The sequence below is a fragment of the Chiloscyllium plagiosum genome, unplaced genomic scaffold, assembly GCF_037043375.1.
Source record: "Chiloscyllium plagiosum isolate Xiang-an unplaced genomic scaffold, Cpla_swu_hap1 HiC_scaffold_30, whole genome shotgun sequence".
NCBI lineage: Eukaryota > Metazoa > Chordata > Chondrichthyes > Orectolobiformes > Hemiscylliidae > Chiloscyllium > Chiloscyllium plagiosum.
The window spans coordinates 10,535,701-10,662,590 of record NW_028270168.1 but is presented as its reverse complement, the minus strand read 5'-3'; the positions used below and the strand labels follow the sequence as shown (position 1 = coordinate 10,662,590).

The window sequence follows — 126,890 nt, the reverse complement described above, 5'->3', positions numbered from 1 at the left end:
ATGATGAAAAGTAATGGACCCAGCACTGATCTTTGTGGTACTCCACTGGTCACCGGCCTCCAGTCTGAAAAACAATCCTCCACTACCACCCTCTGCCTTCTACCTTTAAGACAGTTCTGTATCCAAATGGCGAGTTCTCCCTGTATTCCATGAGATCTAACCTTGCTTACCAGCCTTCCATGGGTAACCTTGTCGAAGCCTTACTGAAGTCCATATAGATCACATCTACCACTCTTCCCTCATCAATTCTCTTTGTTACTTCTTCAAAAAACTCAATCAAGTTTGTGAGACATGATTTCCCATGCACAAAGCCATGTTGACTATCCCTAATCAGTCCTCGCCTTTCCAAATACATGTACATCCTGTCCCTCAGGATTCCATCGAACAACTTGCCCACCACCGACATCAGGCTCACTGGTCTATAGTTCCCTGGCTTGTCCTTAACCACCTTTCTTAAACAGTGGCACCACGTTAGCCAACGTCCAGTCTTCATATTTTGAGATTGGAGTAATTTAACACTGGACTTGACTGACACCTTGGGTAGTCAAACAGGCTGCACATGCATATTGAAACTTGGGCAAAGGTCAGAAGAATTGAAAGAGGAACTGTCTTTTCAGGAGGATGGGGACAGAAAGCTGCAGCACAGAAGAATTTGGAGGTCCTGGTGCATGAATTACAAAAAAAGGCTAGCCTCCAAGTTGCGTGGGTAATAGGGAAGGTAAATGATATGTTGACCTTTATTTTGAAGAGAATGGAGTATAAAAATGGGGAGCAAACACAGACAATGTTGGACAAACTTAGCAGGTCTTGTGGCACCTGTGGAGAGAGAAAGAGAGTCAACATTTCAAGTTGGTATGATTCTTCGAAGAGTTAACATCAATGTTTCTCTCACCAATGCTGCCAGACTTGCTGTGCTTCTCTATGTTTGTTTCAGATTTCCAGTATCTGCAGTATTTTGACTTCAGAAAAATGGGAAGTTATTGCTGAAACAATACAAGGCGCTGGTTGGATCACAGCTGGAATACTGTGAAACAATTTTGATTCCCTTATGCAAGGCAATCTCCTCTGGATTGGAGGCAATCCACAGCAGGTTCACTGAGTCAATCCTGGGTTTGGAGCAAATTTCTTATGAGGAGAGATTGAGCAGGTTGTAGTTCATAGGAATGGGAGGAGACCTTATTGAAACATACAGGATTCTTATGGAACTTGACAGTGTAGATGTAGAGAGATTGTTTCCCTTTGGGGATGAATCTGGGACCAGAGGGCATAATCAGTTAGAGATTGCCAATTAAGACTGAGATAAGGAGAAATGTTTTGCTTTCAGAGAGTAATGAATCAGTGGAATTCTTTACTGCAGAGGGCTGTTAAGTCTGGGTTGTTAAGTATGTAGAAGGGATGAAGAATTTAATAAAGATAGATATACTTTTTGAATTTACAATTAGCAAGATCTGTGTTGAATTGGTAGATGATAAAGGATATGCATAGCCCAGGAAGGTCAGTCACATCCTGCATAAGAGGCTTCTCTATGTGATCAAAGCGAATGGTATTGGTTCTAATACTGAGCTGGATTAAGACCTGCCTGGAAGCCTGGAGGCAGGAAGCAATGTAAGTGGATTCAGAATTGTTTAGAGCTACTTGTCCTACAGGGATCAGTCTTAGGACCATTTTACTCTTTTTGTTTCGATCAAGAAGTAGGTGTTGGTGTACAATCTGCAAGTTTTCAGATAATTCTAAATATTGTGAGAATGTTTTGTCTGTAGGTGTTGCTCAATTGTTTCAAGTTGATGTTGATGAGTCGGGAGATGGGGCATATGACCTCTAAATTATAATTAACTTAGAAAAGTGCAGTGCATGCATGGGGGTAGGATGATTGCTGAATATAGATACACCGTTCAAGGAAAGGGACTAGAGCAGGTTGGGACAGCAAGAGACCTAGGTATTGAATGGCAACAGCTCACTAACTCAATCAGCAATTATCCTTAGACAGTGGGACTGACTATAAATACCAAGAAATCCAAAGATATGTTGGAAAACCACTAACAACCGATTGATGCTTATGGCAATCAAAACAAAGTTGACATTGTAGAAGTCTTCACTTATGTGGACATTTCCATTAATATCCAGGGAGCCATAGACAAAGACCTCAATGTGAGAGAAGTAAAATGAGCTTTTAACCAACTGAAAACACTCCATAACAGTAAAATACTTTTCACGAAATCAAAGCACAGGTATTACAATGTGCTCTCCACTCCAAATGGTTGTGAAACCTGGAACCTGAAAACCTGCCAATGAAGGAGATGGCTCAGCTTTGATGTCAGATTTCTGCCATGCATTGGTGGGATGTTATGCCCAACACTAAAGTAAGGGAATACTTAGAACAGCCTCCACTTCCAACCATCATCAGCAAAAGATGGCTCAGCTGGCTTGGCCATGTCACCTGACCTCTGTCATTGTGGCCTACCCACTATGTCATGCAGTGCGTCCTTATTAGACATAGAGGAAGAGGGCCATCCAAGATGATCTGGTAGCAGACTGTTAGTGGAGGCGTATAGCTGGTCAACAGTTGTTGCAGTGATCAGAGAATGTTGCCTATGGCTGGGAGAGAATGGAGTGCTTTATCTGTCTCATGCGTCTCTAGATGTGGAAGCTACTAAGTTCAAGTAAGTGGACAAGAAGGTCACTATTACATTGTGTAAAGCTGTATTGAGGTTAGATATTGGGGGCTGGCTCTTCTCTCAGAGCTGATTCCTTCTGGTTTGGAGGAGTTCAATTTCAGCGTAAAGTTAGTGCTGAAAGGAATTCAGCACATGATTGACCTCGTGGAATAGCTTTGTTCACTTGAAGGGATCAGAGAGGAAGTTCCCTTAATAATTTCCTGGTTTTAAGTTTCTTTGCTTTTCTTATGCGGTCACATGGATATGAACAGGGTGTTGAACCTATACAGTGTATATTGGACGAGCCAAATGGGCCAGACATTGTCTGTTATTTATTGTATGCTCATAACTGGTGAATGTGAAAATAAAGTAACCTATCAGGTTGTGACAGTGTTGGTATCCCTCTTTCCCCAACCTACCATATCCCTTTCTTGGTTTTGTTGCAGCATTTGATCTCTTTTTTTACCTCCCTCAATGAAAGTTACCCTTTTACCGATGCCATTTTAGAGTGTATATAATCAATGTTATTTTGGATCAGTGTTAGCCTACTCAGCAAAGTCGAAGGCAGACGTTCAAACCCCATTCCAAGCAGCACTGAGAAAGTGCAGTGTTGCTATCTTGAATAAAATGTTAAACCGAGGTCTAAACTGTTTGTTTGGATGACAGTAAAGACTCCATGGCATCACTGATCAAATCATTCCTCAATGAGAACTGTTAAGTGGATAAACTGATCAGTCAACACCTTGTTGTTTGGCACCTTACAGTGCACATCGAAACTGAGGACTGTGCACACTGGAGATTAGAGTCGGGAATGTGGTGCTGGAAAAGCACAGCACATCAGGCTGCATCCAAGGAGCAGGAAAATCGACGTTTCAGGCAAAAGCCCTTCATCACGAGTGAGGCTGGGAGCCTTGGGGGTGGAGGCATAAGTGGGAGGGGGTGGGGCTGGGGGGAAGGTAGCTGAGAGTGCGATAGGTGGATGGAGGTGGCAGTAATGGTAATAGGTCGGAGGGGAGGGTGGAGCGGATAGGTGGGATGGAAGACGGACAGGTAGGAGAGTTCATGAGCGCAGTGCTGAGCTGGAAGGTTGGAACTGGGATAAGGTGGGGGGGGAGGGGAAGTAAGGAAACCGGTGAAATCCACATTGATTTCATGGGGTTGAAGGGTCCCGAGGCAGAAGATGATGCATTCTTTCTTCAGGCACCGGTGGTTAGGGATTGGCAATGGAGGAGGCCCAGGACCTGCACGTCCTTGGCGGAGTGGGGCGGGGAGTTGAAATGTTCCGCCGCGGGGCGGTGGGGTTGGTTGGTGCAGGTGTCCTGGAGATGTTCTCTGGCAATCATATTTTTTGAAAAACAATGATGTTGTAAAATGTTTGGAATTTTGAAGGTGACACGAATTGGACTACGCAAATGTAATCTTCTTTTAAGGTTAACTTTTTGTGGAGGTCACTTTACAGATTTTGGTGTGAGGGAAGCAAAGTAAAAATATTTTAAAAACCTTGTTCATCGATGATGCACATTCATAATTTTTCCAGGGACCAAATTGGAATTGGTCTTGGCAAAATATTTTGGAACCAGATTTTCTAACTTTTCTCATGATTTACTTTTTGATTAACATCATAACTACTTTTGAGGCACAGTTACATTTAATGTGTAAATCCAATGACTGCCAACATTTTAATTTTTTTTGTTCTTTTTATTACTGACATATCTAGACAAAGGGCTAACCTTGAAATGCTGGACACCAGTATACTTGGATAATTTGAGCCATAGTTGAGTGAAACCAAATGTGAGTCTCCAAAGGTTGTGGAAAGTAAAAGGGCAAGAAAGGTAACTGTTTGTTAGTTAATTAGTGTTTTTATTTTGTTATGTATTTGACCTTTCTTTGGAAATGTGGAAGGGGGTTATGATAATATAAAGAAAGTAATAGAATTACATAAAATATAAAGGCACAAACAGGCCATTCAACCCTTCTGGTTCCTGCTGGAATTTATGCTTCATATGAGCTCCCTTCATCTCAGATTATCAGACTTAAGTCCTTCAATATCCTGTCTCTCATGTACTTACGTACCTTCCCCTAGAATGTATCTAAACTGCTCGCCTCAGTTACTTGTAATGGGGAATTACACATTCTAATCATTGTTTGTGACAAGAACTTTCTCCTGAATTCTCATTGGATTTATTAGTTACTGACTTACATTTGTTACCATCGTTTGCCTTGTCACAATGGACACGTCAATAATGCTTTGGCTCTTATAACCACCTATAGTGTTAAGAACTTTCATCTCAGGTGGAACTTAATTGAATTCGGTACTCTGACCTTAGCTTTGTTCAAGTCCAGTCACACCACTGTGTTTTCAAAAATGAAAAGTCAAGAACATACAGTAGGATGGACAAGGTGGCATACTGGATTAACTAAAAAAAAGTTTAAATCTCATGTTTACACTTTTTAATACATGGAAATTCAAAGTAAAAATGGCAATGATTGTTCAGAGAGCTCACATCTAACCTGGCCTGGTCTATCTGTGATTCCAGTTCTTCATTCACTCTCTGAAGTGACCTAACAAATGCTACCGGTGTATTAGGTTGCTCTGCAACTGAAAAGGCAGCCTAGCTTTTCAGAGCAAATAGGAATGTACAATAAATGTTGGCCTTACCTCTCAAGGACTTATTCTCACATTGATGATTTTTTTTGAAGAAAGGACATCACCAAAGTGGAAAAGATGAGAAAGATCATCATGATTAAATTGAGACTTTATTTGGAGAGCAGGTTGGGGGGGGGGGGGGGTAGAGTAAACTAAACCTTTAGAACTCTGCTCATCCACATGGGACTTAGTTGTGCCTATTATCTATGAGAGGTGGTGATACCATGGACTAACTAAAATGCAGAACTTCTGACACCAAAACATATTGTGCAAGTGAAGAAGATGAGATTATTTGCTGGAAAGCTTTATGTTGAGAGCTTGATTTCATGATTGGTTGGTTGTGTTGAGTTTTGTTTTTCAGTGATGGTTATTTTCTTAAAAACTCAATTTGTATTTGGAAAGAAAGCAGTATCATTAAAAATTATACTATTGCCAAGTCCCATCTTCCAGCAGGGTGACTTACCATTCCAATGAACCCATAATTGTCAGTGAAGCAGGATTTTGAAGTGAGTATCTGTCAGTACTGGTTGTTAGTATTCAGTTTGATCTTGTGATTTTGCTTGTCTGATTTTGTTCACACTCATTTCATTCATTCCATTATGAACATACCAAAAGCAATGTCTATCGTATAGTTTGATCAGTGTGTAGTAATGAATTCACAACTGCTGTGTGTTGTCTTTAGTTCTCACTCAACTTTAAACTCAAGGTTTCAGAGGGAAACACAATATTATACGATATTAAGTGACACAGCCAACAGTCTGGTCAAAGAAAACATGTAATATGTAATAAAGGAAATATTGTCCAGACCCAGAAATATTTGAGGCCAATTTATTTGTTTGGTTTATTGCCTGACATAAACTAGGTTTCACCAAGATGACAAAACAGAACACACATAAAAATCTCAAAAATGTATGATACTGATTCTCTTAAATATAGTTTTATAAATATCCAGATTTTAAAAAAAAAGACACATAAGACACTTTGTTTCTTGGTTTTGTTTAACAAGTTAATTTCTTTTAACTGTTCACCTTACCTTACATCAGCTTAGATTTTCTGAAGAGTTTCAATAGTTGTACCCAAATTTCAGGGTATTTTGTTTTCTTGGTCAATTTCTATAAGATTTATCTTTATTAAGCTGTTACTTTTTTTTAAGCAGTGGACAAAATATATAGGTTAAAAATTAAATATTGGCTTGGGATATGATCAATGCTGGTAACAAGTAAATTACAATATAAATACAAATTACATTTCAGTTTTACATTTGGTGATTTTCTTTAATATACAAAACATATACTACAGAAATATTCAAAGTTTCTGGCATGTTTCACAGTGCTTTGTCCAATTGGAAACAGCTGCACTTAACATTATAGGGTTAACTAGATTAGATGTTTAAAAATAGATGAAAGCATTTTTAGTAGTCAAATGCTTTTGTATAGTAAATAAGCATGTTTTTAGTATTTTACAATAGGATACTTAGAGATGATTTTAAGATGTCAGGAGAAGAGCTCCAGGATTTATTAGACGAGAAGTCTGTTCTCAAGAGCTGCCAGTTTTTTTGTGAAGGCACCTAGTATAAAAATTGTTAAGGACAATTTTGCATGAGTCAAAACATTAAGCTGCAGTCTCTTGTGCAAAAATGTTCCAATATTTTCAACTTTAATTAAATTATTTACCTACATTATGCATCTTACATGTTCACACTTAAATTTATCAGAAATGCTGGAGGCATAGATAAAGTAAATAGCCAACAGTGTTTCCCCATGGTGGGGAAGTCTAAAACTAGGTTTAAGGTAAAAGGGGAAACATAGAAAAGGATCCAGAGGGACAATTTCACACAGATATTGGTAAGTGTCTGGAATGAGTGCTGGAAGTGGTGGTGGAGGTGAGTACAATTTCATCATTTAAGAAACATTTGGACAGGTACATGGATGGGATAGGTATGGAGGGATATGGGCCAAACACAGGTGAATGGGACTAGATTAGTGAAAACTGGGTGGCATGGATAAGTTAGACTGAAGAGCCTGTTTCCATGCTGTAAACCTCTATGACTCCATTTGAGCAGTACAAGCAGTAAAGTCTCATGCTGGGGATGGTCACTGCCTCTCACTTGTGTGGCTTGCACGTTATTTGCGACTTATTAGCTCAAGCCAGTCTTGCTTCACGTGGGCACAGACTGCTTTATTATCTGAGGAGCTGTGAATTAACATCTCCATTGCTTATTTTGTATTGCATGGATGAAGTGTCTGGAGATGGTTGGGCATAGGACATTATGGAACTGCTATAGCAGGGGAATTCCTACAGCAATATCCAATAGCTGAGATGGTTGGCCTCCAATACTGTCTTGATGTCAAGGGACAGTCTTACACAGTCTTCTTCCAAGAACTACACTGGCCCCACCCCCCACCTTTTCCTCCGCTACATCGATGACTGTATCGGCGCCGCCTCTTGCTCCCACGAGGAGGTTGAACAGTTCATCCACTTCACCAACACCTTCCACCCCGACCTCAAATTCACCTGGACAGTCTCAGATTCCTCCCTCCCCTTCCTCGACCTTTCTATTTCTATCTCAGGCGACCGAATCAACACGGACATCTACTACAAACCAACCGACTCCCACAGCTACCTGGACTACACCTCCTCCCATCCTGCCCCCTGTAAAAACGCCATCCCATTCTCCCAATTCCTTCGACTCCGCCGCATCTGCTCCCAGGAGGACCAGTTCCAAAAACGCACATCCCAGATGGCCTCCTTCTTCAAGGACCGCAATTTCCCCCCCGACGTGGTCGACGATGCCCTCCACCGCATCTCTTCCACTTCCCGATCCTCCGCCCTTGAACCCCGCCCCTCCAACCGCCACCAGGACAGAACCCCACTGGTCCTCACCTACCACCCCACTAACCTCCATGTACAGCGCATCATCCGCCGCCATTTCCGCCACCTCCAAACGGACCCCACCACCAAGGATATATTACCCTCCCCTCCCCTATCAGCATTCCGTAAAGACCACTCCCTCCGTGACTCCCTCGTCAGATCCACACCCCCCACCAACCCAACCTCCACTTCCGGCACCTTTCCCTGCAACCGCAGGAGGTGCAAGACTTGCGCCCACACCTCCCCCCTCACCTCCCTCCAAGGCCCCAAAGGAAACTTCCATATCCGCCACAGATTCACCTGTACCTCCACACATATCATCTATTGCATCCTTTGCACCCGATGTGGCCTCCTCTATATTGGGGAGACGGGCCGCCTACTTGCGGAGCGTTTCAGGGAACACCTCTGGGACACCCGGACCAACCAACCCAACCACCCTGTAGCTCAACATTTCAATTCCCCCTCCCACTCCACCAAGGATATGCAGGTCTTTGGACTCCTCCATCGTCAGACCACAGCAAAACGACGGTTGGAGGAAGAACGCCTCATCTTCCGGCTAGGAACCCTCCAACCACAAGGGATGAACTCGGATTTCACCAGTTTCCTCATTTCCCCTCCCCCCAGCCTGTCTCAGTCAAATCCATCAAATTCAGCACCGCCTTCCTAACCTGCAATCTTCTTCCCGACCTCTCCGCCCCCACCCCAGTCTGACCTATCACCCTCACCTTGACCTCTTTCCACCTATCACATTTCCGATGCCCCTCCCCCAAGTCCCTCCTCCCTATCTTTTATCTTAACCTGCTGGACCAACTTTCCTCATTCCTGAAGAAGGGCTAATGCCCGAAACATCGATTCTCCTGTTCCCTAGATGCTGCCTGACCTGCTGCGCTTTTCCAGCAACACATTTCCATCTCTGATCTCCAGCATCTGCAGACCTCACTTTCTCCTCCAATATAGTTAGTATGGTCAGTCATAAACAGCAATAGGTCAATTACAAGAAGAGTTCAGAACTGAATCATAGAATCCCTACAGTGTGGAAGCAGGCCTGTCGAGTCTGCAATGACTGACCAAACGGTATCCCGCCCAGACCCATCCCCTATCCTATCCTCTTAACCCTGCCTTTCCCATGGACAATCCACCTAACTTGCACATCTTTGGACTGTGGGAGGAAACAGGCACAGGCAGTTGCCTGAGGCTGAAATCGAACCCGGGACACTGGTGCTGTGAGGCAGCAGTGCTAACCACTGAGCCACTGTGCCACCCTGAATATTATATATCACCTACATATATTTTCCTCCATTAGTTGTTCAATTAAATTATGGATAATCCAATATTAGTTTTTCTTTAACAGTGAACCACACACGTGATTAAAAGGATATGTTTTGCTGTCAGTGTTTTGATTATTTTCTCGACTTTTGTCTGGAATTCCACAAGTGATTCGCAAGCACAAGGGTCTTTAGCAGGTGCAGCTGAAAGAAGAATAAAACATGAGGGAACAACAGTAAAATATTCCAGACATGCCATAAATTACTAGCTGCAGCAGTATGCCATTATACAGTCATTTGTTAGGATATTTACAGTGTATTATAAACAGTGAAATTGTAAAGGTGCTGCCTTGTAAGTATGACGTAGCTCAAGGTCTACACAATGCAGTTCTTGGCCTTCCACTGCAGTGCTCTTCAAAATAGATATTGCCAGTGTGTAACACAATGTGAATTTATCCAAGTGTACCACTGCTGTATTGATTTGGAGAAGTCGGTGTTTGAGTTAAAAATTAAAAGTTAAAAATCACATAACACCAGGTTATAGTGCAACAGGTTTAATTGGAAGCACTAGCTTTTAGAGTGCCGCTCCTTCATCAGGTGATTGTGCATTTGGTTTGGTATTGCTAGCTGTCCTTTACACATCTGTTTTGCAAGTTGTCATAAAGAATAAATAAATTTGTTCCAGCATCTGCTTTCCTACACACAGAGGTTTGTCCTATCAAATTTTAATGATGTGAATAGCTCAGAAACAGGGTCAATTAGTCTGTGCTATCCACGCCATCTTTTATTCCACTGAATCATCTCAGTCTTTTTGCTTATCTTACTATTCCTTTCTTTTCTCTTGAAGATCTGTCTAGATTTCTTTTGAAAGCATTGTTCAAGATTTTAGCTGTATATTGAACTTAGAAGTCATGAACGAACACTGAATTATTAATAACATTTGTTTGGTCAATATGATTCAAACTAATGATTACATGTTATGATTGTTGTTGCCTAAGTGTTCCACCACATGGAGTAATGGTATAGCTGCAGGAGCAATGGTAAAACCTTATGCCATATTACTGATGTGTTGAGTTGAAAATATATAGACAAATGTTTCAGCTATTTTATACAGAACACTTAATGGTTCAATTTTTTACAAACTAATTTGAGATTGCCCACAATATTGACATGGTCCCATCTAGACTTGTCAGCTTTGTAGTTCTGTTGTTGCAAGTGAATCAAACTAATTTCCTAAAATCTTAACTATAATCCTTTGAGTTTTTGACATTGTCTTATTGAAATTAGGGTATGGGTTCATGGAGAAAACGTCTTTTTTTTTCAGGCTATCCTCAGCATACAACAACATTGTAGAGAATTTGCAGAGTTCCCAAAAATTGAGAAGTTTGAATATCTTTGGATTAAGACAGCTAGGACAAACGCTGAATTATACAGCAAGAATATTCCTTACCACATATTTTAACCTGTAATTTATCAGCAATTTTATTCATCGTCTTGAAATCAGCAGTATAGTAATAATGATCCTTCACTGGATCTGAAGCAATTATCCTTAATTCTTCCTCAAGTGCATTCCCCACTCCGACTGCAAACATTCTAATTCCTGAAACAGATAAAGTGAAATATTAATTACCCATACCCTTATTTTGTACATAAAACTACATTATGATGAATATCAGTGTTGATCAGCATCAATACAGTATGTTTTGTATTTAGAACCTGGTATGATCTGTTGCTATTGCACACTTGGTTTCTTAGGATTGTGTACAGAAAATAACAAATGTTGTAGTGCCATTTCATGATGGGTAATTGCTATATTGAGAAGGAGCTGTAGGCTCTATCTGAACAAAATCTTTTTATCGCCATTCAATAACTCCTGTTGGAAATGTGGGGAATGTATGACTGACAATAGGAGGAGATTTCATAAATCAACAAGTCATCAGTTTTATGTTGGCTTTCCAATGGGCCTCAAGTGCTTGAGGACTGTAATAGACATAAACATTGAAAACTGAGATACATTCCACTAATAGATGTTTAAGAATGTGATAGCTTTGCAGAAAAAGGTGCTGAGGACTGCAACAGATATGGACACAGATGTTGCAAAATGTAATGCCTACAGACAGACATTTAGGGTGAATTTTAATGTCCTTACTAAGGCAAATTGGAGGCAGGAAGGCATTTAATTGGATGGCAGCCAGTTGAGGATATCATTTTCCTGCCTCTGCGTCTGGTTCAGTCCAGTATAGGAAGGCTTGTAAATGACCTTTCCCCAACCTCACTCTCTGAAACCAATTGAGGCCCTTAGTGAACAATTATTGCAGACTCCAAGGTCTGGGGTGGATGTTGTTTGATCTGGCATCAGGAAGGAGTGGGGCCCACTAAAAACCATGCCCCTGCCTTTGCACCTCCTTATGCTGCCTAACAGCCACCAGCTTCACATGGACCCCACAACATCATCAATCACCCTTGTTCTGACTCCTTGCTCTCCCAGTGGTGCTGCCTACATTGAAAAGGTACTGGTCTCTGATTGTCCAGCTGCTCTGGAGGAATGGGTAGGCATGTGGGGTTTTCCTCTTATGGTCGAAGCGTACGTTTCCCCTAATTCTTTTCCATTGTGTGTCCTCTGAGGTCAATGCACAGCAATGGCTTCTGGAACCGGAATCCAATGTGTTGGCATGCTGATTGGTTCGTCTAGACCTCTAAGCGGGCAACTTGCCTTGGCTCTTGACCCCAGGAAGGCCAGTTTCTAGTGACTTAAGTTCCTGACTGGCAGATATCACAGTGGTCCTTTCCCAAAGGAGACAACAATTGGTAGGAGAGACCTTGGTTTACTAACTTCAAGTCCACGGTTTGGAGGCAGGGCGAAGGATATATTTGACACAAGGACCAGATGTTAGTAATGTATTACTTGGAGTGTAACAGATGTTTACAGGTGCAAAGTATACTAGCTAATTTAAAGTATACAACAAAAATTATTTTCTGTAATTATTACCTTGATCTTTGGCCTTTTGAGCAAAATCATTAATATAATCCTGTGAACGGCCATCTGTAAAGATGATTCCGACTTTTGGGATATTTTCCCTTGCGCCTTGTGATGGAACAAAAATGTTTTCAGCGAGATGTTGCAGGGCCAGGCCTGTCATTGTTCCCCTCTCCATGTACTCCATTTTCTTGACTGCGGTCTTGATGTTTTGTTTGGTTTTGAACTTGTTGAGAGGGAATTCTGTCCTGACTGAGCTGGAATACTGAATGAGTGCGATACGTGCATTCTGATCACCAACATCTAGGGCGTCGACTATCTGGTTGATGAATTTTTTTACCAGTTGGAAGTTTTCAGGTCTCACACTCTTGGACCCATCAATGACGAAAGCTAAATCAACGCCTCCTGAACTGCAAGCTGTGTGCAAAGTTAAAATAAGAATTTAAAGAAGAAAAAAAAGGTCTTACACATTCCCCTTCCACTTCTATGAACTATTGATGATTTCATTGTGCCCTGTAAGGCCAAATAAAAGATACATTCAGGATCAAACTCTTTGGGAAAACATCTGAAAATGTAAACTAATATCCCTAATGTCAGAAGATATATGGTCTATAGTGAAAAAAATGAGTAATTATGTTGAATTTGGCTTAGAATGATTTCTTTACAACATTATTGTTAATGGGTTTGTTAGTGGGATGATCTATGATGTTCATTATCAAATACACTCCAGCACAATGAAACATAGATTATAAACTCATATCAGCGTAGGTGGTAATACAGTCAAGATATAAATTCTTCACAGAGCTGGTAGTTAATGCATGGAAAAGCTACAAAAGATGGTGTAGCGCATAATAGAGGGTGATTGTTATCTCAAACATCTCATGCAACTTCACCTACCACAATTATGGGAACAGGAGTGGTCTGATCAGCTGCTCAAGCCTCTTTCACCATTAGAGATCATGTCAACAATTTGGGTTTCAATTTTACTTATAAATAGCTTTGTACACATGCCCAAATTTACAGCAGATTTCAGACCAACAAGCTCATTTAGGGAGATTGAGAATCAGCAAAACAGCTTAGTTTCAGTTAAAACCTTAAAATTGCTACAGGATAGGACAAAATAGACTTATCAATTTAATTCAATTTAAATTCCATTCAATTCAAATTCAATCCAATAATCATCATAGGCAACCTTGATCTCCTGACATTAACCTGATTGTTCAAAGGATATGGAGTGGACTTTCCCAAATTCATTTCGAAAATAGCCACAGACCTTTTTTGTTACCTCTGCTTTTGTGTTATTTAGGCACTAGCATCAGTCATATCGGGATGGAGTCGTATACAAAGCTGCGTAGATAGGGCAAGCATTGCTTCAGTACATCTGAAAGTCTTATATTCATATGTGCAAGTCAGCTAAGCTTTAGTTTAGTAACTTTTTGATTCCATTCTGAAATAAAACTTACTGCCGCATGTTCTTCCATCCGGATTTAATGTGAATCCTTCATTGCAGGCACATTTGTAAGAGCTAGGTGTGCTTACACAGATGTGTTCACAATCATGATCTCCACTGGCACAAAGATCCACCACTGAAACACAAAATTCAAGCTGTGTCAATTCTGATAAAGCAGAATCTGGAAATAGGTTGTCTGTTAACCAGATCCTCTCTATGTTCCTAATTAGCTTAAGCAAATTTCTTTGCTTATTCACTCCCACAGCACTTCATCCTTTGGGTTCAAATCCCACTGTGGTGTGCAGCTTTATTTTTCTGTCCATTCACAGGATGTGGATATCTTTGGCTAGGCCAGTATTCATGCCCATCCCTAATTGCCGAGAGAGCAGTTAAGAGTCAATCACACTGCTGTGTGTCTAGAGTCACATATAAAACAGACCAGGGAACGATGGCAATTTCCTTCCCTGAAGGATATTAGTAAACCAGATGGGTTTTTCCTGACAATTGATAATGATTTTATGGTCATCATTAGATTTTTAATTCTAGATTTTTAAAACATTGAATTCAAATTACACCATCTGCCATGGTGGGATTTGAACCAAGGTCCCCAGAACATTTTCAGAGTTTCCAGATTAATAGTCTCATGATAGTATCACTAAGCCATTGCCTCTTACTAACTGATTAAATTTAAATGCAATTCATAAAGTATCGTAAAATATAAAGTTAATCTGAGTAACGGTGATCATGAAACTATCATTGATTGTCATAGAACCCCATCTGGCTCATAAATATCCCTGAATGCAGGATATCTGTTGCCTATATGTGACTCCAAACCTACAGCAATGTGCTTGACTTATACATTCCCTTTGAAATGGGCCTAGCAAGCTGCTCAGATCAAGGGATAGGCAACAAGTGCTGGTCCCTCCAGTGATGCTCACATAACATGAAAGAGAAAAAAAAGCTCTTTACAAAATGCTTTTTGAAATGTTTCTTCAAGCTAACGATTAGTTATTCATTACTGAATACTGTCTTTCCCATATAATTGGTGTTACAATTCTTCCATCCCCCAATCTTAAAGCCAACCCTATGTGTCTGCAAACGCTTCATTAATCATTGTTTCTGCGTAGACACTGAAGAGAACTGGTGATAATCAACACCTTTGTCTAATTCCAGTTTTAGTTACACTTGAATCATATCACCAAGAAATAAAATGAATCTGCTGACTGGAAAGCTGCTTGAATAGCTTTTTAAGGTGGTTACTAGTTCAGATCAAACATTGACTGATCAGTATATTATTCTGACTTATGATCTAAGTGTGGTGCTATGAGACTGACACCAGTTTTCATTTTTTGGTGCTTTACTCACCACAGAACGCTTCCTGGAATTTTTTGGAAAGTTTTTCGATAGCACTGTAGCTTTCCACATAGTCTAAGTGGTCTTCTAGGGGTTCGCTGGCAATTTCACGCAGTGAGCTCATTTCTGCCCTGCCCACACCAATGGCAAAGATCTCAATGCCACTCTGCTTGGCCCGTGTGGCTGCCTCCCGCACTCGGTCCTGGGGCCGGCCATCGGTCACAATGATGGCAACCTGAAGGTAGATGGACACAGAAATGGTCAGTTTCCTGCAATAATTATGAGTGGATTGATTTTATTCTATTGCTTTATTTTGCTTAAAGTGAAGCCACAAGTGTCTGTGCCTGCAAATTATGATCAATACCCGTTGCAAATGTACTATTAATCAATGCTTCTCAAAGTGGTTAACCTTGGAAATGATCCCGGTATCACTAGTGGTCATTGTCCTTCAGGGTAGGTACACCAAGAACACAGTCCCAAAGTTCTGGGCAGAGTATATCTGATCAGATCGCTATCCTGATCTCTTGTGGATTTTAGGTAGCATTACTGTCTTTGATGCACATTAATGAAACTTGTCCTACTGATTGAGGTGGGTACAGGACAGTTAGACATAGAATTACTAGTCAATGTGGGTACAGCACATTTGGAAACAGAGGTCCTTGTCCCAAGAAAGCTGTTGGGAGTAAATTATACATTTAACACATAATTTTGGCAACTAAACTATTGATTTTTATTTATTTGGGCATCTTTCCCCCCAAAACAATCATTAAATGAACTATTTTATCTTTTTCCTAATATTATAGGTGAGGAGTATGCAGTTTTGTTGAAGTACCAGAGAAAGTAGATAAAGGAAATGCAGTGGTTGTTGTGTGTATGGATTTTAGTAAAGTATTGGATATAATATCACATAAAAGGCTGCTGAACAAAGTTGAGGTTTCTAGAATAAGAGGGCCAGCGTGCATGTTCCTTCCAAACCACTCACCATCCTGACTTGGAGATATATCATGCTTCCTTCACTTGGTCCAAATCCTGGAATTCCCTTACTAACTACATTGTGGGTCTAGCTACAGCACAGGGACTGCAGAAGTTCAGGAAGACAGCTCAACACCACCTTCTCAAGGACAACTAGGGACAGGCTCCAGTCAGCAACGCCCAGGTCCCACAAGTGAATAAAAAAAAGTTGGATAAAACATATTTTAAGGAAAGAAAGCAGGAAGTTATGATAATTGCTTGTTTGTCAAACTGGAGGGTGATGATGTTACTTGTCAAGGGTCAGTGCTCGGACACTGGCTTTTATCTAAATAACTTGTTTCTAGGAATAGAAAGTAAGTATCAAAATTTGCCACTGATATAAACTTGAAGTAGTAAGAAGGATATGACTTGCTTGTAGAAGGACAACAAAACAGAGACCCGGGTTCAATTCCCACACCAGGCGACTGTGTGGAGTTTGCACATTCTCCCAGTGTCTGTGTGGGTTTCCTCCGGATGCTCCGGTTTCCTCCCACAATCCAAACATGTGCAGGTTAGGTGAATTGGCCATGCTAAATTGCCCAGAGTGTTAGGTGAAGGGGTAAGTGTAGGGGAATGGGTCTGGGTGGGTTGTGCTTCGGTGGGTCGGCGTGGACTTATTGGGTCAAAGAGCCTGTTTCCACACTGTAAATAATCTAAATCTAATGTAAAAAATTGGCAGGCAAGTGGCAGATGGAGTTTAACACTGAGAAGTGTGAGATGAGGCATTTTGGCAGAAATGATGGGGAAAGGCAATAAAGATTTAATGGGCTTAGAATTGAAGTGTGACAGGATAGAAAGACCTGGAAGTTTATGTGCATCAGTCTTTGAAAATGGCAGGACATATTGAGAGAGTGATTAGCAAAGGTCCTGGGATCTTAGACTTCATAAATGGAGCCATCAAGCACAAAATCAGGGATATGGCACTGATACTAGATAAAACTCTTGTTATGGCTCCAACTAGAGAATTGCATACGGTTGTAGGCACTTGAGGAAAGATCCTTGAGAAGGTGCAAGTATTTTTTTTAATCAGAGTTGTTCTTGCAATTGGAGGGAGTTGGAGAGACCACTAGTTACAAGATTAGGTTGAAAAGGCAGGGGTTGTTCTCTATTGAGCAAACGATATTGAGAAAAGATTTGATGTGGTCAAGATTACAATAGGTTTAGATAAGATGGACAAGGAACATCTCATCCAGTTAGCTGATGGTACAAGGATTAGAGAATACAGATTGAAGATTTTCGGTAAGAGATGCAGAGTGAATGTGAGGAAGACATTTTTGTTGCAGTTAGTGGTAATGACCTAAAATTCACTGCCCATGAAATGGTGGACATGAAAATGATCAATGATTTCAAAAGGAAATCTGTTGGTCTCTTGAAGGAAATAAACTTGCAGGCTGGAGACCAAGTGAGGAGTGAGATTGAGTGCATTGTTCTGCGGAGGCTGCCATGGACTAGCTAAGCTGAATGGCTTCATTCCATGCAGTCAATGACTCTGTGACCTCTGGATTCCAACTTTCTTTTTAGTACTCCTATGGTCAGACCTTCTCTGTTGTTCTTCCCATATTCCTCAGAGGCTACAAAGACCTCTTATTATTTAGAATTCCTTTCCTCTGTCACCAATTACGTGGAGATCAGCATTTGTACTAACCTCAGTTAAAATCATTTTTTACTAGAATTTTAACACAGTGTAATTGATATTCAATGTTACTACCGTCACTGAATCCCCCACTATCAGCATTCTGAGGGTTAACCTGAAACACAACTGGACAAACCATATACATACAGTGACTACAAGAGCAGGAATCTTCCTGCATTTCTGCTTCCCCAAAGCCTGACTACCACCTATAAGTCCCAAGTCAGGAGTGTGATGGAATATTCTCCACTTGCCTGGATCAGTGCAGCTCCAATAATACTCGAGAAACTTGACACCATCAGGATAAAGCACCATACCCAAAAGCATTACTCCCTCCACCACTGACACTCAGTAGAAACAGTGCGTACTGCAGAAATTTACCAAAGCTCCTTAGACAGCACCTTCCAAACCAACAACCACTTCTATCTACAGGGACAAGGGCAGCAGATGCTTAGAAACACCATCACCACCTACAAATTCCCCTCCAAGTAATAGTCAATCCTCAAGTAGAACAACATCACTGCTTCTTCACTGTCATTCTGTCAGGGTCCTAGAACTGCCTTCCTAACAGTATGGTCACCATTGTGTACCTACAGCACATGGACTGCAGCGGTTCAAAAAGGCAGCTCACCACCACCTCCTCAAGGGTAACTATGGATGAGCAATAAATGCTGGCCCAGCTAGTGATGCTAACATCCCTTGAATGAATAAAAACAAGCTTGGACACCCAGTATTCCCTTTCTTATTCAGTCTGGAGCTGTGGCTTCTCCCAGTGATCCTGAGTTAGCTCTTTTTTACATCCTTACACATCACCAATTTTAATTGCTCCACCAGTGGTGGGTATGGCTTCATTTGCTATGAGTTAAAATGTGGATTCCTTCCATAAGCCTCTCTACCTCTTTTTCCAGTTTTAAGACTTCCTTGACTGTCACCTTGTCAACTTGATATTCCTGTATTGGTGAGATTCTTCTAACAGTTGCTAGTAATACTTGGAGCTGGAGTTAAATCTAGATGAGATTTCAGACACAGAGGTTGAAATTAGCCTGTACACTGGAATTAGGTTGCAAGGATCCCAGGTCCTTTACACTGAATGAGACCAGTTTTTACATTTATGCTTCCTAAGGTCAACAGCCACAGACGACATGAAATTTGAAAAATCTAGAGAGGAGTTTCAGGTAAGCCAACATAGAATTTTTTTTTTTAAAGAGTACCCCGTGTGTGGAATGAACTTCCAGAGGAACTGGTGAATGTGGGTACAGCTATAATGTTTAAAAGGTATTTAGATAAATACACAAATAAGAAATGTTTGGAGGAATATGGGCCAAGCACAGACAGATGGGATTAGTTTAATTTGTAATTGTGGTCGGCATGGACTGGTTGGACCGAAGGGTCTGTTTCCGTGCTGTATAACCCTGTAACTTGATTCATGTAGGGGAGAATTTACTGTTCAAGAAAGGAGGGGAGAAAATAATTGGATCCATAATCCAGAGACAAACAAAACTACCAAAGACATGCGATTGCAATGAAGAGGCTTTTAAATTGGGGAAGATCCATGCGGCAGGGACTGTTTAAAGTTCACTGCGTGAGACCTAGCCTTAAGAAACCAAACCTGACCCTATTTGAAAGCACCTTGAGTGTCAATTTCAAATGGCTTCTTAAATACTGAATTATCATTGATAAGTTCAAAGCATCAATTGATCCATATTAGTAGATGAAGCTGTGGAATTAAACTGGCCTGTTGAACAGCCACAAAATAAAACAACATTGACAATGCAATCTTATTAAGAGACATGCATTGTTCACCTTTGTTGCAGTGTTAGGTTCTGCTGATCCTAAAAGCAATGATCCTTTTATGGCAAGAAGTTTGGAACATTAGGTATCTCTAAATTGTTGGAGGAATGGACTTGTACTGTCATTCCTACTAACCATCTATAATGAGACATTTTTGGGGAAGTTGATGGCGTAGTGGTAATGTCACTGGTCAAGTAATCCAGAACCCCAGGCTGATGTTCTGAGGATATGAGTTTGAACCCCACTACTGCAAATGGTGAAATTTGAAATGTAAAAGCACAGCTAATCTAATGATGACAATTAAACCATCGTCGATTGTCCATCGAGTTCATGAATGCCCTTTAGGGAAGGAAATCTGCCATCCTTATCTGGTCTGGTCTACATGTGACTCCAGACTCACAGCAACATGGTTGACTCTTAATAGCTCCTTGGGAAGTTAGGGATGAGCAATAACTGCTGACGTACCCAGTGATGTCATATCCCATGCATATATATATATATCTATATATATATTAAAATGGTTTTACTACTGATCTGACAAACAATTCAAATACTTACTTATACTTGAAGATTTATTGAGCAAAATGATCTTCAGTTAAACCTTCTTCCTAAGATAGCCACCTGCACTGAGTAAATAGCAAGTACAAAAAAATTGAAATCTTTGCACTTTGCATTGTGATTGCCAAAACACCAGGAACAGTGGGTAGGATATCAGGTTTGGTACAGGCTACTTGATGAGAATAGACAATTGTCCTCAGAAGGGAGTTGAGAAATTGTTGTAGTGATACAAATCAACACTTTGAAAGCCTCTCAAACCTGGTCATAACTGAAACCAAGTGGATAATTATATTTGAATACATATAAATGAATACATAAGGTGTACTGACCAAATTTAAAATAAGTTAAATTACCTATTTTATAAAGATTTTTATAAAGAATTTGAAAAATATTGTTAATTTCCAGTTTATAAAAGAAGTTTCTATAGTTACCTTGCTGGCTGCATCAGTCTTGACCCGTGCTCCATTAGACTCACTGAAAGCAATATTGGTTGCAAATTGGATGGCGAGGCCAGTCATGGTACCGGAGGAGAGTGGCTGGATCTGGGAGACAGCTCGCAGGACGCCTGCCTTGTTGCGATGTGCATTAAGGGCGAACTCATTTTTGACGGTACTGGCATAGTTAACCACCCCAACGCGGGTGGCATTTGGACCAATGTCAAGGGATTCGATTACCTGGGATACAAACACTTTCACCTGTTCAAATTCAGATGGGCGAACACTCCTAGAACTGTCAATAATAAAGACCAAGTCACTTGGTTTACTCCTGCACAGGCCTGTAAGAGAAAGAAAGGAATGAGATAAAGCAAAACAGAAATAGTTTAAAGAAGTTCAGTTTAATATAGCACATTAAAGTTCATCTATAAAAGGAATACTGTTGCTAATATCATGGAGGGTGCTGTTTTATTGAACAGAAAGTGCTGGACAAACTCAGCAGATCAGGCAGCATCTATGGAGAGAAAAACAGACTTAAAGTATATGAATGTTCCGCAGTTCTGAAAAAGTCAAATTGGATTTGAAACGGTAACTGTTTCTTTCTCCACTAATACTCCCTGATTTGCTGAGTTTCTCCAATATTTCCTGTTTTCAGATTTCCAGCATTTCTAGTTGTTTGCTTTCATTTGATTGTTCCACTGAATACTTTATCTTCCTGCTCTTTTTCTGAAATCATTGCTTTATGTTATGAGTGGTGAGATCTAATCTTCTGGCATGTCACCCAATTGTCTGTCCTTGAAAGTATGAAACTAGACCAATAATTTTCAGTAGTTCATTGTGAAAGCACCAGTGCCAAAGCATATCTCATCTCTTTCTAATAGGTCTGTGGTTCACCTTCCAGCAGGTGTCACTAGAATCACTGTAGCTTGAGGCACTGAGGCCAAGTTAAACTTCCCTCTCATAACTTTGATGTAAACAGTCAACTCACTGCAGACCAAGAATGATCCTGAATCAGTTTAAGCTTCTCACCTTAACAGCACCTTTAACAAAAGAACCACTTTGGCCATAATGATACAGCAAATTTCTGGGAGTCGTACCAGAGGATTGGAGGGAGGTGAATATTGTTACCCTTTTCAAGAAGGGTAATAGGGAAATCCCTGGCAATTACAGACCAGTCAGTCTTACGTCTGTGGTCAGCAAGGTTTTGGAAAGAATTCTGAGTGATAGGATTTATGACTATTTGTAAAAGCATTGCGTGATTAAAAGCAGTCAGCATGGCTTTGAGAGGGGCAGGTCATGCCTCACAAATCTTATTGAGTTCTTTGAAGAGGTGATAAGACAGGTTGATGAAGATTGGGCAGTGGATGTGGTGTATATAGACTTCAGCAGGGCATTTGATAAGGTTCCCTATGGTAGGCTCATTCATAAAGTCAGGAGGTATGGGATAAAGGGAGATTTGGCTCTCTGGATTCAGAATTGGTTGGCTGACAGAAGGCAGAGAATGTTGTAGATGGAAAGTATTCTGCCTGGAGGTCAGTGGTGAGTGGTGTCCTGCAAGGCTCTGTTCTTGGGCCTCTGCTCTTTGTAGTTTTTATAAATGACTTGGGTGAGGAGGTTGAGGGGTGAGTAAGTAAATTTGCCGATGACACAAAGGTTGCAGATGCCATTGATAGTATCGATGGCTGTTGCAGGCTGCAGAGCTGGGCTGAGAAATGGCAGATGGAGTTCAACCTGGATAAATGTGAAATGATGCATTTTGGAAGGTGGAACTTGAATGCTGAATATAGGATTAAAGACAGGATTCTTGGCAGTGTGGAGGAACAGTGGGATCTTGGTGTTCAAGTGCTTAGATCCCTCAAAGTTGCTTGTAAATTGGTAGCACATTCTCTGCAATGCATTGTGGAATGTTAGAGTTTTGCAAAAGCATCTCCACAGAGATGGGTTGAATTAAGTATTATAACAAATTCCTGCAAAAGATGGAGATTTTCATTGGGCATGATGAAAAGAAACATTACTTCTGATTATCAAACTCAGCCAATTGGAAATTGATTGAAACAGAGAAATTTCCTGGTGTAGAAAGATGCCATTCAATCCATTGTGACACATGCTGGCTGAAAGAGCTATCCCATGCTCCAGATCTTGGTTCATAGCCCTTCTAGGTTGTGGCAATACATGCATATGTAGGGTTATCGTTAAATGCAATGAGGGTTTCTACCTCTAATATCCTTTTAAGCAGTGTGATACTAATCCTAACCACTACATGGGTGAAAAGCTCAATTCCCCACAAAACCTTCTGCTAAGTACATCACCTAATGCCCCCAGTTTATTGACCATTCTGTTGAGGGAAATTGATTCTTCTCATTCATTTGATCACAGCTCCTTTTAATTTAAGCATTTTGTTTGATATGAAATGACTGTGCTGCTTGCAAACTAACTTATCAGGAGAGTTCTACGGTTTCAATTAGAAACAATGAATAGCACAATGTCATGGAAAGCAACAACAAATCATAGTTAATAATTTAGAAATTTAATTAGGAGCCAACATTATTATAAAGATGAGAAATAGAATTAGCAGTGGGTCAACAATCTCTCAAACTTGCTACACTATTCAATAAGATTAAGTTTAATAATTGTTGCCTCAACTGCACCTTGCAGATTTGCACTCCCGCTCCCCAATGTGACCCTTGACTCCCTCATACATCACAAATCTGCACAACCCATCCCTGAATATACTCAATGACCCAGCCTTGAATATGCTTTAGAATAAGGATTGCAAAGATGAGTAGCCTACTGTCTACTGAGAAAAGGAAGCCGTCCTCGTTTCCATGTTTTTGAAACTGTGCCCCCCTTGTTCTAGATTCTGTCATGAGGAAAATATCCTTGCAGTATCTACCCAACCAAACATCCATCATCCCCTTCATATTTTATATATTACAGTTAGAACAACTCTCATTCTTCTAAACTCCAAAAAGAATAGGTTCAACCTTCTCATCCTTTCCTCACATGACAATCTATGATGAAATGGAGAGCTGATAATAGCCAACCCCAAAGTCAATATTACAGTGAAAGTTTAAAAAAAATGATATTTTGGAGTGCTGAAGATGTTGGCAGCAGGTATTTCAGAGATGACATATCATCAGGGACTAGAAAAATGCCAGGAATATCTGCAACAGTTCTAGTCTAATTACTAACTGTGATAATATACATGCAAAAATCCCTCCCATTTACTTCTTCTCTCCAACAGCTACACAGTGCATCACTGTTCTGGATCTATTGACGGCTTTTCTAATGATTGAGTGGATAAATGCTCCATGAATTGTGGCACAATACCATACACACATGGAAAGTACAAGGTCCCTGGCTTCATCTGGTCTCTCCTGAGGTAGCCCATCTCGACTTTGACAGCGGTTGGGTGTTCCAATTGATATCAATATCTTTGGGATATTTTGAACTGTCCTTTGTGTTTAAGAGATGTTTTTGCACAATAACTCAATCTTTCCACAATGTTACAGGAATTAACCAAAAAGAACTCCAATTCCTCAGTGTTTTGAGCAATAGATTGCTACATTATTAGGATTAATTAATTCTACAAAAGAGTTTGCATGCTCATCTGCACATTGATTTTAAATGTCAATTGCAGTGCAGCTTGAGAACTTTACTTAAGGTTAGTTTTACTGTTCAACCCACCATACAGGCGTTCAGCCTTAAATTCCTACACTGACAGACCATGTGATCCACAGGAAAAGCACAGTTTGAAGATTTTGAAGAGTCAAAATGCTGTTTTAACAGTACTTTCTGAACTAAAATTGCATTAGCCTCACCAGTGCCACAATTTCCCTGACATTATATTCTTCCAAAGTTATTTCAAGTCAGTGAAAAATCGTGACCTCAACTTAAGAAAACGGATCTTACAAAATTGGAAAATAGATGGTTTTTGGTGGAAAGAAAACCTGGTGATTTGCCTTTACATTGTGGATTAGAAGGGATCATAAAATATAAAAAAATCAGGTGCAATTGATATTTAGAGCTAGTTATCTTTTTTTGAAACAATAATACGCGATTGTAGCCTCTTACCAGCTGAAACCTGTGGACCAGTTCTGACAGGTTTGACTTTGGGAACGCCATTCACCTGAACCAGGATTAGGGCCGGGAGGAGCAATCCACTGAGAAGTCCCGTCATCTTGACCCGAAGCAGTTGCAGGAGTCCAGGCTGAAGATAGAGTGTGGCAGAGAGCGGGACTTGCTCTAGGTATTAACAAGAGGCTGGAATGCAGTCTGACACGTGTGGAATACCTGAAGGGGCTCCAGGAAAAGCGTTGACATTTAACTCTTTGACAAAATTATCCCCCAGCATTCAGTCGTTTATAACTAAGAAAACAAGTATAAAGTCACGGGAGTAAGACTGGCATAAATTAAACAGGGGAGAAAAGGAATGAAGTGTTAAAAACATTAGAGTGGCTGGATATATTCAAACTAAAGCTTTAATGGTTTTTGATCGGTACATAAATGCTGTTTTGGAGTTTTTAAAGTAGGGATGATTTAGAATGGTTTAGGTGATGTAGAGTGCTGGGTTTGTACTTTTTATTGTAACTGCTTACATTTTAATAATGTCTCTTTTTAACATCCTAACCCAGCACATTTGAAACCTTGCCACCTGGTGCCCTCTATTTTGTAAAAACTATAAGTACAGACGGGAGATATGGGATCAAAACCTTGAAAATAAGACGAATTCCTTAATTTTTCCCTGGATTCCAATTTAAGCGATAAAGGATCGCCAGCAGCAGAGGCGAATAAAGGGCAGGTTACAGTGGAACATGAGTATTGTTTGGCACAAATTACTGTCGTCTGCAGCATCCTTGACTATGTTAATGCAGACAGATTCGAACTTTACTCTCAAGTTCACTTTCCGATGGGCGTGCTTGACTTTCGCGAACGGCGCGCGTTTGTAATTGTGTTTTTAGTTTTCTTTATCCCTTCGTATATTTAATAGTATTTGAAATGACCTCGCCTCCCTACTGCCAGCCGCCCCAGTACGTACTTTGCACGATGTGGCTTATTCTCAAAACTGACCATTTAACAAAATACTTTGTAAAACCGCCCCGTGCCACATAAAGTCCCTCCAATTCGGTACAATTACACCCGAAACGTCGACTTCTCCACCTCCTGACGCTGCCTGGCTTGGTGTGTTCTTCCAGCCTCCTGCTTGCCTACTTTGGATTCCAGCATCTACAGTTTTTTTTGTCTCTACAACAATAATACAAGCAGCGAGTGCTGGAAACACTCAGCAGGTCAGGCAGCGTTTGTGAAGCCAGAGACCAATGTGAGTCTTCGCAATTCTATTTGATCACTTCAGGCATTTTCCAAACTTCATCTGACTTCAGACTCTATGAATTGAGCGGTCCTCAGTGCGGTTACAGTCCACATTCAGAGGAAAAGACCAGGTTTGCTGCTATGAGGAATAAAATAATTGAATTATATTGAGATCTGAACACAATTCAATGGCTAAAATTGGTAATATAGTGTCCGTTTGGTGAAATGATTTTAAAGTCTAATGTTGTCCAATTGCCTGGTTTTATTGATTCAATTTTTGCAGCGTTTTTGGTTTTGTTTCCTTTACTCGGAGTAAGCAGGGAGAAATTCAATTTCCCTCATTTACAACAAACTTGTTTAAATGAGGTTTCAATGACTTCGGTTCTATTTTCTCCTGGTTCAACACCCATCATGTTGGTGTTTATGTTCAAACTAACCCCATAAGCAAAACAAAAGGTCACTGTACTGGAAACATTAACTGTTTCTGTTTCACTAACACTACCAGACCTACTGCGTTTCTTCAACAATGTGTTTTTGTATCAGATTTCCAATATATGTAATTCTTTGTTTTATTGGTATAAGTATATTCCCTTTCTCCCCCCTGGTTCACCCTTAAGGAGTTTCTGCTACTCGCCTCAACATTTGGTATCCAGTTTATTGATGGCTATTTATCGGTTCAATGTTAGACTCCCCACATAGAGAAACTTCAACCCCCTTCATTATTTTGGAGGTAACTGCTCTCTCTGGAGGAAAGCCTCGGCCCAGTTGTCTTTCCCTGTAGCAACAATACTTTCGCTCCTTGCCTAGAATTTCTTTCTGCGCACCTTACCCGGTGTCTCCAACATGAAGACCTGAACTGCATACAGTGCTCCAAATGTGAGATCGCTTAAATATTTGACCTCCCCTTATACAGTATTTGGAACACTTGCAAGAGCAATTCCAGCGAACGTTCTGTGAAATCTTACGTTGCCCCGAAGCAAACACAAAAGCTGCTTATGTTCAGCAATGGGGGGAAACCGCTGCACCACTACTGATTAAATCAGGAACAAACTCCGGCTCAGCAAATATTGACTTATTCCGACACTTTTCCAGGAATTCATTTTACAACAGATCTTCGTCTATGTGAAATGGACTAATGTACAATCGGCTTTTAAAAAGGTCTTGGAGCACGCGGTTATAGTGCAGGTGCTTCATACATGGCTGCTTTTGGGGGAGTTAGGGTGGAGTCGGCGGTCTCAGCAGAATTGCCCCTCCTGTACTTTATCAGCAAGACTTTGATGTGTAGATGGGTGTCGTTTGCGGAATCGGCGCTATTCGCTCGGCCTGATAACCGAGGCCAGTTGGAGTTCCACAAGTGCCGAGGTTAAGTCTGTCTCAGTTTGTACCTCGACCACCTGAAGCCACGATAAAAAATGTCAGCGTGCTCCCCAGCGACCATGGAGACGCTCGCCAACTGCAACAGCTCCTCTGTTGACGCAAGATTTGCACACCTCCAACAGACAGAATCAATACAAGCTAAATGGCTGGAGACTATGATTTTGAAAGCCGGGTTACTCAGTATTAAACATATTTGCAAACTTTGGGAGGGGGGGAAAAAAAAGCCGGTTTATCAAGCTCAATTCTGCTTCTGATTCTGAACCTGATTGTGTCTTCAATGATTATAGTGGCGAGAAATGCTATTCTCTAAATATAAAACACAAATTCTTTAAGGAACAGTCTTTTTTTAAAGGATCTGCCGCAAATCCATTTAGATTAGATTACATTACATTAGTGTGGAAACAGGCCCTTCGTCCCAACAATGAGGCAGCAGTGCTAACCACTGTGCCACCATGCCGCCCACAACTAATCATCATAGTTGAAATCGTTATTAGCAACTGAAGAAAGAGGCTATTAATACTGAGAGGTAAAAACAATGACTGCAGGAAACCAGATTCTGGATCAATGGTGCTGGAAGAGCACAGCAATTCAGGCAGCATCCAGGAGCTTCAGCAAAATCGACGTTTCGGGCAAAAGCCCTTCATCAGGAATAAAGGCAGAGAGCCTGAAGCGTGGAGAGATAAGATAGGGGAGGGTAGGGGTGGGGAGAGAGTAGCATAGAGTACAATGGGTGAGTGGGGGAGGAGATGAAGGTGATAGGTCAGGGAGGAGAGGGTGGAGTGGATAGGTGGAAAAGGAGCTAGGCAGGTCAGACAAGTCCGGACAAGACAAGGGGACTGGAAGTTTGAAACTAGGATGAGGTGGGGGAAGGGGAAATGAGGAAGCTGTTGAAGTCCACATTGATGCCCTGGGGTTGAAGTGTTCCGAGGTGGAAGATGAGCCGTTCTTCCTCCAGGCGTCTGGTGGTGAGGGAGCGGCGGTGAAGGAGGCCCAGGACCTCCATATCCTCGGCAGAGTGGGAGGGGGAGTTGAAATGTTGGGCCACGGGGCGGTTTGGTTGATTGGTGCGGGTGTCTCGGAGATGTTCCCTAAAGCTCTCTGCTAGGAGGCGCCCAGTCTCCCCCATGTAGAGGAGACCGCATCGGGAGCAACGGATACAATAAATGATATTAGTGGATGTGCAGGTAAAATTTTGATGGATATGAAAGGCTCCTTTAGGGCCTTGGATAGAGGTGAGGGAGGAGGTATGGGCACAGGTTTTACAGTTCCTGCGGTGGCAGGGGAAAGTGCCAGGATGTGAGGGTGGGTCGTAGGGGGGCGTGGACCTGACCAGGTAGTCACGGAGGGAACGGTCTTTGCGGAAGGCGGAAAGGGGTGGGGAGGGAAATATATCCCTGGTGGTGAGGTCTTTTTGGAGGTGGCGGAAATGTCGGCAGATGATTTGGTTTATGCGGAGGTTTGTAGGGTGGAAGGTGAGCACCAGGGGCGTTCTGTCCTTGTTACGGTTGGAGGGGTGGGGTCTGAGGGCGGAGGTGCGGGATGTGGACGAGATGTGTTGGAGGGGACCTTTAACCACGTGGGAAGGGAAATTGCGGTCTCTAAAGAAGGAGGCCATCTGGTGTGTTCTGTGGTGGAACTGGTCCTCCTGGGAGCAGAAACAGCGGAGGCGGAGGAATTGGGAATACGGGATGGCATTTTTGCAAGAGAGAGGGTGGGAAGAGGTGTAATCCAGGTAGCTGTGGGAGTCGGTGGGTTTGTAAAAAATGTCAGTGTCAAGTCGGTCTTCACTAATGGAGATGGAGAGGTCCAGGAAGGGGAGGGAGGTGTCAGAGATGGTCCAGGTAAATATAAGGTCAGGGTGGAATGTGTTGGTGAAGTTGATGAATTGCTCAACCTCCTTGCGGGAGCACGAGGTGGCGCCAATGCAGTCATCAATGTAGCGGAGGAAGAGGTTCGGGAGTGGTGCCGGTGTAATTACGGAAGATCAACTGTTCTACGTAGCCAGCAAAGAGACAGGCATAGCTGGGGCCCATACGTGTGCCCATGGCTACCCCTTTGGTCTGGAGGAAGTGGGAGGATTCAAAGGAGAAATTGTTAAGGGTGAGGACCAGTTCGGCCAAACGAATGAGAGTGTCGGTGGAAGGGTACTGTTGGGGACGTCTGGAGAGGAAAAAACGGAGGGCTTGGAGGCCCTGGTCATGGCGGATGGAGGTGTAGAGGGATTGGATATCCATGGTGAATATGAGGTGTTGGGGGCCGGGGAAACGGAAGTCTTGGAGGAGGTGGAGGGTGTGGGTGGTGTCTCGAACATATGTGGGGAGTTCCTGGACTAGGGGGGATAGGACAGTGTTGAGGTAGGTAGAGATAAGTTCAGTGGGGCAGGAGCATGCTGAGACAATGGGTCGGCCAGGCTTGTGGCAAAATGCCATCCCGTATTCCCAATTCCTCCGCCTCCGCCGTATCTGCTCCCAGGAGGACCAGTTCCACCACAGAACACACCAGATGGCCTCCTTCTTTAGAGACCGCAATTTCCCTTCCCACGTGGTTAAAGGTGCCCTCCAACACATCTCGTCCACATCCCACCCCTCCAACCGTAACAAGGACAGAACGCCCCTGGTGCTCACCTTCCACCCTACAAACCTCCGCATAAACCAAATCATCTGCCGACATTTCCGCCACCTCCAAAAAGACCTCACCACCAGGGATATATTTCCCTCCCCACCCCTTTCCGCAAAGACCGTTCCCTCCGTGACTACCTGGTCAGGTCCACGCCCCCCTACGACCCACCCTCACATCCTGGCACTTTCCCCTGCCACCGCAGGAACTGTAAAACCTGTGCCCACACCTCCTCCCTCACCTCTATCCAAGGCCCTAAAGGAGCCTTCCATATCCATCAAAAGTTTACCTGCACATCCACTAATATCATTTATTGTATCCGTTGCTTCCGATGCGGTCTCCTCTACATTGGGGAGACTGGGCGCCTCCTAGCAGAGCGCTTTAGGGAACATCTCCGAGACACCCGCACCAATCAACCAAACCGCCCCATGGCCCAACATTTCAACTCCCCCTCCCCCTCTGCCAAGGACATGGAGGTCCTGGGCCTCCTTCACCGCCGCTCCCTCACCACCAGACGCCTGGAGGAAGAACGCCTCATCTTCCGCCTCGGAACACTTCAACCCCAGGGCATCAATGTGGACTTCAACAGCTTCCTCATTTCCCCTTCCCCCACCTCATCCTAGTTTCAAACTTCCAGTCCCCTTGTCTTGTCCGGACTTGTCTGACCTGCCTAGCTCCTTTTCCACCTATCCACTCCACCCTCTCCTCCCTGACCTATCACCTTCATCTCCTCCCCCACTCACCCATTGTACTCTATGCTACTCTCTCCCCACCCCCACCCTCCCCTAGCTTATCTCTCCACGCTTCAGGCTCTCTGCCTTTATTCCTGATGAAGGGCTTTTGCCCGAAACATCGATTTTGCTGAAGCTCCTCGATGCTGCCTGAACTGCTGTGCTCTTCCTGCACCATTGATCTAGAATATAAATATTGAGAACCCGAAGAAGGCAACGTCCTTTTGAAATTCTCTCAATTAGTGGTCAGGCCCTTGAAATTCCTAGAAATGTTATCGGGTCCAGATCATTTGGAAGATATTAATAAATAAGTTGGCACACTATTAATCAATAACATACAGCTTAAAGACCTCATTTCCCATCCCAAGAAACCCTGATGATTCACAGCAGGCCATTGAAAGTAAAAGCTGGTATTGAAGAAATACTTAGTAACAATTTAACCATCCCTCTTGTTCCAAACAAAAATGACTCACCATCATTCTCTTTCAAAATTTGTGCATTTTCTCTTCATAGCCACAGCATACTTTAAGATGTTAGAAAAACAGATGTGCCAATGTCAGTATTGTTCCAATTCACTGGTCATATCGAAGGACATTTGTCTTCCACACCTCAGTGCTCGTGTAACACAGTGGCTGATTTTGGTAGTTAGCAATAAATGAAAAGCTCTGTAGAGTGAATTTCATTTTGGCATAAACTCCAGGGAATCTCAGTAATGCAAAGTGATGTTATTAAGCAGTTAAGAATTCTTGGATCAGGTAGTAGCATGTTTTAATATTTGCTTTTATATTTTATTTTAAACAACTAAAATATAATTTTAAGAACATTGTTTTTCAAGCCCTCACAGGGGTTGTTCAGCAATATGATTTTGCACACTGTTAAAAACAAAGTTACACCACAATGTTATGATTGAATTGATTCAGTATGTATGGCAAACTTCCAATTAATACCTGAATAGACGACAGCAAGATTTTACATTTAGTCTGTTTATTACAATAAATATCTTAAAGCACTAAGAACTAAACACTTTTTGTCGGCAACTTGCACTTCAAACTGTAGAACTTTAACGATATTAAAACATACCAAGAATATGTTACAGACATTGCATTTTCCCAGATGTTTCACTCCCACAGCTTTACTTGGGTTATTTTCCTTTATTAGCCAAGCAACTCAACTCCAGAATGTCTTTCAAAGTGCATTTCTTCTCCCTCTAGCTAATGCTAGACAAATGTTCCAGCCCCTTTTAACTCCTCTCAAATTTGTTCTTTCTAATCATAGCACAAGCTCCCACTCTGATTTGTTAGAGGCTTTTGCTCTAGCTGCCAGACCCAAGGAAATTGTCACAAGACTAAACACTATTGTTTTTAAGACATGATTATAAACATTTTCAACTAATTGAAATGCCTGCAAATGCAATTGAAAGTGTCAAGTTCCTGACAACCTGTTGTGGACTTCCCATGTAGATGCAGTGTTCAAGAATGCACAATGCCTCTTCATCCTCAGCCAGCTCAGGAAATTTGACATGCCCATAAGGATCCTCACCAACTATTATAGATGCACCACAGAAAGCATATTATCTGGGTGCATCCTGGTATGGCAACTACTCTGCCCATGACCATAAGAAACTACACAAGATTGTGTGCACAGCCCAGACCACCACTCCCATCCATCGACTCCATTTTTATGTTTCATTGACATGGAAAGGCTGCCAACATCATCAAAGACTCATCCCACCCCAGTAATACTCTCTTATAACCTCTTCCATCATGCAGAAGGTACAGAAGTTTGAAAACATGCAGGTTCAAGAACATAGATGAATGGACTCTCTAACTTCAAATAAAGCTGATCTTGCTAATGTTGATCTTGCCTCATGCATGTCTTGTGTGGTTAACCTATCTGACTTACTCTGCCCAATTTCTTTCCACCCTATGATCTTATGTCCTTGCTTACTATGATCTGCCTGTACTGCTCGTAAACAAAAGTTTTTCACTGTACTTAGGTAAATGTGACAATAAATCAAATTTAAAAAAAAGCTGGTAAACTGAGTAGAAGCTACAAAGCCACCTAAAGATGGAAGTAAGAGAACAAAACAATCATCCAGGGGAGAAGACTTGGTTAAAAAACAGACTCTCTCCAATCCAGATTATTACTGAAACCAATTACAGGTTTAGCAAGATGTTAACAAATACAAGGTACTGGACATTGAACCACGGTTGTCACAGACAGACCCATCAAAAAATAACCTTTTGGAAATATGCACTGAAACCAGAAATTCAAGAGAGTTTTTGAGAGCTTCAAGATTACAAAAAGAAAGCTGATGCTTCGACATGTCTCTCTCTCTCTCAAAGAAACTGACTCAGTTTCCAAGAAACAACCAGAGAGAAAGAGCATCAGTGGAGAATTGCTGATAATTGCACCAGGAAACCAGCAAATTCACAGCCTCCAGTTTAAATTATACCCAATTTGTTCACCATTAATCACTCCAATTCAGCCAGTACAGTGCAAAAGATTCCAATAAGGTGTCTAAACTGTATATACTTTTACGTTCCTTGTATTGGACACTATCCACTTTCAGTTTTATACCTCTGTTTGTGTGTAGGGGTTCGAATGACTATATTACAGCCTGTGTTGCTCAGGGTTAGCAGATAATACAAAGCTTTCACTTAAACTCTTGCGATTGACTGGTCATTGCTTAAGAACAGTTAACATTTTAGTTTGATAAAAGATTTAAACAAAAAACCTTAAACCTTTATGACAACCAACCAAAGAGGCTGAAAAGAGGGAGTCAGTTCACCCATTCATGCCTGATATTGACACAAATTAACTTGTTTGTGATATCCGTGGTATTTTCAGAAAGCCGACACAATCTGATATTACAATTGTTTTCTCTGTAGCCTTCCCATGTCAAAATCCATCACCAGGGCAACACCTGCCTTATAAGCAGACAGAAATGCAGATTTTTTTAGATCCCAACTCTATTTTAACTGGAATTAAATGGACAGTCCTATTCACAACTGGGCATTCTCAACACTTTTCTGGGACTTGAGAGCTCAGGAGTCTAACTACTGTTAGCATACAGGTTGCTGACAATGCATCCTGGCAGAAAATCCTTAAATCTTTTCATAGTGAAACAATTTGAGTCTAAAGATCTATAATGATCAAACTACCTAGGCTTGCTGTCAGGCATACAACCACAGAATAATCACACGAACATTCAAATTTACCTTCAATTGAAAACCATCGCCAAACAAGCTTATAAAGATCAATTTTAGACTCAAAGTGTAATTTATTCAAGCTGAGTCTACAGCAAAATTAATTTCTCAAAAAGTGAAAGTTCATAACAAATTGGTGATTTAAAAAATTGAGTTCCAGCTGGCGTGAACTTTAATTGATATTGGTTGGAGGAACACCTGTATTTCCACATTTATGTATATAATTGCAAATGTCAGAAGTTGCAGTCAATTTCACAGCTTTACGATGGCGAAAGCTGACAGTCTCGCCAATACAACTGCAAATCTGGGCCATTATTTACACAGCTGAAGTTTTCTGCCTATGAAGAGTAGAATTTTATAAGTCAAAACTCAGGGTTTTCAGCTAGGTTGCATTATGTTGTTCACCATTATTCACTCCTATTCAGTCAATACAGTGCAAAAGATCCCAATTTTATAATTATTGTAAAGATAAATTTCTTTTCATATTTGAGCTAGACACAAGCCCTGCTCACAAAATTAACCATGCCCTAATTAAGTTAAACATCAACTCATGTTTCTGCTTATTGCACCAACTTTCAAGCCTTCAAAAGGAGGCTCTTAAAATTAATGTTTTGGCACAAGGACACATAAGGTAAGTTTTAAAAGCTTGTGTACATAAAATTTTAATTTAGTAAGAGGAAATACTACACATATGCAAAAATAGCAAATGGTTCTAAAGATTTTATAAAAATCACTTTCAATTATTTAAAATCAAGTCAGTTACAGTGGTGAACTAGACACTGGTGTAAATATGCATACTTTCCTAATATAGCTGAAAATAGGTTTATGACAAGAGGCAGTGAGGATTGCAGATGCTGGAGATCAGAGCTAAAAATGTGTTGCTGGAAAAGCGCAGCAGGTCAGGCAGCATCCAAGGAGCAGGAGAATCGACGTTTCGGGCATGAGCCATTCTTCAGGAATGAGGAAAGTGTGCCAAGCAGGCTAAGATAAAAGGTAGGGAGGAGGGACTTGGGGGAGGGGCGTTGGAAATGCAATAGGTGGAAGGAAGCTAAGGTGAAGGTGATAGGCCGGAGTGGGGTCGGGTCAGGAAGAAGATTGTAGGTTTAGGAAGGTGGTGCTGAGTTCGAGGGTTGGGACTGAGACAAAGTGAGGGGGGAGGGGAAATGAGGAAACTGGAGAAATCTGAGTTCATCCCTTGTGGTTGGAGGATTCCTAGGTGGAAGATGAGGCGCTCTTCCTTCAGCCGTCGTGTTGCTATGGTCTGGCGATGGAGGAGTCCAAGGACCTGGATGTCCTTGGAGGAGTGGGAGGGGGAGTTGAAGTGTTGAGTCACGGGGTGGTTGGATTGGTTGGTCCGGGTGTCCCAGAGGTGTTCTCTGAAACGTTCCGCAAGTAGGCGGCCTGTCTCCCCAATATAGAGGAGGCCACATCAGGTGCAGCGGATGCAGTAAATGATGTGCGTGGAGGAGCAGGTAAATTTGTGGCGGATATGGAAGGATCCTTTGGGGCCTTGGAGGGATGTAAGGGGGGAGTGTGGGCGCAAGTTTTGCATTTTTGCGGTTGCAGGAGAAGATGCTGGGAGTGGAAGTTGGGTTGGTGGGGGGGTGTGGACCTGACGAGGGAGTCACGGAGGGAGTGGTCTTTTCGGAACGCTGATGGGGAGGGAAGGGAAATATATCTGTGGTGGTGGGGTCCGTTTGGAGGTGGCAGAAATGATGACAGATGATACGACGTATATGGAAGTTGGTGGGGTGGTAGGTGAGGACCAGTGGGGTTCTGTCCTGGTGGCAATTGGAGGGGCGGGGCTCAAGGGCGGAGGAGCGGGAAGTGGAGGAGATGCGGTGGAGAGCATTGTCGATCACAGGCTGCCTACTTGCGGAACGTTTCAGAGAACACCTCTGGGACACCCGGACCAACCAATCCAACCACCCCGTGGCTCAACACTTCAACTCCCCCTCCCACTCCACCAAGGACATGCAGGTCCTTGGACTCCTCCATCGCCAGACCATAGCAACACGACGGCTGAAGGAAGAGCGCCTCATCTTCCGCCTAGGAACCCTCCAACCACAAGGGATGAACTCAGATTTCTCCAGTTTCCTCATTTCCCCTCCTCCCCACCTTGTCTCAGTCCCAACCCTCGAACTCAGCACCACCTTCCTAACCTGTAATCTTCTTCCTGACCTCTCCGTCCCCACCCCCACTCCAGCCTATCACCCTCACCTTATCACCCTCACCCTAACCTCCTTCCACCTATCGCATTTCCAATGCCTCTCCCCCAAGTCCCTCCTCCCTACCTTTTATCTTAGCCTGCTTGGCACACTTTCCTCATTCCTGAAGAAGGGCTCATGCCCGAAACGTCGATTCTCCTGCTCCATGGATGCTGCCTGACCTGCTGCGCTCTTCCAGCAACACATTTTCAGTTATGGCAAGAGGCATTTACCATTCAAGTATATTCAGCTATATGTTTTCAAGCAAATTTGAAAAAAATGTATAAAGCATTGATTCATGGCACATGTTCACTAATATGCAAATAATTAAGCAGAAATTTAGGAGAAGTAAATACTTGTCAAAACTAGAATAATTTTAAACTCAACTTGCATCCAGATCACTGATGGCACCTATAGCAGAACCTCCACGATACTGTGTCTGTAAAATAATGATTTAAACAGATGTAGGTGGAAATGCTCTCAGGTTGCTAATAATTCTTTAAGCATTTTCTTCTTTGGTTTAGGGACTTTACCAGCGACTAAATGTTTGTTCAGATACTAGATATGATGGTATTGGTAAGAGCTCCAAAAGCTATAAATTAACATGCATTTTTGTACAAGGATCTCACATTGGACAATAGCTTAAAGTTTCCAACAATTTAGATTTTTGAACAACTCCACAGAAAGCTATTATTTGTGCATTTTATTTATGAAAAAATCTCAATTTAACATAAGCAGAACCAGCTTTCGAACTAATGTTACTGATTGCACACAAATGTGAGGGTAGTTGCATTTGCCACAGTTTAGCTAAAACGTAGCACAGATTTCAAAATGTTAAGTGAATTTTCAAAAATACAAGTAAAGATTATATTATGATTGTTGCATTTCTATTTCTCAAATTAAAAAAAAGTACACTTAAATGAGTCTTTGAGGTCTCAACAATTTTAATGCTTTATATCTTGTTCTCACAAGCTGTAGATTTTAAGGAACGCAAGCAGCTAGTATTGAAATCACCTTTCAAATGGTTTATATACCACAGGTAACTGGAATTTTATAATGGACTCAACTGCAGGTACTGTGGAATGCAGTAATAGAGGAAAAAGAAAATGCTGAGTTAGCATTAAATAGCAACTAGGAACAGACAATACCAATACCTCTTACCTATCACATACCTCAAAATGCAACAGTGAACATACAATGGTCATAAACTGACAAACATTAAACATGTTTATAAAGCTTTCATACATTGTCCTTTCAAATGGATAAGAACAAAGTCAATTGGTTACTTTTTGAAAGAAAATACTTTATATGGATTTGACTAACTCGACCTAGGGAGCAGAATTTCTTGCTTTTTTTTTAGAAAACATATTAAGAACTCATTTATAATTCCACTAAAAATTCTGTAAAGAAAACATTTTCAACCCCATCCACCCTACCCCGCACCAAAATTTAGCTTAAAATAAATCACTCTGAAGCAACATTTAGACCAGTCATTAGAAGACAGCACAATTTTAATTTGTTGATCTTTAGCTTACAGAGTAAATATTTTTCATCCAATCTTAATTTCAGTCTTGTTCAAACATATGATGAGCTTTTCCACTGCCAGTAAGGTATTAAAATATTTTTAAATGTGGTTTACCTTCAGTTAAGTAATCAGAATGTGTTTGATAGGAACTATTCATAAGGGGCTCATTCAGAAACCTGATAAATAGGTTTTGTCCTGATGCATCTTAGTTGGAATACTAATAGCTCATTTTGCACTTGACAAAAATCCAATGAAGCTTGAATCTTCCACAGTCAAACCCCATTGAATCACCTTCAGTTGATATATACAACCATTCTGCAAAGTCGTCTAATCAACTTATACATTTGTTGACTGAAGAGTGGCTGTATTGGAGACATATGAATGCTCAGTGTCATAATATTAGAGAGGTTATGTGTGCTTTTCCAGTATTTCTAGCTGCCATGAAATAATGGTTAATTGTGAAAAGAAATTGTTAAAACCTTAAGGATTCTGGAATTAGCCTGAAATTACAATGCTTATGTTCAGCCTCCAAACCATTAGGAAGCAGTTTCAGAGTTGAACATCATCTGATGACTGTTAAAAGCACACTTTAGTGTCAGTAAAGCTCTTAAAATACATCTATCAGGTAAATAAAACATGATGGGAGATGATTTTTTTAAAGTTGGCAAATATACCTTTGAGCACTGTACCTTTGTGAAGCAAATGTTTGCTATTTTTTATTTTAAAAACCAATCTAACTAAAGGTGTGTAGCTATCATCTATCTAAAATTCATTCCTAATGACCTATTGATGGATTTTCAAAGGAGATGCACTCATTAGTCTAGGAATGTTGGGATGGAGTAGAAAATCTAGCCATGCTCTAAGCATTTCTAATATTTTCTGTTTCTTTTACAGAAAATCTAGTCTATTGCCTAATGGTTCAATGCAATACCCATCAATACTACTGAAACATACTCACAATGTGTCAATTCCAAAACACAAGTATTGCCACCAATAGTTATTAGAGCCAGTATTAGAAATTTAACATATACTACAAATGATAACCATCTGAACCTGAAATCCCCTCACTTTGGTATATTTTGACTGTATGATTTTCACTTTACTCAACCAAAACAAAACTCCTCAAAAATAATAAGCATAACAATTATAAAATTCACTGAACTGCCAAAAAAGTGGAAACAGGACCCTATAAATTGCAGCATGTTCTTAACACTATATTGTATGCTAATATTAAAATATGTACTGAACAGACATGTTCACATTTGGTCACTGTATGTTAATTTGGTGTAAACGATGGTGGAGACTTCTTGTGTGGCAATTCTTCCAGTGCATCTACAACCTCCTCATATAATGGCAACTTCATAATGTCTTCATATGCTGGTGGCGGAGTCTGGTTGCAAAATTAAGTTCTTCATTACATAATGTTATTAAATAATACAGTTCAAATCAATCAGAAAATATTTTAATTCACTGAAGTACATAAGAGAATGGAATTTAAAAATGGTTGTTAAAATATCTCTCTAGTTCAAAAAAGAACCAGAAGGAATAACAATAACATTATACTTATGGTATGTTCTAGTTTTAAAAGGAGCATGAAGCAAACGGATCTTGAGTAGCACAAATAAACAGGTATAGTATTTCATCAACAATTACAGATCTGTCTTAGATTCATATTTATTGGCATTTTCTTATTTACAAATGATTAAGAGAATTAAAGCTCTCTGTACTAAACTATACTCACTATTGAGTTTTTGGTTTATCTTCCTGCGGAAATTTTTCCTATTTGGAAAACCCAAAAGAGAAGAGAAACAATTTTAATATTCAAGGCGGAAGCTGATGCCTTAAGGAATTCTACTCTCATGCCTGACATATGTAATTTAAACCTAGCCTACGTACACATTTTGACATTGAACAAATCCAAGACAAAGTTTCTTAGATGTCATCACAAATTTCCCTTAAGTTAAAGAAATCAATATTATAGTGCAGGCATGTCAGAACTTCAATATCATTACACTTTTGCAGGCTTGAAAGGTTGAGGGGGGGGGTGCGTGAAGTGAAAGTGAGCGATGATTTTTCCTGATCACTATACAGCAACTTGTACCTCAAGCTGCAAGTGTATTAGATCTGCTAAAGGTGATTCTGACAGATGGTCATTTCAATAAATTACCAAGGAAAAAATAGCATCTTCGAGATTAATGTGAAGGGATAGGTTTGTGATGGTGAGGGGGAAATATAGATGAGAGGTACTTGCATTGCCTTAATTTTCCACTGTCAGTAATAACCCATAAATACATAACAATCTCTCAAAGGTGTGACATAAAATATAATTTGAAAACCAGAGACAATTAATACATGGTGGTATTGTTAGTGAAAGATGAAATCAATGCAATAATGAGAAAGGATATCAACATGGAAAACCAAGGTGTGAAATCAGTCCATTGGAGTTAAGGAGCAATCAAGGGCAGAAAACATTGGTCAACTGGTCTCGAAATAGTCATGATAACATACAGAATGGCATTAAACAGGAAATTAGTGATGCACTCAACATGGGTGATACAGTACCAATCTAATAATATCATTAAATTTCTTTCATAAGTCTCAGTTAGGCCACTTTTTCTGTTAAGTTCTTTTCTCTGAAAGGAATGTATAATTGTTGCATTGTATGCATTTGGGGTGGATGAGGGGACAATAGTAACAATTGCCTCTCCATGTAATGCCCTTTTATGAAATTGCCCAGTGTGTCACAACCAACATTTTTCAAAATTCATTTGTGGGACTTGAGCGTCGCTGGCTAGCATTGATAGCCCAGCCCTATTTGCTCAAGGTGGTGGTGGTGAGCTGCCTTCTTGAATCGCTGCAGTCCATTTGCTGTGGGTTGACCCACAATGCCGGTAGGGAGAGAGTTCCAGGATTGTGCCCCAACCATTGTGAAGGAATGGCGGTATATTTCCAAATCAGAGTGGTGAGTGGGTTGGAGGGAAACTTACAGATGGTGGTGTTCCCAAGTACCTGCCACACATTTTGACCCTAATAATCTACAACTCTGGGCATCATTCAAATTGTAGATATGTTGGTTGTCATATTTCAAAATACTCACCCCTCATGCGCTTGTAGATTTATGACCCATAAGTCATGGGTGACTTCAATCTGCCTACAGACTAGCCAAATCACATTAGCAATAATGCTGTAGTGAATGAAATGCTGAATTGTGTGCAAGGTAGATTTTTTTCAGACCAGTACACTGAGGAACCAACTGAAGAAAAGGCTATCCTAGATTTGGTTTTATGCAAAGAGAATGGGTTACTTAATAATTTTGTTCTATGTATTTTGGAAGAAATGACCTTAACATTATAGAATTCTTCACTGGCACAGAACATGTAGTATACAATCTGACACTAGAGTCCTAAATCTAAAGAAAACAAACTATAAATCTATGAGAAGTGAACTGGTTGAGATAGCCTGCATAACTTCATAAAAGGGCATTACAATGGATAGACAATGGTTACTAACCCAATGATATGTTCTTTTCTCTGAAAGGAATGTAACAGGGAAACTAGCTTAACCATGGCTAAAGAAAGAAAATACCAATGTTATTAGATTCAAAGAGGAATTATATGAAGTTGTATAAAAAAAAAGTAGAAAGCCTGAGAACGGGGAGTAGTTAAGAATTCAACAAAGGTGAACAAGAGTGCACAGGGAAGAAGGTTATCTAAGATTCCAAAGAGATCCTGATAAATTGGGCCAATGGGCTGAGGAGTGGCCTATTCTACGCTGGAGAAATCAAAAGCACATTGCACTGGGTGACCACTTTGCAGATCATCTTCAGTCCGTGCGCAAGCATGACCGCGACCTTCCTATAGCTGATCATTTTAACATAGCATCTTGCTCGATTGCCCACTTGTCTGCTTTCGGCATGCTGCAATGTTCCAGCGAGTCACAGCGCAAACTGCAGGAACAACATCTCATCTTCAGACTAGGGACTTTACAACCTTCTGGACTTAATTTTGATTCAACACCTTCAGATTGTGAATAAACTCCTATTTCTTCCCCTTTTTTTAGCTTTACTTGTTGCATTCTCTGTCACCATGTTCTCTCACACTGCCTCCACTCCAGTGAGATCATCTGTTCTTTCCAGTTTGACAGTTAGACATATCATTGTTCTGTCATTCTCACATTCTGATCATTTAATCAACATCCTGATGAAGGACTTACATCCAAAATGTCAATTCTCCTGCTCCTCGGATGTTGTCCGACCTGCTGTGCTTTTCCAGCACCACAACCTACAACTCTGGGTACTAAAGGAGATGGCCATAGAAATTGTAGATATGTTGGTTGTCACCTTCCAAAATATTATAAATTCTGATACAGCCATTGAAGGGTGGTAAATACAACCTCACTATTTAAAAAAGGGAGAAAACTGGGAATTACAGACTGGTTAGCCTAACATCAGTGATAGGGAAAATTCTGGAATTTATTATAAAAGGAAATTAAAACAGAATATACCAAATGGATTACATAAACCTGACGAAGCTTATGAAAGGGAAATCAAGTTTGTTATTTTGAGGTCATAAGTAGTAGAATAAATTAGGGAGAACTTGTGAATATGGCATATTTGGATTTTCAGAAAGCTTTTGATAAAGCCCTACATAAGAAGTTAGTGTACAACATCAAAGCATTTGAGATTGGTGGAATAAACTGACAGATTGAAAATTGGTTAGCAGACACGAAACAGAGAGAGGAATAAGTGGGTCATTTTCAGTGGAAGGCAATGACAAATAAGGTATTGCAGGGATCAGTGTTTGCCCCTAGCTATTCACAATACACATAAATTTGAGTGAAGTAATCCAAAGAAATATTTTTAACTTTGTAGATGAGACAAAACTAGAGTAGGATTGAGAATGTAAAGAGGCTTCAAGTGATTAGACAAGTTGAATGGTCTAAAATGAATTGCATTTTCAATATAATGTGAATAACCTAATGCATATCCACGGCAGAATATTATTTAAATTTCAATTATTTGTAAATATTGATAAAGGGAACCAAAACAGAAATAGCTGGAGACACTCAGCAGGTCTGGCAGCATCTAGGGAGAGAAAGCAGAGTTAACATTTTAGGGTTCAGTGATCCTTCTTCAGAACTGAGGTTGTAAGCATGAATGCAAAGGTTCTGAAGAAGGATCAAATGACCCAAATGCTAATTCTGCTTTCTCTCCACAGATGCAGCCAGACCTACTGAGTTTCTCCAGCTATTTTGGTTTTTGTTTCAGATTTTCAGCATCTGCAGTTCTTTTTTTTGTATAAATGAACCTGGGTATCCTTGTACACCAGTCATTGAAAGCAAGGAAGCAGGTACAGTAAGCAGTTAGGAAAGCAAATGGTATATTGATCTTCACTGCAAGAAAGTTTGAGTACAGGAAAAAGGAAGTTTTACTGTAGCTTTACAGGGCTTTGGTAAGACTGTACCCTGAGTATTATGTATAGTATTGACCTCCTTATAGAGGAGAAGATACACTTGCCATAAAAGGAGTTCGATAAAGGGTCCTCAGATTGATTTCTGGGATGGCATGTTGATCATACGCATAGAGATTGGCTTGACTGGGCCTGCATGAGAAGGGAATCTCATTGAAAAGTATAAAATTCTGACAGGGCTGGATAGATAGATCCATGGAAGATGTTTTTCTTGATCAGAGTGCAGAGCAAGAGGTCTTGGCCTCAGGATACAAGGTAGGCCATTTTGGACTGAAGTTCAGCCATAATCATGCTGAATGGCAAAGTAGGCTCAATAGGCCAAATAGCTTATTCTTGCTCCAATTCTCTATGTTTATACAAATCAAATAAGTGGAGGATGCAGTATTGATTATATAAGCTTCATTGATTTCATTTCATTCAACAGGTCACCCTTCTATGCTTATTAGTTGGCCTTCTGCACATGAAAGCCTGAAATTTTAGAATATATAAACCACACTGCTGAGATAGAAGAGGATGTCAAGCAAAATGAGGTTGAAGATAATGGTGGCAATATAAATTTATATTAATCAACATGGTGCTTTACTAATGTTTCGTAACTAGCATAAGCATCCAACAAGCTTTAATTTTTAAATATTTACAGGACATCTTGAAATAGGAACACTATCAGAAAGATGTTGTTAAACTTCAAAGGTTCAGAAGAGATTTACAAGGATGTTGCCAAGGTTGGAGAGTTTGAGCTATAGGGAGAGGCTGAATAGGCTGGGGCTATTTTTCCTGAAGCTTTGGAGGCTGAGGGGTGACCTTGTAGAAGTTTATAAAATCATGAGGGGCGTGGATAGGGTAAATAGTCAATGTCTTTTCCACAGGGTAGGGGAGTCCAAAACAAGACAGCATAGGTTTAAGGTGAGAGGGGAAAAGATTTAAAAGGGATCTAAGAGGCAACCTTTTCACACAGAGAGTATAGAATGAGCTGCCAGAGTTGGTGATGGAGGCTGGTACAATTACAATATTTAAAAGGCATCTGGATGGGTATATAAATAGAAATAGGAAGGGTTTAAAGGCATATGAGCCAAATGCTGCTAACTGGAATTAGATTAAAGTAGAATATCTGGTCAACATGCACGAATTGACCAAAGAGTCTGTTTCCTTATTCTACATCTGTGACTTTAAATATCCATGCAATACATCAGCCATGATAGCAATGTGCTAAAATAAATCAGTGATACAAACAATTTAATAACAAGGCTGTATACAAATCAATTCATGAAGCTGAGCAGAGAAATTCAAAATAATTCAATTAATCTGCTGTGCCATAGACATGGATTCACACTCAACCCCATACCTTCAGCTGCCAACGAGAGTATATTGTTAAATGTTATGCATATCTGTTGAGGGAACTCAAGTGGCCATATTAGGATGCACATCTACTGATCATACACAAACGAAGGATGAAAACATATCTGATATACTCATCTTTTTACTCCCCACCGCAAAATCATTAGGCTGTGATAGCCAACTCTTACCCGAGAACGAAGATTAAGAAGAGTGTCAACTAAGCTGCTCTCCTGTTCCAATTCCTTAATAAACTTGAAGCAATTCCATGTAGAGTAGATGAAGAAAGACTACAGACAAAAATAGAAAGGATTGTGAGAAGATAAAGCTATTATTTAAATATTTTTCATGTTAGATCCTGGATATCAGGATTCTGACTAAATATTTACACCATTTTAAGTAGCACAAATGCCATGTTGCAAATTAAATGATGTACATAATTGCTAAGGGTAAAATATTACAGTTCCTCAAAGTTGTTAGTTTACACTGATATTTGTTTAGATTGGAAAGCCAAGAGTGAAATCTATTGGGGTTTATGACTGTTGTATTTATTTTGAATTTTAGTCCCCCTTTCACCTGTCTGTTCCTTCATAGATATACTGTAAATAAATGGCATTGTACAGTTTGAAGGAAGTGATAAAATAGGGAAAAATACAAAAAGAAAAAACAAACTGTCATTCAAAAATCCAGAATGTGCTGAGTTGTTTCTCATAATTCTTTTGATTTTCTTTTAAATGATGATGATGCAATCTTGTTTGCACAATAATGGATGATTTTTGACCCAACAGCTGATCAGGTGGTCCAGAGTCTTTCCTTGTGTTAGAACTATTTATTTGTAGAGTCTTCAAGTTCTGTCTTTTTCACTCAACAACAGTAAGGGGTACTTTTTTTTGCAAGCTTCTGGACATCTGAATGCACTGCACTCATAGTTCTGCAGCAAACTACAACTGGACCAATCCCAAGACTGTCATTAAGTTTTAACCAAACTACAAATATTCCTGGTGTCACTCTAACATCTCACTGTTCAAAAAGTAACCGAGTCAAAAAGTGTGATGCAGGAAAAGCACATCCGGTCAGGCAGCATCTGAGGAGCAGGAGAGTCAACGTTTCAAAAATAAGATTTTTATTTGGAAGAGCTTATGCTCAAAATGTCAACTCTCCTGCTCCTTGGATGCTGCCTGACCGGCTGTGCTTTTCCTGCACCACACGCTTTGACTCTGATCTGCAGCACCTGCAGTCCTCATTTTCTCCAAAAAAATAACAGTCTTGTGCAAGTAAACATACACCACACAATTTCACTTAATCTTCAAGGTGCAAAACTTGCCTACAACGTTTAGTTATACAACAGACCAACTTCCATTTTTCAGTTTGTAATCCAAAAGAAAAGGTTTGCATACATTCACCATCCTTGGGAAAAAAGGAAATGAAATGCTATTTGTTAATGCATTTCATGACAAGGTAAATATGGTATATACAATAAGACATAAGAGACAAGAGAATTACATTCAATTATCCTCACACATAGTTTATGCAACACTTTTACCATTTATCTTTCCTTTTATATACTTAAACTATTCCTGCATAATTGCACTTTTGATAACGTACATATTGACCACATCATGTTTTTCTGTTTTCACAAGAAATCTTTGGAGAATACATGAACATAAGAAATAGGAGCAGGAATATGCCACTCAGCCCCTTAAACCTGCCCCACCATTCAATAATATGGCTGAACTGTCCCAGGCTTCAATTCCTCTTTAGTGTCAACTTCTTATAGGCCTCAACTCTTGATATTTTAAAAATCTACTTCTTCTTTAAATACTTCCAGTAATTTAGTCTCCATAACTCTCTGGGGTAAAGAATTCCAGATATTCACCACCTTCTGGGAGAAAAAAAAATCTTTGCATCTCAATTTTTAGGGACTTTTATTCTGAAACTATGTCCTTTAGTTTGAGACTCCCCATGAACGAAACATCTTCTCAACGTCTATCCTCTCAAGCCCCTTCTTGTTATGATTCAATTAGACCAGCACTCATTCTTCTAAACAATGAATAAAGGACTAACTTATTTAGCCATTCTTGATAAGTCAATTCCTTCATCCCAGGCATTAGCCTAGTGAACTCTTTTGAAGTGCTACCAATGCCAATATATCCTCTCTTAAATACAGGATCAAAAACTATACACAATATTCAAAGTGCAGTGTCATTAACACCTTGTACAGTTGTAACAAGACTACAATTATTGAATGGTGGGACAGGTTTAAGGGGCTGACTGGAATATTCAAACAGACTCGCTACCACAGCCACGTCCTCAAACAGACTCGCTACCACAGCCACATCTCCTTCCTCAGCACCTGTCTACGGAACTGACTGATCCCGCATGGACTCTGGACTACATTCAGACTTCCTGAAGAAGGGCTTATGCCCGAAACGTCGATTCTCCTGTTCCTTTGATGCTGTCTGACCTGCTGCGCTTTTCCAGCATCACACTTTTAAGCTCTGATCTCCAGCATCTGCAGTCCTCACTTTCTCCTGTAACAAGACTACGCTAATTTTAAACTTAAACCCCTTGCATTAAAAACAGAAAGCATGCTAATTTTGAGATTCATGCACAAAAACACACATATCCTTCTGCATTGCACATTTTTGGAGTCTTTCTCTGTATAAATAATTGATTCTTATTCCCAAATGACCACGGATGTTCCTAATTTAAATTCCATCTGCCAAGCATTCAACTATTCACTCAACCTGTTCACATCCCCTTGCAGATTCCTAATGTCCTCATCACAACATATATTCTCATGTACTTTTTAATCAGCAAATTTGGATACATTACACTCTGCTCCCTCCTTGAAGTCAGTGTCATACAGCATAGAAACATGCATTTCGGCCCATGTCCATGCCAACCAACCAACACCAAACTCCACTAATTCCATTTCCTGCATTTGGTCCATAGCCTACTATGGATTGGCATTTTAAATGCTCATCCAGATGCTTCTTATATGTTGGGAAAGTACCTGCCTCCACGACCCTCTCAGGCAGCATGTTCCATATTTCTACCACCCTCTGGATGAAAAATCTTTTTCTTAGATCTCCTCTAAACCATTTATCCCATGTGTTAAACTTATGCCCTCTGGTCTTAAGAAACATCTGTATGCAGAAAAGATTCTCACGATCTAATCTGTCTCTGCCTCTCAATTTTGTATACCTCAATCAGATTCACCCTCAGCCTCCTTTGCTCGAAGGAAAACAAATCCAGTCTTTCCTTAGAACGAAGTCTTGTCATCCCAGGCAACAACCTTGTGAATCTCTCTGCACACTCTCCAGTGCAATCATGCCCTTCCAAAAGTGTGGCAATCAGAACTGCACACAATATTCCATCTGTGACCTAACCAATGTTTTATAAAGTTCCATCAAGACTTCTTTGCTCCCATATTCTACACCCCTGCTAACAAAGGTGAGTGACCAATATGTCTTCTACACTATCTTGTCTACCTGTGATAACACTTTCAGAGATCTATGGACTTATACATCAAAGGTCCATTTGTTCCTCAGTACTGCCGAGGGTCCTACCATTCATTGTGTATAGCCTTCCCATCTTACAATTCCCAACATGTTTCTTAATAGAATTAAATTCCATCTGCCATTGCTCTGCCCAATTTACTATCAGATCAATATCAGACTGTAGCCTGAGTCCATCCTCCTATCAACATCAGCAATTTTCGTGTCATCTGCAAATTTACACATTCTACATTCACATCCAAGTCAACAACGTATATAAATATCAGCGAAGGTCCCAGCACTGATTCCTGTGGTACATTGCTGGTCAGTCTTTCAATCACAAATACATCCCTCCACCAAACCGTGCTTCCTATTAGCAAGTCAATTTTGCAACAGTTTGCCAACTTGTGTTGGACCCCATAGGCTCTTACCTTTTGGACCACTCTTCCATGTGGGACCTTGAATGAATGAATGAATGAGTTTTATTGTCACATGTACTTGAACGAGTACAGTGAAAAGTTGGTAAGTTGCCACTTATAGCACCATCTGAGGTACAAAAGTACCTAGGTACAACTTCTTCAGTTCCAGATTAGTTACACTGTAACAATGTCACCAATATGCTCTTGGTGTCATCATAGATACAGAGTACTTAGGTACAATCCATAGTTACAGAATAGCAAAAAGAAGAAAGAAAGTTACATTGCAGCTATACACAATATAACCACAGGTCAGAAAAACAAGCAAGTTAAAAGGAAAAATATCACAGTCTCTCTCCAAGGGCTCTCCACAGCAGACCAGTGTAGGGGGCTTCCACGTGGTCTGACTGCTGGCTGCTGCCATGTTCTGCAATGGGCCACAGCCCCCGTTTCACACCAGGCCGCTGATGTCTCCACTTGGGGCTGCTGACTTCAGAGGCTGGGTGTCCGATGCCAAGACTCCGAGAAGACACAAGAAAAGAAAATCACAGAAGGGAAGAAAAAAATGGAGATAAAAAAAGAATGGGTGGAATGGATGAGCTCTGGCTGGAGCAACCAACGCCTTGTCAAACATTTTACTCAGGTCAACTCAACATCAACAGCACTAACCCCATTTAGTTAACTTTTCAAAAAACAGAAATTTGTCAGATAGGATGTCCCTCTAACAAATCCGTGCTGACTATTCCTGATCAACCCCTGCATTTCAAGTGTTGTTTAATCCTGTCCCTCAGAACCAATGGTTCCCCTATCACTGATATCAGACTAACTGGTCTGTAATTACCTGACCTATCCCTGCTGCCCTTCTTGAACAAAGAAACCACATCAGGGCAGTGTTTGTCACTGGCCACCCGGGTGTTTTCCTATCTTCCTGGTGGTGGAAATTGAATAAAGATTCGTGCACTTTGTCTTTCACTGTGTCTCACACCTGCACACACACACCATGGGTTCTGGGGAAAAAATAAGCACTACTGCACTTAGGTGGTAGTGTGGGGGTTAAAAAAAAATATATAAATAAATAAATAAATAAAACCAGGCGGACTCCCTCCAACAAAAAAAAAGAAGAAAAAAATAAATAAACCGCAAGCACCTGTTTTGATCACACAGCACTGTCCCTTGCTGTGAAGGGCAGTGCTTGTCACTGGCCACGCGGGCAAGAAAAGAAAAAAACGAAAAGAAAGAAAAAAAAAAGAAACCACATCAGCTGTCCTCTAGTCAACTGGCACTTCATTGGTGGCTAGCAAAGCACTAAATATCTCTGCCAGGGCCCAGCAATCTCTTTCTTCACCTCCTATGGCAGCCTGGAATACATCTGATCAGGCACTGAGGATTTATGCAACTTTATACCTGCTAAATATTTAATACTTCCTCCTTATTAATCTGGATGCACTTAAACTCCACCCCATCTAATCCTTTCATACTAAGGTAATCCCAGTTAATACTAAAAAAGTTAAAATCCCCTGCAACTATAATCCCATTTTATTGCTACAGATCCCCCTACATCCTCAACATTCTTGACTAATATAGTACTTACTTCCTACCTCTATATTTTCTTATGGTTCCCAAGTTAACATTAATAGAAAAATTGGAGGATTTCTCTCTAAATACAAGTTTACATTGTCTAATTGCTCTGTATTTTTGTTTTGGCTGGTCAGATTGTAGAAGTTTTGCATTGCACATTACTTAACTCTCACTCTTCCACTGCTCTTACCATCTGACATACTTGCTCTTCTATCTCTGTCTTCCTCTCTATTACTATAACACTTTGATAAGTTTGTGATAGAATGGATTCTTCTTCCTGCAATTCGGAATATGTACTAGACAAGACAGATTACTAACCCTCCTAACTACCTTATCTGAATCACTGAATTTGCTTTCAGAGGTTCAGTCTGTAAAATGAATAACACTAACACCTTGTCTTCCTGTTAAAAATGTTCTAATTGTAATATGTTTGCCTGTCATTCTTTCCTTTTTGGCAAATTTTCCTGAACTACTTTGCTTGTTCCTATAAATCTGTCTAGAAATAGGGATACATAATTCAATATTAAGGATTCATTTTTGTTTTACTTAAGTACTTCACTGACCAATTTTAATAGATCTCTTATTTTATGACCATAGATCAATTTGAATGGACTAAACACAGTAGATTTATTTGGGAATCTCAAGTAGCAAATATAACAGCTCTGATGCCCAAATCATATCAATTCCAGACAAACAACAGGTCATACTTCATGGCTGCTATTTTAGATACTAATATAAATTTGACATTCAACAACAGCTGTATTTCTTACCTTCAAACACAAAACGCATAGAAACAGAAACGTGAATGCAATCATGGCTTTAGTGGAGCCTGGCTCAATCAGACTGTCTCGTTCTGGGAAATAAAACTTGGCAGGAAAATTATCACTTAATCAGAAGTACAAACCAAGCAATATAAATCATAAAAAGAAATAAAAAAAAGAGCATTACAAAACATTGCTGACTTCCCATCATTAAAACTATACAAGACACTAGTCAGATTATACCTGAAATACCGTGAATGCATACTGACATTGGAGGCAGTCTAGAGATGGTTCACTAAGTTGAGTCCATATATGGAGGGATTTTTTAATGAGGAGAAGTTGAGTGAGTTGGGCTTGTACTCATTGAAGTTTAGAAGAATGAGAGTGACCTTACTGAAGCATGCAGGATTCTTAGGGAGCTAGACAGGGTAGTTGCACGGAAATTATTTCACCTTCTAAGAGCGTTTTAGAGCAGAGGGAATAATCTTTGAATAAAGGAGTCACCCATTAAAGATAGAAATGAGATGGGTATGTTTCCGGCAGAGGGCAGTGAATCTATGGAATTCTTTGCCACAATGGTGGCACGTTAGCACAGTGGTTAGCACTACTGCCTCGCAGCGCCAGAGACCCGTGTTCAATTCCCACCTCAGGCAACTGTCTATGTAGAGTTTGCACATTCTCCCTGTGTCTGCATGGGTTTCCTCTCACAGTCCATAAATGTGCAGGTTAGGTGAATTGGCCATGCTAAATTGCCCGCAGTGTTAGGTGAAGGGGTAAATGTAGGGGAACAGGTCTGGGTGGGTTGCTCTTTGGAGGATCAGTGTGAACTTGTTGGGCCGAAGGGCCTGTTTCCACACTGTAAGTAATTTACTTTAATCAAGATTGGTGGTGAGGCGAGGTTATTATGCAGACTCGAGCCTGAGACAGTAGGAATCAGTAAAGGAATCACAGTTTGCGAAAAGGCAAGAAAGTGGAGTTGAAGATGATCACATCAGTCACAATGAATGCCAACACAGACCCATTGTATCAAATAGCCTGTTTCTATTCTGATATCTTTTGGTCTTATGGTTTCAACAGGGTAATTGACATAGGGATGGAGATATAACTCAGCAGTCTTTGTGATGAACAGGTTATGGGGTCAAAGGCTCAAACAGGACGTCCACGTTCCTAACACTTCAATCAACCCATAACAGTGACCAGAGAAGAGAAGACCAGAATCAGAGGTAAGGAATTGGCATTTGCATCACATTCAGTCAATGGCTTCAATCTTTTAGTGTTTAATTAGTAGAAGCTACTGCTTATATCAGGTTGGATATTCGGCCAGAATGCTGCCAATACAAATTAAAGACTGTATAGGGAAGCAGATGACACTTTTTGGATGATGTTGCAAAATGAATAGCAAGTAAATGAGAAATAGAACGTTGCCAAGGATAGCACCTTAGAGACTCTACTGTTAATGGTATGGAGTGGGAATAGGAGTTATTTCAAGAAATTCCAATTAGATATCTATTTCTAGTAGGATATTTGGAAGTAGAATCAGGCAAAGGCATTCCTACTGAGCATAAAGCTATTATAGGTGGTTGACATGGTCAACCACACTCAAGGTTACAATGACAGATGGTGTAATTTGACTTTTACTTGGGCCAGTTCATTATTGTAGTGACAACATAAAGTGATTGGAGACGTACAAACAAATTGTAGGAAAGGTGGACATGTACTTAGCAGGCAATAACACATCGGGATGACATAGTAGTTTGAGAAGATAATGAGATGACAGTAGATTTTCTTGTGAGGAAGGGTTAATAGAAACAGACTTCCAAAGGGGTTGGGAACAATACCCAAAGTAAGAGAATCGCTATTATCAATTTCTTCTTTAGCAAACAACACACATACAAAGAAAATCGAGAGGCAAAAAGACAAAAACTGTTCACTTTCAAAATGGAAAATCCAAGAACCTTAGAAATAGCTACTTACCACATTTTGAATATAATGTTTTGCGTGAATATAATCTGGAAGATCAACATAGATGCCAACTACTTCTATGCAATAGATGAAGAAGTCAACTACCAGGTAGCATATAAATGGAATCAGAAAATCTGGAAAGTACTATGCCAAGGAAAAAAAAAGGAAACAAAACTGATCAATAGAAGTGCTATTTCCCGATATATTTTTGTTGAATGATTGGGAAATTTAAAAAGTGAAATAACTGATTGAAAATGTCTTTATATTTCATGGAGTACATTTCTTCTACATTGTGTTGGTATTTCTCGCTCCCCTATCCCACAGCTGCAAACAAAGTTTCTTTTCCGTACTGACTACCATTGATTATCATCCCAGATTCCACACTTCGCCTATGTGGCAGTTATTCAATCCATTCAGGTGCCAGGCAAGACTCTGGAAAGATTTAATCAATTGGGGCCCTGTCAATTTTGTCGCTGGGTGCCTGCCCCCTCCTGTGAAATCAAGGCAAGAGTGATAAACAGTAAATATATTAATACTTTCTCCAAGATTTTGCCAAGTTAGTTTATGGGCAACATGCCTGAGATATTGCAAGTAAATTCAACAGCTATTTGAAAAAAGATAGAAGCTTTAATCTGTTCAAAACATTAAAATCCCTCGGGATAGGTTGTATTTATTCAATATTGATGAAAGAGATTCCAGTACAGAATTGTGATTCACTTGACTATCACTGAAGGATTTTTGGGCATTAAGGTAAGAGAAGACTGGAAACAGACCAATATGGTTTCCACATTAAAAAAAATTATAACAGATATGGGCAACAAACAGACATTTTAATTCAACATTAATTCCACAAACTAATAATAATTAGGAGTCCACTTGACCTATCGTGATTGTGATGGCTCTTTGAAAAAGCCCGGAGAAAATAAGGACTGCAGATGCTGGAGATCAGAGTCAAAAAGTGCAGTGCTGGAAAAGCACAGCCAGGGAGGCAGCATTAGAAGAGCAGGACAGTCAACGTTTTGAGCATAAGCTCTTCATCAGGAATGATTACTAATGATGAGCTTATGCACGAAACGTCAACTCTCCTCCTCAGATGCTGCCTGAACCAGCTGTACTTTTCCAGTGCCATACCTTTTGACTTTGAAGAAGCTAGCTAACTTGTCCCACTTCCCTGCACTTAACCCATAGATTCTTTCTTCCCTTTCATGTCTCATTCTCTTTTCAATGTTGCTGCTGATTCAGTTTCCATCAGCTCTTCAGGTAGCACATGTTTCTTGTTGTCCGGAGTTACTCTACCTGTCACGTTTTTGTTCTTTGTTTACTGACTATTCTGTCACGAGAAACAGCTTTTCCAAACTAACTCGAACAATTTATTCATTCATTCATGATCAACTCTATGAAATTTCTTTATCTTCTGCAAGGTGATCCACAACAATCTCTTCCTATCTCAACAGCTGATTTAGTAAATCTTTTCTGCATCCTTTCAAGGAACTTGACATCTTTCTGAAAGTCCAGAAATGAACTCAATGTTCCAGGTAAGTCCTAAACAATCTCCTAACATTTTTTTCAAGAATCTCCTTATTTCTGTAACCTATTTGATTATCAACAAAGCCACAGAGCTCATATATGTCTTAACAGCCTTCTCAACTTGCACTATCACCTTCAAATATTTCATTACATATTTCCATGTGCTTCTGTTCCTCCATTCTTTTTAAAGTGTGGAACTTGATTCAAATTACTTCTCATCATTCTTCCTTCAAAAACATATTATTTCATGCTTGCTTACATTAAAATTTAAATCTGCCACGTTTGCCCATTTCACCAATGGGCACCCCACTGTTCACTATATTCGAGATTTTGTTTTAAATCAGCATAAATATTGAAAGTACAACTTGGATACTCAAGTCCATTTCATTAATACATATCAAAAAGAACAGACCTAATATCAACTTCTGGATATTATGTGTATATTTCTTTTAATTTGAAAAATAACATTCACAATTATATTTTGATTTCTGCACCTCAGTCAATTTTGTATCCATTATGCCTTTGTCCTTCTAATCCCATAAGTTTTCATTCCATTCACTTGAAGACCATTCATATAATAAAAACCTAACAGTCAGCTTTCATTTTGAATTCAGAAGGGGTACAGCTCATTTATTTATTTTGCATCTTTAAGAGTAAAGTAACCCAGGCACTTCATAGCAGTGTTATCAAACAAAATATGGTAAGAGAAAATACCTGGGTAGAAGAATTAGATTTTAAGGACTGTCTTGAAGAAGGAAAAGGAATAGGTGGAGACAGCTTAGGGCTTCAGCACTGAAAGAATGGCCAATGGTGGAGAAATTATAAATCAGAGGTCCACAATAGAGGAGTGTAAGTAGGGCTGGAGGAGATTAGAAAAATAGAGAGGGGTAAGCCATTCAAGAATTTGGAAACAATGAAAAGAGGGCTGCACTATTGCCAGGGGTTCAAATCCCAGGTAACGGTGGCAACAAAATTCTTATCAAGCATTGTAAAGCCTATCTGTTCTTTCCCTGTAAATCTACTTCTATTTAATTACTTAAATTTATTCCATTACACACTATAACAACACCAGCTTTTCACAGGCTACAGAGGGAAAACACTGAGAAAGGTGAGATTTTGGCATGGTGCTGTGCTCAGAGGCAAAGAGATGCAATTTCAGAGTACTTTTGTGGACCAATTTGGATGAAAATTGCAGGGAAGTGTAATGCAGGACTTCTGCAGCTGTATTAATAATAATTTAATACAGCCTGCACACGGAGGTAGTGCTCCATACTTGGTTTGTACTTGGGTAAAATGAAGCTCTGTGTACGTTCAGATAAACATTTAAAGGTCAACTTCTTGCAGTTGGAACATCAGTGGCATTTTTTTCACATGTTCAAAGCAGCCTATTAATCCCACATAAAAAAAATGCTTGGAGCTTTTTTAGAAAATCTGGCCAAGAAAGCTAAAAAATAGACATTTAGAAAATGTACCAGATTCCGTTACATGACAAATTCAAGGTGGTGTCAAGTTGGTTGACAAAATGATGCATGAATTCAGATTGACAATCTCAGAAAAGATGCACAAATTAGAAAAAATGCAATATAAAAAGATTGGTAACTTAATGCAATTTAAATGAATATTTTTATGCAGATAGATGCCTAACTTTAATATAAAATGAGAGATCTTACCTTAATAATTCCATAAACTCCTAAGCCACTGATAGCAGTCATGAAAACGTCAAAGATAAAAGATGTAAAAGTGTCCGCTGAAAGACATAGTATATTTTCACACATTAATGATATGGAAAATAGATACAAATAGCAGAATTGTTGGGACAATTATTCAAATAAAATATGAGACTGTCCAGCAATGACAAGTGGCAGACATACTGTTTCGCTATTCAAAATCAAACCCCTTTCCATTAGAATATATTTAACCTGTATTTTGATAATAGCCAGGCTGAGAACTAAAGTTTTATTCGAATAAATTTTCAAATATTTTTCCAACTTCGTTAACAACCAGGACATTCTTGACTTTCTTCTTCTTGGAGGTCAACAGAATAGTTAAAATCTAAGACGCTGAACAAAATTTAATCTAGATATGAACATCAAAACCAATATTCATGATCAAAAGGGATACCAATCTTCATTTAGCTGAAAAGCAACTGTCAAAGGCAAGTCAGTCACTTTCACAAGAGTTGCCCTTGCCCTCTTCCAAAATGTACATTTCTCCTCTTCACCTCCTGATAGGATGTTGTGAAACTTGAAAGGGTTCAGAAAAGATTTCTGAAGATGTTGCCAAGGTTGGAGGATTTGAGCTGTAGGGAGAGGCCGAATAAGCTGGGGCTGTTTTCTCTGCAGCGCAGAGGCTGAGAAATATAGGATTGTAGAAACAGAAGGTGGTCTACTAAAGCCTTTGAATCTAACATATGACTTTAAAATGCAAGACTGCTTATCATGGTCTCAGGGTGCACGGTGGCTCAGTGGTTAGCACTGCTGCGTCACAGCACCAGGGACCCGGGTTCAGTTCCAGTTCCGGTGACTGTCTGTGTGGAGTTTGCACATTCTCCCCAGGTCTGCGCCGGGTGCTCCGGTCTCCTCTCTCAGACCAAAGGTAAGCAGGTTAGGTGAACTGACTGTGCTAAATCGCCCATTGTGTTCAGGGATGTTTAGGATAGATGCATTAATCAGGGGTAAATATAGGATAGAGGGAATGGGTCTGGGTGGGTTAGTCCAAGGAGGGTCGGTGTGGACTTTTTGGGCCATTGGCCTGCCTCCACATTGTAGGGATTCTATGGATTCTATGTTGTACAGCATCAACATAAATTGGCTGTGTATGCACCATTTTGGTGCACTGCAGATTTTCTAACCTAAAAATCATTAAATGTTCTTTTCTTAACATCTAAAATATTCACCTACCTCCGTGAAAGACACCTTCAAGATGAATACCAATCATAGAAACATCTACCCTTGAATCTGGCCTGAACAACCGTACCAGCTCAAATCCAGCCATTACAGTCCAAGCAACCTGTAAAATAAAAAAAAGCATCTTGCTATTATTAAATACACTTAGTAATAGTGTGCAAGAATTTGATAAATCAAATTTCCTATTTTGCTTTTAAGTACTATTTCAGGTTTACTCTCAAATAGTCCAGTTAAAATTAAGTATGGTAACTAAGATTAAATTTTAAAAGCAAGCTGTTAACTGTCACAGTAACTGTCTCGGTGTCATTTTGTCTGGTGAAAAATAGCTATCACATTTGCTTTAATTACACTGTAGAACTTGAGGCTCCTTTATCAGCTGAAAGTAGTAAGTAAAACTTTGAATTCGGTAGCTTGAAATTAGTATGATGTTCATTTCAAACAAGAATTGTCATGTCCATGAATTAGACTTTGGTTTTGTTACCTGCTTTGAACTGTTAACTGTAGGTCAGAACACATATTTCATGAAAATCTTGCTAGGAATTACTACTGATATTTTTTCTTCATTGCCTCAGTCCAGGGGAAGAGGTTAGCACATTTCTATTTTTTTAATTCACTTGTGGGATGTGGGCATCGCTAGCTGGCCAACATTTTTGTTACCCTTGAGAAGTTGTTGGTGAGCTGCCTTCTTGAATGGCTGAAGTCTATGTGCTGTGGGTTGGTCCACAATGCCCTTAGAATCGGAATTCCAGGACATTGACCCAGTGACAATGAAAGAACGGCAGTCAGGATAGTGAATCGCTTTGAGGGAAACTTGCAGATGGTGGTGTTGTTATGTATCTGCTGCCCTTGTCCTTCAAGATGGGAGTAGTGCTAAGGATCTTAAGGTGGATTTCTGCAGTGCATCTTGTAAGTAGTACATAGTGCTGTTACTGAACATCAGTGGTGGAGGGAGTGGATGTTTGTAAATGTAGTGCCAATCAAATGGGCTGCTTTGTCCTGGATGGTGTAAACCTTGAGTTGGAGTTACACTCACCCAGGCAACTGAGCTTATTTCATTACAGTTCAGACTTGTGCTTTGCAGACAACAGACAGGCTTTGGGGAGTCAGGAGGAGAGTTACTCGCCGTAGTATTCCTCGCCTCTGACCTGCTCTTGTAGCCATTGTGTTTATGTTTCGAGTTCAGTTGACTTTCTGGTCAATGGCAACCCAAGATGTTGATAATTGGAGAATCAGTGATGGTAACACCACTGAATATCAAGGAGTGGTGGTTAGATTGTCTCTTATTGGAGATGATCATTGTGTGGTATGTGTGTGATGTGAATGTTACTTGCCAGCCTAAGCCTGGATACTTCCACATCTTGTTGAATTTGAATACGGACTGCTTCAGCATCTGAGAAGATACAAATGGTGCTAAACGTTGTGCAATCATCAGCAAATATCCCCATTTCTGCTCTTATTATGGAGGAAGGTTATGGATGAAGCAGCTGAAGATGGTTGGGCCAAAGACACTGCCCTGAGGAACTTCTGCAGAGATGTACTGGAGCTGAGATGACTGACCTTCAACAACCACAGTTATCTTCCCATGTGCCAGGTATGACTCCAACCACTGAAGAGTTTGCCCACTGATACCCAATGAGTCCAGTTTTGCTTGGGCTCCTTGATACCACACTTGGTCGAATATAGTCTTGGTACCAAAGTCTGTCACTGTTACCTCTGGAATTCAGCTGTTTATTTAAAGCAAATTTGGTCAGGAGCTGAGTGGCTCTGGCGGAACCCAAACTGGGTGTCATGGGGCAGGTAACTGCTGAGCAGATGGTGATTGATAGCATTGCTGATGATACCTTCCATCACTTTACTGATGATAGAAAGGAAGTAATTAGCCGGATTGGATTTGTCTTGCTTTTCATTTTCAGGACATATCTGGACAATTTTCCACACTGTTGGGTGAAAGCAAATATTCTAACTGTACTGGACGAGCTTGACTTGGGGAGTGACTAATTCTAGAGCACAGTCTTCAGTGCTATTACTTGAATGTTGTCATGGTCCACATTTATCCAGTGCCTCCAACTGTTTCTTGATATCAAATGGAGTGAATTAAATTGGTTGAAGACTGGCACCTGTAATGCTAGGGTCAAGTGGAGGAAGCAGATGCATCAGCCTTATCGATTGGGACCACAACTTTTCACTTTAATGATGTGGATGAAGTAACTGAGGACATTCTGGTTAAATTTGCAGATGATGCAAAAATAGGCAGGGAGGCTGAAGGACGATTTAGACAGGGCAAAGAAACGGCAGATGAATACAATGTGGGAAAGTGTGAGGTCATGCACTTTGGTAGGGAGAACAGAGGCATGAACTATTTTCTAAATGGAGAGAAAATTCAGAAATCAGAAGTGCAAACAGATTTGGGAGTCCAGGTCTCTCTTAAGGTAAACTTGGAGGTTGAGTCAGTAGTTGGGAAGGAAAATATAATGTTGTCATTCATCTCAAGATGGCTTCTGAGGCTTTCAAAGGCTCTGATCTGACCACATTTAGAGTATTGTGAGCAATTTTGGGCCCCCTACCTCAGGAAAGATGTACTGGCCCTACAGCAGGTCCAGAGGACATTCATGAGAATGATCCCAGGAATGAAAGGCTTACTTGACATATGAGAAATGTTTAAGGACTCAGGGACTATACTTGATGGAGTTTAGAAGGGGGGGGATCTGATTGAAAGGTACAGAATACTGAATGGCCTGCCCAGAGTGGATGTTGGGAAGATGTTCCATTGGCAGGAACACAAGGACCCAAGGACACAGCCTTAGAATAATGAAAAAACCTCTTAGAATGGAGATAAGGAGAAATTTCTTTAGCCAGAGAGTGGCAAAACTGTGGAATTCATTGTCACAGAAGGCTGTAGAGACCAGGTTCATTGAGTATATGTAAAACAGATAAGTTCTTGATTGTCAAGGGGATCAAAGGTTATGGGGCGAAAGTGGGAAAATAGAGTTGAAAACATAATCAGCAGTGATTGAAAGGCAAAGCAGCCTCAATGGCTTGAATGCCCTACTTTCTGCTCTTATGTCTTATGGGTCTTATCCATAAGCTTCAATTATACTATAATTGACCATTAGCCCAGTAGCCATAGTAACTATAGGCCGGTGAGTCTCACTTCTGTTGTGGGCAAAATCTTAGAGAGAATTGTAAGGGATAGGATTTATGAACATCTGGATAGGAATAATGTGATCAAGGATAGTCAGCATGGTTTTGTGAAGGGCAGGTCGTGCCTCACAAACCTTATTGAATTCTTTGAGAAGGTGACTAAGGAGGTGGACGAGGGGAAAGCGGTAGATGTGGTGTATATGGATTTTAGTAAGGCGTTTGATAAGGTTCCCCATGGTAGACTACTGCAAAAAATACGGAGGTATGGCATTGAGGGTGAGTTGGAGGTTTGGATTAGGAGTTGGCTGGCCGGAAGAAGACAGAGGGTAGTAGTTGATGGCAAAGGTTCATCTTGGAGTGCCGTTACTAGCGGTGTTCCACAAGGATCTGTTTTGGGACTATTGCTGTTTGTCATTTTTATAAATGACCTGGAGGAGGGGTTATAAGGTTGGGTGAGCAAGTTTTCAGATGATACGAAAGTCGGAGGAGTTGTAGACAGTGAGGAAGGACGTGGCAGGTTACAGCGGGATATAGATAAGCTGCAGAACTGGGCAGAAAGGTGGCAAATGGAGTTCAATGTAGCTAAGTGTGAGGTGATTCACTTTGGTAAGAGTAACAAAAAGATGGGGTACTGGGCTAATGGTCGGATACTTGGTAGTGTGGATGAGCAGAGGGATCTTGGTGTCCATGTACACAAATCTTTGAAAGTTGCCACCCAGGTAAATAGTGCGGTGAAGAAGGCATATGGCGTACTGGCTTTTATTGGTAGAGGAATTGAGTTCCGGAGTACTGAGGTCATGTTGCAGTTGTATAAGACTCTGGTGCGGCCGCATCTGGAGTATTGTGTGCAGTTTTGGTCGCCATACTATAGGAAGGATGTGGAGGCACTGGAACGGGTGCAGAGGAGGTTTACCAGGATGTTGCCTGGTATGGTAGAAAGATCGTATGAGGAAAGGCTGAGGCACTTGGGGTTGTTTTCATTGGAGAAAAGAAGGTTTAGGGGTGACTTGATAGAGGTGTACAAGATGATTAGGGGTTTAGATAGCGTCGACAGTGAGAATCTTTTTCCACGTATGGAGTCAGCTATTACAAGGGGGCATAGCTTTAAATTAAGAGGGGGTAGGTATAGGACAGATGTTAGGGGTAGGTTCTTTACTCAGCGAGTCGTGAGTTCATGGAATGCCCTGCCAGTAGCAGTGGTGGACTCTCCCTCATTATGGGCATTTAAGCGGGCATTAGATAGGCATATGGAGGATAGTGGGCTAGTGTAGATTAGGTGGGCTTGGATCGGCGCAACATCGAGGGCCGAAGGGCCTGTACTGCGCTGTATTCTTCTATGTTCTATAAAGCCTATCACATGGTACTTTATCAAATGTCTTTTAAATACAAGAACAAGAAATAAAAGGAAAGCTAGTTGGCATCTTGAGCCATTCAGTAGGATTATGGCTGATATTCACTCTCAGCTGCAACTTCCTCCAATATCCCCATGTTCTTCAATTCTCTTAATATCCAAACATCTGCCAATACTGGACTTGACTCAACAACCTAACACCTTTAGCCTTCTGTGACAGAAAACACCAAAGATTCTACGATCTCAAATGAAATCTTGTGTTACTCCACAATGGCTGACCCTTTCTTTTCAGGCTAAAAACTGTAGTTCGAGGCTCCCTAATCGAAGAAAACATCCTTCCTACATTTATCTGTCACAGCTCCCCTAAGAATTTTATATTCATTTCAGCGAGATTACATCTCATTCTTCAAGGCCTGATCAACAAATGACTCCTCATCACACAAATTTCCTGATCCTATGAATCTGTCCAGTCAACCTATTTTGCCCTCCTTCTAAAGCAAGCCAACCTAAATACAGAATAACTACACCTCCCTCAGCATCGCCGTTACCCCATCAAAAATAAAAATGATATTTCATGGTTGCCCTCAATAATAAATGACAAAAAAAAATTAGACTCATAAGCCTGGAAATTTGGTTGTGAGGTATGCAGATTTTAGGTGCTATCTGATGTCCCAAGCTCACGTGCTAAAAAGCAGGAAACGGACAGACACTTTGGGCTGCAATTGGGCTCACTTGAAGAAATAAGACAAGTCTTTTTAACTAAACCTGGAATAATTGTTACAGCTTGCACATTTGCACATAAAGAGCTTAATAGCTGCTCAAGGTCTGCACAGCATGACAGGTTTGCCCTGAGACAAAGTGCCATCACTACCAGGGCTGCATAAGTATAGAACACCAACATCTATACTAAGTTAGACCGCTGCCATGCATGTGAAGCTGTTGTGATCCTACCTGCATCAAGAAAGCTTTTCTTTTAATTATTGCCACTTCAGGACATGATTTCTGAACATCTTCCGTGACCCTATATCTCCTGGTTCTGTACCATCTCTCCCAACTTCTCTCTCCCACCCTCTGAAACACCCTTGAAGGTGAACATAGGGCAAGCAGTGCCCCAAAATTTGTTAGCCATTCCCTTTAATTGTTGCAACTAAATGGCCTAGTGGTTTATTCCTAGACTTGTTAATCCAGAAACTCAGCGAATATTAGATTAGATTAGATTAGATTAGATTACTTACAGTGTGGAAACAGGCCCTTCGGCCCAACAAGTCCACACCGACCCGCCGAAGCGTAACCCACCCATTCCACTACATTTACCCCTTTACCTAACACTACGGGCAATTTAGCATGGCCAATTCACCTGACCTGCACATCTTTGGACTGTGGGAGGAAACCGGAGCACCCGGAGGAAACCCACGCAGACACGGGGAGAATGTGCAAACTCCACACTGTCAGTCGCCTGAGTCAGGAATTGAACCCGGGTCTCTGGCGCTTTGAGGCAGCAGTGCTAACCACTGTGCCACCGTGCCGCCCTTCTGGGGACTTGGGTTTAAATTCCACCATGGTAGAAAGGTGGAATTTAAGTTCAATACAGAATCTGGATTTAATGTTCTAACGATGACCATGAAACCGCTGTTGATTGTCAGAAAAAAAAACTCATCTGATTCCTTTAGGGAAGCAAATCTGTCATCCTTACCTGCTCAGGCCTACATGTGACTTCAGACTCTCAGCAATTTGGTTGACTCTAAAACCTCCTTCTGAGCAAGAAATGCTGGCCTAGCCAGAGATACCCACATTCCATGAATGAATAAAAACAACTCAGTGCACTTCAAGATTACTCCATGATGCAATGAATAATCAGTGACAATCAATTTCCAGAGTATGTAGCTCTATCACTGTATAGAATGATATTAATATCAATTAAGTCTGAAGTCATAAAGATGATTAGATTATATCCAGAAATTGCATCAATTCACTTTTAGGTAGGGAAAAATTACCATCTGAATACAAAATAAGATCTAGTATTTTGTGCCAATGTTCTACCTCTAGTCCCAGAAGGTCCTGTTTAAGGACAACCTGCGCTAGAGGAATGTCATAACATATTCAAACAGGACAATCACAATAACTATAGAATTAATTAATGGACCTACAAAATAATCACTTTCTTTGAGAAAAGCTTTTAGTCATGACAAAGTATAACAAAACCACTGTGAAGCAACTCCAAAGGCCAGTAGTCTGTCAACAAGTCACTCTTTATTTACACATGAAGTGTCCTTGACAGTGATTAAGGCGATTAGAATTCCATTCATCTCAACTGGCACAAAGTATAAAAAATTGAATAATGATACACTGTACAAAACATAATGAGATCTCAAATTACTGCAAATCTGAAATAAAAAGAAAGTAGTGGAAAGACTCAGCAGGTCTGGCAGCAGTCATGAAGACAGAACCAGAGCTAACATTTTGAATCTGATATGACTCTTCTTCATAAGCGAGCTAGAAATGTAAAAATACCCCAAAAATTTCTAAAGGTATCTAAAAGGGAAAAAAAGGAAAAAGTAAGTGCTGGTCCTCTGACATTTAATAATATCACCATCACTAAATTCCTGACTACCAACATCCTGGTGGGTTACCACTATCCATAAACTGAACTATCCATATACATACTGTGACTACAAGAGCAGGTCAGAAGTTAGGAAGTCTCTGGTGAGTAACTCATCCCCTGACCCCCCCCTAATGTATATTTAACAAGGCTAAACTATTTACAAGGCACAAGCAGGAGAGTGATGGAATTGCCTCATAGCCTTAATGAGTGCAGCTCCAACAGCATTCAAGAAGCCACCATTCAGGACAAAGCAGCCTGATTGACAGGCATAAAATCCACAAACATTTTCTCCCACCACCACTGTCACACAGCAAGAGAATATAACATCTACAAGTTGCAGAATTTAACCAAGACTCCTTAGACAGCACCTTTCAAACCCATGATGAATACATCCAGAAAGACAGTGGAGAGATTGGAACACCACCAACTTCCAGTTCCCCTTCAAGTCACCCAACATTCTGACTCAGAAATATTTCATTGTTCCTTCAGTATCACTGGATTAAAATTCTGGAACTCCCTCTCTAATGGCATTGAGCATATACCTATACCAAATAGATTGCAGTGGTTCAAGAAATTTATAATCACCTCCTTAAGGGCAACTAGGGATGATCAAGTTTAAAATATCCTGAATTGTCTTGACAAGATGGACAAGGAAAGCTTACTTACTTTTGTGGGCGTTCAAAACTAGGGGACACTTAAAATTAGGATTGCCCTTTTAGGACAATGACACGGTGATTTTTTTCTCTCAGGTGTGGTGAAATTTTTGAACTCGCCTCTGAAGGCAGTGGAGGCTTGGTCAAATATTTAAAGCAGAGGAACATTCTTGCTAGCAAGGGAATTAAAAGGTCATCAGAGACAAATGGGAATGTGGAATTTGGATCACAAACAGATCAGCTATGATCTGGCTGAATAACAGAGCAGGCTTGAAGAGCCAAATAGCTAACTTCTGCTTGTGATTTGAATGCATGAATGAATTCTCAATCCATATTCTCACCCCTCACAATCCCATGCACTCTAGTTTTATTTACTAATGTGGAACCCTATCAAAAGCCTTCTGGAAATCCAAATACACCACACTCACTTGGTTCTTTTGTTTATGCTACTAGTAACATCCTCAAACAACTCCAGCAAGTTTGTCAAACATGATTTCCCTTTCCTAAATTTATACTGACTTGCTCAATTTTACCATTCTTTTCTTCTAAGTTTTCAGTTATCACATCCCCTCAATCTCTTTCTTCCCACCTTTTTTAAGGAGTGGGGTTATTGTTTTCTATCGTCCAGTCAGCAGGAACCACACCAGAATTGGAGATCAAATCCCATGTTGTTGCCACCAATCTGATCCAAAGCGACGGTCCTGCCAACTAAGCAATCAACACCCCACAAAAGAGCCCAAAGTTGCTTTGGTGACATGTAATTTTTACATGCACGCTGCAACATCGAACAACGAAAAGTGATGATAAAGCTTCAATTTTCTTTCCATCACTCTATGACATGGCTGATTAGTAATCACTTCCATTCTTACCAAATAGGATTGACATACGTTGAAAAGATTTGCTCATCCTGTTTGGCCACGATATGAATGCACTTGCCTTGGCCATTAAGTCCTGGAGTAGGACATGAACTTGGAACTACTTGTTCAAAGGTAGAGATATTACCCACAGTACCACAAAACTTCCCCATCTCTACTTGAAGTTAAAATTGTAACTGGGGCCAATTAAATCATCCAATTCCTTTCTTATTGTTACGGTCCATGTAATTTTAAAAAATGTGCCAAAATAAATTTCCATATAGACAATAAAATGGAATTGAATGTAACTGAATTGAAATAAAAGCAGAGTATGCAAATGTTGTGGATCTAAAATAGTAGCAAAGTGCTCGACAAAAATCAATATGTTTGGCAACTTTTGTAGAAAGAGAGACAGAGTTAGTGTTTCAAGATGCAAAATGACTTCTTCAAAACTGAATTGATGATCTTCTGTGTTTCTCAATCTCTTTCCTTATCTTCACTTAGTTAAACACAGGGGTGCGTGCATATCTTGCACAAATGCTACAAACCTAGTTATCACATTCAGTCAAGATACCTGTGTGTTAATTTCCAGGCCAACTTAAAAGTACTGGCTTCCTTTATAGTCAATGGCATATATAGGCCAGTCAGACAACACAATAAGAATTTGAGCACCCAAATTACAAGTCTTTAAGGTCAAAAAGACTTCCATCAAAACTTGGAAATTGCCTCCAGTACACAAGCATTCCACAGTGCATCCATGTGATTTTCTTTCAATAATTTAACTAGTTTACCTCCAAATGTCACAGCTATTTCCCAGGTTCCATCACATATTCTGTTCCCATTATTGACTGACAAACTTCAGATGAGCAATTCAATAACATTGTTCTAAATCTAAGTATCCCAAGTTACATTTTTTCTCTCACATGTATTAAGCTTCAACAACTGACTTCTTATTTCTACAACAGAATTTCTGATAAAACGTGTTTAATACATTGACAGAAAGTGTTAGAGAAACTCAGCAGGTCCATCAGCATCTGTAGAAAGTTAATGTTTCAAGTCCAGTGATCCTTCGTCAGAAACCATTAAAAAGCACATTTTCTCAAAGCAAGGCAAATTACGCAAACAATATTTTTTTGTTGGAAAATACAGTACATTTTTTTTCAAAATTAAATATTAAAGTGCATCACATATCAGAAATTTCAAGACTGCTCATTTCAACTTCTAGAACATTATCGAATTCCCTGTCTCATCTGATGCACTGCTGAAACATTTACCCATGCCAATTTGTTTGAACTTAATTTCTTGAATATATTCTTGGCTGTTCTACTACATTCTATGCAAGTAAATTTGAAGTCACCCACTATTGTTTGTGGGCCTTACATCACCCCTGCTCTTGCTGACCAAGATTGCTTCTAGTTAAGCAGTGCCTCATTTTTTAAAATTGCCATCCTGGTTATCAAACACCTGCATGGCCTGACCCCTCTCTACCTCTGCAATCTTTGAGAGCTCAAGAGATATTTGTATTTCTCCAATTCTGTCATCTTATCCATCCCTGATTTTCACAGGTCCACTACTGGTGGCTAAGCCTTCAGTTGCTTGGACAATAAGCTCTGGAATTTTCTGGATGTAGGCTTGCTCGCTGAGCTGGAAGGTTTGTTTTCAGACATTTCGTCATCATACTCAGTAACATCATCAGTGAGCCTCTGGTGAAGCACTGATGTTAGTGACATGCTTTCTACTTATGTATTTAGGTTTCCTTGGGTTGGTGATGTCATTTCCTGTTGATCATCAACTAGCATATAAAAACATGACCCACTCTCACTTGTATCCTTAAATACAGATGAAGAAGGCTACCACTTCGACTGGGACAACACATCTATCCTAGGTCAAGCCAAACAGAGACACATATGAGAATTCCTGGAAGCATGGCTTTCCAACCGGAATTCTATCAACAAACACATCAACTTGGACCCCATTTACCACCCTTTGAGAAAAAGAACAGAAAATTACATCACCACAGGAAATTACACCTCCAATCCAAGGAAACCTAAACACATAAATAGAAAGTGGGTGACTAACACCAGTGCTTCACTGGAGGCGCACTGATGATGTTACCAAGTATAGTGGCGAAACGTCTGATAAAGAACCTTCCAGCTCAGTGAGTAAACCTACATCCAGAACCTCAACTTGAGCTACAAATCTTCTCAAAACTCTAGAATTTTCTGTCTAAACCCGTTTTTTGAAACCTCTCATTCTTTATTTTAGATGCTAACTAAAAACAAATTCTAAATAAACTTTTGGCAATCTGCCATAATATCTCCTTACATTGCTTGAAGACAGAATTTTGTTTGAAACACTCCATGAAGTGCCTTGGCTTTAGTTTTATAGAATTATACTCCACTCAATATCCATATAATTTAGCTGGCAGAAATCACACAATCTTTCTTGGGAGCAAGACTGGAAATAGTCATATCTTCAGTTGCCTGAACCCCAAGGTCTGGAATCCCCACTCTAAACCCCTTTCTGTCCTTCTTTAAAATACTTCTTAAAACCAAAGTACTTTGAACAAACAGGTTGATGGAAGATTTGACGGAGGTGTACAAGATTGTGACAGGCTTGCCAGGTAGACACAGAAAGTCTGTTCCCAGTAAGATATGTCACAAGGTCACAGTAAGAAGAATTTGGGCAAAGAAAGCAGCAGGAAGAAGATGTCATGCATCTTATTTTTGTGCAGCAACTGGTAATGACTTAAATTCTACGCCCTTTGAAAGGGGTGAAGTAGAGATAATGAGATGGATTTCACAAGGAAATCTATTTCCCTCACTCAGAGTCATACAGCATGGAATCAAATCCTTCAGTACAAATAGTCCACGCCGACCATGTTCCCAAACTAAACTAGTCCTGCCTACCTGTGCTTGGCTCATATCACTCCAAACATTTCCTATTCATGAACTATTCCAAATGTCTTTTAAATGTTGTAATTGTACCTGCATCCAACACTTTCTCTGGCATTTCATTCCACACACAAACCACTCTGTGTAAAAAAAGTTGCTTCTCATATTTTAAAAATCTTTCTCCTCTCAAAAATATGCTCCCTAGTTTTGATCTTCCCTGCCCTGGGAAAAGGCCCTTGTTATTCAACTTATCTATGCCCCTCATGATTTTATAAACCTCTTTATGATCACCCCTCAAACTCCTACACTCCAGTGAAAGAAGTTCCAGCCTATCTTTATATCTCAAACCCTCCAGTTCCAGAAACATCCTGGTAAATCTTTTCTGAACCCTCTCCAATTCAATAATATCTTTCCTATAGCAGGGCAACAAGAACTGCACACAGTACTCCAGAAGAGGCATCTCCAACATCCTATACAACCTCAACATGAGTCCCAACTCTACACTCAAAGGTCTGAGCAATGAAGGCAAGCATACTAAACACCTTCTTAGCCACCCTGTGTAACTGTGACACAAATTTCAAAGAATTATGTATCTGAAGCCCTAGGTCTCTCTGTTCTACAACACTACCCAGGGACCTATCATTAATTATGTAAATCCTGTCCTTGTTTGTATTACCAAAATACAATACCTCACATTTGTCCAAATCTAACTCCATTTGCCACTCCTCAGCCCAGTGACCCAATTGATCAAGATCTCTTGGCAATCTTAGGTAACCTTCTTCACTGTCCACTATACCACCATTTCTTTCCCTGGAGCGTCGGAGGCTGAGAGGTGACCTTATAGAAGTTTACAAAATTATGACGGGCATGGATAGGATAAATAGACAAAGTCTTTTCCCTGGGATCAGGGAGTCCAAAACGAGACGGCATAGGTTTAGGGTGAGAGGGGAAAGACATAAAAGAGACCTAAGGGGCAACGTTTTCATGCAGAGGGTGGTACGTGTATGGAATGAGTTGCCAGAGGATGTGGTGGAGGCTGGTACAATTGCAACATTTAAGAGGCGTTTGGATGAGTATATGAATAGGAAGGATGTGAAGGGATATGGGCCGGGTGCTGGCAGGTGGGACTAGATTGGGTTGGGATATCTGATCGGCGTGGACAGGTTGGACCGAAGGGTCTGTTTCCATGCTGTACATCTCTATGACTCTATTTGCAAACGTACTAAGCACGCTTTTTATATTTTCATCCAAATCATTTATATAAATTACCAACAAAAGTGGACCCAGTACTGATCCATGTAGAACACTGTTGCTCATAGGCCTCCAGTACGAAAAACAAATCTCCACTTTTTAAAACAAAAGGTGTAAAGAGTAAAAAAAAAACAAAACCGCCCCAGACACTACTCCCATCAAACACTCCCGGAACAGGGACAGAGAGCAAGTCCACACAGCTTTTGTGAAACAGAAAATAAAGCAATCTTGCCTTTGTTAAACTTATTAAAACCCTATTAAGACCCTATTACTCTGGGGAAAACAAAAACCAAATAAACAAGAGAGAAAAAAAGGCTCTGCCTTGACTCTGTCCCCACCAACCTCTTTTGGACAGGGACTACAGGGGGCCAAACTAAAAATAAACTCAAGCACAGAGAAAACAAAAAAAAACTACATAAATATACCTCCTCTGCTTCATCCCCACTTTACACTCCTGGGACAGGGACAACAATGGTTTAAAATCCAGAGGAAGTTTCCCTGCTCATTTCAACTAAAAATAAAACTCCCCTCACACCGATCGCCATCAACTGCAAGTGGGACAGGGACAGTGCAGGGCTAAAAGCTCTGAAAATGTGTTGCTGGAAAAGGGCAGCAGGTCAGTCAGCATCCAAGGAGCAGCAGAATCGACGTTTCGGGCATGAGCCCTTCTTCAGGAGGGCTCCCTTGGCTCTTTCACGGAGTCCAAAATCGGAACAATGGGAAAATGAAACAACCCTCTTCCTGGGACAAAACACAACCCTCCACCACTACCCTCTGCCTCCAAATAAAGCCAATTCACTATACTAATTAGTCTACCATGCAGAACCTTGTCACAGGCTTTAGTAAAGACCAAGTAAATAATGTCAACTGCTCAACCCTCAATCTTTTTAGTTACTTCATTAAAAAACCCAATCAAGTTTGTAAGACACAATTTTCCCCGCACAAAACCGTGCTGACGATCCCTAATCAATTCTTGCCTCTTCAAATGCACATAAATTCTATCTTCCAGAATCACCTCCAACAATTTACCCACTACGAATGTCAGACTCACAGGTCTATAGTTTTCAGGCTCCTCCTCTTTCTTAAACAATAGCACACCATTAGCTACCCTCCCGTTCTCCAGTACTTCACCCGTATTTATTGACGATACAAGTATTTCTACTTGGGGCCCTGCAATTTCCTCCCTAGCTTCCCACAATGTGGGATACACGATCAGGTCATGGAGATTTACCTACCTTTATGTTTTCTAAGGCCTCCAGTACTTCCTCTTCTGTAATGTGAACTGTTTTCAAAACATCAATATTTATTTCCGAGTTCTCTAGCCTCCATTTCTTCTGAACATAAAAACTGACACAAAATATTCATTTAATATCTCTCCCATCTCTTAAGGTTCAACAAAAAGATGACCACATTGTTCTTTAAGGGATTCTACTCTCATTCTGGTTGCTCTTTTGTTCTTAATGTACTTACAGAATATTTTTAGATTATCTTTAACCTTATCTGCCAAGGATTCTCATATCACCTCTTCAACTTCCTGATTTCCTTCTTAAGAATGCCCCTATGCTCTTTATAGTCTTCAAGAGATTCAGTTGATTTCAGTTGCCTATATCTAATGTATGACTATTTTATTCTTGACTAGAAACTCAATATCTTTATTCATCCTTTGATCCCTAATCCTACTAACCTTGCCTTTCAATCTAAAAGGAACATAATGCCTTTGAACTCTCATTATTACACTTTTGAAGGCCTCCCACTTGTCAGTCATCTGTTTACCTGCAAACAGGCCACTCCAATCAACTTTTGGTTCATACCTTAAAATTTGCCTTCCTCCAGTTAAGAACTTTAACTTTTATGAGTGACTAATCTTTAAATTAATAGTATGATGATGACTAGTTCCAAAGGCTACCTACAATACACGGACTGTAGCAGTTCAAAATGGCAGATCACCACCACCTTGTCAAGGACAGCTAGGGTCAGGCAATAAATGCTGGCCCTGTCCGTGATGCCCATGTCCCACGAGTGAAGTGCCCTGTCTTATTTCAGTAACTGGGCAACATTTAAATGCCTGTCTCTAGTTGCCCTTGAGAAGGTGGTGCTGCTCTGCCTTCTTGAATTGCTGCAGTCCATGTGTTGTAGGCAGCCTCCACAACACCCTCTGGGAAGGAGTTCCTCGGTTTTGAGCCAGCAACTGAAAAAGAACGATCGTATATTTCCAAGTCAGAATGATGAGTGGCTAGGAGGGGGTCTTGCATGTAAGTGGTGTTTCCATGTATTGGCTTTCCTTGTCACACTAAATGGAAGTGGTGGGGCATTTGGAGGGTGCTGTCTGTGGATCTTTGGTGAATTTCTGCAAGTACATGTTGTAGATGGCATACACTGCTGTTGAGTGTCAGTGGTGGACCAGCATTTGATTCAAATAAGCTTGTATGTCTACACAGAGAGAGCAGGGGAATTGAACTGTTTGGACAGAGAGCCAGAATGATTCCCAACTCCAAATTCTGGGTATCCTGCCCAATATTTGCACATCTGGTAGAGATGGGATCAAGTCCTGTTGGGTAACACGGAGGTGTGTTAACTGCATGTTTCAAAGTGCAAGTTACTGAAATCCAATTATTTTTCTCAGTGTACAAAAACGATCGTGAGTGTTGTTTTCTTTGCAAGGTTAAAACGAAAATTGGTTCAAATTTCAAATGGGACATTCGTTGGTAACGGCTGCGCCTCGCGCTGCCTGGTCGCGCTCACGGACGGTTGGGACGAAAATGGAGCGAGGAGGGAAGAAACTGTAAAACAAGGCGGTCAAGAAAATCCCCCTTCAATCCCCAAAACGTCCATATCATAGCTTACGTCTCCTTTTATTAAAAATTATTATTTGGTAAAAAAAAAATCCGGCGAACACACAAAATATACTCTCCTCGCGGCATCCCAAACGCCATTTGATCTTCATCACCTCCGCCACGTGCCCCAACAGGAAGAGGAGGTAATCTCTCTTTTTCAGTAAACTTATTATTGGATTTATTTTATCTCACTCACCGTGTAAGAAGCGGTAAGGATGATGCTTCCAGTTCGGACATGACAAAAGAGACATCTGTGGCTTCCGTGGTACATGTTGGATACAAATTTTACCATATTTTTCCAATTGTCTTATAACATGAATGTTTTTTTTTAAAAGGAAGAACATAGGAAGGGGTGTACAGTGGGAAAAGGTGATGAGAGTGCGGGCTGTTTGATTTTAATATCTCCGCACTCTTCCCCTCTCTCCTGAGGGAGCCGTTAAACGGCCCAGGATAGAATTTACAACTTCGCCACTTCCTGCTTCTATTTCCCACATCACATGACAACAACAACTTGCGCATTTGAAAACAAAAAGTTTCAGAACTACTTGCATTGGGGGTACAGATAACTTCTCTCTCCATTTTAGAATGTCTCTTAATTCTAATAAGACCAGGAATTTAACGCAGTGATGTACTGGCCAATTTGCACTCTACTATTTACACAGCATTATCTGTCAGGGAGTCTTGTTGTGGGATATAGGTAAATTAATGTAACTTCTGCAAATCTGCAATTATAATTGATTATATAAAAATAAATGAACTCACGCCAGTGTGTAATTGTTTTAGCCAAGAGCTGAGTCAACAAGAATGGAAACGATGTGGAGGAAATATATAATTGTTTTTGTATTAGCTAAAATTGTATGCAAGAAAGAAACAGGACTGCAAGACAATGGTAGAAATACAGGCACCAGATAAAATGCTGTGAAGAGAGGCTGTTAAGTTAGATATGCCTGTATAAATAGTGGGTATAAACATCTGTTTCCCACTTTTACAGAAACACAGGAACGAACCCCAATTAAAAGGGCTTAGTGATAAGATGCTGTGAGGGGCAGCACAGATGGAGGGAGTAGATAATGGTAAGCAAAGGATGGGATGAGGTCAAATGGCCTTGTGAGGTCAGAAATAAGCATTTTGTCACAGACAAGGCCGGATAAGACAAGAGATAAACAGGAGTAATGGGTACCGGTCTTAGGGAAGTGGAGGATGTAAACAGGGGGGGAAACAATGAAATAAGAAAAAATATGTAGGAACCAAATTATATAAATATCGAGTATTTATTGAATTCAGTGTGTTTTGTCCCTGCCTTATGGACATCACACCCACTTGCAAGTGTAAAATAAATGATACTACTGATTCAGATCTTGTCTCGGACTGAAATTATTGAAGTGAGTGAGCTTTGTTTCTCACAATTGGGGGCTGTCCGGGATGTTCTTCCATCGCCGGGGGGGGAGTGGCTGGCCCTGGACATTGGGAAGACACGTCCCGTTCCCCATTGAGGAGCGGTCTCGTGTCCCGGTTTGGTGCGCTCCCTTGGGCAACTGGTACGAATCCCACAAGAGAGACATCTGAATCAGACAGTGAGAGGAGGTCGATAGAAAATACGGCGAAAAGGGGCCAGGCAACTCTGTGCACAGACCAAGGTAAGAAAATTGATTTTTAAGTATTACCTTGGTGGCTGGGATTGAGTTTTAGTAGTTAATAAGGAACTAACGAAGGAACTCAATATGGGTTGTGCCATGGGTAAGGAAAAAGCCTCCGGGAAAACAAAAGAAGGAAAAGGCAATGGAAATGGAGGCAGGGTCCCTTACAACATACCTCCAGAAAGTCCTTTGGGCAGGATGTTATGGACTTGGCAAAATAATACTTGTACAAGGGAAAAAGATGATTAAATATTGTTGCTTCGTATGGACTAAGGAATCCATTCTTCGTCCCGCCGTCTTCTGGCCAAAGTACAGGTCGGACGAAGACTGGGTTTGTAAATATCTGAATTTATTTGTCAATGAGTGAGAGAGAGAGAACGAAAAGATCTGTACAGCTGGTAGAAAGTTTAACCCTTTGTGATTTGGTTTGAATGCACATTTGTTTGTTGGTGATTGAATGTTTGCGTTTTATTCCCTGGAGCTTGAGTTCCAGGACTGTTTTGAATCTGATTTTTATTATGGAAACTTAACATGATTTCTTTTAAGGTTAAGAATTCTATCGAGATTATGAAAAAAAATGGTGATAACTCCTGTTCTTTTTACAGATGATGACTGCCTTACTATCAATTTCTAACTAATCTCTTTTATCTTTACATGAAAGTGATTTATGGAGGACAGTTGAAGTTTCAGTTCAACATTAGATTGTAGTAAAAATGAAACTCCTATGGTTAATATCTGTGATCTTGGATTCGGCCATTGTTCATGCATTAGAAGTTTTTTTTAAACTTGAATAGACAAATTCTTTTAAGGCAGCTCTGATTATTTCACAACCTATGGTCAGGACTACTTAAGAAAGCTAATTTTGGATTTAAATTAAGGGACTAAAACTGGGTAATTACAGTGAATTTCAAAATTGAGAACTGTATGCATTTTACATTTTAAATATTAAATACTGAATAAATGAACGTAAATATATAAATATATTTACAAGTTTGGAACAGGCTTTAAAGTTAGTCAAGCATGAATTGATGAATTGGTGTTTGAAGTTATGGGGTGCTAGAAATATTGCAATATTTCTTTAAGAAAGAAAAAGGGAAAGAATGTAATGACTTATCCCCTTCGGGAGGTACCAATAGGGGACAAAGAGATTGAGTTTATGAGTGCCCCCCTCACCAGTGGGGAGGTCAGAACATTTAAAAAGGAAATGAAGGTCCTGGTTGAGGATCCGGTAGGGTTGTTTGAACAAATTGATCAATTTTTGGGGCCCAGTCTGTATACGTGGGCTGAGTTAATGTCTATTTTGAATATACTATTTACTGGGGAGGAAAGGGGACTTATACGGGGAGCAGCCATTAAAATATGGGACAGGGAACACCCGATTAGAGATGGGGATGCTGGACAGGGAGAGACGAAGTTTCCCCTCAGAGATCCCAGTGGGAAAATCAAAACCCGGAGCATAGAGAAGAAATGAGGGAATTGAAACACCTGATTCTAAAAGGAATAAGAGAGGCAGTTCCGAAGTCGCAGTATCTGACTAAAGCCTTTGAAGTTAGACAGGAGAAAGATGAGACTCCTTCAGCTTTCTTGCAAAGATTAAGAGACTCAGTGTGGAAATATTCTGGAATGAACCCTGAGGACCCAGTGGCACAGGGTCTTTTGAAAGTACATTTTGTGACAAAGGCATGGCCAGACATACAGAGAAAGATACAGAAGATAGAAGGGTGGAGTGAAAAACCATTAGATGAATTGTTAAGAGAGGCACAGAAAGTGTTTGTAAAGAGAGAGGATGAGAGACAAAAACAGAAGGTGAAAATGATGGTAGCTACGGTTGATGAGGTAGTTAAGGAAAAGAATGGAACCAATGTTGAGCAACCGGAGCAGCGGGTGGCAGCATGTAGGACAGAGAGGAAAGGGGAGAGGGAGAGTACAAGGGTTTGATAGAGGGTTTGAGCGACAGGGGCAGAGATGGAGGTCTCCACAGGAAGGATGCTATTATTGTGGAAAGATAGGGCATTTTAGGTGGGAGTGTCCTGATCTACAAAGGGAAGAAAGAGCAATTCCGCTTATGAATTTTGATGAAGAATAGGGGTGTCAGGGGTTCCTGCCCTCGAGGACCCACCAGGAACCCTTGATAAACTTGAAGGTGGGACTCTATAGGGAAGAGGTAGTCTTCCTAGTCGATACGGGGGCAGCACGGTCATCGCTGAATTTTAAACCAAAGAAAGTAGAAATGTCGACACGGTCAATTACTGTTTCTGGGGTGAAAGTGGAGGGATTTACTGTTCCAGTATTTGAACCTATGATGATAGAAGGTCCTAAGGATAGGTTCACAGGGGAATTGGTTGTATATCCCTGATATAGGAAGTAACTTACTAGGGAGAGACTTAATTATCCTCTTCGGACTGGAGATTGGAATTCAGGAAAAAGAATTAGTTGTACAAATGACAATGTTGACAGAGGATATGGAGAGAGAGAGATAGACCCTATTGTATGGGCTAGGGAAGGGAATCGTGGACGACTACAGATCCCTCCCCTTGAAGTAAATTTAAAAAGGAAAGGGGACATTGTCTGTGAGCGACAATATCCCATTTCCATAGAAGGTACACGAGGACTGCAGCCAGTAATTGAGGGACTGATTAGAGATTAAGTAAGATCCCCCATGACCACAAATGGTTTAGTGTGTTAGATTTAAAGGATGCCTTTTGGGCTTGTCCCTTGGCGGAGGAAAGATTTAGGACTATCCCCCTATGAAATCTTATTTGGATTACCTTATCTGGGAACGAATGGAGAATTGCCAATTCCCGAAACTAAAGATTTGTTTTTAAAGAAGTATATACTGGGCTTGTCCTCCTCTCTGTCTTTCCTCAGGAAACAGGGTTTATTGTCACAGACTCCACCCCTTGAATTCACCGTTCATCCCATCCAGTCGGGAGATTGGGTCTTAGTAAAATCATGGACAGAGACTAAATTGCAGCCGGACTGGGAAGGGCCGTACCAGGCTCTTTTAACTACCGAAACGGCAATAAGGACGGTGGAGAAAGGCTGGACTTACTACACTCGGATCAAAGGACCAGTGGAATCTCCAGTTGAGGAAGAGTCTGGACAGCCGAATCAACGCAAAACCCGCTGAAACTCAGACTAAAGAGACTTTGAGGAACTGATTATACAGTGGCGACGCGAGCGCGGGGATTATTTCTGTAGGATTGTATATTAAGTCGTTTTGTGCTTCAGCATGATGTTTAGAATACTGGGAATGCTTAGAGTTATGATGCTAGCCCTCTTAGTATTGGGATTTTGTCAAATGTATTATTAATGGTTTTCATATGTATTATTAATGGTTCCTGAGTCTGATAATCCACAAGTAATAGACGCTGATGCATCTCTGATGTTCCCTCCCTTGGAGAAGAAAGATGTACAAGTCCCCACCACATTTTCCGCCGCAGTTGGAAATCACACGTCGTGTGTGCGTAGATGAGATACAAGTCGGTCTAGAGATTTGGGGGAGCTGAAATTATGTCCAGAGATTAAAAATGTTACCGAAACGGAGAAAGGAGGGAACTACTCAGCACTAAAGGTTCCCCAAGCGGATCTGTGGTGGTACTGTGGAGGCAAAATATTGAGACCCACCCTACCTCCGGATTGGAGAGGGATATGTACAATTGTACAATTGGCAATTCCATTTACCCTGGCATTTGAGAAGGAAAAGATAGTAGGGAAAAAGGGAAGGGGTAAGAGATCACTGTTAGACACTTCTTTCGATGACAGGATTTGTCTCGATTCGGTAGGAGTCCCTAGGGGGGGTACCTGATGAATTCAAGGCTCGTAACCAGATTGCAACAGGCTTTGAGTCAGCTGTCTCTTGGTGGGTAACAATTAATAAAAATGTAGATTGGATAAATTACATTTTCTATAATCAGCAGCGATTTATAAATTTTACAAGAGATGCGGTTAAAAGAATATTAGACCAGCTTGATACGACAAGTAAGATGGCTTGGAGAACAGAATGGCCCTTGATATGATTTTAGCAAAAAAAAGGTGTGTGTGTGTGATGTTAGGAGGAAGCTGTTGTACCTTTATTCCTAATAACATTGCACCTGATGGTTCAATTACTCGGGCCTTAAGGGGATTGACTACATTAGCAGAGGAACTGGCTGAGAATTCAGGCGTAGACACATTTCTCACGAGATGGCTTGAATCCTGGTTTGGAAGGTAGAAGGGGGTGGTAGTTTCCATCCTTACTTCCCTGATAGTAGTAGTCGGGGTATTGGTGGCCATTGGCTGTTGTATCATACCATGTATATGAGGGCTCACCCAAAGACTGCTTGAGACAGCCTTAATGAAACAGATGCCCCTAAAAGGAAATCAGGCAGAAGAACTTTATTAACTAAATAATGAGGGGATGAGTGAGACCAAGATGGATGAAATCTCCGGAATGATGCTTGCGAATTTCGGGGGTGATGCTTAAAAGAAAAATGCAGAAGATAACAAATGGTAATTAAAGAAAAAGGGGAAATTGTGGGATATAGGTAAATTAATGTTACTTCTGCAAATCTGCAATTATAATTGATTATATAAAAATAAATGAACTCACACCAGTGTGTAATTGTTTTAGCCAAAAGCTGAATCAACAAGAATGGAAACGATGTGGAGGAAATATATAATTGTTTTTGTATTAGCTAAAATTGTATGCAAGAAAGAAACGGGACTGCAAGACAATGGTAGAAATATAGGCACCAGATAAAATGCTGTGAAGAGAGGCAGTTAAATTAGATATGCTTGTATAAACAGTGGGTATAAACATCTGTTTCCCACTTTTACAGAAACACAGGAACAAACCCCAATTAAAAGGGCTTAGTGATAAGATGCTGTGAGGGGCAGCACAGATGGAGGGAGTAGATAATGGTAAGCAAAGGATGGGATGAGGTCAAATGGCCTTGTGAGGTCAGAAATAAGCATTTTGTCACAGACAAGGCCGGATAAGACAAGAGATAAACAGGAGTAATGGGTACCGGTCTTAGGGAAGTGGAGGATGTAAACAGGGGGGGAAACAATGAAATAAGAAAAAATATGTAGGAACCAAATTATATAAATATCGAGTATTTGTTGAATTCAGTGTGTTTTGTCCCTGCCTTGTGGACATCACACCCACTTGCAAGTGTAAAATAAATGACACTACTGATTCAGATCTTGTCTCGGACTGAAATTATTGAAGTGAGTGAGCTTTGTTTCTCACACTTGTCCACTCATTTTGCTGGTCTACCATCCAACCTATTTGCCTTTTTTTAAGTCAAGCCAAACTAGTGATTCAGGCTTCAGTTCTGAATGGTATTTAAGGAAGATTAATCTCCATTTGGGGTCATGCAAACAGTGGCTTGAAACAAAAAAAAGAGCAATGTCTGTTTTTGTTTCATATTTTCGGCATCTGTTCCTTGTTCTATTTTAGGGTCTAACTCACTGCATCACTGCTTCCAGATTTGCCCATTTTGAATAAGTTCTGCTCCTCTCTCCAATGGAATTTCCATTCTAACCTTTCTTCTTGTTCGCCATCATTACTTTTCTTGCTCCTGGTGTTTGACGAGGTGTTTGCCAACACTGGTTTCCCCAAGAGACATCTCATTCCTCAGTGACTGCCTCTGGTTCGGACTCACCTCCCGTGGATTCCAACTGAAGTTTCATTGTTTGTGCTTCAAATCCTCTTAGAATCACAGAATCTTTGAGATATGCAATGCTTTTCAGAGAGCTATTCTTCCTGCATCCTGAACACTACACTCAGTGCCATGCACCGCCATAGCCACACCCTCTCTCCATCAACACCACCTCACGATAGCTCAGATTGCTGCCAGATCTGTTGACTTCCTCCAGCAATTTCTGTTTTTGTTTCAGATTTCCAGCACATGTAGCTCCTTGTTTTAGTTTAATATGTTGCCTGGTCCTTACTCGCCAAAGATCCACTTAAATTCGAAAGCTTCACTAAATTAGCAAGAGGGGAACCTTGTCACTTGGCCAAACATGTAAAGCAGTTTATTTAAGAACTGTAGACAAAGATTTATGCAGTGGACAGTTACAAGACTTGCTCCCACGGTTCGGATTCATAAATATATGGAGAAGAGTAACACATTTTTAACTTAAGCAATTGTAATATAGATTAGTACTGTTTTAATATATATCTTTTTGCTTCCCCACCAAATGAGTTAACTCGTCTTGTAGACAGATAGTGTATGCTGTAGTGTTATGACACTGGATAAACCCTACTATTAATTTGAACCAGACCCACAGAAAAGCTCACTTCGCCTCATAATCTGTTAAAAGTATGAGTGACTAAGAACTACAAAAATACCTCTCTGTAAAGAAAAGATTTAACCATTTATTCTTTAACACAAAGAAACACAATTACACTAAACACCAACGATCTACACTGTAATCCTCCTTTGTCTGATAAATTTCTCTACCTCCCACTCTACAATAATATACCGATCTGATAAAACCCCCAATTAAGTTTAACAAAAAATTCAAATTTCAAAACCAGCCAGTTGTCGCTTTTCTCTTGATGTCTTTATCTGTACTTTCCTGGGTCTTTTCTTCAGTCTTCTGCTTCACAAATTTCATATGAAAAGGTAGCTTGCAGAGGTCTGCAGACTGTATTTTCGTTGGTGCTCTTTGTCTGTCTGGCTAACTGTTCAAAATATCTGATTTTACATACCCCAAACATTGGATTGTCTCATTGGTTTGATGTCATCCAAACCAATGAAATTCAAATTCGATTGGATTTTGGTATCTTGGGGCATGATTTAAACTGATTGGCCAAATTCAAATTTGTTGTGTAATATAGCAACGCAGCTTCAGCTATTTGTTTCACAACCAAATGTTACTTTAAAAATTTTTCAGCACAGTCTGTGCCTCTTGAGGTCCCTGCCTGCTTCCACTCTCTCTTAAAGGTACAGGACACACCTACAACTTCATAACACCTCCCCCCAAGAAAAAAGTGAACCATCATAATGATTAATTATTTTTCTCTATTCCTTACATTACCATATGTATGATTTTAACCTAAGTTCATATTAACTTCTTCCCATATATAAGTAACATTGAATATATACCAATCTCATCTATACTTTATCAGTTAAATCCACGATAACGCATCTGTTATTACATTCTTACAACCCGCAACATGTACGATTTGTAAGTTAAAAGTCTGTAACATAAGACTCCAATGAAATAATCTCATATTCTTGTCTTTAAAACATTCCAAGAATGTAAGAGGATTGTGATTCCTCTACACAATAATCTCTGACACATTGTTAATGACATAAACGTTAAAATGGTGTAAGCCAGTATTAATCAAAATAGTTCTTTTTCGATTGTAGAGTATTTTCTCTGGTGGGTGTAGAGTTTCTTTGAAAAGTAACCAACTGGCAGTTCAATTCCATCACCATCTTCTTGTAGCAATGCAGCTCCAACTCCTATGTTACAAGCATCGATGGCAACTTTGAAAGATTTCAAAAAGTTTGTTGTAGCCAAAACTGATGTGGTGATTAATATTGCTTTTAAATTGTCAATTGCCCCCGGCACTGTTCTGTCCACTGAAATTTTGTGTTCTTTTTTAGCAAATCCATTAACGGTGCCACTACATTGCTGAAGTTTGGAACAAATGTCTGATAGAATCCGCTTTGACCCAAAAACTGAAGCACCTCTTTCTTCAAGGTTGTCATGGAAATTCCTCGATGGCCTTTGTCTTTGCATTCCTTGGGGTCAACCTTCCATGACCAATGTTATGTCCCAAGAACATCACCTCTGCTTTTGTGGATTCAGTTTTGTTTAGGTTTATTACCAGGTTTGCTTCTCTTAATCGTTCAAAGAGCTCTGCCAACTGTACCATGTGATCTTCCCAGGACTCATTAAAGATCACTACATCGTCCAAATAGACTGCACAGTTTGTTAACCCAGCCACAACTCTGTTCATGAGTCTTTGGAATGTAGCAGGTGCGTTCTTCATTCCAAAGGGCATCACTTTGAATTGATATAGCCCACTGGGATTACAAACGCAGAAATCTCTTTCGCCTTCTCTGGCAAAGGTACCTGCCAATAACCACGCACTAAGTCCAACTTTGTGATGTAACTGGCTTGTCCAACTTTCTCGATATGGTCCTCCAATCTTGGTATTGGGTATAAGTCCAATTTTGTTATGGCGTTGACCTTCCGATAATCTACACAAATTCATTGAGTCCGGTCAGGTTTGGGAACTAAGATGATTGGCGAACTCTACTCACTGTGACTCGGTTTGATGATATCTTTGTTTCGCATGGCCTCCAATTCCTTCTGGACCTGTCTGGCTTTGAAAGGATTAAGCCAATAGGGGTGTTGCTTTATTGGAACAGTATTCCCTACATCTACTTCATGCACAATAGCATTTGTCCTCCCCATTTTATTCCTATATATGTCTTCATAATGCTTAAACAAACCTTTCAACTGTGTTCTTTGCTCCTGAGACAGATAGTTTACTAACCTATCCCACTCCTCAAGGACTTCTTCATTGTTTAAAATATTTTGATGCACATCAAATTACACAACATCTAGATTTGATTCCTCATCTGTGGGGCAGTAACTAACACCTGTTTCTCCAGTGCATTCTCTCTATGATAATAAGGTTTCAACATATTCACATGACATATTTGATACAGTTTTTTCTTATCTGGCATCTTTACCAGATAGTTCACCTGACTCAACTTTTTCTCAATTTGATAGGGACCACTAAACTTGGCTTTGAGGGGATCTCCTATCACTGATAACAATACTAACACCTCATCCCCTTGGTAAAACATCTGAGCCTCAGAATTTTTATCTGCCACCTGCTTTATTCCATGCTGTGCCCCCTTTAGGTGCTGTTTAGCTAACTCACCTACTTGATTCAAATCTCTCCCTCACCTCAGATACGTAATTCAAGTGTGAGACCTCCGACTTTGGTCCTGTCAATTTCTCTTTAATTAATTTCAAAGGGCATGTCATTTCATGTCCGAATATTAACTCAAACAAGTAAACTGAGTAGATTTGTTTGGGGCATCTCTAATTGTAAACAATACCAATGGGATACCTTGATCCCAATCGTTCGGGTAATCCTGACATTGTGCACTCACCATGGTTTACAGGGTCTGATGACACCTTTCTAAAGCTCCCTGGGATTCAGGATGATATGCACTTGATTTAAAGTGCTGTCCATTAAGCTATCCATTACTTCCTTAAACAGCCTCCTAACTCCTCTACCACCCTTTTTACCTTAATGCTCCGTAATGGAATTGCCTTTGGAAATTTGGTAGACGCATCCATTATGGATAACAAGTACTGGTTCCCACTTGTTGTTGTTGGGCGGGGACCTACACAATCAATTATAACTCACTTGAAAGGGTCTTTGAATGTAGGAATTGGCAACAAAGGTGCTGCTTTTTTTACAACCTGTTTCTTACCTACCATTTGGTATGTATGACACGTATGGCAAAAGATAACCACATCCTTGTGCTTTCCAGGCCAATAAAAATATCTTTGTACCTTAGCCTGAGCCTTCCGTACCCCTAGGTGACCGCCTATAGGTGGTTCATGTGCTACCCGTAATACTTCCTGTATGTATGCTACTGGCAACACAATTTGGTGCACTTCGGCCTATTTCTCCTCTGCACTAAGCTGCCGTGGTCTCCATTTTCTTCTTAGGATTCTATCTTTCAGATAATAACCCTCAGGAATATTCTCTGCCTCCTTTTTAGAATACGCATCGACATATATATCTTTTAGTGTTTTGTCTTTCTGTTGTAAGTCCATTAGCCTTTCTGGACTAAACACTTCTGCCTGTTCAGGTTTTTCCTGCACCATTACGTCAAACAGGATGTCCACTAACTGAATCTCAACTCCTTCACCTTCCTCTTAATTTTTGCTTCATGCAGTGACTTACGATAGTGGGATCTTGTTACGACATAGACTGGGAAAATACCAGGGTACTTATCTTTTAACTCTCAGTTTCCTGGTCTTTCTTGGGCTTCTCCATAATAAGGGGTGTCACTCCCACCTTGGACCCTGCTAAATCGTTCCCAAAAACAAACTGGATTCCTGGAACTGACATTCTGTCAATCACTCCCACAGTTAATTCCCCAGTCTTGAGTTGGCACTCCAACCTGATCTTACATAGATGAACCCTAAACTTTTGACAATCTATCCCACAAATTACCATACTCTCGGAATCAGAAAGAGTGTAAATTCGTTCATCTCTTCCTATTAGAGACTGTTTATATCCTGTATCTCTCAAAATTATAACTTCTTTCCCTTCTCCTGCTGTTTTTCCTCAGTAAACTTTACCCACAGAGGTGAATTCTTTATAGAGATCAGGCACTAACTCCATACTCAGCCCCTGCCTAGGCTGTGCACTTTGCTGCAGTTCCTCGATTTTTGTTGAAATTTCCTTAATTACTTCACTAATGCCACTGGCTTAGCTTCTTTTACCACATCTTTTTCCACAGTGCCTTTCATTAATGACCAGCCCTGTGACTTTAAGAGTCCCACTTTACCACAGTGGAAACACCTGAGGCCTTTCACCTCCTTTCCACACTCTTGGGCTTCTTTTATAACTTGTGGTAAACAGTTACCAGTGTTCTCTACTCTTTGTTTCGCAGGATGTCATCTTGGATCTCATCTTTTCCCAACTTCTATTCCTCACAGGATGAAATTCTTGCCCGAAGCTTGTCATAACCACCAGCATGTATTCATCTGCTTTCTCTGCTGTTCTTCTCACTTGGTGAACTTTCTGTTCATCCACATGAATTCTTTTCATCTCTGGAAGTGAGTTTTTAAACTCTTGCAGCAGAATAATCTCTCTTTGAGTCTCATAGGTCTTACTGATTTTTAAGTCAAGAATGTGAAGCTGGAAAAGCACAGCATGTCAGGCAGCATCCGAGGAGCAGAAGAATTGATGTTTCAGGCATAAACCCTTCATCAGGAATGACTGATGAAGGGCTTATGCCCGAAATGTCGATTCTCCTGCTCCTCGGATGCTGCCTGACCTGTTGTGCATTTCTAGCACCACACTCTCAACTCTGATCTCTAGCATCTGCAGTCCTCACTTTCTACTTATCTATTTTTAAGGTCCACACCCATCTATCAAAATGATTATGTTTAATTCTTTCGAACTGAACACAAGTCTGGTTCCTTCTTTATGTTTCTGAACCACTGTCTATATGCTTTTGGTGCCAACTCATAAGCATTTAAAATAGCCTATTTGACCTCTTCATTATCTCTTGTCCTCTTATCTGACAGCGCTGCAAATACCTCACTAGCTCTGCCTACCAGTTTAGTCTGAACTAGCATTATCCACAAGTCCTCAGACACTCCATCTGCCTAACCAATTTTTCAAATGAAATAAAGAAGGCTTCAATATCTTTCTCATCAAAATGTGGCAGAGGTTTGACATATTTGTATATATCACTACCTTCTTTTTTGACCTCCATCCTGTTAACTTGACGTTGCTGATTAAGTCGCAACTTCTCAAGTTCAAATTCTCTGTCTTTTTCTGTCTCCCTTTCTCTCTCTCTCTTTGCTCATTTAAGAGCCTTCTCTCTTTTTCCTCTGTCTCTCTTTGTTTATCTTCTACCTCCATTTTCTTCAATTGTAATTTATGTTTTTCTAACTCTACTGCACTTTTCTGTTTCTCTGACACACCTAAGTGTCTGTGTAATTCCCTTACAATTTCAGCTTTACTTTTGTTCTTGATTAAACCCAATCCTAACCTTTTTGCTAATTCTAAGAGAATGATCTTTTCTTTCTAAACTTTCTTGGCAAATTTGGGAATCATCTTCAAACCCCATAACCTCTTCAGCAGTTTTAAGAGCCATTTCTCTCACTTTTAATTTAACCGACCACAAGTAACCGAAATTAAACAAATTGTCTCGTCTATATTTTACTTAAAGATCTAGGACACTAACCGGCAAGTGTTTAAATCTATTGGGCTTTTGTCATGCCCCCAAATCTATTCAAATCTGTCCAAATCTCAGACTGGATCTGTCTAAACCTGTTCAAATCACAGACGTGAGCCCCCATACTGTTATGACATGGGGTAAACTCTTCCGCTAATTTGAACCAGACCCACAGAAAAGCTCACCTCGCTTCACAATCTGTTAAAGTATGAGTGACCAAAAACTACAAAAATCCCTCCGTGTAAAGATTTAACAATTTATTCTTTAACTCCAAGAAACACAATAACGTTAGACATCAACTATCTATACTGTAATCCTCCTTTGTCTGATCAATTTATCTCCCTCCCATTCTACAACAATATACGGATCTGATAAAACCCCCAATTAAGTTTAACAAAAAATTCAAATTTCAAAACCAGCCAGTTGTCACTTTTCCCTTGATATCTTCATCTATACTTTCCTGGGTCTTTTCTTCAGTCTTCTGCTTCACAAATTTCATATGAAAAGGTATGAAAAGGCTGGGTGGCAGGGTGAAATATGAGGAGGATGTTAGGAGAATACAGGGTGACCTGGACAGGCTAGGTGAGTGGACGGATGCATGGCAGATGCAGTTTAATGTGGATAAATGTGTAGTTATCCACTTTGGTGGCAAGAACAGGAAGGCAGATTACTACCTAAATGGAGTCAAGTTAGGTAAAGGGGCAGTACAACGAGATCTAGGTGTTCTTGTACATCAGTCAATGAAAGCAAGCATGCAGGTACAGCAGGCTGTGAAGAAAGCTAATGGCATGCTAGCCTTCATAACAATAGGAATTGAGTATAGAAGCAAAGAGGTCTTTCTGCAGCTGTACAGGGCCCTGGTGAGACTGCACCTGGAATATTGTACGCTGTTTTGGTCTCCAAATTTGAGGAAAAACATTCTGGCTATTGAGGGAGTGCAGTGTAGGCTCATGAGGTCAATTCCCGGAATGGCGGGACTATCTTACGCTGAAAGATTGGACGACTGAGCTTGTATACGCTTGAGTTTAGAAGGTTGAGAGGGGATCTGATTGAGACGTATAAGATTATTAAAGGATTGGACACTCTGGAGGCAGGAAGCATGTTTCTGCTGATGGGTGAGTCCTGAACCAGAGGACACAGTTTAAAAATAAGGGTTAGGCCACTTAGAACAGAGTTGAGGAGAAACTTCTTTACCCAGAGAGTGGTGGGTGTATGGAATGCTCTGCCCCAGAAGGCTGTGGAGGCCAAGTCTCTGGATACTTTCAAGAAAGAGTTGATTAGAGCTCTTAAGGATTGTGGAATCAAGGGTTATGGAGGTAAGGCAGGAACAGGATACTGATTGAGGATGATCAGCCATGATCATAATGAATGGTGGTGCCGGCTCGAAGGGCAGAATGGCCTACTCCTGCACCTATTGTCTATTGTACTGAGAGAGGCTCTGCAGGCCGTATTTTTGTTGGTGCTCTTTGCCTGTCCAGCTAACTGTTCAAAATACCTGATTTTGTATACCCCAAAACATTGGACTGTCTCATTGGTTTGGTGTCATCCAAAACAGTAAAATTCAAATTCGATTGGATTTTGGTTTCTTGGGACATAATTTAAACTGATTGGCTGAATTCGAATTTGTTATGTAACATAGCAACACAGCTTCAGCTATTTGTTTCACAATCAAATGTTACATTTTAAAATTTTTCAGCACACTCTCGCTTAAAGATACAGTACACACTGACACCTTCATAACAGTAGTAACAATTAATTTGATGGGCATTGGTTGGTTTCAATGGTTTTTAGAGAACATTGTTCTTTGCAGTTCAGAATAGGGATAACTGTGGACTTTTATTTGCAAAGTCTAAGAAACTGTAAATTAAATGAACAACCACTTTATTTTTTTTGTCTGCTGGTGTTGGTTGTGGGAAAATGTTCATTTATCTCCTTGTCTTTGTGAATGTTTGTGTCCATTTGTTTAACATTTCAATTCATCCACTGTGACTTTTATCTAATTGATTAATGTTTATCACTTTTTAAAAATATCAAAAGAAGTGCAGATGCTGGAAATCAGAAACAAAACACAGAAATTGCTGAAAAATCTCAGCAGGTCTGGCAGCATTTCTTGTGAGAAATCAGAGTTAATGTTTCGGGTCCAGTGACCCTTCTTCAGAACTTCTCACCCTTTGTTGGACAGGTTTAAAGGCAGAGAATGATGATGTCCCAAGAGAGTGATTCATTATCAAAGTGCATCTATTGTTTCAAATTAACCAACCACTGTTTTCAATTCTGATATTTCAACTTGGACACAGTAAGTATGCTACTGCAGCAATTTTATGTAGACAATTCCAAACACAGCTCTTTCAAAATGGTAGATGGCTGCTACTAGTACTAGTTTGATACAGAAATATTTCCTCTAACTCAAATTCATTGCCGGGGGATCCTTGATAATACAGTAGATAGTTACCATAATATTGAAATACAAGGCGAAATACATTATCACCACTCCACCCAATAGTGCTAAGGTCCATTCTCTAACCATGATAGTTCCTTGTGGGTTTGAGGTAAACCACAGTAGTCCCTATGACCCTTTTCTTTGCAGTTAGCTTTTTTTCCTGGCTAGTGTGCAGGCATCCCTAAATCTACTTTTACTTTCATTATTGACTGACTTTTATTCTCATCTTTGTTTTGATCTGATGCATATTCTGGCTTTTGTGGGTTTTTTGAGCAACTATCTTCTCATATATTTTCTCCTGTTCACAAAGCTAGGTGTTGTATTTTGATTTTGTTTTAACACGTTCTCAATCATGATCCATACATTGTTTTTCACATAGCATATTGAAGCAAGATCACTGTGCAGCTGTTTGTGTGCAGATATGAACACTTGGTTGGGAACCCTCAGAAATAGCTAAATTTGTTTATTTGCTCAATCAGAATAGGAAGAAAATATAAATAAACATAAAATGAATATGAAGTGTGAGTAGCATTTGAAGCCAAAATAGAAGTTAAACTCAAAATATTATTTGGTAAACAACTGTTTCGCACACTTGTATGACATTGCTCTGCTTGCAAGGTTTGTGAAGGTTTGTAGCTCAGGTTGAGATTTAGGGTGTAGGTTTGCTCACTGAGCTGTAGGTTTGATATCCAGACGTCTCATTACCTGGCTATGTAACATCATCAGTGGCGACCTCCAAGTGAAGCGAAGCTGTTGTCTCCTGCTTTCTATTCATATCTTTCTCCTGGATGGGGTTCCTGGGGGTTGTGGTGATGTCACTTCCTGTTCGTTTTCTGAGGGGTTGATAGATGGCATCTAGATCTATATGTTTGTTTATGGCGTTGTGGTTGGAGTGCCAGGCTCTAGGAATTCTCTGGCATGTCTTTGCTTAACCTGTCCCAGGATAGATGTGTTGTCCCAGTCGAAATGGTGGTTTTTTTCATCTGTGTGTAGGGCTACGAAGGAGAGAAGGTCGTGTCTTTTTGTGGCTAGCTGGTGTTCGTGTATCCTGGTGGCTAACTTTCTTCCTGTTTGTCCAATGTAGTGTTTGTGGCAGTCCTTGTGGAAAACAAAGCAATGATCTCATTCGACGTAACAGCACTGTTCACCTCCATCAACATCGACTTGGCAAAGGAAACACTCGGCACACTTTTAGAAGAGATCCTCACACACACACACCAACCACCATCAATCACATTATGAATGAAAACATCATGAAGATGGTGGACCTGTGCCTCACCACCCACTTCACTTTCAATAACATAGTCTACAAACAAACCAAGGGCACACCCATGGGATCTCCGCTGTCAGGATTCATAGCAGAAGCAGTAATGCAAAGACTAGAACAAACAGCTCTACCAACCATCAAACCGAAAATCTGGGCCCGCTATGTAGATGACACCTTTGTCATCACAAAATGAAACAAGATAGAAGAGACATTTAACATCATCAACAACACCCTCACAGGCATAAAGTTCACCAAGGAGGAAGAAACCGACAACAAACTCGCATTCCTGGACGTGAAGTCGAAAGAAAGGACAATGGAGAACTACAAACCTGCGTATACAGAAAACTGACAAACACTGACCAAATACTTAACTACACCAGCAACCATCCCAACACACACAAACGAAGCTGTATCAGAACACTATTCCAATGAGCCACCACAAACTGCAGCACAGACGAACTTTGGAAAACAGAGGAGAACCATCTATACAACGTAATAAAAAAAACGGATACTCAAAAAATACAGTGCGCAGATTCCTCAAGAACAAACCACGACAAGCAGACCAAACACAGCCAGAAACCCTAACCACCTTACCATATATCAAAGAAGTCTCAGAAATGACAGCCAGACTACTAAGACCCCTTGGAATCCTAGTAGCACACAAACCCACCAACACTCTCAAACAAAAACTAACAAATTTAAAAGACCCAATACAACCCATGGACAAAACTAACGTCATCTACAAAATTCCATGCAAGGACTGCCACAAACACTATGTAGGACAAACAGGAAGAAAGTTAGCCACCAGGATACACGAACACCAGCTAGCCACAAAAAGACACGACCCTCTCTCCCTCGTAGCCCTACACACGGATGAAAATACCTACCATTTCGACTGGGACAACACATCTATCCTGGGACAGTCTAAGCAAAGACATGCCAGAGAATTCCTAGAGGCCTGGCACTCCAACCACAACGCCATAAACAAACATATAGATCTAAATGCCATCTAGCAACCCCTCAGAAAATGAACAGGAAATGACATCACCACAACCCCCAGGAACCCCATCCAGGAGAAAGATATAAATAGAAAGCAGGTGACAACAGCTTCACTTCACTTGGAGGTCACTACTGATGATGTTACCTAGCCAGGTAATGAAACATCTGGATATCAAACCTACAGCTCAGTGAGCAAACCTACACCCTAAATTGCTCTGCTGGCTATTTAATGGATTAAAATATCCATTGAGTTAGTGGACAGATGAATATTCTATAAATGTGTTATGTATTCATTTTGTTAATAGTAGCATGGTACATTTTCCTGCTTTTTTCCAACAATTGATCCTGAGCTGTGAAGTTCCTCTTTTTAATTAGAAGAATATTAATATTTATTAATATTAAAAACAGAGGAAAAAGTTTAAGAATGTGTTACCGCTGAGGATACACTTTTGCATGCAGACCATTAGTTATGGAGAAAAGTGGGAGTTTTCCCATTATTGTTGAATGAAGAATTTTATTCCCCATCATGATCTGTAATATGCTTTTATGAATGTTTTTTATTTGATGCTCTCAACTATTGGAAGAAGTTTTTCAAAAGAATTTGTTGAAAGTATATTCTGGACATCAATACAACATTATGCTCTCATCAACAGATCATATTGCAAATAGATTTACTATTTAACGGCATGTTCAGGTTCTGTAATGACATAAAAATGTCAAAGATATATTAAACACCACAGTGAAGATAACAGAATGGTGCATCTAACCTCAGTCAAATATTTAGTGATAAAAATGTACTTCGGTAAGTCCCTTGAAATCCTTTCAAATGTCTGAAGCAGAAGTCTAGGAGGAGGGAGTAGTTTATAAGTCACACTTTTTCGAAAAAAAAAGCATAGCGTTTCCTCTGGCCTGGACTGCTTCCTACCACACTGAGGCTTCTGTAACAGTACCTCTATTTGCCTATTTGGTTTTTGTAGACCATTGGAATGTGAGATAATCAAAGGGCACTCAGTAACATTCTGTCCCCGAGAACTGCTTGAATCTAGCAATGAAAATAGTGAATACCTTCCACACATTTCAGTGATTTGCCATTTATAAAGAACATGGCCACAATTTCTATTTGTTTTTACATATTTCAAACTGTTTCAGTCTTATTGCACTCAAGTAGCCCTCGACATAGAAGATTTTTGTCTGTGCAGTACACTGAGAATTTCAACAAGAGGCATTGAACAGAAAACCAGGTTAAAACCATGAAGCACCTTTTATTTTATCAGGAAATACCGTATCTTCCTGTGACTCCGCTTATATATATTATGTCTCCTAAAAATCCAGAAACCGAATTTCAATTACAAGACTAAGACATATGAACCCATTTGCTTTTGCAGCTGAAATGACAAACCATAAAATAGTTTAGTACTGGTAAGGACTGTTTTACATATCAGACCACTATAGGGATAAGCAAAGAGAAGTGCAATAACACTCCATTATCACATGTTTCTATTTAAACTTTATAAGTGCATTCCCAAGATAACAATTAGATGACAATTAATGCCTTTGTTATTTGTAGACTTGACTATTCCAATACTCTCCTGGCTGGCCTCCCACTTGAACCCTTCATAAATATGAATTCATGCAAAACTTTGCTGAGTGTATGTTAATCCTCACCGATTCCATTCGCCTATCACTAACCTATTCTCTGACCTACAAGGTCCCAAACCGGAAATATACTGATTTTCAAAATCTCACTGTTGTTTTGAAATCCCATCCTTGCTCCTTTTCTATTTCTGTAACCTCCTGCAACCCTACAACCGTCTGAGATCTCTTCATCTTGTACACCTCAGTTTTTCCTTGCTGCTCTCCTGGAATTCTGAAATTCATTTTCAGGCATCTTCTTCATCAAATTAGGTTCTGAAATGGCACTGGACAAAGTGTCAATTAGACAATGGATTTTGCCTACAGAAACCTGGTTTGAATCTAACCCCGACAACTAAGGTGCGAGTTTCATTTGCCTTAACTGTGGTTGTTATATCTGCTGAGTTAGCAGTTTGGGTAGTCTTAACCCAATTCTTGAGAGCCATTAACCTTCAATATCTGATGGCCCCTTATTTGGGATTGTTTAGTATAAAACTGGTAATCTTATTCAGGAAAGTCATCAGATAACTGCTCTTGGAAGTTAAAAGATCACATCAGTTCAATAGACATTTTCTATTGCAGCAAATGCAGCGTTGTTGAAGTCTGACTATATATGATTGGACAATCATGTCTTTTGCTGATGCATCACATGGGACACATATTCCCCATTTTCAGAGCAGAAAATTCAGTCCTAAGGGCTCCTGAATAAGAATTAATTTAAAGGCCAATTAAAAATTGACATATCTTGTTGATAAATCTTGATATGTGGATGGCACAGTGTCTCAGTGGTTGCCACTGCTGCCTCACAGTTCCAGGGACCTTGATTCAAATCCAGCCTCACGTGATTGTCTGTGTAGAGTTTGCACATTTTCCTTGTGTTTGTTAGTTTCTTTGGGTGGTCTGGTTTCCTCTCACAGTCCAAAGATGTACAGGTTAGAGAGTCAGAGTCAGAAACAGACCCTTTGGTCCAATTCATCCACGTCGACCAGATATCCTAAATTAATCTAGTCCCATTTACCAGCATTTGGCCCATATTCCTCTAAACCTTTCTTATTCATATACCCATCCAGATGCCTTTTAAATGTTATAAATGTACCAGCCTCCACCACTTCTCCTGACTGTTCATTCGATATACGCAACAACCTCTGCATGAAAAAGCTGCCCCTTAAGTCCCTTGTAAATCTTTCCCTTCATTACCTTAAACCTATGCCCTTTTGTTTGGTCTTCCCTACCTTCAGGGAATTCACCACACCCATGCCCTTCATGATTTCATAAACCTCTAGGAGGTCACCTTAGCCTCCAATGCTTCAAGGAAATGGATGCAGCCTACTCAGTCTCTCCCTATAGCTGAAAACCTCAATCCCTGTAACATTTTGTAAATCTTCTCTGAGCCCTTTCAAATTTTAACGACGTCTTTCCTATAGCAGGGAGACCAAAATGGAAAACCCGGCACCACTAGGCTGGCTTTTAATCGCAAATTGCCATTCACTGATTGGTGGAACGTGAAAATGTCTCTCCACATCATCAGCCGAGACTTTGGATTACTAGTCCAGTGACTTTTCCACCACAGACCATAAAATATGAGAGCAGAATTAGGCTGTTCGGCCCATTGAGTTTGATCCACAATCGATTATGGCTGATATGTTTCTCAACCTCATTATCCTGCTTTCTCCTCATATCCCTTGATCCCCTTACTAATGAAGAACCTATCGCTATCTTAGGTATACTCAATGACTTGGCCTCCACAGCCTTCCGCAGCAATGGGTTCCACAGATTCACCACCCTCTGGCTGAAGACCCTTGTCGCTGCACCAGCACCTCCCCTTGCAGAGGATTGGGACAAACTGGGTGCTGAATTTGCGAGCAGAATCATAGCAGTGTTTCAAAGCTATTCCTCAGATAGCAAGTAAAGGATATTTCTAGGATTCAAAGGTGGCTATACAGTATTCAGGTAGGTTTGTACTCTGCTTGCTGAATCCAGGTCTGAAGACACTGTCCTCTGTCTCAGCTTCTTAAACAATAAACATTTTTCACATGGACTTACCCCCATGGTGCTGTGATGAGGCACTGGGTGGAAACAGACTAGATGGTGTAACCCCTGAGAAATAAATAAGCTTTATGGTTTAGGAAGTGAATTCTATAATGTGGGATCAAGGTGGCTAAAAGTGGCAAAAGAGTTTGTGGTAGGGGCTGAAGGCACTGATTTCCTTTGAATTGGAGGAATTTACAGGTTTTCCAATCCTCCATGTCACACATGCAACCTGTACGCACTGAGACAGTCAGGAAAGGTGGTACTGTCATTTGGAATCTTTACTAACCCCCTCTCACAACAACCTACTGAACAGATGTGAACCAAGTTAACATGATGTCTGTAACAGGACTAACGTCAAGACTAAGTATATCAGCATCAGGACAAAATTGAAGTAGAACAGGATTAATCTCAGACTGCTGCAGGATTCAGACCAGATACATCCTGACATCAACATCAGGAAAGGTATGCATTAACTCCACATCTGGACTGAACAAGGGTCAGATTGGATCTGGACGAAAAGCAAATCTGGACAGAATCCAGGGCTACATCAAGACAACATTGTGTCTGCACCAAGATCTGTTCATGATGCAGTAACACTTGGGTAAAACTGGGTCTGCACTGACTCCGGGAATGCACTAAGTCCATGCCTGCTCTGCACCAATTCCGGGACTGCACCATGTACATGCCAGGTCTGCATCGACTCCAGGACCGCACCAGGTCCACGTTGAGTCTGTACCGACTCCTGGACTGCAGCAGGACCAGATTGAGTCTGGACCAACTCCAGGACCAGATCAGGATGACCTTAGTTCCAGGCAGTGACTGAACAAGGACCAGTCCAGTTCTGCACCAAAACGAGAACTACACCAGGTCTGTATCAAACATCAGGACTGCATCAGGATTGCACCAACAACACATATGATTTACACAGGCAACAGATCAAGAATGCACCCAAATTCAATTGGGAAGTAAGGTCCAGGACTAGCACAGGACCCACACAGGATTGTATTGGGCACAGATCAAGGCTGCACTGGTACCAGATAAGAACTGCAAGAGGAGCAGATCAGAATTGCACCAGGTGTAGTTCTGCATCACTCCAAGGGCATTTTTGGAGTGCAGAAGGTAAGAACAGGAATTCCACTGGGAGCAGAATAAGAGTGCACAGGCAGAAGAACAGTATTGAATCGAGCAGATCTAGTCTACACTGGGAACAGGTTGGGGCAAAAAGGGAGCAGATCACGAGTGCAGCGGGACCTGATCAGGAATGCAATGGGGGCAAAACAGGAGTGCAGTGGGACCTGATCAGGAATTCAGTGTGGCAAAACGGGAGTGCAACAGGACCTGATCAGGAATGCAAAGGGGGCAAAACGGGAGTGCAACGGGTCCTGATCGGGAATGCAATGAGGGCAAAACAGGACCTGATCAGGAATGCAAAGGGGGCAAAACGGGAGTACAACGGGTCCTGATCGGGAATGCAATGAGGGCAAAACAGGACCTGATCAGGAATGCAATGGGGGCAAAACAGGAGTACAATGGGACCTGATCAGTTATGCAATGGTGGCAAAACCAGAGTGCAATGAGACCTGATCAGGAATGCAGTGGGGGCAAAACAGGAGTGTAACAGGACCTGATCAGGAATGCAATGGGAGCAAAACAGGAGTGCAATGGGATCTGATCAGGAATGCAATGGGTGCAAAACACAGGACCTAATCAGGAATGCAATGGGGGACAAAATGGGACTTGATCAGGAATGCAACAGGAGTTGATAAGGAATACAATAAGACCAGGTCAAGAGTGCAGCTATCACAGCAAACTCCAGGTGAACTTTCTTGAGGAGAGAAAGGGGGAAGGGACAAGGATCTGGGACCAGGCAGAGGGCTGCACTCACTGGACAGTCGGGCTTCGGCTTGCATTGACCCTCTCCCCCTAGGCGGGACGGAAGCAATTAGCCCCATAGCCTGAGATCCCGGAATGCCTTGCACGTTACCTCAACTGCCAACAGGTAGATTGGCCATGCTAAATTGTGTCATAGTGCGCAGCATTAGTCTTGGGAAATATCAGATTACAGGGATTGGGAGGGTCTATGTGGAATTGTTGGGCCAAATGGCCTACTTCCACTCTAGGTATTTGATGGTACTGATTTTCAGCACTGATATCAATGCAAATAATTACTGAGACTGGAATCAAGGTCCTTATATTTTTGTCTTGGTTTCACTTACAAAAGTGTTAGTCTATATCACTAATAGGTGAAAATTAGGGTCTACATTTAATGTTTCCAAATTTCCTGTCAACAGACTCCGGTAAATATCCATAATTTTCAACATTCTTCATTCCACAATAATAATTTGTATCACTGCTTAAAGGGACTGATTGATTTTTATTCTGTTTTTAAATAATGACTTCATAATATTCAATATCAGCTCAATACCACATTGTAGGTAATAATCTAAAATTTGCTGTATTAGTTGAAATGAAATGCAATCAAATGAAATGAGAAGAAGGAAAAACATATGAAGCCTGGTGATGGTCTAATGATTAGAAAATTCACCAGTTTTAATGTGTTTCTGTGGCTGAAGGAATGTATGCATTTAAATCAAGTGCTATAAACACAGCAGTAATGAACTGAACTGTCACAATAACTCTCGAAAAATTAAAGTTATATAAAGCTACAGACATAGTGAATCAGATGTGGTAATGCTAAGTTTGTGATTGTCATAGAATTGTAATTAGTAAATAACGTATAGTTGCTTGAATGATATAAATATGGCAACAACCTGAACAAGCTGCCCTGATGTCACATTTCTCTTAGACCAAGAGAAAGCCGCTTTCCAGAAAAACACGAGCAAGCCTTGATGAGTTAATCAAACTAGCCATGGTACATGGCATGTTTGTGATGTTTGTCAGTGCTTGTGCTGATCATTTGCTGAGACTGGACAGTGTCAGGGTTTGAATGCAACAGCTTGTTTGTATTTGTGAAAAACAAAGCTCACTCACCTCAATAATTCAGTCCGAGACAAGATTTGAAGCAATCAGTATGTTTATTATACGCTTGCAAGTGTGGCGCCTGAAGTAAGGCACACAGAGTTTAGCAAGTACATATCTTATATAGGATTCACTACTCCAAATCCGTTACTATTGTTTATCTCTTGCCTTATCCGGCCTTGTGCATAACAAAGTACAAGTTTTACTCGGCCATTTCACCACATCCTGCTGTGGTCCATTGTTAGGTATATCCCCCTTCACTGCCATCTGTTTCCCTTACTTGTGACATTTCCTCCCATTCCTCAACCATATTGAACCTTATAACCTTTTAATTGGGGTTTGTTTTTGTGTTTTTGCAAAAGTGGGAAACAGATGCTTATAACTACTGCTTGTACAAGCATATCTGGCTTAACCTACATCCTCACAGCACCTTATCTATTTGTCTGTAACATTACCATTGTTTGCAGGCACGTTGCACTCTTGTATGCACATTTTAGCTAATACAAAAACAATTATATTTCCTTCACATAGTTTTCATTCTTGTTGACTCAGCTCTTGGTTGAAACAATTATACTCTGGTGTGAGTGCATTTACCTTGCATAAGTAATTATGATTGCAGAAGTAACACTACTTTACCTATATCCCACAGTATTGAAAGAATGAAAGGCTGAGATATCTTGTTAATTTGAGTTATATTGAAAACGATGAATAGATAAATAAGGAAGCAAGACACTTTCTCCCCATTCACTCCATTAAAGGAAAGCGTAGCCCGGAATTAATGCTTGGATCAGGTGAGCCTTGGTAGTTTCATTTATATGTTTAACAGCACTGTAACATGGAGCAGAAAATATATTCTTTCCGATTTATTCCCTGCAGATCTTTGAACAACATTTACTACATTCAATTGCAATACTTGGCACCAGATGTGTGATCTCAAGATTAGGCAGAACCTTTATAGACACAAGATTACAAACAAGTAACTGGAAATGTCCTGTTAGACATTTTGTGAGAATCATTTTGTCTATCATTTCAGGGTTTGTTCTATTTACTTTCCATCAATATTGTTAGAAACTCTCACATTGGCTGCAGTGTTCTGTTTTTTGTTAACATAAGAACTATTTTTAGGAGAAAATATTGTGGAACCTGGAAATCTTTATGACATGTCAGTATATATTTGATGTAATACCAATTTCTTCGCTACACATTTTTCACAAAGAAATTGTATTTCATTTGCAATCAATAAGCTATTTGTTCATAAAATTTTATAAAATTGATAGTCTGATCACTGTGCTCTACTTTGACAGCCAGTTTTCTCATTGAAACTGGCAGAGATTGACACTTTGTCTCTCCTCCATGTACCAGATGGGTAAGCAGCATAGATGCACAATGCAACACCTTAATTAACCTTCGACTTAAGTTAATAATTTTTTTTTACTTCATAAGGAATATACCATCATAGGGGATATAGCAGAGTAGTGGTAAAAATGACTGACCTAGTAATCCAGAACCTCAGATGAATGTTCTGGGTAGATGGTGAAATGTGAGTTCAATGAAGTTTTAGAATAAAAGGCTAATCTCATGTGACTGTTGTTAATTGATAAGGAAACCCATCTGGTTCACTTATGTCCTTTAGGGAAGGAAATCTGACATCCATTCCTGGTCTTCTTGCATATGACTCCAGACCCGTAGCAATGTGCCTCCTGAATAATTAGGGATTGGCAGTAAATGCAAACCAAGAGACATCAACATCCCATGACAGATTTTAGAAAATGTACAAACGTACCAGCTATACTAATATTCTTTTCTCGATTGGTACCTTCCAACAACTTGTATTTCTATGTTAAAAATCACACAACACCAGGTTATAGTCCAACACGTTTAATTGGAAGCACACTAGCTTTCGGAGTGACGCTCCTTCATCAGGTGATTGTGGAGGGCTCGATCGTAACACAGAATTTATAGCAAAAATTTGCAGTGTGATGTAACTGAAATTATACATTGAAGAATTGATTGTCTGTTAAGCCTTTCATCTGTTAGAATACAGTGATAGTTTCACTTCTTTCATGTGTAAATCACAAAACCCTTTTTTTTAAAAGTTGCATTCTCGGGTTAACTGTTAACAATGGTGATAGCTAGACAATGTGTTGAAGGTGTTAGCCCCCTGTGTTCTCTGTCTATGACCTGATGTTTAGATTGATTCTAATCTAAAAAGTGAAATAACAGAGTTTTACATAAATTCATGCAGTTTTTGAGCTCAGAGTTCGACATGAATCTATGTGGTTTTTGAGCAAAGTGCAATGTAACTTTGTACCAAAAAAATTCACCACACACAATATGTATGTGTGCATGTGGATCTTTGTCTGTCTGTGTGTGTGTCTGTCTGGGGTGGGGGTTGTGAGTGTGAGAAAGTGTGTGTGTGTGTGTGTGTAGTGAGTGCAGAGTGTCTTATGTCTGTGAGGGGGTGCATGTGTGGGAGTCTGTGTGTCTATAAGGGTGTGTGTGGGTGTCTGTGTGCGTGTCTGTGTGTATCTGTGTCCGGGTGCATGTGAGAGTGTGTGTGTGTGTAGGAATATCTGTGTGTGTGTGTGTAGTGCAATGGTGATCACCTGTAATGTGAGATGAACCCAAGGTCCCGGTTGAGGCCCTCCCTATGGGTACCGAACTTAGCTATCAGCCTCTGCTCAGCCATTTTCCTCTGCTGCCTGTATTTCTATTGTATTTCTATGGTATTCTATTTCCTCACATGTAGGAATATCTTTAATCACTGAGGGACAAAACATTGCAGAAAGGATTGGGGTGGTGATTGGTAATAAACATTACTTATTTTTATGCCATTAAGTAGGTTCTTGAAAGGAGTGTAAGACATTTCAATTAAAGCAAAATCCTGCAGATGCTGGAAATTTGAAATAAAACTCAGGAAGTACTCAACAGATCTGGCAGCATCTTTGAGAAGAGAAACTGACCTTAACAGCTTGAGTTGAAAATGATTTGTTCAGAACAGTTCAGTTTCAAAAAATTATTCATGGGATGAGGCATGCTGGCTGGACTAGCATTACTGATCATCCCTTATTATTCTTTGAACAAAATGTCTTATTAGGCAATTAAAAATCTCTAACAGAAAATGAGGACCGCAAATGCTAGAGATCAGAGTTGAAAAGTATGCGCTGGAAAAGCACAGCAGAAAAGGCAGCATCCGATGAGGTGAATCGATGTTTCAGGCATAAGCCTTTCATCAGGAATGTGTGTGTGTGTGTGTGTGGGGGGGGGGGGGGGGGGGGGGGCTGCTGTGGCAGGGGGGAGGGACATGAGAGATAAATAGGAGACTGGGGGTGGGGGTGGGGATGGGGCTGGGAGGAAGGTAGCTGGGAAGGTGATGGGATGATACAGGTGAGGGGGGTTTGATGGTGATAGGTCGGAGGGGAGGGTGGAGAGGATAGGTGGGAAGGAAGATGGACAGGTAGGACAGTTCATAAGGGCCCTCCCCTTTTGACATGGTCAGATAAGGCATGGACAGTCAGAGTGGAAAAGATAAAGAAAAATCAGGGAACAATTCAATCACACCAATCTAGATCACAGGGTTTAATGGTTGCTTTATTTCTCTTCCTTTGAATTTCTTTTAGCATTTTGCTGTTGACACCAGATTGTTTGTATGCTGATTCTCTCATTCACTACTTGAGAATACATCCTTCCATTGTCTTTAAAGATGTTTTATTCTTCCTTCAACAGGGGTTTGCAGAAAAAAGTAATAGCCTCCAACTATTACTGAAGGCCTTATTCACTATGGGCAGAATCTTCCCAGCCAACAAACGTCATGTGTAGTGATGAGAAATTTGGGAAAATTGGGTGTGATCAGCAGGAATGAGATTCTTAATGTTGAGAGGAAAAGGTCCCATTCTCTGACTAAGTGTTGAACGGTGACCCAAGAACTCCCGAGTGAGCAGTGAGTGATCCATCTGCATACATTTGCATGTTATTATTAGTTAATTTCACTTCACTTATGAGCAGCTTCCCACTCTCCCAACCACCAGTTAGAAATTAGATGTTATCCATACCCAACATGAAAGTCAGTGCAGTTACCTGGTGATTCCAACTCACTGTTGATCTTCTGGAACTCTATCTAGGACACTAGGCACCCGCATCTCAGGGTGCATCAGAATCCAATGGCAATGATCACTTACACCTTCCCATCTGTGGATGTTGGCATTGGACATCTTTGCTCCCTCATGGCACAGAGCTGATCGACATACAATATACTTTAGTTCTGCATTTTGGAGCCTTTCACCAACTTTTATTGGAATGCTGCAGCCAGGACACTTTGCTCAGAGGGATTCGACCAGGCTGAATCTCAGGGATCTGCACTTGATCTCTTAGGCTCACTGTATTAGGATCTACTTGGATGCTAACAGTATCTCTGCCTTGCCTTTTTGTGCTTTGCTAACTCAGTCAGAGCTTAAAGGTTCACAGTACTTTGCCTTGCCCTGCTGTTTAGCACAGTCACAAAATCAGACAGCCTGTCATGGTTGTCATCAGTCAAGGGATTCACATATTGTTGTATGGCACAGTGTTACATAAATCTCACACTTGAGGACAGGATATCTTTCAGAGTCTTCTTCTTGGTCACTGACAATGTGCAGCTACCACCTGTACCTGCAAGAGACAAGAGAGAGATAGACTGTGTCACAAGCAAAAAGCAGTTGGAAATTCATGCATGCTAAGAATACATTCCCAATGGCAGTAATGGAGATTAGCACAGCAATTGACTATGAGTCTTAGTTAGTTGCTGGGTTTCGGCATTACCATGTGAGCAGTCACGGTCCTCACTGATCAGGGCCAGGATTCACTCCCTGTAGGCGTGAGGAGATGAATGTTGGGTGCCCCACCACCCATCTTTTGCTCCTGCTACTCTATTAGGGGATGTTTTCTCTTGGGGTTGAAACAAAGAGAGAGAATGAGTGAGTTGAAAGTGGTACAGCTGTTGGTGCTGGTGCAAGTAGGGGAAAGGTAGTGAGGTGACTCAAGTTATAGGCTTGCCAGGCAACATTCAGCGTGAGTAGTGTGGGGGGTGGTTGGGTGAATGAGAATGAGTGAAGGCAGATGTTGCATGTAATAGTGGAAGTTGCAGAGCCTTGGTGGGAGGAAGATGCAGTAGAAGAGATAGAGTAGGTAGCAGAGAGAAGATAATGGCACTTACACAACATAGATAATGCTGGAGAAACCCAGCAGATCTGGCATCATCTGTGGAGAGAGAAACAGAGCAGGGGCAGTCTTGAAAGGCTGTTTTCCATGAGTCACCTTTTGATCTCATGAATCCTTGTTCAAGTTTTTGAGAGCTTTAAAGGTCATTTTAAAGATGTTGGCTCTTGATTTCCAGATTTTATATTTCGGCAACAAAGATGACAAATGTTGTAATCAAATTTGTCAAATGTCCACTCACCACTATACTTTATTTAAACTCTTTGCTCAATTGAAATTATATTAGATAGAGTAACTTCTGAGTTTTTTTTTAGAAATTAATCCTTTCAGGTTTTTGGAATTATTTTTATTTGGAATGGGTGTCCAGGGGTATGGAGCTCAGGTGGGTAAATAAAGATGAAGTACTGGCCAGCCAAAAATTCTTAGTATATTCATGAAATATTTCGTCTAGTCTGTCTCAAAACAATATTTTGAGACCTAATAAATATGATACCATAGCATACAGAATCTTGCTTTGACACAAGGGCAAGGAACAGTGAAAGAAGTAGGACAGAGATTTCATTCTTAAACATTGACACAGGTGACATTATTTATTTATTCTTATATCGTGCTAATACTTTTCCACCACAAGGTTCTTAAAAAGTCAAAGTGCTACTTTTTTGAGTGTGTAAATTTATTATATAACAAATCTATTCCATTACAGCACAATTAATTGAATTTTTGGGGTTAAACATAGGCTTTTTTGTATGAAGGTAGGCAAAATGCTTCAATATTGGAATGTAACTTTTCTTAACCAATCTGTATTACAGCCATTGCTACATCAGTGACAGTTGCTTTGTCCTGAAACGCCATCTAAAACATGTGATGTATTTATCTTACATATGGAAATCCTGACTTCAGTTTGAGACCCATTTGCGGAATGGATTTGGATTTAATTGTCAGAAGCCAGGATTGTCTGAAATCAGTCTGTTGCCTTGTAGGATGGAAATCAATACATAGAAGTGTGCACAAAATTCCGACTTTTATGCTCAGATTTTGGAATGGGTGACATCACTGTCACTTAATTTTATTCACTTGGGAGACCAGCATTTTACAGTTTTTTTAAAAAATCATTCATGAGATGTGAGCATTGCTGGTGAACCCACATTAATTGTCCATCACTAGTTGCCTTTGAGAAGGTGGTAGTGAGCTGCCAAGTTAAGCCCTTGCAGGCCATTGTTGTAGGTAGATCCATAATGTGTTGAAAAAGGATGTTCTAGGGTTTTGTGTTAGCAACAGTGAAAGAACAGTGATATATTTCAAAGTCAGGATAGTGTGTCTCTTGGAGGGGAACTTGTAGGTAGTGGTGTTCCCATGTTTTCCTTGTTCTTTGAGGTGACAAAAGTTGTGAGTTTGGAAGTTGCTGTCTAAGGAAACTGGGTGACGTGGTATGTGCAGCTTGCAGACATATTGCTTTTGATGTGTGCCAATGGTGGAGGAAGTGGATGTTTGTGGATGTGGTGCTAATCAGGTGGGCTGCTTTGTCCAGAATCGTGTATGTTGTTGAAGGTGCACTCATCCTAGTGAGTGGAGACTATTCCATTACATTCCTGACTTGTGCCTGGAGATAGTGAACAGATTTTGGGGAGTCGGGCGATGAATTACTCATTGCAGGATTTCTAGTCTCTTACCTGTTCTTGTAGCCATGGCACATACATGGCTAATCCAGCTCAGTTTGTGGTCAACAGTAACTCCCAAGTTGTTGGTAGTTGGAGATTCAGTGATGGTGTTGCTAAAAGAGGTTGGTTAGGTTCTCTCTTGCTGGAGAGGACCATTACCTGGTATTTGTGTGGTTTAAATGTTACTTGTCACTTATCAGCCCCAAGTCTGAATGTTGTTCAGGACTTAGTACATTTGGAGGTGGACTGCAATCTTGACCAACAATATCACTCATTTTATTGAGCAAGATTTATTCAAACACTCCCAGAATTGTCAAACTTAAGTGAATATTCTTACTGCATTCATGGTATTGAAACAGCATAACCATTTAATGATTATTTCACAAATAGGTTTTGCAGTGAAATTTAAACTCATTAGTAATGCACCAAGTGAAAGTGGTAGATAAGTGGGCTTTGATGGATTGATGGTTTACTGTTGAAATGGTTGCCATGTTGTTATGGTTGACTACACCTTGGCAGTTAGAAAAAAACATGCTGCCAACTATTTGTGTTTCACCTAAATTTTTGTTGGCTGTTAAAGTCAAACAAAGGTAACCAAATTGGCACTAGCTCAGTAAAAAATGTTTCCCCAGAGCCAAGTGCCTTTTCAGTTTCTTGTCAAAACTACTTATTGAGCCACTTTGATTTTTGTTCTCTTTTTAAAAGACAGCATTCTGAATTTTGTGAATTTCCTATGTGGGCAAGTGTAATTTACATTAACTTTAGTAAAATTCTTATTCCAAGTAATTTTAATGAAAAGTTTATGCATCTGTAAGAAAATATCTTGCAGCCAAAGAGTAATTTTTCTGGAATTAACTCTTGGATGGGTGGTGATACCTTCCAAGTTACAGTTCTGTACACCTTTCTCTGCCATATATGCTTGAACTGTAATACCTGACAATGAGAACCTAAGACCTTAAGACATGGGAGCAGTAGTAGGCTATTCCATCCATTGAGTCATCACCACACTTCACTGAGATCATGTCTGATCTAATAATTGTCAATTTCACACTCCAGCCTTTGACCCTTAACCATTGATTCCCATACTGATTAAAAATCTCTCTGTCTCAGGCTTGAATATACTTAACAACCCAGCCTTGACATCTCTCTGCAGTAAAAAAATCCACAGATTCACTATCTTCTGAGAGAAGAAATTCCTCCTCATCTCTGTCTTACATATGCGACCTCTTATTTGGAGATTATGTCATCTGGTCCCAGACTCTCCCACAAGGGGAAAAGACATTTCCACGTCTACCCTATCAAGTTTCCTTAAAAATCTTGTATGCTTCAATAAGCTCACCTATCATTCTTCTAAATTCCAATATGTGCAGGCCAAACCTACTCAACTTCTCCTCATAAGACAATTCTTCCATACCTGGTTTCAGGTGAGTGCACCTTCACTGGACTACCTCCAATGCCAGTATATATTTCTTTAGATAATGGGATTAAAATTGTTCACAATATTTCAGCTGTGATCTGGCTAGTGCCTTGTATAGTTTTTCTTTTTACTCCATTCCTTTTGAAAACAATACCAACATTCCATTTGACTTTCTTATTACCTGCTGAATTTGGATACTAGCTTTTTGTGATTTATACATGAGGACTTCCAAATCCCTCTGTGTTGTTGCTTTCTTCAGTCTTTCTCCATTTAAATAATATTCAACTCTGCAATTCTTCCTGCCAAAGGGTGTAACCTCACATTTTCCCACTTTATATTCCATCCAAAATATTATTTTTTTATCCACCAGCTTAACCTGTCCATATCCCTCTGCAAACACTTTATGTTACCCTCAGCTCTTGCCTTTCCATCTATTTTTGTGTCAGCTGCAAATTTGGCTATTGTACATTCACTTTCCTCATCTAAGTTATTAATACACATTGTAAATATTTGTGGTCCCAATAATTGGAGAAAAAGATTGAAATGACAATCAAGGTTAGCATAATTCTAGAATTTCAACAGCACCTGTATAGACACTTGAGGAAAAGTATAGAAAACACACGTACCAACATATCCATATTATTGATGATAGATTAAATGGAGACATTCATGAAGAAACTCAAAAGAAGAACTTATTTATCTTATATCTTTCACAACCTCAGGATGTCCCCAAATGCCTTACACCCAATAATTTATTTTTCAATCAGAGTCATGGTTAAGAACATATGATTAAGAACTTTGAGTCTGCATTCAGTAAGACCGTGGCTGATCCGATATCCTCAACTCCACTTTCCACTTGCAACATATTGTTGTGTTATCGGAAGTGCAGCAACTTGCATGCAGTACAGTCCCTCAAACAGAAATGAGATAAATGACTAGTAACTAAATAACACTGTATGAGTGATAAACATTGGTTTTAAACTGGAAGAACTTTTCTCTTTCAAATAGTGCTGCGGTTTCATTTACATCCTCCCGAATGGGAATATGCTTGAAGATCTTGGCCAAAGGAGAGCTCCCGTGACAGTGCAACATTCCCTCAGTACTCCATCAAAGTGTCATCTGAGATTACATTGAATAGGACTTCAATCTGCTACTTTCTATCTCAGGCAAAAGTATTACCATTGAATCATAGCTGAATACTTGGTCATTTTAAACATTTATACTAAGTAGTAATGTTTTTATAAATCTAATCACTATTGACTGATATACTTTCTTATTTTAGCTTTTTAGACTACATTAATTTCCATCCAATCTGATGTTGCCTTAACAATGAAGGTGAGGAAAGGCAGGAGATATTATGATCTCAAAGGGAACAGACCTATTACACTAGGTAACCAGTCTTAGTAACCATATGTTTTGTACTGATGTAACTAGTAAGTGCTATAGTGAAATAAATACAAGAAATGGTTGGAAGCTGTGGGCCAGTGCAAAGGCTGAGGACCCTGACAACACTCTGGCAATAGTATTGAAGATCTATGCTCCAGAACTAGGCACACTCCTAGCCAAGCTGTTCGTAGAGTTACAACAGTGGCATCCACCTGACACAGTGGAAAATTGCCCAATATGAGCTGTACACAAAAAGCAGGACAAATCCAATCCAGCAAATTACCGCCCAATCAGTCTACTCTCAATCATCCGTTAACTGATGGAAGGTGCAATCAACAGTTCTACCAATCAGCACCTGCTTAGCAATAACCTGTTCACTGATGCCCAGTTTGGGTTTCACCTGGGCAACTCAGCTCATGACCTCATTACAGTCTTGATCCAAACATGGACAAAAGAGCTGAATTCCAGAGGTGAGGTGAGACTGACAGCCCTCGACATCTAGGCTGCATTCGACAAAGTATGGCATTAAAGAGCTCCACAACAATGAAAATCATGACTATCAAGGGAAAACTCTCCACTGGTTGGACTCATACCTGGCAAATAGGAAGATTGTTGTGGTTTTTGGAGGTCAGTTATCTCAGCTTCAGGACATCTCTGCAAGCGTTCCTAAGGCTGGTGTCCTTAGTCCAACCATCTTCAACTGCTTCATCAATGACCTCTCCATCATAAGGCTAGAAGTGAGAATGTTTGCAGATGAATGTACAACGTTTGGCACCAAACGTTGTACATCCTGAAACAGTTCATGTTCAAACACAACAAGATCTTGACAATATTCAGACTTAGACTTGCAAGTGGCGATTAACATTTGCGCCATACAATGACTAGAACCAAAAAGAAACAATACAACTGCTGCCCCTTGACATTCAATGGTGCTACTTTCACTAAATCCTCAATTGTCAAGATCCTTGGGGTTACCCTTGAACAGAAACTCACCTGGACTCACTACATAAATACCATGGCTATAAGAGCTGGTCAGAAGTTAGGAATACTGTGGTGAGTAACTCATCTCTTAACTCCCCAAAGCCTTCCATCTTCTGCAAGGCACATGTGAGGAGTGTGATGGAATACTTTCCACTTGCCTGGATGAGGGCAGCTCTAATAACACTCAAGAAGGTTGACACCATCCAGGACAACGCTGTCCACTTGATTGGCACCAAATCCACATTGCATCCATTCCCTCTGCCACTGAAACTCAATAGCAGCAAAGTATACTATCTACAAGATGCTCTGCAGAAATTCACCAAAGATCCTTAGACAGCATCTCCCAAATCCACAACCACTTCCATCTAGAAGGACAAGGGCTGCAGATACATGTGAACACCTCTGCAAGTTCCCCTCCAAGTCACTCACCATCCTGACTTGAAAATATGTAGCTGTTCCTTCATTGTTTTGGGTCCAAGTCCTGGTACTCCCTCCGTAACGGCATTGTGGGTCACACACAGCACATGGACTGTAGCAGTTTGAGAAAACAGCTCACCACCACATTGTCAAGGGCAATAAAAATAAAAACAAGGTACAGTTTTTTTTCCTTATTCATTCATGGGACGAAGGTCTCGCTGGCTGATATGACAAGATCCTCTTCTTGTTAGTCTATCTAATGGTTTTCCTCTATTAAATCGGACAAAGTAGTTCCTGTAGATTGCAACTCAAAAGGATCGTGGTAGCATCAAATCTAACTTATAGTGACCAACGTCTTGCTACCTCATAAAACATAATGGCAGCCATGGTTGTCTGTTGATTTGGAATCATAGAGATATACACCATGGGAACAGACCCTTCGGTCCAATTCGTCCATGCTAACCAAATATCCTAAACTAATCTAGTCCCATTTGCCAGGACTTGGCCCATGTCCTTCTAAACCCTTCCTATTCATGTACCCATCCAGATGCCTTTTAAATGTTGTAATTGTAGCAGCTTCCACTACATTCTCTGGCAGCTCATTCCATACAGGCACGACCCTCTGTGTGAAAAAGTTGCCCCTTAGATCCTTTTCAAATTTTTACCTACTCTCCCTAAACCTTTGCCCTCTAGTTCTGGACTCCTCCACCCCAGGGAAAAAACCTTGTCATTATACCCTGTCTATGCTCCTCATGATTTTATAATTGCACTATTACAACTCATTGGTCCAGTGCTATATGGCCTCTACAAAGAGTCTATCATTTGAGTGGAAACTGTTGTTAATCTGAGTTTGGTTTTTTTAAACATCTTGCTCTTGAACTGTAAATGCATCACAGCAGCGACTTGTATTTATGTAGCATTTATGTCACCCCAATGCACATCACAGTGCTGTAAGCAGACAGTGGGCCAGAGAAAGAAGTTAGGAGCTTTGATGAAACACTTTGTCAGTGGTGGTGTTCATAAACATATTTTGATGGACAAGACATGAGTGGAATAGTGCAGAGGTTTGGCAGCCCAGAAATGCAGGGAGAGTGGTGGCATAGTTTGTGAGAGAGCATGATGGTTCGAGCTGTAGGTATGTATATAAATAAGGGGTGATGGGTGGAGGTGAGGGCATGAAGAAACATGTATAGAGTCTGAGAAATTTTATATTGGAGGAGTTGCAGTAACAAATGAGTCTATTGGTTAATTAAAGGGGGATATCAATTCAATAATATTAAAGTACATAGGGTTTCAGAATCGAGTGTGGTGTTAGTATCTGATGCTGACAGCAATATATTGGCCTGTCAACTTTCATTATTTCTGAAGAAGATGTACTGACTTAATGAAACAAATGTAACTTATTTCACCGCAACTCAAATTAAACAGAAATAAGCCCGACTTTGTTCATCTTGAATGAGTTGGAAATCTCTCTCGGCAGTAGCTCATAAACTCTTACTGTTGGCAGTAGCCTTGCCTTAACCACTAGGAAGTTGTGGTACAATGGATTCAATGTATATTCTGTGAATGAGGAAAGTTAGGGAGGAAATTGCTCCATCAACAAGGGTTAAATTGCTGAATGTCAGTATAAAGCTGAGCTTGCCTTTCAAATAACTGGATTTTGACTTTTCATTTAAAAACCCTGTCATGTTCCTGATGCAAATACTAAAACACAGAATATCAACAGCTTGCATTTGTATGGTACCTGTAATGTAACACCCTAAGTCATGTTGTGAGAGCATTACCAAAGGCAAGTTTGACACTGAACTTTAAACTAGATAAGTAAATGTTTGGTCCAGCAGAATTTTTTTAGAGTGTCGTAAAGGAGGAGAAAGAGATAGAAAGGCAAAGAGATTTAAGGAGGGAATGCCTTAGAGTCCAGGTAGCTTAAGGCACGGCAGCAAATGGGGTATTTAAAAGAAATTTAGAAGTAGGGAACTTAGATTAGGACAATATTAGATGCTTCCAGACTGAAGATATTTATGTTTTAAAAGGTTTCAATTTATCAAGGTTTTACTAAAGAAAGAGTCAGTTTATTTGTTACTAAATTCAAGAATAAGTAATACTACCATCCAGGTCAGTCTCTGAGTTCTTCATGCAGAGTAGATAGTAGAATGCTAGGGCTTTTAGAAGGCCATCAGACATAGGAGCAGAAATTATGCCATTCAGCCCATCGAGTCTGCTCGGCCATTCAATCGTAGTTGATAAGTTTCTCAACCCCATTCTCCCGCTTTCTCTCCATAATCCCCTTTATACTCAAGAACCTATCTATCTCAGTCTTAAATATACTCAACTACCTGCCTCCATAACCTTCTGTTGCAATGAATTTCATAGATTCACCACACTGGCTGAAGAAGTTTCTCCTTATCTCTGTTCTAAAAGGTTTACTCTTTACTCTAAGGACATGCCCTTGGTTCCTAGTCTTAACTACCAGTGGAAACATCTTCCCAACATGTACTCTGTCCAGGCAATTCAGTATTCTGTATGTTTTAATTAGATCCCCCCCTCATCCTTCTAAACTCTGCCAAGTGTAAACTCAGTGTCCTCAAATGTGCTTCATATGTTAAACTTCTCGTGAACCTCCTCTGAACATGCTCCAGGGCCAGTACATCCTTCCTGAGATATGGACCCCAAAACTGCGCACAATACTCCAAGTGTCGTCTGACCAAGGCCTTATAGAGCCTCAGAAGTGCATCCCTGCTTTTATATTCAAGTCCTCTCAAAATAAGTGCCATCATTGCATTTGCTTTCCTAATTACTGACTCAACCTGCATGTTTACCTTGAGAGAATCCTGGACTAGAATTTCCAAGTCTCTTTGCACTTCAGGCTTCTCAATTTTCTCCCCCTTCAGAAAATATTCCATGCATCTATTCTTCCTACCAAAGTTCATGACCTCACACTTTCCCAAGTTGTACTTTATCTGCCACTTTTGCCCAGTGTCCTAACCTGTCCAAATCCTTCTGCAGCCTACCTGCCTTTTCAGTGCTACCTGTCCCTCTACTTGTCTTTGTATCACCTGCAAACTTAACCAGAATGCACTCAGTTCCTTCATCTGGATTGTTAATGTATAAATTGAAAAGTTGTGGTTCCAACACTGAGTCTTGTGGAACACCACTTGTCACCAGATGCCATCCTAAAAAGGACATAAAAACTAGGAGCAGGAGTAGGTCACCTGGCCCTTCGAGCCTGCTCTGTCATTCAGTGAGATCATGGCTGATCTTTTCATGGACTCAGCTCCACTTACCCTTGCTCTCACCATATCCCTTATATAGTTTTAAAAATGTTTACTGAAGTAATATCAACTACTTCACTGGGCGAGGAATTCCATAGATTTACAACCCTCTGGGTGAAGAAGTTCCTTCTCAATTCAGTCCTAAATCTGCTCCCTCTAATCTTGAGACTATGCCCTCTTGTCCTAATTTCACCTGCCAGGGGAAACATCCTCTTTACTTCCACCCTACCTAATCCCTTCATGATTTTATATGTTTAAAAGATCTCCCCTCATTCTTCTGAATTCCAGTGAATATAATCCCAGTCTACTCAGTCTCTCCTCATAAGCCAACCCCATCAACTCTAGAATCAATCTAGTGAACCTCCTCTGTACCCCCTCCAGTTCCAGTACATCCTTTCGCAAGTAAGGAGACCAAAACTGCACATTGTACTCCAGGTGTGGCCTCACCAGTACCCTATACACCTGCAACACAACCTCCCTGCATTTAAACTCAGCCCCTTTAGTAATGAAGGACAAAATTCCATTTGCCTTCCTAATTGTTATATCTGCAGACCAACCTTCTGTGATTCATGCACCAGGACACCCAGGTTCCTCTGCATAGCAGCATGCTGCAACGTTTTACTATTCAAGTAATAATCCTTTTTACTGTTACTTCACACTTATTAACATTGTATTCCATCCTCCAGACCTTTGCCGACTCACTCAAAGTATCTATGTTCCTCTGCAAAGTTTCACAGTCGTGTGCACACTTTGGTCTGCCACTCATCTTAGTGTCATCTGCAAACTTTGACACACGACACATGGTCCCCAATCCAAATCATCGATATAAATTGTGAATAATTGCGGTCCCAACACCGACCCCTGAGGCACACCACTAGTCACAATTGCAAACCAGAATAGCACTCATTTATCCCCACTCTTTGCTTCCTGTTCATCAACTAATCCTCTATCCATGCTAATATTTTACCTGTAACGTCATGCATCCTTACCTTATGCAGTAACCTCTTGTGTGGCATCTTGACGAAGGCCTTTTGGAAATCTAGGTGCGGCACATTAACTGGGACCCCGTTGTCCACCTTGCTCGTAATGTCTTGATAGAATTCCAACTGATTTGTAAAGCATAACCTGCCCTTTGTGGACCCATGCTGCGTCTGCCCAATGGGATAATTTTTATTGAGATGCCTTGCTATTTCTTCCTTGATAATACCTTTTATCCTCACAATCGGCCAGACCCTTTTATCCTCACACTCTCCCTGAAAGCCAAGCTTCTATCCATGCTAGCTCCTTTCCTCTGACACCATGGCCACTTATCTTACTCAGTAGCCTCCTGTGTGGCACTTTGTCAAAGGCCTTCTTGAATTCCAGATAGATAACATCCATTGGCTCTCCTTGATCTAAACTACTTGTTACTTCCTCAAAGAATTCTAGCAGATTATCAGACCTGACCTCCCCTTGATGAAACCATGCTGACTTTGTCCAATTTTACCATACACTTCCAAGTATTCAGAAATCTCATCCTTCACGATGGACTCCAGGATCTTACCTATGACCAAGGTTAGGCTATTTGGTCTGTAATCTTTTGTCTTGTGTTGGACAATGATGGTTGAGCAGCCAATTTTGAGATCCTTCACTTTGCAGGTTATTTGAGATTCTTCTATCTTGTTTCCTTTCTATGGTAATTGGCTTCCCTCTCTCCCTTTGAAAGGTTGGTTTGACATTCCCTTGGCGCCTTTAGGTGTGACATTCTAACATTCCTGTCCAGGTAGCCACTGAAATTATATTAACAGTCATCTGCTGGCTGTATGTCATCTCATTAAAAACACATGTAATTAAAAGCTCAATATGTCTAAGTATTTTGGGTCTCTGATCTGTTTTCATGGTCACTTCTCCCATGAGTTTATTTGGTTTGGGAATAGAATAAGGCTGAACATGACAACATTGGATGAGAAAAACAAGATCAGTTAATTTTTTTTGCATTTTTGCATGTATTTTGCTTTAGTAATATTAGCAAATCACCTAAGCAGGTATTGTGATTGATACAATCCAGACTGTGCCCTTTCCTGCAGAATATTCTAGTGATGATGTTGTGGCCATAACAGAGACCTGGGTTTCTCAGGGGCAGGAATGGTTGCTGGATGTTCCAGGGTTTAGAACATTTAAAAACAATAGGGAGGGGGGAAAAGAGGAGGAGATGTACCACTGCTAATCAGAGAGGGTATCACAGCTACAGAAGTTACCATTGTTGAGTCAGTATGGATGGAAATTAGGAACAGTAAGGGAGCAGTCACCTCATTAGGGGTTTACTGCAGACCCCCCAATAGCAGCAGGGAGATTGAAGAAATCATAGGTTGGCAGATTTTGGAAAAGTGTGAATGTAGTAGGGTTGTTGTAATGGGTGACTTTAACTTTCCCAATATTGATTGGAACCTCGTTCGAGCAGATGGTTTGGAAGGAGCTGTTTTTGTAAGGTGTGTTCAGGAGAGATTCCTAACTCAGTACGTTGACCGGCCAACGAGGGGAGAGGCCATTTTGGATTTGGTGCTCGGCAATGAGCTAGAGCAGGTGTCAGATCTTGCGGTGGGAGAGCATTTTGGTGATAGTGATCATAACTGCCTCACATTCTACATAGCTATGGAGAAGGAGAGCAGCAGGCACAATGGGGGGATATTTAACTGGGGAAAAGGAAACTATGATGCTATCAGACGTGAGTTGGGAAGCATGGACTGGGAGCAATTGTTCCATGGAAAGGCACTATAGATATGTGGAGACTGTTTAAGGAGCAGTTGTTGCGAGTGATGCATAAATGTGTTCCTCTGAGACAGGCAAGAAGGGGTAAGATAAAGGAACCTTGGATGATGAGAGTGGAGGAGCTTCTCGTCAAAAGAAAGAAGGCAGCTTACGTAAGGTGGAGGAAGCAAGGGACTTGCCCAGCTCTAGAGGATTACAGGCAGGCGAGGAAGGAGCTCAAAAACGGTCTGAGGAGAGCCAGGAGGGGGCACGCAAAAGGCTTGGCAGGAAGGATTAGGGAGAATCCAAAGGCATTTTACATGTGTGTGAGGAATAAGAGAACGATCAAAGAAAGTGTAAGGCTGATCAGGGATAGCATAGGGAACTTAGGTATAGAGTCTGTGGATGTAGGGGAAGCCCTAAATGAGTTTTTTGCTTCTGTCTTTACTAAAGAAAAGGACCTTGTAGTGAATGAAACCATTGAGGAGCAGGTAAGCATGCTGGAACTGATAAAGATTGAGGAAGCTGATGTGCTGAAAATTTTGACAAACATTAAGATTGACAAGTTACCAGGGCCAGACCAGATTTGCCCTCGGCTGCTTTAGGAAGCAAGAAATGTGATTGCTTCGTCGCTTGCGAAGATCTTTGCATCTTTGCTCTCTACCGGAGTCGTACCTGAGGACTGGAGGGAGGCAAATGTAATTCCTCTTTTCAAGAAAGGAAATAGGGAAATCCCCAGCAATTACAGACCAGTCAGTCTCACGTCTGTTGTCTGCAAGGTGTTAGAAAGGATTCTGAGAGATAGGATTTATGATCATCTGGAAGAGCATGGTTTGATTAAATGCAGTCAGCACAGCTTTGTGAGGGGCAGGTCATGCCTCACAAATCTTATTGAGTTCTTTGAGGATGTTACTAGACAAGTTGATGAGGGTCGAGCGGTGGATGTGGTGTATATGGACTTCAGCAAGGCATTTGATCAGGTTCCCCATGGTAGGTTCATTCAGAAGGTCAGGAGGAATGGGATACAAGGAAATTTAGCTGTCTGGATACAGAATTGACTGGTGGACAGAAGACAGCAAGTGGTAGTGGAAGGAAAGTATTCTGCCTGGAAGTGAGTGGTGAGTGGTGTTCCACAGGGCTCTGTTCTTGGGCCTCTACTGTTTGTAATTTTTATTAATGACTTGGATGAGGAGATTGAAGGATGGGTTAGCAAGTTTGCAGACGACACCAAGGTTGGAGGTGTCGTTGGCTGTTGTAGGCTGCAGCGTGACATTGACAGGATGCAGAAATGGGCTGAGAGGTGGCAGATGGAGTTCAACCTGGATAAATGTGAAGTGATGCATTTTGGAAAGTCGAACTTGAAAGTTGAGTAAGGATTAAAGACAGGATTCTTGGCAGTGTGGAGGAACAGCGGGATCTTGGTGTGCAAGTACATAGATCCCTTAAAATTGCCATCCAAGTGGACAGGGTTGTTAAGAAAGCATATGGTGTTTTGGCTTTCATTAACAGGGGGTTGAGTTTAAGAGCTGTGAGGTCTTGTTGCAGCTTTATAAAACTTTGGTTAGACCGTACTTGGAATACTGTGTCCAGTTCTGGTCGCCTTATTATAGGAAAGATGTGGATGCTTTGGAGAGGGTTCAGAGGAGGTTTATCAGGATGCTGCCTGGAATGGAGGGCTTATCTTACGAAGAGAGGTTGACTGAGCTCAGACTTTTTTCATTGGAAAAAATAAGGAAGAGAGGGGACCTAATTGAGGTGTACAAGATAATGAGTGGCATAGATAGTGTTGATAGCCAGAGACTTTTTCCCAGGGCAGCAATTGTTAACATGAGTGGTCATAGTTTTAAGCTGTTTGGTGGAAAGTATAGAAGGGATGTCAGAGGCGGGTTCTTTACGCAGAGTTGTGGGAGCATGGAATGCGTTGCCAGCAACAGCAGGAAGTGAGATCATTGAGGATATTTAAGAGACTGCTGGACATGCATATGGTCACAGAAATTTGAGGGTTCGTACATTAAGTTTACCTTATATGGGGATCAATGGTCAGCACAACATTGTGGGCTGAAGGGCCTGTTCTGTGCTGTATTGTTCTATGTTCTAAGTTCTAAACCTGGAATTGCCTCATTGTGGGTCAACGCACAGCAGGTGGACTATAGCAATTAAAGAAGACAGCTCACCACCACCTTCTCAAGAGCAACTAGGGATGAGCAATAAATCCTGGCCATCCAACGATGCCCACATCACACAAATGAATTAAAAAAAAATAAAGAAGCCTAGCAATTAAGCAGTTAGTCCTGAATGTTGGATTATGAAAATACACTACATGTCACCATTTGACATTGCTTATCTTCTGCAGCTGATTAAATATATACATTGTCAGATTGAAATTCATGCAATTTCTCAATTTATATTTATTGAACATAGAGTAGGCAAATGAACAATGTGTAACATTAAATGATAAGTTAGAAACTTATCTCTTACGACATTTCAAAAAGTATACATTTTCCATTTTCAAAATTCTGCTCCTATATCTTACGGTTTTTAGCAAATATTGAACCTTGGAAATAGATGCTCACGTTTTATGTTGTGAACCGCTGCAGTGAAATAAAGCTAGCTCCTTTCTATTACTGGTCGTAGGTTGTAGAATTACATGTGAGGCAAAGCCAACAATAGAATTACAATGCAAAATTCCGTGAAAGCAGAATGAAGAAAGCCCATTCACAGAGAACTGAGTTTTATGGGATTTAAATTAGGCCTTTAAGTATTTTTGACAATGCCAAAGATGTTCATCTGTTAATTAATATATTTATTATAACTGGAATAAAATGTTTGACTTTTCCAGCCTAAAACCTTTGCATTCAGTTACCCTTAATATGGTCTCAAACCATTTTCTGATTTGGTCTGCGTCTTCCAACTTGAATGCTGGTCTGCTGGCATTTTATTTAAAGCCCAGCAGCACATCATTTCATATGCTATGAGCCAGGAACAGTTCCTCACACTAGAGCTTGAGCCTCTATATTCAGGACATGGGAAGCCGACAGGGATCTGGACATTGTTGGGGGGAAGGCAGTCCTTTTTCCAGCTAATCACTGCAGGAGGCCACACCACCAGATCAAGTCAGCCTAGACCCTAAATTGCAGCCTGGTCTTGTGAAGTCCTGGGTGAAATGGGACACCCAGCTGTGCAGGAGAAAGTTTGATGAGCTTTGTACTCTGCAAGGGTAAGTGCCACCATTTTCTGTCTGCCAACTCACACAGACAGGACCGCTACTCGCTCTAACTCTGCCAGTGCAAGCACATGTCTCACCAAGACTCATGGATGACAGCTCTCACTATTGCATGCGTCACATTCACTCAATGGATGTCGCCTACCTCATTCTCCAAAGTACTAATCCTTCATGTCCTTTGCGTTTCCAGTTCACTCATTTGTATGCCTTGCCAACTCTCCTGCTCCTGCATCACCACTAGCTGCTCTTGAAACCAGTTCCCTCATACTCAATCCTCCCTTTGTCTCATTTCGGCTCATTATCTGAACTAAAGTCTCCATCATACTGCAACCTACCTATCTGAAATCACCAGATGGTTGCACTTGACCTGCAGGACTCACCATGGCCCAATTCTGGATTGAAAAGACACAGATCCCTGGACTCTGGAAAGGTCAAGCACCTGACTGACTATTGCTGACCCTGGAACAAAATTAGGCAAGTCCTTCGACTAACTGTGGCATTACCTATTGACTGACTGTGGTCCCCTTTTACCTGACTAAGGACCTGTTCCCCTTTGATTATTACAATAGCCACTTATTTAAAGCACATGCAGTGTGTTTGCTATAATACATTTCTGATGCATGGTGCAGGTGTGACATTGATGTAGCATGGTGCCATACTGTGATATCTGCTTCGCTGGTCAGTGCTCCTCACCATGACATGCTGCCTGGCTGTCCTTCTGCACGAAGAAGCAATTCAAACCACAGAGTCTGGCAGCCTGTAACTGAGCATTGAAGACCTGTACACTAAGAAGTCAGTGTAAAGTAGACAGAGGTGAGCCATCTCCAATAAGCAGAAAACGAGTGAGCACTAAGAAAGCAAGCTATGGGCCTTGACATGCATCCTGTATGAATACATAAGATGTGTGTGTCTCTTTTTGTAGAGTGACCTGACAGAAGCATGCAAGGGCAGTTGTTCCTGAGCTCCAAATTAAAGTGTTTAAGGGCTGAAGTGCTGAATGTGAGCGTTGGCTGGCAGAGAAGGCAAGATGGCATGGTGAGCCTGGTGGTTGGCAGATACAAATTCAAATGGCTGAAGGGTTGGGGGGAATGTGGCCTTGGAGCAGGCAGGAGTGTTGTTGTGAAGAAGCAGTTGGATGATGATCAACACAAGCATTCAGCAAGCTTAATCTAACAAGAACCCACACTGATTTAGATGTCAGGGATTTGCACTGTCTAGTTTCCTGGTACAGAAAAGGACAACTGGAAATGTGGACAAATTAAATGTGAGTTAGGGCTTTGATGAGATACAGATGCATGGAAATAAAGTAATCACTTCTCAGTGGTGAGATTCTGAATTTATCACCTAAGGCTTGAGAGAGAAATTTTCTCAACATCGAGAATCTGATTTTTCATCCAAGCCTTATTTTCGAACCTTTCTTATTATTACTCATGGCACAACAGGGAAAGGAAAATTGCGCTCAGTATTTCACACTGCTGGAAGCAAATAAATTAACCATGAAAAGTTTGGTAATCAATTCATTACTTGAGTTATTGAATACATCAACATTTCACAGTTTTGTGAGAAAGATATACATAAAATTATAATACTTATACAAATCTGATAAAATAAAATGACTACTCCATCTTTTACAGTGACACTAATTAATTGCAACAGAGTAAAACTTATGTAACACTGGAGTGCAACATAGTAAGAATTATTTTTCTATTTGATTTTCAGGTAATTCATATCTATGGGTGTAACATATCAAGCAAACAGTATTTTTTTAATGTACATATCAATAACCTTGTTTCAGGGAATTTTCTTGGAAGGTTTAGCTTTTACATTTAACACTCAATTTTCATACAGCTTCCAAAAAAAGATGTTTTGAAGTGTATATAGAAATTACTTGGATATTTGTGGGAAGACTAAGGTATGAATAAGGGAGTGTGTGAATGACCATTAATAACACAGTCATTGAATCATGGCTTTTTGAAATAATGTGGTTGCTTATCTAAACGCCTTTGAAGATCAGCAGGGATATTTTGCTAGTTTTCCAGTGTTAGAAAAATATTGCACTGGTGTTATGAAGCAAGGTGTAAGGTAAAAGGTATGGATGCAGTAATTGAACAATCTAATACTTTTTTGACAAATCTTGAATTGTAAATGTGGAAAATATCTCAAAAATGTTAACAGTTTTAAAAATATTTTTATAATACTAAGTAATTCTAAAAGTGTAGTGCTTTCCCATTTCCTTCTAACTTCTAAACAGCATTCTTAATTTAATACCTACCTTGAATTGGTATTTCATATTTTACTAACTCGTTTTATACTTTGTGAAATAATGGTCCATGATGCACAAAGAATAGATTTGAAGACCACTTAGGCAATGGAAGAATTGAAATATTGAAGGGTGTCTACTCATTGTGCTGCCAGTAAATAAAATGTTCAAATAGCCACATGGTATAATCTGCACATATGGCCGTCACATTCATGCTTAAGCTCAGATGAATATAACCTATGGGATAGCATAAGGTATTGGAAGCTATATATAGACTTAGCAAGTCTCAGATCTTTTATTTTGGTCTGGGTCCTTGCCTTGGAGGAAAGACTTAACAAATAAATCCAAATGTTCTTTAATCTCCAGGATTCTTGTTGGAATGCAGCTAAAACTGATGAGATGGAAACTTGGAGTTTTACCCTCCCTTCCATTCTTCGAAGGGATTGCACATCAATGTTTTGACTGCATTTGCCTGCCGTTCCTGCTCTATGGCCAACCATCCAAGGGAGGTTGAAAGTCAGAGATCTTGTTATGATTTGCTCCTGGGCTTCATGAAGATGACAATCCAGAGATCAGGAATGGATACAGCAGATGTACTTGTCAACTCTGGTTGACTATGGCTGTTCTGCATTATAAGCCAGTACTGGTGAAGGAGCACATTATGTTTGCAGACACTTGAGACCTTCTGCAACCAGTGGGAACTGAAAGAAACACCTTGGTTTGCAGATATGAACAGTAATTAAGACATATTTACAAGAGTTTTCTTTGTTTCATTTCTTTAGTGGATTTTGTTATCAGTTCTCTTTTAAAAAGAAGCCAATTTTATTTAACTTGATTTTGATTAACAAAACCTAGGTCATCCAAATTGGTCTATCAGGCAAGAAATAGAGGTTATTTCTTGCCCTCATAAGAAATAGTTATTTTAAACTAGTTTTCCTAGTCAACCTGTTCAGAGATGTTATTGCGCACTACTGGAGCAGGTGGGACTTGAAGCCAGGCCTTTCGGTTCAGGAACCCTCTCTGTAACGACGCTGTCACTTTAAAAAGGTTACTTTGTCCTGGTTTTTTTTAAGAGGGGTCATAAGGCAGAGGTACCAATGTGTCTAGTTTAATAATGGAAGGGGAGTGACCAGATCTCCCAATTCAGATTTTTCCTAGTTTGTTTTAGTTGTAGCAGTCACAAGATGTGTGATTCCACAGAAGTTGTAAGCTTCAGTAAATAATTCCTCCAACTTTCTTCTGCTAGGGCCTTCCTCTCCTTTTTGTTTTGTTCTGCAATTCTTTCCTTTTCATATTCTTCTGCTTTTAACTGTAATTCAAACTGTTTCAGTTCCCTTTCATGTTCATGCTGTTTCATCTGCAATTGAATTCTAGCCATTTCCAAAGATTCTGATGGTATCTCCAGCAAATTTAAATGTTGAGCTGTTGCTATAATTACATCTCCTTTTCTGACAGACAAAGGCAACCCCAACTCTAGCTTGTCTGTCAATTCCAACAGTTTTGCCTTGCTCACTTTTGTAAAACCCCCAAAGTCACTTCTCCCATCCCCAGAAAACACTTGTGACTGAAACAGCCATTACCACACAAAGCACTGTTTAAACAAACCAAATACAACACCTGGAACAAAAGACACTAACACCTACCACTCGCTGCCTTTGAGTCCAACAACGTTAAACCCAAAGTGGAAGTATAGGATCAATCCTGACAAGAGCCCCCAATCTGTTATTGACCAGGGGAGACCCCCTGCCCCCGCCACCAAAATATTTCAAGAAGATCACCTAGACCCTAATTTTTTCCTATTTTAAAGGCAGATGTGAAGTGGGTGTCCCAGGTGTGATACAACTCGTCAAACCACTCAGCTTTAAGCAAAACAGAATTTATTTAAACTCTACAGTTGAAACACAAAGAAAAGAAAGCAGAATTTAGAGTAACGTAATGACAATTGGTTGTGCTATAACAAGGTAGCTCCGTTCCCATGCAGCCCCATGTTATAAGAAAATTGCATAGTAGCACCATTTCAACTAATTGTGTTATAATCAATACACACTTTAAAAGTTCACGCTATAGAAACAGTGTCTCCAATTTGTCAAACGTGCTATAGTGAATTTGCGTTAACAAAACGTGACTTATAGCAGAATGACCTGTATTGGAAAACTTAACTGACCTGATCAAGAAACTATTACTAATTAACTGTCCCAATACAGTAACGTCTCATAAACTCCTTGGCACAATGGTAAATTCTTACAGGCAGGAGGTCACAGCATCAAGACAGAAATCTCTGAAGAAGCTTGCAACTCCCCTGGAACCACACATCTTGTGACTGTTACAGCTAAAACAAACTAGAAAAAGACTGAACTGAAAGAACTGGCCACTACCCGTCCATTATTAAACTAGATACCTTGGCACCTCTGCCTTTATGCTCTCTCTTCAAGGTTATTTTGTCCTTGGGTTTTACAATGGAAGAAAGATCATTGATGAAGTAGCTGAAGATGGTTGGGCTTAGGACACTGTCCTGAGGAACTCCTGCAGAGATGTTCTGGAGCTGAAACAACCTCCAACAACCACAACAATTTTCCTATGCGCCAGGTATGACTCTAACCATTGGCGAGTGCAACCCCCCCAACTCCACCGGTATCCATTGATTCTAGTTTTGCTAGGTCACCTTGATACTACACTCAGTCAAATGCAGCCTTGATGTCACTCTCACCTCAGCAATTAGATGCTAATTGATATTGTGGATGAAAACTTGCTTTTAGGTTAGCAGTTGCTTTTAAATCTCTCGCTCATTCAAGATTGGAAGAAACTGATAAAAATGATTAATTTTTTTCTCTTTGTTCTCCATTTATTTCTGTTTCATGAATCAGCGAACCAAGTGACGTATCCTATATATATGTGATACAAGTGTCAATGATGTGCTGGAAGCAGCATTCCTTTTCTTTGAATAGATTCAGCTACAATTACATTGCCACTCACATCGACCTGAAAGAGTTTTGATAGCACGAAAAATAAGGAAGAAGAAAAACTCTTGAATTGCTTTTACTACAGGGTAATAGCAATGCCATTCATACAGACCCTTTAAATTATCAATAGCAGAAATGGCAAGCTCTTGAAAACTCTTTACCTTCTGAAAATAAGCAATGCATAAACATTTTGACAGGAAAGTTGTAGCAACACTTGGACACATGGAAAACTTGATGTGATTCCAGAGCACACTAATGGCGAGTTGTGCAACATTTCCTCTATTGCGAGTCTTCCTGGATGTTGATATTTATAAATTCTGGCTATAATAAATGTACAATGCTGCAAATGCTGGAGACCTGAAATAAAAGTAAAAAGTGCTGGAGAAACTCAACAAGCCTGGCAGCATCTGTGAAGAGAGAAACACAGATAATATTTTGAATCCAATATGACTCTTCTTCAGAACTGTTTCTGATGTATATTTCCTGGCAAAGCTTTGATTGTAGTTCCACTTCAGTAAGGTCTGGATATGAAAGTTTGAGTCGAGGAAATGGAACCTTTGTTGTACCAATGCTGTGACACATTGCCAGCTTTACTAATTTTACAAATGGCTTCAAATGTTAAAGAAGATACAAAAAAGTGCCTTATCATTTGGAGAAGGTATTTGCTCAATTGAGGATAATTACTGTCAAAATCATTGCTAAAACATCTGTTGGTTCAGAAATATCAATAACAACTAACTAAACAAAGTTCTGTCCTTTATTTTATCTGTATGACAACCATCAAAGGCAACTCTAGTGCAGAAAAAACATTTTATTTTATTTATCGCACGCCAGTTTGGATCTTGACAAATGAAAGATTTGGTGATGACAATCTATTGGTAGGTTTGTGGAGGCAGGAAGAGACAGCTGTAATGCTGGCAAGATTGTAGGTGTCAGAAGAGGGAAGTCTAGATGTTAGTCGCGAGTCCTAAGTGCTAGGTTCCACTACTGATGGTGTAGTACATTGAGCAGCATGTATTGTAGATGTCATGTACTGTGGTTGGGTTGGACAAAATGAAATGCCTTCATTCTGCAGGGGATGGGATTTGCCAGAAAAGATCACTCTCGGAAGACTATGGTGTCCAATTTCCAGCATCAGTAGCTCATGACTCGGCAGCAGTTCCCACGATGAACTTAATGCCCTTAGTATTGATCAGGGTTGTTGAGTATATACTTCCATGCGATTTCCATACAACACAAACACCTCATGTAGTTCCCTAAAGGATATCAGTGAACTGGATGGGTTTTTACAAAAAGGGATAATGGTTACAAACTCGCCATTAGACTAGCTTTGATTCCAGATTTGTGGAATTTGGATTCACATTTCACCATCTATTATTGTGGGATTTGAACCCATGTCTCCAGAACATTAACTTGGATTACTAACCCAGTGATACCAACACCACTACCTCCCATTAAACTCTAACTGCTCTCTCCAAGTTTCTGAGGGGCCTGTGGAGTGTTTGCCACATATCTGGCTTTAATTTCAGATTTTCAGCATTTTTTTAACTCATTCATGGAATGAGTGAATTTATTACCCATCCCTAATTGCCCAGAGAACAGTTAAGAGTTAACTTCATTGCTGTGGGTCTGGAGTCACATGTAGGCCAGACAGGCAAGGATGACACTTTCCTTCCCTATAGGACATTAGTGCTACAGTTTCCAACAATTGACAATGGTTTCATGATCATCATTAGACTCTTAGTTCCAGATTTTTAAAAATTTCTTTTAGTGAATTCAAATTCTACCATCTCCCATGGTGAGATTTGAACCGTGATCCCCAGAACATTGCCTGGGTCTCTGGTTTAATAGTCTGGTGATAATATGATTATCACCTTTTGCTGATGTATTCTTCACTCACACTGTACTATGAAATTTTGACACAGATTTATTCTTTAACATTTAATCTTGATTTGTCTTTGTCGGGTTTTGTTCATTTCCAATTTCACAACTTTGCGATTAGTGATTTTGTAGATAATCTGTGAGCCAATGAATTTAATGATACTGATCACATTATCTCTACCTTTAAAGTTAATGGCAGATTAATAACTTTTTAATTGGATATTCATCAGCACTGATATAATTTTCTTTGAAGTATGGCAATTACATTATTCACTATAATATAAGCAAAGCAGTTATAGCCAAGTTTGTAAGATTCTGGAGACAAATAGGACTTTATAGTCTGGATTTTGAAACTCTATAAAGTTTGGCATTTTTAGCTGGATGCCAACTCCTGTATGTGGATGAACTGTTTTCTGTATCTATTAACATTTTCTTCAAGTCATGTTTTGTTGAGTTCTAGACCTTAAGGACAATGAGTTTATTCAGCTTTTCACAGGCACACTTTGTCCCAGAGCCTGTCACATTTAAAACCCCCACTCTACACACTAGATACACGTTTTAGTGATATGAAGTGGGAAAGAAATTTCTGATGCACATTTTTCTGATATTTAACACACATTATCTTTGGCTGATTTTCCATTTGAACCTTTATTCCAGCTTTACATTGGCATATTATCAAATCAAAAATGGGAGGTGATACCTAGTGGTAATACTGCTGGGTTGTTAATCCAGGTAATGTTCTGAGGACTTGGGTTTGAATTCTGCTGTGGCCAATAATGGAATTTGAATTCAATAAAAATCTGGAATTAAGAGTCAGATGATAATCACAAATATATGGTTGATTGCTGGAAAAATCTACCTGGTTCACTAATGTCCTTTAAGGAAAACTGCCATCCTTACCTTGTCTGGCCTACATGTGACTCCAGACTCACAGCAAAGTGATTGACTCTTAGGGATAGGCCCTAAGAGCTGGCCCAGCCAGCAATGCCTCCATCTTGTGAATGAATATACAAAAAAAAACAGAATTCTTTATTGAAATTATTGTAACCCTTGTAATTAATTATGCTTTTCACTCATTGAGTTTCCATTTTTTATTTAGTTATATGGGATGGGAACTGGAAGAATCATATAAGCTTAAGCAAAAGATGTTTTAATGCCAAACAAAGTACAGATTGGAAGAATTGATGTTTGAAAATCTGGCTTGTGTGGTTTTAGTTGTGGTGGATTTTCAGGTTAAAAGAATTAAGAACTGATTTTAAATTCTAGGCATGAGTGCTGCTTGGTGATGATTGGCAAGTGCCATGCCACTAGCCTGCCTTAGCTGGGAGACCACATTTGGGCAGGTGGGCATGGATGTAGTGGCCAGCAGACAGGATTATGTGGCAGTAGGCTGTCAATGGGGATCATAAATATTTACCTTGGCAAGGTGAATGTTAACTGTTTAGTTACAGCAATCCCAGTCAAAACAGCTGGCACTATCATGCCCTTTGTAAGTGCCCAGGGAAGGATTTTGTTTGTTAATGCTACACTTCTAGACATCTACTGTAGCAGTCTTCCTTGGCATGTTCACTCATTGTGTGACTCATTGGGCCCATATTTACAATGGCATGAAAGTTTGACTCTTACCTTAACTAAGACCTAACACCTCCCAAAAGCTGCAAGAAATACTGGTTAAGGAGGTGCGGCTGGAAGGTTGCTGCTGCAATTTTAACCCTTACTCTTCCTTTTGTTTTTTGTTATTCATTCATGGGATGTCGGTGTCATTGAGAACAACTCTTACTGCTCATCCCTAATTGCTCGTGAGAATGTAGTAATCTGCCCTCTTGACCTGCTTCAGTTCTTAGTTTGGCATTGCAATCAAGAGTTGGCATGAAGCAAACGTATTACAGAAGTCATTTTTAGCAATAGTTTTGTTTGTATTTATGTAGGTGGATAG

At 40.4% G+C, this 126,890-nt stretch overlaps 2 protein-coding genes across 9 annotated transcripts; both read right to left on the bottom strand.

Annotated features, from left to right (window-relative positions):
- Window positions 1-6,115: 6,115 nt before the first annotated feature.
- matn1 (matrilin 1) lies at window positions 6,116-24,936 on the bottom strand. The gene is made up of 8 exons (XM_087976718.1): window positions 24,716-24,936; window positions 20,639-20,982; window positions 15,230-15,452; window positions 13,878-14,000; window positions 12,427-12,831; window positions 10,888-11,037; window positions 9,554-9,641; window positions 6,116-6,873 (listed from the first exon to the last, which is right to left on the bottom strand). The coding sequence occupies exons 1-8, from the start codon at window positions 24,819-24,821 to the stop codon at window positions 6,819-6,821; spliced, it is 1,494 nt and encodes a 497-aa protein (XP_087832844.1). The 5' UTR covers window positions 24,822-24,936; the 3' UTR covers window positions 6,116-6,818.
- LOC122563411 (lysosomal-associated transmembrane protein 4A-like) lies at window positions 24,806-81,060 on the bottom strand. 8 transcript variants are annotated; one of them, XR_015752113.1, is made up of 9 exons: window positions 72,843-73,026; window positions 57,061-57,169; window positions 55,831-55,907; window positions 52,646-52,777; window positions 50,681-50,776; window positions 45,741-45,823; window positions 44,608-44,706; window positions 39,358-39,395; window positions 38,906-39,006 (listed from the first exon to the last, which is right to left on the bottom strand). XR_015752113.1 is itself a non-coding variant. In XM_087976722.1 (8 exons), exons 1-7 carry the CDS (start codon window positions 72,936-72,938, stop codon window positions 44,637-44,639), a joined length of 663 nt encoding a protein of 220 aa, XP_087832848.1. In that variant the 5' UTR covers window positions 72,939-73,026; the 3' UTR covers window positions 24,806-24,943; window positions 44,608-44,636. The 8 variants fall into 8 exon arrangements, 7 of the variants coding, with proteins under 7 accessions (XP_087832848.1, XP_087832846.1, XP_087832849.1 ...); XM_087976722.1 differs by lacking the exons at window positions 38,906-39,006; window positions 39,358-39,395 and adding an exon at window positions 24,806-24,943; XM_043717151.2 differs by lacking the exon at window positions 45,741-45,823 and having other exon boundaries at window positions 36,295-39,006.
- Between the last annotated feature and the right edge of the window lie 45,830 nt (window positions 81,061-126,890).

Coding starts and splice junctions, on each gene's coding strand:
- LOC122563411 (XM_043717150.2), bottom strand. CDS start 72,938: ATGGTAAAATTTGTATCCAACATGTACCACGGAAGCCACAGATGTCTC. Junction 52,778..55,830: donor GAGTTTATGGAATTATTAAG/GTAAGATCTCTC, acceptor TCCTTGGCATAG/TACTTTCCAGATTTTCTGAT. Junction 39,007..44,607: donor TTCTTAATCTTCGTTCTCGG/GTAAGAGTTGGC, acceptor TTTTGCAACCAG/ACTCCGCCACCAGCATATGA.
- matn1 (XM_087976718.1), bottom strand. CDS start 24,821: ATGACGGGACTTCTCAGTGGATTGCTCCTCCCGGCCCTAATCCTGGTT. Junction 15,453..20,638: donor AGACTGATGCAGCCAGCAAG/GTAACTATAGAA, acceptor ATCTACCTTCAG/GTTGCCATCATTGTGACCGA. Junction 11,038..12,426: donor TCAAAAGGCCAAAGATCAAG/GTAATAATTACA, acceptor TATCTGTTTCAG/GAATTAGAATGTTTGCAGTC.